Genomic DNA, 129,526 nt, shown 5'->3' on the forward strand with positions numbered 1-129,526 from the left:
CTATTGTACAGAATAGGAACTATTCTGGAGCTTTTGCTGAGAAGATTTTTCTTATGTTTAACCTGTCCCAGGATATAACCATTTCCCTAATAATCGGATCATGGTCTTTCATTGTTGGACGGCATTCTTCTCTGGGCAGCCATATGAATATATCTAGTGGGATTTCGTATCCTTCTTGTACAATCTTAGTCCACAGTTTAGAAGTCTCTGCAGTCTTTAGGTCTATCATTTGTAGTACTGTTGCTTTGTGGTAAGCCCACAGGTCAGGTATGCCCAGACTGCTGAATTCTTTATACTGTGTTAAATTACCAAATTTCTGACGTACTTTACGATTGCTTCATATAAAATGTGATATAGCCAATTGCAGATCTTTGAAGAATATTTTGGGTATGGGAAATGGAATACAGGTTTCTTTATATACTGTATCATCTCTATTGTCTTATGTGTGTCATGCCCAAAAGGCACTTACTGAAAATGTTCTGTGTGTTCACTTGGCATAATAAAGTTAAGTTATATTATTCAACATAGTACCAAGTGAATATGGGAGTTGCTATCCTAAACAAACAGAGAGATTCTAGAGCTGTTTACTCAGGTATGGTAAAACATTCTACAGAATAAATAGTGCTATAGCTTGCACTATTGTGGCTTATCTATTGACAATAAACTGCTTTGGTACCTTTCCTTCTCCTTTAAGGCAAGTCCCTATTGGAAGAACCTTGTGCACTGGGAATTCTCTACTTCTAATTTAATACTAAGTGCCATCTTCCTACTGAAGCACCAAAGCCATGGAGGCCAGGGTGTGCAGAGTGGGGGTGATAGAAAGTTGATCCCGTTAGCATCTGTCTAGGCAACGGAAACAGACAGGTATTAAAGAACCTAGTCAGGGCCAGATTTGTAGTGAAGCCACAAAGGCCGTGCCTAGGGCAGCAAAATATTAAGGGCGGCATGCCGCCCAGCCACTTTCTAAGGTGCACTGAGTATGCGCAGCTCCCCAGTGCTCCAGCGCATGCGCACATCCGCTTGTGGTGGAGTGGAAGTGGGCGAAAGTACTGCGCGGCATATGTGCACTCGCACAGGAAATCTGGGCCTGAACCTAGAAAAGCATCAGTTTCTCATTAGCTGCTTAGTGTACAAATTTATTTCCTTTTAACGGATTATGCCCCAAATGTAATAAAAGGCACTAAGTTTGCCCAGGAACAGATACCCATAGCAACCAATAAGATGGTTGCTTTTAAACAGGTGACCAGTAAATGCTTCCTAATGATTGGTTACTATGGGTTACTGCCCATGGGCAAATTTAGTGCCTTTTATTACATAACCCCCTATATCTCTTAATTTTTGTCCTGGTTTATTCTCACAATGGGTGTTCTCTCTTTGTTCTCCCTTCTACACTTCTGCATGCGATTGGAATCAGCAAGTTGTAGATTTTACAAAACCCCCACTTAAATGTTTTTTATTGAGGTGCTACTTTAATAATGGTGTGTTATAGGACAGTTTAATATATGACTAATATATAGTCTTATATGTCTGGCTGAAAGGGTTTCCTTCTCATTTAAGGACATTGAAACATTTTGTGCCTTAAGCTAATAAAAATGCCTTACTCTTTAAACAAAACAGGGATTGTTTGTTCATATATGTATATAAATATATATATATATATTTAAGATGGCCAACTACATCAAAGTCATCCCTGGTGTGGCCAGTTCCTACACTCAACTTGCATCTGATTCATTAAGAATTCTATTGCTTCATCATACATTTTATAAAGGGACCAAGTTTTAACTGCAACTTACTTGCTGCTTTCAAATTAAAACTCCCAAACTTGGTTGCCCTTTTATTGGCCACTTGTAAGATCACTTGACTTTAGCTGGAATGGTTGGGAGCTACAACATGGAGCTGCCTACCTGCACCTGTATAAATTATAACAAACAAGGGAAAGTTGTTTTGTTTAAAGGGTAAGGCTCAAATAGTAGTTTATTAATAATTAATCTTAACGCATCGACTTCTATGGCAGATGTAACCTCAAGATTTTCCACAATTGCTTACATCAAAAGGGTGGTTCACCTTTAAGGTAACTTTTCTAATGTTATAGAATGGCCAATTCTAAGCAACTTTTCAACTGGTTTTCATTATTTAATTTTTTATAGTTTCCTAGTTATTTGCCTTTTTTTCTGACTATTTGCAGCTTTTAAATGGCGTCACTGACTTCTAAAAAAACAAATGCTTTGTAAGGCTACAAATGTATAGTTATTGTTACTTTTTATTTGGGTCCTCTTCTTTTCATATTCCAGTCTCTTATTCAAATCAATGCATGCTTGCTAGGGTAATATAGACTCTAGTTACCAGATTGCTTGAGATTCAAGTTGCTGAGTAAAAAGCTAAATAACTCAAAAACTTCAATAATAAAAAATTAAAACAAATTGCAAATTGTCTCAGAATTTTACTCTCTACATCAGGGCTGTCCAACCGCATGTGGCCCGCGACCCCCCCTCATGTGGCCCTCCACATCAAAGTCTGCCTGCTGTGTCTGTTTACCATATGTAAAATTTAAAAGGTATCACTACAGAGATTAACTGGCCCTTGCATTGTCTAAACCTCAAATTCAGACTAATTCCCTGTATTGTTCACACCTGTGATCCCCCTGCATTGTTCACACTTGTGACACCTCTATTGTTCACTCCCCTAAAGACCTGTACTGTTCACACCTGAGACCCAGACTGAAACTGCCCACATTGTTCTCCTGTTCACACTTTATTCAAAATGCTAATGGGGCACCAGCATTGTGTCACTGTATGTAGTACATTTTAGACTGGTCCTGATTCCTGTCTCCTGCTCTGTTCTGTCTTCCCTATGCTCCCTGTGTGTGTCATACTTTGGTATTTGTTTTGGGGGTTTGTTAGCATTTGAAAATTATTGTTAGTGGCCCTAAGGTGTTTAATCATATGCTGGGGTACTGTATTATACACAGGGGAGGAGGAGGCATATGGATTTATGGGTATGTCTTAATATGACTTAACTGTTTACACATATGAGTGACATCCTTGCCAGGGCAGGCACAAGGTAGTTTGGCACCCTAGGCAAGAGCTTCAATCAGCGCCCTCCTGTCCTGCATTACCATTTCCCTCCTTACCATGATGGTTTTTAAATAAAGAGAGCAAGAAAGTGTACAACATTTTTTCATCTATATTACTGCCCCTGTACCTGTGCAAGCAAGCTCAGCAGCCATCCATCATACAGCCCTACTGCAGCCATCATATTGCCCCCAATCTTTACCTGTGTCAGCAGCAGCCAAAAATAAATCTGATCACATCATATTGCCCCAAGTATTTATGTACCTGTGCCAGTGCCCAGCCCAGCAGCAACAGCAAACATATGGCCCCCAAATCTGTACCTGGCTGTGCCAGCAGGAAGCTTCACACTTTACAGTAATAGAAAGAATGTCTTCATTTCAGTGCAACTGTGCAAGGCTGAGAGCAGCGAGAGCCACACCAAGCAGGCCACCAGCTCTCTGCCTCTCTCTGTCATCCAACACATCGGTGACGTCATTGACGCGTGTATGCATGTCGAGGTGCACCGCACAGAAGGAGCTATTACTTGTAGGCAAAGGGGGAGAAAGCGAAGGAGATGGATTCCACCCAACTGGTTGACCATGATTACCGAAACAAATTATTAAATAAACGCTTGAATAAAGTGCGCCCCTCAATAATGGCACCCTAGACAGCCGCCTACTCTGCCTACCCCTAGTTCTGGCCCTGATCCCTGCAGTGAGCACCAACCATTTGTTTTTTTGGTGTGCTATTAATGTGGACATGGTCTTGGGGTAACATGGGTGTGGTTTAAAGTGTCTAAAAACAGGGAGTGGCTAACACTGGCTTCCGTTATCGGCCCTCCACCATGTAGATTGGAAAAATTCCGGCCCTCGGTACCATAGAAGTTGGACAGCACTGCTCTACATCATACTAAAAGTTATCTCAAAGGTGAGCAACCCTTTTAAAGTGATACTGACACTAAAAAAATTATTTTCAAAATATTAATCTATATTAAAAGTTAGCTATAGGTCATGTTGATTGTTTTTCGCTGATAGGTTTGCTTTTATAAGTAATTATTAATTGAAGTTCATAAACCTGACTGTTTTGCAATCCTGACTGTCCCATCTCAGTCTGTCAGTTAGAGTTTCTAATGCTAGCAGACTACTGCTGCACAAATATGGCAGCCCCCTCATAGAGGAACAAGGTAGAGGAGGTGGTGAAGTCCTCAAGAATGATTTTAAAAAGCTAGGTGTAAAGTTGAGGGCGAGGACTTTTCTCAGAGATATTACCTGAGCCACAAGCAACGCTAAGGAGACACAGGGAAGCGTAGGGAGATTAATGCGTGGCTGAGAGATTGGTGTAGGGAAGAGGGTTTTTGGAGAACTGGGCTGATTTCTCAGTCGGCTACAGGCTCTTTGCTAGGGATGGGCTGCACCTCAATGATGATGGTGCAGCTGTTTTGGGAGAGAAGATGGCTAGGAGTTGGAGGAGATTTTAAACTAGGCATGGGGGAGGGTTCAGTAAAAGATTCAGTGGAAAACAGGTTAGACGAAATAGTGGGCAAAGAAAGGGAAAATGGTGGAGGAGATTTGGCTGGGGGTACTGTTAAGTATAGGGAGGACCACATGTCATATGTTCAATATGGTACCAGAATTAAATGTATGTTTGCAAATGCAAGGAGTCTGACTGTTAAAATGGGAGGTGCTGGTGCTGGAGGGAAAATATGATGTGATTGGTGTGGCCGAAACATGGCTGAATGAGTCACATGACTGGGCAGTTAATATCAGCGGCTTTACTTTGTTTCGAAGGGACAGAGGCAATAGAAAAGGAGGAGGGGTATGTCTGTTTGTTAAGCAGGATTTAAAAGCTTATATAAAGGAGGAGGTTATGTTAGAAAATGAGGGGGCAGAAGTCTTATGGGTAGAGTTCTTCACCAATTGTAAAGAGTCCAGCAAATTAATTGTAGGCGTATGCTATAGACCCCCTAATGTAACTGACGAGGAGGATCCTAAGCTCCTGATGCAAATAGAAAAGGCTGCTAGTTTGGGAAAAGTAATGATAATGGGGCATTTTACTTACCCAGATATTGACTGGAGCAAGTACTGCCAGACCAGTTAATGGGAACAAGTTTATAAATTTGTTGCATGACAATTTTACGGCACAGGTTGTTGAGGAGCCTACTTGAAAAAATGCTATTCTGGATCTAGCAAATGTGCAAGTCATTGAAGTAATAGTGACCATAATGTTATATCATTTAATGTCTGGTGCAAAAAACAAATATATACTGGGGCAATAAAAACATGAATTTTGGAAAAGCTTGATTGGGGCATTAAGTTTTCAGCTAAAAACACAGAACAGAAATGGTTGTTATTTAAAATGATATTAAATCATTTCTGTTCTCAATTTATTCCCTTAAGGAGTAAAGGTAGAAGCTCTAAGAATCATCCTATGTGGCTTAATACAGAAGTAAAGAAGTTAATAGGAAAGAAGAGAAAGGCATTTAAAAACTACAAATCTGTTGGGACTGCATTTAATGAATATAAACACTGTGATAAATGTTGTAAATTAGCAATCCGGAAGTCAAAGAAAGGAAATGAAGAGTTAATTGCGGTGGAGGTGAAAACTAACCCTAAAAAGTTTTTTAAATATATTAATAGTTAAAAGATGCAGGTTGAGAGTGTTGCTCCATTAAATAATGGTACCAGTATGGTTGTAACAGATACAGAAAAGGCAAATGTGCTAAATCAGTTCTTTTCATCAGTGTATACAATAGAGGAGTCTGGGATCGCAGGCTCACTTTATAGCTGCACTAATGGCTCAGCTCAATCTAGTCAGTGGCTGACTCAGAATATGATTCATAAAGCTTTAATAAAAATTAATGTAAACAAGGCTCCAGGGCCTGATGGCATTCACCCCCGGGTTCTAAGAGAACTTAGTTCAGTTTTAGACCAGCCCCTATTTCTGATTTTCTCAGATTCACTTTCATCTGGTATGGTGCCTATGGATTGGAGAAAAGCTGATGTTATTCCAATATTTAAAAAGGGATTGCGATCTCAGCCTGGCAATTATAGGCCAGTAAATTTGACATCTGTGGTGGGCAAATTATTTGAAGGCATGTTAAGGGATCACATTCAAAATTTTGTCCTAGTCAATGGCATAATGAGCAGCAATCAGCATGGCTTTATGAAGGATAGGTCATGTCAGACAAATTTGATTGTTTTTTATGATGAGGTAAGTAAGATGCTGGACAGTCGGGGGGGCAGTAGATGTGATCTATTTGGATTTTGCCAAAGCGTTTGATACTGTGCCCCACAAACGACTGCTTTCTAAACTAAGGTCTGTTGGGCTTAATGAAGTCGTTTGCACATGGATAAGAAACTGGCTACAGGATCGGGTACATTAATGGTACATTCTCTACTTGGAGTAAGGTTCTTAGTGGGGTCCCTCAGGGCTCGGTATTGGGTCCACTTTTATTTAACTTGTTCATTAATGACTTAGGGGAGGGTATTGTAAGTAATGTATCATTGTTTGCAGATGACACAAAACTATACAGCCCAATTAATTCCATCCAGGATGTGGCATCCTTGCAACACGATCTTGACAAACTGGCAATCTGGGCAGCTAAGTGGCAAATGAGATTCAATGTTGATAAATGTAAAGTCATGCACCTGGGATGTAAGAATATCCAAGCCACTTATACCCTTAATGGGACTGTACTAGGCAAATCCATTATGGAAAAGGACCTTGGAGTCCTTGTAGATGATAAACTTGTCTGTAGCAAGCAATGCCAGTCAGCAGCATCAAGGGCAAATAAGGTATTGAGCTCTATTAAAAGTGGCATAGAGTCACGGGAGGAAGGGCTCATTCTTCCACTGTATAGAGCACTTGTAAGGCCCCATATAGAAAATGGCGTACAGTTTTGGTCAAAAATGGAAAGAGAATCGCACAGACACCAAATGTGTTGCAGGTGGGAAGTTCCCCGCCTGCAACACATTTGGTGTCTGTGCGATTCTCTTTCCATTTTTCACTAAATGTTATGACGTGTGCTGACCGTCTTGAGAATTCTGCACCACCTAAGCAGGAACATCAAAGGAAAGGTGAGAGGTGCGGCTATTTGCACATACAGAACCTCTCTAGTACAGTTTTGGTCTCCATCACTCAAACAGGACATTATTGTATTAGAGAGGGTACAGAAAAGGGCAACTAAGCTGGTAAAAGGTATGGAAAATCTTAGCTATGAGGAAAGACTGGTCAAATTGGGGATGTTCACACTGGAGAAGAGGCGCTTAAGGGGTGATATGATAACTATGTATAAATATATAACGGGATCGTATAATAATCGCTCTAATGCTTTATTTACCAGTAGGTCTTTCCAGCTGTCACCCAGTCCGATTAGAAGAAAAGAGGTTCTTCCTAAATATTCAAAGGGGTTTATTACAGTGAGAGCTGTGAAGATGTGGAATTCTCTCCCTGAATCAGTTGTACAGGCTGATAAATTAGATAGCTTTAAGAAGGGGTTGAATTGCTTTTTAGCAAGTGAGGGAATACAGGGTTATGGGAGATAGCTCATAGTACAGGTTGATCCAGGGACTAGTCCAATTGCTATTTTGGAGTCAGGAAGGAATTTTTCCCCATCTGAGGCAAATTGGAGAGGCTTCAAATGGTTTTTTTTTGCCTTCCTCTGGATCAACTAGCAGTTAGACAGATAAAAAAAAACGAAAAGGTTGAACTTGATGGACGGGTGTCTTTTTTCAACCTACTTACTACTTACTTACTTACTAAGGTAGTAAGAAAGATAATGTAAAAGCATCAGGTAGTGTTTCACAGATTGGTGTACCCCTCCTCATCTTTACATTTGAGAGACCAAGCCTCTCTGGATCTGCACTTTTTAAACCCAATCACGTTACTAAGCTGTTACCAAATGGTGAGATGTTCCACCTCTGTTTGCTTTATTATTATACAAATTTTTATATTCTTTTGTTGCCCCTGTCCCAACTTTTTTAAATGTGTTGCTGGAATCATATGCAAAATCAACATATATTTTTCTGAAAAACAATAAAATGTATTTGTTTCAACATTTGATATACTGTAATATTACTATTTTCAATAAAATATTGTGTTTAACACTTTTGCTGCTGTTTTCATTTTAGGGGCCTTACCTGGAGGTACTTTTAGTTAACCTAGGTATTCACTGAAAAATAATGTTCCAGCAGCAATTCGAAAATGTTAACATGGTTTATTTGTGCCACAAAATAGGCGACATTTCAGACTTAGCCAGCCCTTTATCAAGCCTACACACAGGGGTTTTTTTTTTACTAAACTCAAAATTTTCTCATTTTATTAAAACAAATTGACTAAACTCCCATCCACAATTATACCTTATTTATCAATAAAATAACTTGAAAAATTCTGTGTGGGAAAAGACTCGCTAAAATCTTGAAAAAATTTGAATCGTATCAAATTTTTTCCTCTTTAAAACCCCGAATATGGGTGGATATGGAGGTGAACATGGCAAGAGACAAAACCCTCATACATTTTTTCTGGACTCAGAACAGACCGCTAACCGTCAACTTATTGCCCATATCAACAAAATATAAGTTTGGATCTTTCCCTTCACCATTACTACCTATGACAGCACTTAAATACTTCTGCTGGGGGACTTATATTATGCAACAACTCTAAGACACTTTGAGGACTTGATGGAAAGATGGACAGAGGTCTTTGAACTAATAAAAGCAACAATTCACAAGGACATACCTAAACTACCGCAGATAGCACTACTCCAGATCCATCCCATACAAATCCCATAAGACTTTAAAAAAACTCCTATTTCAGATCCTCAATACTGCAATAACTCTAACAGCAAAGTCTTGGAAAAAACCTGAAACACCTACGGTACAAAAACGAAGCCAGCAATTAAACTCAAGGAGAACAATGGAAATAATGACAGAGTCGTAACCAGAAAAAATAAACCAAATTGCCAAAATCTGGGAACCATGGTCACTTCAACAAACCTCCATATCCGCCCATACATAACACATACTATAGGCCATACAATCTAAGACTGTACCTGTACAACAGCTGCGCAAGTGTTGAGCTTTTGCTACAGGATATGAATGTTATACAACTATAATGTATAATCCGCCAACAACCTTGCACAATGTACCATGTATATATACAAATCAAAGCTGATTCAAATAAAAAAAAACCAAAAACTATATTTTAATTTCAATTCTGTGCATTTAGCCACAACAAGTTGTATAGGTGTGCCTCATTGTATAGCTTTGTTCTTTAATCTTTGGTTTAAAATCCTGCTTGTTTAATATGAAAAACAATAAAAATATTTTTTACAGAGGTATAGTACAAATGATGAATTACAGGTGAAAAATGTATTGAACCCTTGGTAATATTATTGCAATTAAAGGGGATCTATGGTAAAAAAATTAAATCCCCCTTTGGCTTTGGGGAGTTAATATAAGAGTTTTTCTAATAGCGATTCATTATTTTTTATGAGCAGTTTTTCAGGCAATCGCTGCGCAATCATATCCCCCACATACCTGCACCAGCTTTAGCATTTTGCAAAACCTTCATGGCCCGTGGCCGTCTCCTCTTCTTGGTCCGCCTGCCTCTGCTAGTCCCCTCCCACCTACCAATGAAAAATGAGTAGGCAGTGATGGTTTGCAGACACCTGCTCGAAGTGCCTCACCGTCACTCCCACCGTCACTGCCTACTCGTTTTTCATTGGAATGTGGGAGGGGACTAGCAGAGGCAGGCGGAACAAGAAGAAGAGACGGCCACGGGCCTTGGTGCAGGTATGTGGGAGATATGATTGCACTGCGATTGCCTTGAAAAACTGCTCATAAAAATAATGGCTATTGGAAAAACGCTTATATTGACTCCCCAAAGCCAAAGGGGGATTTAAATTTTTGACCATAGATCCCCTTTAAGCAAAGGGAAGGTACCAAATTTTGGGTGTACCCAAAAAACTTTTTACTAATTTTTTCGGATGAACTTATGTCTGCTTTTATCAGGGTATCTCTAAGATTCTTACCTCATTGATAAGCCATTAGTGGGGGCTCAGAAAAAGTTTGTATAGGTATGGGATCTGTTATCCGGAATTCCACTATTCAAAAGGCTCAGAATTCTGAAAAGGCCATCTCCCATAGACATCCTTATAATCAAATTATCCAAATTTTTAAAAATGATTCCCTTTTTCTCTGTAATAATAAAACAGTAGCCTGTATTTAATCCCAACAAAGATATAATTATTATAGAAAAACCAGCCTATTGGGTCGATTTAATATTTACATGATTTTCTATTAGACCTAAGGTATGAAGATCCAAATTCCAGAAACATCTGTTATCCAGAAAACCCCAGGTCCCCATCGTTCTGAATAATAGGTCCCATACTTGTACATGTGAAGCACAAGTCTGTAAAATGTGCTAGTGTCTTCTGATCAGAGGAATACTCCCTACCTCATTTCTTGAGGTTTTTAAAAGGTATCATCCTGGGGATGGCTGTGTTCCCAAATACATAGACATTTAGGCTGTTTTTTTAAAAAAAAAAAAAATGATTGGTAAATTAAGGGGATTCAGGTTAAAAAGTCTGGTTGAAATTTTTTTTTAATAGAATGATAAAAAGTTAAGTTTTAGTAAATAGGCCTCCCAATGTTATATTAATATTTCAGATATGGACATTTATCAAGATGAACACATACCTTTTATGGGGATTGAGTTTGAGAATTGGTCTTCTATGAACTTTACATCACCAATTTTACACTATTCACTATTAAGAAAATGGAAATTCATCATCCATTCCACATGTTATTAGAAGGCAGGTTTTGAGTTGTTTACTCTTCGCCTTATAGAACTATTGAAGGTTGAATGTTACACTGTGTATAGGCTTGATAAAGGACTGGCTAAGCCCAAAATGATGCCTGTTTTGTGACACAAATAATGTCCAATTAGGGTTGCCACCTTTTCTGTAAAAAAATACTGGCCTTCCTATATATTTATCTTTTTTCCCTATTAATAACATTGGGATCAACCATAATTTTTATCGGCCAGGTGGCAACCCAATGTCCAATTGGTAACCAACCATAACACCCTGGCCTCTCAATCAAAATTGGTCCGGTGTGCGGTATGAGGGATCGGCACCCTCCAAAGTATATCAAACAAGAAGAAAGAATACCGGACTCAATGTGAATGGGACAAGCCCTGTGTGTTTATTGCAAATAAAGTTTCGGGGGCACACCCCTTCGTCAGACATGCAAACCACAATGATGACTCTGTGGCCCTGTTCAAAGAAATGTCTAGCAAGTATAGTTTTCTTTTTAATTGACCACAAGAATTCCAGTTTACAGACTCTTACCTTTTATAGGTCATTACGTTTTAACATAAAACATCCTAAATATGAAAGCCAGCGGTCTGCTGAACAGTTTGTAGCCCGCTGTGCATAATTTTACCTAAATATGACATGTAGGGGCCCCAAAATGAAAATCCAACATATGATCTATTATTTAATTCCCGTTACTGCAAAATCTCATGTACTATATTTTATTTGAGGGTAAAGCCACAAAAACTATGTTTATCCAAGAGAGTCGTATATTTTTCAAACTATTCATTCTCCCTAAACCAAAATGGGTAAATATGTCTTTCGAATTGAATCAAAAAACTTTCCAAAACGTAGCTTTTTGTGGCAGATTTATTATGGGTCGTATTCAAATTTTTTTTTTTGGGTATCAAAATTCACACATTCTAATTTTAATACCCCAATTGCAATGTAAATTTAAAGTGAAATTTATCACACCTCAACCATGGAAACAGTTCTAATTCAAATATTCGCCACCTAAAACCTACCAAGTTAATTTACAAGTTAATGGCAGAGGTCAGTTGAACAATTTAAATACAGATGCAGCCACTTTGGTTTGTCTGTTTGACACAGAATAACTAAACACAGATATCCCATTTATCTCATTTAACACAGAAAACTGAGTCACAACATCCCATCTAATTAAAGCATTCACCATTGTTCACAATGGTGCTTTGGTATGCTAATGGAAAGGTTAAATGCATTAAATGAGTTAAGATGACTTTAGATAACGCAGTTTCTTCAATTAACCATGAGTCATGACGCATTTATCTCACAAATCCAAGTGGCTTCATCTGTATGTTAATTACCTTCCTGACATTGGAGTTTTTTTCCAAGGGAAAACTCTATTCGAATTTTCAGGTTGGGACTATTCGATAGAATATTAGATGTTCAAATTTTTAAATAACCTCCCATTCGAGTTGTGAGTATATTCATATTTATTCGATTAAAAAAATTCACATAAATTCGAAATTTGACCTTTTATACAAATCTGCCCATTAATACAATTTCTGGAAATCACCTCAAAGCTTCCAATCTTTAGTATTTTATCTCCCATGTCATTAGGGTACAAAGATAAATCATACTAAATATGAATGTCAGGTGTCTACTGAGAAGTTTGATGGGCAATACACACAGGTTTACCCAAATATATGGCAAAATAAAAATAATTTAAAATTTTCATGACTAACCCATCACCTGCTGTAATATAAGCAAATAGAATGCACTTTATGTGCCATATGAACTCCCAAATTTATGTGCACCCCTGAAAACCATATATTTTTAGAAAGCACATTTTCTGACTTATCCAAATTGGTTAAATATATCTTTGTACTCCAAATTACCAAACTGCTTTCTAAACGTTGCTAAAAATTGAATTTACCACAATTACAGTATCTAGCATAATTTTTTTACACACAAAGATAAATTACCCTAAATATGAATGCCTGGGATCTACTGAAAAGTTTGACGTCCAACATGCATGGATAAATGAAAATATGTTGCCTGTAGGAAACCATAAATTAAGTGCATATGAATATTCTCTGTTGCCAATTCAAAATTTTCAAACAATTCCCTTGCCTGTGTATTATATATCCTAAGCCCCCTAACTGTACTAAAACCCCAGGAAACCATATAGTTTTGGAATTACATATTCTGATTAATCCAATATGGGAAAATATTTATTTTTTCTCCAAGCTACCAAACTGCAAAGTTTTCCTAGAGTTAACAGTTTTATTTTACATTTTCCAATACCGCCTACAAATTTTGCAGTTTCCTGCAAATTTTGCAGATTTCTTGCAGATTTCTTACAAATCCAACATGGGTAAATATGACTTTGCTATGCCAAATAAAATGCAATGCACAATATTGCAGGGAAAAAATGCAATAAAACCACAAAAAATGTGTATATCAATGATATCACAAAATAACTGATTTGTCAAAGTGATTAAGGGTCAACATGATACAATAGTCGTGCTAACAAATAAACAATTTTTTAGAAAAAGTGTGAATGGATGTGTCTAAAAATTGTGTGAATGTGTGTATGTATATGTAATTGTGCATCCGAATGCCAAAAACTCTAAAAATTCTAATTTTTACTATAAAATCCAAATTTCAAGTGAAAAAAAACCCTAGATTTTTCAAGAATTATTATACAGAGGATGGAAAAAGTCAGAAAATCCGGCATTTCAAACCTGCCAAGGTTGTATATGTCAATGGGGCAGATTAACTAACGGGCGAATTTTCGCCAGTAACCATTTTCCACAACTCACACCACCTCGCCAGGTGCAAATTCGTTACCACTATGCTAATTCACTAATATGCGAAGTTTTGTCCTGGGCACCGAACGCTGGTGAAAAATGTTGCATTTTCGCATGATTTTCACATTTTTTCCAAATTTTTTCCTGCACTAGAGTTTTTCAGGAAAATGTATTGATAAATAAGGGGAAATAACCCATGCAGATTTTGTTGTATATTTCAGAAAATAAGATAAATTTAGATTTTGATAAATAACCCCCTTACTGTTTTTAGAAAGATGGTTTCTGGCAGCAATGGAGGGTCCTGGTGTTGCAGAGTCCCCACAGCAGGAAAAATTGGGTGGTGCTAGGGGGAGAAAAGAGCAGTCCAAGCAGCAGACAGGAGGTCAGTTCATTGCCCAGGGGGCTGTCATTGCTCTAGGCTCCCTGCACTGGCTGGCCAAATGCAGAGAGAAACATTTAATTGCACAAGAACTACACACTACTACTAAATGATTAGAAAACATCCCATTTTCTTTTTATTTACATTTTACACTGAGACCCAACTTTTTGAAATGGCATTGTACATTAACAAAAATCACCTTTTTTAAACATAACGCGATGTTTTCAATTCCTTGATTGTGACTCTTGAAGCAATTTAGCAGTAGTCAATTTTCCTCCATGTCTATTATATATTATGTGTATATATATATATATATATATATATATATATATATATATATATATATATATATATATATATATATATTATATATCAGCTATATTCTGCTAGTTTTAGGAGTCAGGATCAGCAGTTCAGTGAATACAAGCAGTTATGTATAAATACAGTAGTTTTATAAACATATAAACTTTTTATTTTAAAAGCAGGTATATCTTATACAGAAACCCAATATCCAGAATTACAGGGAATCAATTAGTTATTACTTTGTATTATTTAATTATACTGAAAGCAGACTTTTGTGATTCTGTTTTCTTCTTTTCTAATGTATTTTTTTTTCTTCCCATTTCTATTGTTACTGAGATGCTGGTAGATGCTTGCTAGTAGCCTTTTATCAACTCAAAGTAACTACAATTTATACTCTTCCTGCGTGACATTTAGGGGCAGATGTATCAAGGGTCGAATTTTGAAGTAATAACTTCGAAATTCGAATAAAAAAAGACCAACCAAATTTTTTTCAAATTCAAATATAATTTGGACTATTCCCTAGTCGAAGTACACAAAAATACCTAGAAATTCAAATTTTTTTACTTTCTGCCCCTTAGCATCTTATGAATAGCCCATCCACCCCCATGACTACCTTAATGTTCATCTGTTTATTTCAGGAAGTATCCAAATAAATCTGAAATGTTTAAGTTGGGGTGCAGCTTTATGCTGAGCATGGGGTAACTTTTTCTTCAGTCATATGAAAAAGTTTGGGAACCCCTCTTAATTCTTTGGAGCTTTGTTTATCATTGGCTGAGCTTTCAAAGTTTCAACTTCATTTAAAAGGAGACATATAGGATAAATGAAAAAACCCTAATTTTGTAGACAATTATAAGTAATATATGGTGTTGCTTTTACATGGTACTAAACATTAATATTATCTTTAAAAATAGCCCCTTTATTAGAGCTCCCTATAGATGTTCTTTGGTCCCTCCGTGATTCAATTGGGATGTGTTCGAGTCCTAACAGTCCCTGCCAGAAACACAGTAGGAGGAGGACAGTCAATCACAGCGGTGCAGTCACACAAGCAAAGGCAGGTCCTGCTAGCTGCTGATTGGTTCCTGTCCTACAGTACAGTACAGTGTGCCGCCGGCTCCCCTGCACAGCCTGTGAATTCAGGGAGCAGGAAGTGGAAGGGAGGGATTATTAGGGTTTTTGCAGAAATATTCAAAAAATCAGCCTGAAACACTACTTTTTTAAGCACAACTCTTCTATATCTAAATGAGTATAATGCACTGGTACGTTCTTATTTTTTACTCAAAATGTCTCCTTTAATATATAACATGCCTTATGGAAACAGTAGTATTTCAGCAGTGACAAAGTTTATTGGATTAACAGAAAATATGCAATATGCATCATAACAAAATTAGACAGGTGCATAAATGTGGGCACCCCAACAGAGACATTACACCAATACTTAGTTGAGCCTTCTTTTGCAAATGTAACAGCCTCTAGACACCTCCTATAGCCTTTGTTGAGTGTCTGGATTCTGTATGGCGGTATTTTTGACCATTCGTCCATACAAAACCTCTCTCGTTCAGTTAAATTTGATGGCTGCTGAGCATGGACAGCCTGCTTCAAACCATCTTATAGATTTTCGATGATATTCAAGTACGGGGACTGTATAAATGCCTTTGTAGATTTCAAAGTGTGTTTAGGGTCATTGTCTTGTTGGAATATCCAACCCCTGCGTAACTTCAGCTTTGTGACTGATGCTTGAACATTATCCTGAAGAATTTGTTAATATTGGGTTGAATTCATCCGACTCTCGACTTTAACAAGGGCCCCAGTCCCTGAACTAGCCACACAGCCCCACAGCATGATGGAACCTCCATCAAATTTGACAGTAGGTAGCAGGAGTTTTTCTTGGAATGCAGTGTTCTTCTTCCACCATGCAAAGCACTTCTTGCTATGACCAAATAGCTACATTTTTGTCTCATCATACCAAAGCACTTTGTCTAAATGAGTTTTGCATACAACAAACGACTCTGTGGCGTTAGCGCATAAAGGGCTTCTTCCTCATCACCCTGCCATACAGATGTTCTTTGTGCAAATTGCGCTGAATTGTAGAACAATGTACAGATACACCATCTGCAGCAAGATGTTTTTGCTGGTCTTTGGAGGTGATTTTTGGGTTGTCTGTAACCATTCTCACAATCCTCCGTATATGCTGCTCCTGTATTTTTCTTGGCCTGCCAGACCTGGGCTTTACAGCAACTGTGCCTGACAGTTTAAACCTCTGAGATAGCTTTTTGTAGCCTTCCCCTAAACCATGATACTGAACAATCTTTGTCTTCAGATCTTTTGAGAGTTTCTTTGAGGATCCCATGCTGTAACTCTTCAGAGGAGAGTTAAACGAAAGCACAACTTGCAATTGGCCACCTGAAATGCCTTTTCTCATGACTGGACACACCTGCCTATGAAGTTCAAGGCTTAACGAGCTAATCCAACCAATTTGGTGTTGCAAGTAATCAGTGTTGAGCAGTTATATGCATTAAAATTAGCAAAATTACAAGGGTACCCAAATTTTTGCACAGCCAGTTTTTCACATTTGATTTAATTTTATACAACTAAATACTGTTTCACTAAAAAGCTTTGTTCAAAGAACACCACAGTACTCGGATGTTCCTGGGAAATGAAAGAAATACCACTGTTATCATTTTTGTTGAAAGTGAAGTAAATTATTATGCAGGCTGAGAGGGGTTCCCAAACTTTTTCATATGTCTTTATTAGATTACAAAGAAAAAAAATGCTCTGATCATGAAATTAAAGGGGATGTTCAGTTTTTGTAAAGCGGTAGGATTTTGCAAGATAAAAAAAAAGTTTGCAAATACAACCAATTAGCAAAAATCAATTGTTTACATATTAATAATCGTTATTGCTGACCTTTACCAGATGGCAGACTTCAATTACCTTCTCTGTAGAATGGTGTGACTAATTCCATCCTTCCTTCCCTGAATGCAGAAATTGGGAGTGGCTACAAGTTATTAAACAGCTTTATGTGCTTCTGTGCATGCCCATTACCTGCTCCTGATCTATGCAACATTGCTTTTGCCTTGAAATGGGGCAAGCAAAAATTTTGAATTCATTTTTTGCTAATAGATTGTAATTAGAAAAGTGTATAAAAGATGAACATCCTGTTAATGCCAATAGGTCTAGGGAGTTCTTGAGCAGGTCACATAGTTACATAGTTAAGTTGGATTGAAATAAGACATCAAGTTCAACCCCTTCAAATGAAACCCAGTGCCCATACCCCTCCATATAAACTATAAATATAAACTATATATAATACACAAAAGCCATGAATATCTTGTAAATGATATCCTTATAAACGGTGAGTACTGATGTCATCAGTTATAAATGGTGAGTAGTGATGTCATTTCTGTCACATGACTCACTGAAACTTGTGTATTAGAATAAATAAAGTACCCCCTGTTGCAAAATATGAGGATATTAGAAGTTATCTCGGAGTTCCATGACCTTCGGTCTCATGTTTTTCTGTGTCATGAAACTCCTCGGTAATTTATAATATTCTTATAATACACAAAAAACATTAATATCTTGTAAATTATATCCTTATAAACGGTGAGTTCTGATGTCATCAGTTATAAACGGTGAGTTCTGATGTCATTTCTGTCACATGACTCACTGGAACTTGTGTATTATTATACAGGTCATGGAACTCCAAGGTAACTTATAATATCCTCATATTTTGCAACTGGGGGTACTTTATTAAGTACCCCCAGTTGCAAAATATGAGGATATTATAAGTTACCTTGGAGTTCCATGACCTGTATATAAATGCCTTTGGCATCATGTTATTATATGGTCATGAAACTCCTCGGTAACTTATAATATCCTTATATTTTACAAGAGGGGTACTTTATTCACTATATACCAATATCTATACTAATTATAGATTTTAGTATCACAATAGCCTATGATATTATGCTTGTCCAAGAAATCATCAAAGCCATTCTTAAAGGGGTGGTTCGCCTTTAAGTTAACTTTTAATATGTTATAGAGCTGCCAATTCTAACTTTTCAATTGGTCTTTATTATTTATTTTGCATAATTTTATTTAATTATTTGCCATTTTCTTTTGACACTTCCAGGTTTGGAATGGGTGTCACTGACCCCATCTAAAAACATGTTCTATAAGGCAACACATTCAGGGGTAGATTTATCAAGGGTTGAAGTGAATTCGAAGGAATTCGAAATTCAAAGTATTTTTTGGATACTTCCACCATTGAATATGATACTATGACTTCGACTCAAAGTAAAATAGTTTGAATATTCGACCATTCGATAATCGAAGTACTGTCTCTTTAAAAAAAACTTCGACTTCAATACTTCGCCAAATTAAACCTGGCGAAGTGCTATGTTAGCCTATGGGGACTTTCTAGAGCAAAAGTTTTTGGAAGTCGAAGTAAAATTGTTTGATCGTTTGCTGAAATCCTTCAAATCGTTCAATTCGAAGGATTTAATCGTTCCAACGATTTTACTTCAACAGCAGAATACCCAAATTCGATGAAAAAAACTTTGACTTCGATATTCGAAGTCGAAGTATTTCAATTCGATGGTCGAATTTCGAAGTATTTTTAACTTTGAAATTCGACCCTTGATAAATCTGCCCCTTTTTGTTATTGATACTTTTTATTACTCACCTTTCTATTTATGTCCTCTCCTATTTATTTTCCAATCCTATTCAAAACAGTGCGTGGTTGCTAGGGCAATTTGGACCCTAGCAACCAGATTGCTGAACTTTCAAACTAGAGCTGCTGAATAAAAAGCTAAATAACTCAAAAATCACAAAAAATTAAAACCTATTGCAAATTGTCTCAGAATATCACTATCTACAGCATACTAAAAGTTAGATGACAACCCCTTTAAAAGCATTCAACAAGATGAGCCATAACAACATCATCTGGCATTCCACAACCTCACTGTGAAGAACCACCTCTGCTGCTTTAAATGAAAGTTCTGTTCTTCCAGTCTAAGGGATGGCCTTTGGTACTATGATCCTTTTGATGGGATAAATGGTCCACCGTTGTCTATAATGCCCACTAATGTATTTAGAGAGCATGGAGGTTGGTCTAATCTATTTAGGGTAATGGGATTGTCCAACTATTTTTTTTATAATGAAGAAACTAACTTTCCACTATAAATTACATTTATAAAATGCAATAGATTTTTAATTAATTTGTAAATGTAATTGCTATTGAAAGTCATAGCTATCCATACTTTGGTACTGGTATGGGACTTGTTATCCAGAATGCTCAGAATCTGGGTTTTTCCAAAGGAGGGGTCTTTCTATAATCTGAACCTCCATACTTTAAGTCTACTAAAAAAAACCTATTAATTATTGAATAAACCCAATAGGATTGTTTTGCCTTCAGTAAGGATTAATTATATCTTAGTTGGCATCAGTACAAAGTACTGTTTTAGTATCACAGATGAAACTGCAGTACATAAACTGCTTTCAATATTCATAACATTTACAAATAGCTTAATCAAAATATATTTTGGAAAGTAGCTCAGAAATACGTCATCTTTGTCATATAGAATTACAAGGCTGAATTATTCTACCAAGAGAAACAAAGGAAGGTGATAGAGTAGATAAAAATAACTACAATGCTCTAGTTAAGAAGAGACACACACTCAGATTCGGGGAGACTTAGTTGCCCCGCGATAAATCGCCTCTTCTTCGGGGCGACTATTCTCCCCCGAACTGCCTCCTGCCAGCTAGAATCGAAATCACCGGCAGGATGGCACTCGAAGCGCTTCATTTTCCAAATTTGCCTGAAGTTTCCTTGTGAGGCAAGTTCAGGCGACTTAAGAAAACAAAGTTCACCGATCGCCATCCTGCCGGGAGGCAGTCTAGGGAGATCAGTTGCCCTGAAGAAGAGGAGATTTGTTGCTGGTCAACTAATCTCTCTGAATTTGAGCATGTGTCTCTGCCCCAAGAGTATCTCAAAAATAATTTTTTTTATTTTATCAGGAGCCAATGAGCATTTAACATATTGTTAAAATACAACATTTTCATTTAGAAAATTTGACACATCTACCAAAGTAGAAAAATCCATTTAATCGCTGAAGTATTTTAGTTGGATTAGGCACCCTATAAATGTATTTATTTTTATAGTCCCATTTTCAAAGATTTTAATCCAAAAGAGTATTTTGCACAAGATTTCAAAGATCAAAGCTGTATTGATTAAAAAAAAAAAAAAAGACATGGGTTAGTTGAAATGTAAAATGATTTAATAGACGTGTAGATATCTATATATAAAAAATAATCAGCATTCAGCCCTTAATACTGGTGGGATCCATGTCTTGCATCAGAGGAAAAGTGAGTATTAACAGGATGTGTTTACCCCCTAAGACTTGATGGTGCTGCACTGATCCCCCTTTTCCTGCTGCTGTCCCCATTGCATCTATCACAGCTCCCATAACAGCAGAAGACCCTTCCACATCTGCTATAGTTGCACCCATGCCTGCTGTAATACTCAGTAGCATCATTTCAGCACCGCCAGCTACATCTACCAAAGTAGTAAAATCCATTTAATGGTTGATGCGTTTTAGTTGGATTAAGCTGGCCCTAGAAATTTATTTTTATAGTCCCATTTTCAAAGATTTTAATGCAAGAGTATTTTGCACAAGATTTCATAGATCAAAACTGTATTGTTAAAAAAAAAAAGACATGGGTTAGTTGAAATGCAAAATGATTTAATAGGCGTGTAGATATCTATATATAAAAAATAATCAGCATTCAGCCCTTAATACAAAAAAAAAAAACTCCAGATCCAGAAGCATAGGACACTTTTACAGAAACATTTTATTTGAAGAAAAAAAATTAACTGCAAAGAACCTGTTTCTTTTGACAAATAGGGTTGTTCCCATTATCCATACCGAACATTTTCCTTGATATTTTCAGCCATTACTGGACGTTCTAATAGCCTACAATACTGTCTATATATGAAAGGCTTGCCAAAGTGGTTATCATAAGCTTTTTTGTTTTGCTTATCAGAGGTGCATTTATATAAATGTCCTCAAAAAATCCAGTTTAAACAAAAAAAAAAAAAAACCTTTAGTATTTTCATAGTTTTCCTATACATGGTTGTAATCTCTGCAAAGTGATCATTAAGTGCCACAAACTGTCTACCTCGGAACTTCTCAAGAAGTTTCAGCGAAGAGCAGATAGACCATCAAGATTCAGGGTGAGTTTTCCTGGATCTTATGGAACAGCTGTCCAAAAACCTATTATAGCACAAAAAAAAAAAAAACCATATAAAGATAAGGGTGCTTGATTCCACTGCAGTCCAAACACTTTCATCTGATGTTAACGAGTGATGAATCCGACTTGACCACAGCCAGATCATTCAGTTACTTTTTATCATTGGTGAGACTTTATCTTTGTCTTTCTGACGAAGCTCCTCCCTTAATTTAATTTCTGTAACTTTCAAGTGTTTTATGCTCGATTTCATTTCCTTCATCTTAACTTCCATCAGAGCGATGATGTCCCTTTGCTCATTGAGCTTCCTCAGCAATTCTTCTGTGGTGGTGCCCGATGACATGGAGTAAGAATGGTCTGAAGAACATAAAGAAGATGGCCAGCAATCTACAGAGTGGAAAGGCTCATCCCCAACTACTACAACCTGGAGCTGCTGGTGGGATCCATGGCTTGCATCAGAGGAAAAGTGAGTAGTAACCGAGTGTGTTTCCCCCACAAGACTTGATGGTGCTACTACTGATCCCCCTTCTCCTGCTGCTGTCCCCATTGCATCTATCGCAGCTCCCATAACGGCAGAAGATCCTTCTACATCTGCTATAGTTGCACCCATGCCTGCTGTAGTACCCAGCAGCATCATTTCAGCACCACCAGCTGTCAGCTCTAGAACCTCCTGCTCCTCCTGTCCTGGCAGTCCAGTCACTAGAACCGTAGTTGCAGCTGGTGTGTAATTTGGCTGCTGTCGCTTCTTTGTGCTGCTCCGACGGGTCCTCTTCTCGTTAACACCTCTGAGAGGAAAGATGGTGGGCACCTTGATGCTGTAGGATTTGCGGCCACCTTGAAAGTGTAGGCTACAGACCCGATGCCCGTTAGTTGGCTGAAAGGTGCTAAAGCATCCCGACACTCCACCCCGGGACACATTCTTCAGCCACAGGCACCTTAGCTCCGGATCTTTAGGAAAAGTATAGAAGTGCAAGCCTTTATCGCGATGCGAATTACTGTAGCAGCCAGGAACACAGCAAGTAAAGCCAGGCATCCTTGCACAACACAACAATTCTTCGACCTCCGAGAAATAGGAATATGGAAAGCGGGCGGAAACTACATATCCCAGAATGCACTTACTTCCTGCGCTGAAAAAATGGCAGCGAGAAAAAGCTAAAGACTACGATGACCGAAATGCTTCGGTCCGACTTCCGATTTGAAAGCAACTTCGTGTATCGCGAGATGTCTGGTAAATTTTTGCGCGCACGTTCCGTGTTTGCTAGGGAGGGAAACAATGTTTCAATTGTCTGAGCGAGATACTACTTTGGAATAATATGATTAAGTCTTGGAACCAGATTATTTTATATCCGTTTTAAAGGATTTTCTTTACTGTATGGTATGGAGGGTGCAGCAAGGTGGGGTAGGCAAGCAATTAGTAGTAAATGATGGCCCCTGCTCTGGCTAGTAGTCCGATGTGACTGCATGTCCGTGTTCATTTATATAAATACACGTACTTCATCAACTCTGTGGCTGAAACACACAATGGCTTTATGGCGGTTAAACATTTACTTTAGTTTAACCCATCCCAGGTCCTATAACTGGAGGCTATGATTCAGGGCTGGACTGGTAATCTGTGGGTTGTAGCAAATGTCAGAGAGCCGCTGTAAAATGCTATAGACACTATTTATTGGGCTGTGTGGGCCTCTGTGTCTGAAATGCCAGGGCCTCTTTTAAATCCTAGTCCAGACCTGCTGTAATTCTGCATAAAAAGAGCATATTCATGTAAACAGCGTAGGGTTGCCACCTTTTCTGCAAAAAAAATACCGGCCTTCCAATATATTTATCTTTTTTCCTTATTAATAACATTGGGATCAGCCATCATTTTTACTAGCCAGGTCGGTAAAATACCGGCCTGGTGGCAACTCTAAGTGTAGCCAGGAGCGGAACTAGGGGCAGACAGGAAAGGCATTATTATCACCACTTTCTTTTATAAATCTATTTTTAGTCCTACATTTAGGCTCTGCGTTGGAGTCATTTCATTTGTAAGACTGATCTGATTAATCATCTAGGCCAGGGGTCATATGCAAATTAGGATTCGGGTTCGGCTGGGCAGAAGGATTTGGCCAAATCCTGCTGAAAAAGGCCGAATCCTGGCTGGATCCTGAACCGAATCCTGGATTCTATGCATCCCTAATTAGTAGCCTCTATGTGGACTTGCAGCCAACAGGAAGCTCTGTTTGGTAGTACACTTTTTTTATGCAACTAAAGCTTGCCTTTAAACCAGGAATTCAAAAATAAGCACCTGCTTGGAGGCCACAGGGAGCAACATCCAAGGGGTTGAAGAGCAACGTGCCGTGTCGACAGTGCGCCCTATGCACTCGGTCAGCTACCATGCCCCCCTGAAGATAAGGCAGGGTAATGAAGGGGGAGTGACAGGGGGGAGTGACGGAGGGAGAGAAGAGTGCTAGAGGTGAGGGGAGCAGCAAGGGACCTGGACTAGAGGTAGGCAGAAAATCTTTGAATAGGTACCTGCCCAGCACCCCTAAATATTTGCGCCCTAGGCAGCTGCCTCTTCTGCCTACCCCTAGTTCTGGCCCTGGCAACATGTTGATGACGAGCTACTGGTTGAGGAACACTGATCTAGGCAAAGGGTGCTCAGTTTAATTATGTTCTTCTCTAATATCCATTCAAAATCCACTATTGGGAGGCATGCAGTATAAATGGGTGATGCATGAATTCATGCCTTATTTTATGAATTCATTTTTTTAAAATCAGACTCATGCCTATGTGTTTTTCAATATTTCCAATTCCATCTAATCTAATCTAATGAAATAAATGCTACATTTAATTATTTATAATGGTGCCATAATGGAAATGGGAAATGAAGGTATTCAAGCGGTGTGCCAACACACGGGCCAGCTTCCCCTTGTCTCTTAAAGGACTAGTAACAATGAATTTTTTTTTTAAACTTTATATCTGTTGTTAAAGCAAATACAAATCCATTTAATTAGTAGTCCTGTAGAAAACCATTCAGGTGTGCAGCTATTTAATTTAAAATGGTTGTTCATCATTGAGTTAATTTTTTTCTGTGATGTACAGTGATATTCTGAGACAATTTGCATTTTTTATTTTTTTGTGGTTTTTGAGTTAAGCTTTTTATTCAACAGCTCTCAAGTTTGCAGTTTCAGCAATCTGGTTGCTAGGGTCTAAATTACACTAGTAACCATGCACTGATTTGAATAAGAGACTGAAATATAAATAGAGAGGGCCTGAATAGAAAGATTAGTAATAAAAAGTAGCAATAACAATACATTTGTAGCCTTACAGAGCATTTGTTTTTAGATGGGCTCAGTGACCCCATTTGAAAGTTGGAAAGAGTCAGAAGAAGAAGGCAAATAATTCAAAAACTATAAATAAATAATGACCAACTGAAAAGTTGCTAAAAATTGGCCATTCTATAACATACTACAAGTTGATATAAAGGTGAACCACCCCTTTAATCATATACATATAAGTTATAAAGCCTATCCAGGGTTATGGAGCCAATACTAAAATCCTTCAACTCCGACGCCTCCGTTTTTTGGTACGTCCGACTCTAACTCCTTTTTTTTTTTTTAAAGGAACAGTAACACCAAAAATGGAAAGTGTATCAAAGTAAATAAAATATAATACACTGCTACTCTGCAGTGGCAAAGCTGGTTCATACAAACTACTATTATAGTTTAAATAAACAAGCTGCTGTGTAGCCATGGGGCAACCATTCAAGCTGGAAGAAAGGCACAGGTTACATAGCAGATAACTGATAAAACACAATTTTATTGGACAGGGCTTATCTGTTATGTGCTATGTAACCTGTGCCAATTTGAATGGCTGCCCCCATGGCAACACAGCAGCTCATTTATATAAACTATAGTAGTGTTTCTGAAGCAAACACACAGCTTTTACCAGTGCATGCTTACAGTATATTATACAGTATGTTAATTACTTTAACACTATCAGTTTTTGGTGTTACTGTTCCTTTAAAATGCTAATGTATTTCCATGTTGCTTGAAATTTGTACACAACATCTTAAATCTGAATTGACCAGGCTAACATTGGTGCTTGGTAGGTTTAAAGTGGCGAAGTAGGTAGTAGGAAGTTTTTTTTTTAAAGAGACAGTACTTCGACTATCGAATGGTCGAATAGTCGAACGATTTTTAGTTCGAATCATTAGAAGTCGAAGGTCGAAGTACCCAAAAAAAACCTTCGAAATTCTAAGTTTTTTTACTTCGAATCCTTCACTCGAGTTTAGTAAATGTGCCCCTAGAAGATGGCAGCATTATGATCTTTGCTTGGATTTCAGCTCTGTTTGTCTGAGGCAGCAGACCACATAAATAAATCACTAGTGTAGACTGGTATAGACTAGTGGAATTCCAGTTAGAAAACTGGAAATCTGTCCCACAAAGTTACTGCTAAAGTGGCTGACGCCACATGCATTGAAGCATCAAAGACCTTGCTAATCATCTTCAGGAAGTCACTGGCTTACACAAGTGGACTGGTATTTATAAAGTAGTGTAGATTCAGGTCAACTGTTTAAAAGGAACAGTAACACCAAAAACTGAAAGTTTTTTAAAGGAATGAGAATATAATGTACTTTTGCCCTGTACTGGAAATATAACTAGTAACACAACTATAGTTTATATAAACAAGCTGCTGTGCAGCTATGTGACAGCCATTCAAGCACAGGATGCACAGTAGATAACATAATTTTTTGGTGTTACTGTTTCTTTAACAACCAGCGGATTTCGGGTTTTTAGGTATTTACAGGTGTGGCTTTCCTCAACTTTTCCTTCTGCCCACCTCAAGTCTGTTTTTCTAGATGCTCTCCTGTTTTGCCCAGCCCCCCATAGAGATGAAAGAGATGGGCAGGTCAAATGTGGGCTTATAAATATCAGTGACTCAATGGGGGTCATTTATCAACAGTAGGCAAATTTGTCCATGGGTTGTTACCCATGGCAACCAATCAAATAGTTTCATTAATTGTTCTACCTGCAGTTGCCTGTAAAAAAAGCCAAGCACTGATTAGTTGCTAGCAGGGCCGGAACCAGGATTAGGCAGAGTAGGCACATGCCTAGAGTGCAAAGCTCAGATCTAGACAGGAATCAATAGGACACCGTCATGAACAAGCCAGAAGTCAATAATCAGAGTGTAAGAAAAACATACACAAAATAGTAACATTGTAAGAATGACAATTGGGCATTAAACACAGGCCTTTTCGTTTTTGAAGTTTGCAATAAATGTGCTACATGTCATGCAGACACAACGATGCTGCTACATCCATTGCACATTGCATGACACAATGACAGAGGGTTGCCACTATCTTGCTACTGTAACCTTCAGCAAAACTGTAAAGTGGCCTGGCTATGCTTCAGGTTTTTTTAAACTCTAATTTTAAACCTTGTTTAACATCACTGTGTGAATGAAAATGAGTGGAAAGAGGGAAAAACAAGTAGAATAGATGTAAAAATCCTCCATCACTGATTATATATTAGAAAGAATATATTAATTATGATCACAATGAACACATAATTGCGATGTGAATAAGATGCAAGTCTATGGGGCAGATTTATCAAAGGTTGAGGTGAATTTTCGAATGAAAAACATTTGAATTTCGAGCTATATTTTCTGTACTTCGACTAGGGAATAGTCCAAATTTCGATTTGAATTTGAAAAAAATTAGAATATCGAAATCTATCTTGTACTGTCTCTTAAAAAATTCGACTTCGACCATTTGCCATCTAAAACCTGCCGTATTGCTGTTTTAGCCTATGGGGGACCTTCTAGAACCAATTTGGAGTCAATTGGTGGACTTTGAAAAATCTATTTTTTTTTGGGAAAAACGTTGAATCGAATTCGATCGAATGCACTATTCCTTTGATTCGTACAAATAGGTCCGAATACGGACCTATTTGATCTAAAATGGACCTATTTGACCAAAAAAAACTTTAAACTTAATTTCAGTTGGTCTTTTTGAATTAGAATTTCGACGTTTTTTTCAATTTGAAATTCGACCCTTGATAAATATGTCCCTATATGTCCATAAATTTGGGCATTGTGTTTTCTGGGTGTGCCATCATGCTTTATATTAGACAGATTTATTTAATCTTAAACACAGGTTGAAGTCCAGGCTATTATCCTTCAGCCATTGTGGAGTGAGGGTCTACTTAGCTGCTGAGAAATTATGCCTACAAGAGTGTTTCCAAACTTGTTCAGGCTTACTTTAGGTTTTTCAGCATATAGTCACAGTAAAAGTTATTGTGAGCTGGCAGATTTGGCCTGTTTCAAAATGTAGTTGGTGTGGAGCAGTGGCTTTTACTGAGGTCCAACAGTTGGCCAAGTATCCATTCAGTAGAAACACTGCTCATTTAATTGAGAATTGTAGCGTGCTAGTTATTCGTGCTTTCTTGATTCTTGTTGTATGGTGTAGGTTATATAAATTTGCTGGGTTTGTGTGCACAGGGTCACAGAGAAAATTATGGATGGATATGTGGTTAGTGTAGGGCATTCTTTGAGAATAACAGTTACATGATGATACACTGCTGATATCCCTGAATATTATGGTGTGCTTTGTGCATTCTAGAATGCTTCCAAAATTCTACTTGTAGGAATGTAAAGGTGGAACTTCTCAATATCTGGAAGTGTGTATTTTTAAAATATAGTACTGCTAAGGGGTTGTTAAAGACCTTAAAACTGCAAAGTGTGCTCCAAGAGAGGAGCACCAAAATTATGTCAGTTTATGGTGTTTGGTGGCTGCATTTTTATGTGTCTATGCATTTTTATGTGTGTCTATGCATATTTTTAAAGAGAAATCTAACTTGTAAATCCAACCACTAACTTTTTAAACAAATGTATAGTATGCGGGAGTTACTTCCCAGGTAAAGATATGTACAACCTAAAAGAACACAAATTTTGTTTTTGTCTCTGTAATTTTTTTATATAAATATCAAGAATAAACTCTAAATTTGATGGTACTTTGATTTAGATTATCTGCATTTTATTATAAAAATACAGGAATCAGAAAACCTGGAAGTATGTAATTTTTATAAATACCTAACATTTCATATTCATGTAAAAGTACAGCTTGCTCTTTTACTTTTGGAGTGTCTTTTGGACAAAGCAAAGTGGGTATCCAATATACCTTTGGTATAGACAGCTGCTGCCCTTCACTACTCTGCTCCAAACAACTTCAATTCACTTCAACATATTAATGTTTCTGGTTGTCAAAACTAAACTTAGGTACTACCTTTCAGAGTACTAGAAGAGTACCCGGTTCTCTCCTTTGTGTCTTTCGGCATATGACTTTGTTACTATTGTAATATTTGTCCTCCCTGTGTACCTGTATGGAACAGCATTGCATATATACTGCACTGCAACTCTCCACCCACCTGCACCGCCCCACTCACAGCCGAAGCCTGCCCATTCCTCTCCCAGTGCCAATGCTGCTTGCATCCCCCTTCCCTGGTCAAAGGTAAGAGAGCTGCTGGGGGGAGGGGGTGTTCCACGAAACTGTAGAGGAAACGGCCCCGTGGTCTGGGCCCCCATGACTGCAGGGTCTGCTTCCTCTATAGTTACGCCACTGTTTGTGTGGCTCTACTTTGGCTGCTCCAAATTCAGCATCCAGTGTCTGGACTTTTCCTGGTATCCCAGTGGGCCCTCATGCTGCTAGACATTTGGCATATTTCATGGCTATTCCCAAATTCTATGAGAACAAAGAGGCTAAATAGATGGAATAATAGATTATAGTATGTAAAGGAAAGAGACTAGGAGAATAGAGGTTGAGGGAGGAGAGGAAGAGCAATACTACAAGAGTGGCCCCCTGGTCTAAGATTAATTGGTGGGCCCCTAGTCAAAGGTTTTTGGGTGGCCCCTGGTGTCCCAGTCCGACACTGTGAGCATCCCCCATTTCCTCTGAATATTATCTCAAAGCTTGCATTTTCCTTAGCTACTAAGATAAAACATCATAAAATATAAATGAAAAGTACACATTCTGACATACTAAATGGGTAAATATGCCTTTCTACTCCAAACTACCAAACTTCTTCTGTTATTACAAAGAAAGAAAGAAAAACTATATGCTTAAAGGAACAGTAACACAAAAAAATGAAAGTTTATATAAACAAGCATCTGTGTAGCCATGGGGCAGCCATTCAAGCACAGGACACAGAGTAAATAACGGATACGTTCTGAAGAATCCCATTGTATGCTACAAAGCTTATCTGTTATTTTCAACTGTACATAATATTTTCATTTGTTTAGGGCACTTCCATTTTTTGGTGTTACTGGTCCTTTAATATTGTCTATGAGAGATGGCCTTCCACTAGTTTGTAGCTTTTTTGGGTTTCATGGTAAGGGATCACGTACCTTAATTTTACATCATTTTATCCTCCCACTTGTCATTGGGTACCAAGATAAAGCATCATAATAATAACTGCTAAGGTCTTCTAAACAACGTGATGCCCAATATGAATAAACTGAATTTTGTAGCCCCTATAAATATTGCAAAAAAATGTTCACGGGTAAAAACAATGCAGTGTCCACAAAACTCAGATCAAACAGCTCAAATCAATAATTATTTACTTATAATACACAAAAGCCATGAATATCTTGTAAATTATATCCTTATAAACAGTGAGTTCTGATGTCATCAGTTATAAACGGTGAGTTCTGATGTCATTTCTGTTACATGACTCTCTAAAACTTGTGTATTATAATAAATAAAGTACCCCCAGTTGAAAAATATTAGGATATTAGAAGTTACCTCTTGGTCTTCGGCCTCGTGTTTTTATATGGTCATGAAACTCCTCGGTAACTTATAATATCCTTATATTTTACAAGAGGGGGTACTTTATTCACTATATTATTTACCTGGTGAGATTGTTGGTCAAGATCATAGTTTCAGAGTTTTGCTAAGCTATGAAAGTTTTATTAACACAAACAAGCAATCAATAGCTATGCAGAATTTACATGCCATGAAACTAGGGCAAAGCTGTCAACCCTGGAACACTGGAAATGGGGGGACCGTCAAAATTCCTCATAATTAGAAGTGACATTATGCGTTTCATTGGACGTGACGTCCTGTGCAAATGCTCCCATATGACAACACTGAATGTTACTGTGCGTTTGCGACCCAGAATTTAGGATACCTTTAAGAATCTAGAGAATGTGGTAGGGTGACACGTGACCTGGGGAAGGGGCTAAAATCCTGTAACTCCCAAAATAGGGGAATTGACAGCTTTGTTAGGAATGCACAAGATCCAGGGTCCAGTTTAGTATTTGGACGGATCGGAGCCCTTTTTTATGCTTTGGCCGAATCAAATCTGAAGCCTACAAAGTGTTAAAAATTTGATTCATCACCTATATGTGCATGAGTCATTAAATTAAGAACATTAAATTATGGCTCCAGGAAAGGTTTCAGATTTGGGATTTCGCTAAATGCCAAAAAATTTGGATTTCGTGCACCAATAAATAAAATGGCTTAAAATACAATAAAATCACTAAAATACAACATAAATGCGAAATAAAATAAGAATGATTACACAGGGTTGTCGTGATCGGAAAATGAATGCAATAGCCACAAAGGAAATAAAACATGTAATAAATTTAAAGGGGGGCTCCTTAAGAAATAATTCAAATTATATTCTAATATTCTAGTCAAGCAAATAAACTTTACCTACACAAAAGAAATTACATAAATCTGCCATTTTGCGAAAACTATTATTAAAATAAGCTTTATTTCACCCACAAATGTTGTGTATATGCCACAATGGGGGACCTGATACCCATGCACAATTTTCAGCAACGAAGCGGTGTGGGAATGATAAGAGTGCAGTGACATCTAGGGGTGAAGGCTAGAATTTGAAAGTAACTGCCTGTCCCTCATCTCTGCCTGAGGCATAGAGGTGAGGAAGGCATGTATATCTGAAAGCTGAGATTTCTAAATGAGTTTAAGCAGGTATGTATGTTTTCATTAAAACAAATATTTAGGTTTTATGTTTAATTTGGAAAGGATTTTTATTATACAGCTTTTTATGTCTGGGTTTGAGTTCCCCTTCAAAAATGATTGTGCGTATGTGTGTGTTTTAGTGCACTTCACAAGGGTGTGCGTGTACAAAAAAAGACAATGTGGTCCTACAAGATATTTCACTGTAATACCAGGGGTGCACACCCAGGCTTGTCTCCATGAGCAATGCTCCCTCTAACTCCTTGTCATTTTGTGTATATTTTATCTTGTGTGCGCAGTTTTTTAAAAAAATCTGTGCACTCAGGTCAGAATTAATACAAAAATTTGTGTGCACGTGCACAAGTGCACACCATAGAGGGAACATTCCTCAGGAGACAACATTATGAGTAACTTTTCCCTGTGATGCTTACTTTTACTATATCACTACTATCACTTCACACATGACAAAAGATGATCAAATTACTTTAGGGCAGAGACACACACGTGGATATTCGGGGAGATTAGTTGCCCAATGACAAAACGCCTCATCTTCGGGCGAGTAATCTCCCCAAAATGCCTTCCCGCTGGCTAGAATCTAAATCTCAGCACGCTTCGTTTCCGAAGTTGTCTCACAAGGAAATTTCGGATGGCTTCGGAAAACGAATCCCACCACCCCCCTGGCGATTTAGATTCTAGTCGGCGGGAAGGCAGTTTGGGGAGATTATTCGCCGGAAGAAGAGTTGATTTGTTGCCGGGTTACTAAATCTCACCGAATCTCCACTTGCCCTTATTTAGAGGGGTGATTATACTTTATTATGCTACTGTTTTAAATGCTTGTTGCTGATTTTAGATTTGGGGTTTGTTACATTGGCCTTACATACATATAAAATCGTACAAAACATGCCGAAGTATGCTTTTAAATAATGCATTTTGCTTCCAAAAATATAGACTACATAAATCTAAGGTTGGGCGGGTAGGAGTTATATTTCATTTCTCGTATATTACTCCACTATAGGGTTTGTAGTCGAAAGCGCATACTCCCAAAGCTTGTAGTATTGTAGTGTAAGGGTGACCTATCCTATTTGGCAGGTCCAGATGTGGGAGAAACAGCCATTACAACTTGTGCATCTGGAATATCGTGATCGTATATCTAATAACTATGGTTAGCTTTTGCGAAACATCATTGGTTAGCGAGCACGTCCAGGAACCTTTATGCGACTGTTCTGGTTTCCTAGAGGAAGATGGGGGATTAAGAACGCGACGGAGCGGAAGTAGAAGTAGTTATTTGCGCTTTTGAGTGTGGTGGAAGAGGGGAACGAAAGAAGATTTTAGATTACTGTGTTATAGATCATGGCTTCGGTTACTAGTATTGACGTGGACGCTACTCAGCATCTACGGGACATCTTAAAACTAGACCGAACTGAAGGTAAGTTTGGCAAAATTACATGGCTCATCAGTCATCAGGGAAGTGTAAGTTTAAAGAGCGGGAGGAAACTGCGCAGTGTGTTTAACACTATAGTAATAGGTAACATTCATTTACAGTATGAACAGCCAGTATGAGGCAATGGTTGGTAGCTACGCGTTATTTGTTAGTAAACTATATACTTTTTAATGTTTTTCACATTGTTACAGAACTAAAGGGATACTGTCATGGGAATTTTTTTTTCAAAATAGTGCTTCTCCAGCAGATTTCTGCACTGAAATCCATTTCTCAAAAGAGCAAACAGATTTTTTTATATTCAATTTTGAAATCTGACATGGGGCTAGACATATTGTCAATTTCCCAGCTGCCCCAAGTCATGTGACTTGTGCTCTGATAAACTTCAATGACTCTTTACTGCTGTACTGCAAGTTGGAGTGATATCACCCCCTCCCTTTTCCCTTCCAGCAGCCAAACAAAAGAACAATGGGAAGGTAACCAGATAGCAGCTCCCTAACACAAAATAACAGCTGCCCGGTAGATCTAAGAACAGCACTCCATAGTAAAAATCCATTTCCCACTGAGACACATTCAGTTACATTGAGAAGGAAAAGCAGCAGCCTGCCAGAAAGCATTTCTCTCCTAAAGTGCAGGCACAAGTCACATGACTGGGGGCAGCTGGCAAATTGACAAAATGTCTAGCCCCATGTCAGATTTCAAAATTGAATATAAAAAATCTGTTTGCTCTTTTGAGAAATGGATTTCAGTGCAGAATTCTGCTGGAGTAGCACTTAACTGATGCGTTTTGAAAAAAACATGTTTTCTGATGACAGGATCCCTTAAGGCCACTCTCCGATTTCCTTATTGTAAAAGAGAGAAACTACAAATGCCTGCACAGCAAAACTTTTATTTTGCGTAAGCAAAAAAAGTGCATACAGTATTACAGTTCATATTTTCAAGATTGTTTTCCAGGCTGTGGATAACATCCAATGCTTTCTGTTGTCAGTGGAAAGGGAATGGTGGGGGTATCCAAAGTTGTGCCACCTGATAATTCTGGCAAAAGCCGAAGTGATTTGACCTTTCATAAAGTTTTATTAGTTTCATTGTTTGGTTTAAAGACAAATAGAAACTGAAAAATGTGCATGCCATCCTAATTTGCAAGGCAACAATCTCTCTCAAAATTTGATTTAAAAACAAAAGAGGACAAACCTTCATTGTTTTGCTTTTTAAGTGCTAGCAAATTTTTTACCAGTGCGTTCACTAAACCGTTGTACACTTTTTTGTCAACATTTTGGGGTCTATTTATCTTGCTGTTTAAAAAATGGACTGAAGCATTACAGGAGATGTTGCCCACAGCAACCAATCAGCAATTATATTTCAACAGCAAAGCAAAAGCAAATATTTGATTGTTTGCTATGAGCAACATCACCAGTAATGCTTCACTCCACTTTTTACACAGCATGATTAATATGTGTTCTTTCACTTAAAGGAGAAGGAAGGCATTTTATTGGCAATAGATTAGCTGCAATAGTGCAAGCTAGAATGCTATATTTATTCTGTAGAATGTTTTACCATACCTGATTAAAAGCGCTAGAAACTCTCTGTTTGTTTAGGATAGGAGCTGCAGTATTAACATGGTGTGACATCACTTCCTGCCGGAGTCTCTCCCTGCTCTGGGCTCAGATTACAGCAGAGAAGGGGGGGGGGGGAGGGAAGAGGAGCAAATTTAGCATGCTCTTGCCCAGGGCAATGAGGTTTAAGATGAAGGCAGGAAGTCTGATACAGAAGCCCATGTGTACACAATAGAAGGAAAGAAATGCAGTGTTTCTTTTGAGGGGACTAAGAGCAGCACTACTTTGGGGGTTTACTGGTATATTTAGATGGACCTTTCTGATGAGGCTTACTTAGTTTTAACCTTTCCTTCTCCTTTATAGGGATTCTGTCATCATTTTCATGGTGTAGCTTTTATTTCTAAATTAGATTTGGAGGACCCTATGTTCTTTATTTATTTTTTTAACCAAAAGTACTTGAATTCATAGTGAATAAGTGGATGTTTTTTTTGTTTTTGTGTGTATGAACGAGTTAAGAACAAACACACTTTTTTTCTTTACAGTAACTGTAAAAAGAATTCACCCCCTGGAAGTTTTCATGTTTTATTGTCATAGAACATTGAATGCTGAATTTTTTTCACTCATCAACAAAAATAGAACTTTATTTCAAAGTGAAAATATCTCTGCAGTTATCACCAAATAAATTAAACAATAAATGAAACAATAAATGTAATAAATTCAGTTTTCATAGTAAAAATACCAAGAAACTCCATGAAAAGGTGATTGAAAAAGCACAAATTAGAAGATAGATACAAGAAAATGTCTGTGTCGCTAAATATTGCTTGGAGTACAGTTACATTAAACATTAAAAAATAGAGTATGGGACAACTGTAAATCTACCAAGAACAAGCCATCCACCTTAAAGGGATACTGTCATAGGAAATTTTTTTTTTTTCAAAATGAATCAGTTAATAGTGCTGCTCCAGCAGAATTCTGCAGTGAAATCCATTTCTCAAAAGAGCAAACTGTTTTTTTATATTCCATTTTGAAATTTGACACGGGGCTATACATATTGTCAATTTCCCAGCTGCCCCAAGTCATGTGACTTGTGCTGTGATAAACTTCAATCACTCTTTACTGCTGTACTGCAAGTTGGAGTGATATCACCCCCTCCCTTTTCCCCCCAGCAGCCAAACAAAAGAACAATGGGAAGGTAACCAGATAGCAGCTCCCTAACACAAGATAACAGCTGCCTGGTAGATATAAGAACAACACTCAATAGTAAAAACCCATGTCCCACTGAGACACGTTCAGTTACATTGAGTAGGAAAAACAGCAGCCTGCCAAAAAGCATTTCTCTCCTAAAGTGCAGGCACAAGGCACATGACCAAGGGCAGCTGGGAAATTGACAAAATGTCTAGCCCCATGTGAGATTTCAAAATTGAATATAAAAAAATCTGTTTGCTCTTTTGAGAAATGGATTTCAGTGTAGAATTCTGTTGGAGCAGCACTATTAACTGATTCCTTTTGAAAAAATTTTTTTTCCCATGACAGTATCCCTTTAAGATTTACTGTAAAAGGAGGAGACTATTGAAGAAGCACACTATAGTCTAGTGACAGCTCTGAATGAGTTGCAAGCTTCAGTTGCTGAGATTAAAGAGACTATGTATCTAACAACTGTTGCCGGGTTACGGCTTGGCAAAAAGCCACTGTCAATGAAAACTCTCATAACATCTCATCCACAAGGCATGTGAAAATCTCTGAAGTTAGCTAGAAGAAGTTTTATCTTCTGATGAGACAAACACTTTAGCTTTTTTTTTGCAAATGGACTAAATGCCATGTTTGGCAAAAAACAAAACACTGTATGTCATCATAAACTTACCATTCCCACAGTGAATCATGGTGGTAGTAGCATTAAACTTATTGTTCTCTGCAGCAGGGACTGGAAGGCTTGTGCATGTAGAAGTAGAATAAATGCAGGAAAATACAATAAAATCCTGATGGAAAACCTGGTATCTATAGGAAACTTGCACCCTGGGAGAAGATTTATCTTCCAGCAAGAATAAAGCCAAAACTACGTCTTAAAAACAACACTGTTGTTAATGTCATTGAATGGCCAAGTCCATATAATAGTCCAATACAGAATTTGTGGCTGGACTAGAAAAAGGCTGTTTACTCACTAACCCCATGCGACAGCTTGAGAAATTTTACCCATTAGTTGAATGGGGAAACATTGCAGTGTCCAAATGTACAAACCCCATAGAGACCTATCCATAAAGACCCTTGACTGTTATTGCTGCCAAAGGTTTATCCATCATATACTGACTTGAAAGGGTTGTGTACTTATGCAGTCACATTTTTTTAATTAGAATGAATGTAGATATGTGTTTTCATTTTGTATGAAAGTCTATTTTTGTCAATCAGTCAAAAATGAGATCTGATGTGACTCCATGTTGTATGAAAATAAAATTTCCCAGAGGTGCGTACTTTTTGACACGAATCTGGGCCTTCCCATATGGTACATAAGCATATTTACAGAAAAACTTGTTTTAACAATCTGTGCAAAGACAATTAACTTAAATAGGTACTCACAGGCAAAACCTTAAAAACTTACCATAACCATTCGATGAGCTGAATGTAAAAGACTTGGAAAAAAAAATGGACTCAACCCATTGAGCTGTTTGAGCCCATGAGCTGTAGAACCATGCAAGTATAATGACGAAAATACAGTAAATACTTTAATTTTGTAAAAGAAAAAAAAGTAGTCAATGGTCAAAATTGCTGATCCAGGAGCAGATTCTGTGGATTCATTTTGGCTGGGGAAGCATAAACCTACCTGCAAGCCTTTTTTGCCTACCAGCTCATAGGGCCTGTGTGCTTGGCAGTAAAAAGGGTTAAAGGCGTTCCGTTATGTTAAATGATCCTATTAGACAATTGGCCTAAATTTTTTATTTGTGCCTATTTAATTTAGCCTTTTGCTCAGCAGCTCTGCAGTTTGGAATTTCAAAAGCAATCTTGTTGCTAGGTTCCAAATTACCCTAGCAACCCAGACAGTGGTTTGAATTAGAGGCTGGAATCTAAATAGGAGAAGGCCTGAATAGAAATTGAAGTAATAAAAAAAATAACAAAAACAGGCTGTCAGTATTTTATAGCTGGAAAGAATCAGATGAAGGCAAAACTATGAAAATATTTTATTAAAACCACTTAGAACAAACTCCCATCCGTATGTTTATCTTATTTATCAATAACTTAAAAAATCTGGTGCGGGAAAAGACTCACTAAAGTCATGAAAAAATCGTGTAACTTTTTTTTTCTTCAGATTTGACGCCCGAAAGCCTCAAATTAATCGTGTTATTGTACACAACCCAGCACAGATCATGTTATCTTCCACTTGTAAAAGGGACATCTGCCATTGACTTCTACATAACCTTGACAGTTTTGTGATGGAGGACTTTTAGTAGCATCGGGGGTTTACTAAATTATGAAAAATTTTCCCCACGAAAAAATTTAGTTTTCCCGTTTAATACTCTGACCAGAAACAAAACGAACTTTAACAAATAACCCCCTAAAAGTTAATATGAATGTGAACTACCCCTTTCAATCTTCTTAGTATTCACTGGCCTGAGTTTTGTATGAACTTTTTGCATTCTTTAGAGGTATTTTTGTTGCCTTTTATTTATGCTCTTTAAATTGGTTTCATTGGAAAAAAACAGGCAATAGGACTTCAAAGTAACTTTTGCAGCACATCGTATTTATTTTTTTTTATTTTAGGGGCAGATTTACTAAGGGTCGAAGTGAATTTGTGAAGAAAAAAAACTTTGAATTTCGAAGTAATTTTTTGGATACTTCGACCATCGAATATGCTACTTCGACTTCAAATTCAATTCGAAGTAAAAATACTTTGAATATTCGACCATTTGATAATCGAAGTACTGTCTCTTTAAAAAACTTCGGCTTCAATACTTCGCCAAATTAAACCTGCCAAAGTGCTATGTTAGCCTATGGGGACCTTCTAGAGCATTTTTCTAAGTTTTTTTTGTAGTCGATGTAAAATCGTTTGATCGATCGCTGAAATCCGATTTTACTTCGACCTCAGGATAGCCAAATTCGATGAAAAAAACTTCAACTTCGATATTCGAAGTCGAAGTATTTCAATTTGATGGTTGAATTTCGAATATTTTCAACTTTGAAATTTGACCCTTGATAAATCTGCATCATTTCAACACAAGACTATGGAAAAATATCTGCTTTTTTTATAGTAGTACCCTGCACTGAAATCCATTTTAAAAGAGCAATTAATATATAATTTAAAACCTTGGACTAGACAGGTTGTTTCCCACGCTCATTCATGTGACTTGTTCTCTGATAAACTTCAGTCAGTGATATCAAAATTTGTTACTTTTCAACAATTGAAAAATAACAGGATGACAGCTCCTTGTCATCTGCATTGCTAAAATTCTCCAACTAGTGGTTTTCAGCTTTTTTTTTTTTAATTCTGCATATCCTGAACCTGTAGATTCATTTGCCTCTGTTGGTGGATCAAAGTCTATGTGGCTTTATTGGAGTTGTGCTCCAAAAACTTTTGTTGGACAGTGTCCCACATGTCCCACAGGGACTTTTAGCCATTCTAGAGGTAGATATGATTTTCTTGCAACATAACCAACATTTTTTCAAAATGTATTTGTTTCAGATTCAGTTAATGGAAACCAGAGGAAATCTAACTCCTTCAGCAGTGATCTGAACGGTCTTCTTGTTAATGATCAAGTTGCAACTGTGGGTACCCCCTTGTCTGATACGAACCTCTGCAGTCCTGCAGTGTTGAATTCAGAGAGACAGGTCATGTGAGTTTACCTTTTTTTAGCAATTGTTTTTTTATTAAAGTTTTGTGCATTTACAGATTTATTAATTTCTCAATAAACATTTGGGCAATAAAGATGTGTCATTCAATTTTTAAACTTACAATTTGCAATTTTGCATTGGAGGAGGAGGACCTCTTCATTATATAATCATGCAAATAAATTGAAGTCGGTACACACACATTCTCAGTCTCTTCAATCTTTTTAAGCACCATTAAGTCATGTTTTGAGAACTGCAACCAGTCATTCTGACTTGCACCCAATGGGTGTTTGTGACTTCAATGCTGGCTTCTCTTGTGTAAAGATATATAGATAAAGAAATGTTTTTACAGGTGGTGCTATTTAAATTATTTGTTTCAGACCCTCTTGTGAGACTGAATTACATAAAAAAAAACTTTATCCCAGCCTTAATAAGCATTATTATTTTCTTAGTTGCCTATCTGGAGATGACAGCTCTTCTTGCATTGAAATCACTGGTAAAGATGTAGAAATTATTGCTAGCCACGACTCCAATATATGCAGCAAAGCAAGAGGAAGCAACAAGGTAAATATATATTTTACTCTACTTCTTCAATCACCTTGTCACTGTTTCATGGATAGTGCTTTGGTGCTAGTATTGTGGTGGGAATTGTTTCAATGAGAGTTTAATTATTTTTTTTTCATCAAAGCTTGATATTGTTATATTTTGAGCTAAGCAAGGCTGATACTAGCTGTTTCAGATAAAACTATTCCATGTAACCTCTGATAGAAAGCAATTCTTGAGACAGTGGGAGTAGTGCCATATGCCTATAGTTATTTGGCCGATAAAAATTGTGCAGGGCAGCAGGGAATGAATAATCAATGAAATTAATGGACCACCAGGGGCAGAGCCTTGCACAGTATTTTTTGGCCAAACAACTGCAGGCATATGCACCTAAATTATACCACTGCTAACCAAATAATGTAATTTGTCCATCAAAGTTATTCCTCTATTGACATGTATTTTCAGTCTATACCTTTTAATTTCATAATAGTTCCCCTTTAATCAAAGGTGTTTTTTAATACTGGATCTGTTATCTGGAAACCTGTTATCCAGAAGAATTGTAATCAAATAATTCAGCTGTTTAAAAGTGAGTTCCTTTTTTGCTGTAATACAATACCAATCACCACCCCCACCAAGTGAAAAATTCCAAAAGATCAGGCATAGCCTTCCCAGCATGCTCCATTGTCCCAAGTCAAAACCTAGAGCTCAAACAAATTTTTTCATAAAAAAACACAAGTTACAATGTAGCAAACAAGATAAGAATAATAAATATGTATCAAACATTAAAAATACTCCATCAATGGCTACTTAAGAATGATAAATAAGAAGAATATTCATTAAGACCCCTTGGGGAAACGGTATTCAAAGTCTGCATCCAGAAAGTTTCCCTTTGTAGCAACAATTTAGACCAATCTCCTCCTCTTTTATGTTTGGTTACAATATCAATACCCATGAAATGAAATGTGGGTAGGCCATGTCCCTTTTCAAGGGAATGTTTATACAATATTCCTTCTACCTGTATTAGATGCTGCCCATAATGATGAGTGGTGGTTTCCCATCCGCTCCCTCGGGCTATTCTGTGTTTTCCCCACGTACATAGACCACATGGGCATATATATATATATATATATATATATATATATATATATTTCTGTGAAGGATCAGCACACACTGTTATAAAGTGAAGTAGTAGTGTTTATTTCAAACAAAACACATTTTTTTCTGATGTTTCGGTCCCACCTGGGAACCTTTTTCAAGGTTGAAAAATCCTTGAAAAGGTCCGAAACGTTGGATAAGAATGTGTTTTGTTTGAAATAAACACTACTACTTCACTTTATAACAGTGTGTGCTGATCCTTCGCAGAAATATATATATATATATATATATATATATATATATATATATATATATATATATATATATATATATATATATATATATATATATATATATATATATATATATATATATATATATATATATATATACACCAGTAAATGGACCCGCACTCTTTCATTTTGGTGAAATAAATCATTGTGTTTTATTCCTCGAAAAAGGTCCCAGAGAAGACCGAAACGTTGGAGATGATTTTGTGAATAAAACACATTGATTTATTTCACCAAAATGAAAGAGTGCGGGTCCATTTACTGAAATATATCATAAAGCTTTGACCAATGCACCACCATCGACAATCCAAATCCGGGAGGAGTGCGTTCACTGTACTAACATTATATGTGTGTATGTGTATATATATATATATATATATATATATATATATATATATATATATATATATATATATATATATATATATATATATATATATATATATATATATATATATATATATATATATATAAAGTCCCAAAGATAACTCCTGCATGAAAAGAGAATGAAGAGAAACAAACACTGAGAGGGGGATAGTGAAAAGTAACTTGATTATTTCAGAAGTACAAATTGTGTAATTTATTGTATTTCTAAAGTTTCTTAGTTCTCTTAGTTTTACATTTTCACGATAGTTCTCCTTTCAGTTATATGAAGTCTACCACTACCATATGGTGATTAATTTGCACTAATAAGGGGCAGGATTGATTTCTGAATACTGACAAGCAGGTTTCTTGGTTTTTTTGCATCTCCTTTTCTTCATTTGTTCAATACATATTCCCTGTGTCATTCCATTTATTACACATAACTTAAGTTATGGGCTTGTTTGTTTCGCGTTCTTTGAATTTTCCATGACCTGGACTCGACCTCCCTCAATCTGCGCCAACTTCCCCCATCCTTTTATAGACCCACGCTGACCCACCCCATTGATGATGTCACAAAAAGGGCAGGGCGAACAGGCGCACCTCTAAAACCAGAAGTTGAAAGCCTGCAGTGTAAGGTCAACCCGCAAATGGGGGAGCGACGTCAGCCCGAACCTGCCTGGCTCGCGGGTCCTGTTAGTATCTGGCCAGCCCGCACATCGCTACATTGTATGTGTGGTTTACTTGAGCTGTTACTGTCATTTGGTGTGTGTGTGTATATATGTGTGTGTGTATATATATATATATATAATTTTTTTTTTTTTTTTTTTTTTTTAAGATTCTGATATTTACAATAAACACTTTTACTTTCTGGTAATGTCTAAATGTCTACAAAATTATTCTTTTTTTTGTACAACTATAGAATCTCTAATAAATACTTTTTTTTAAAGGTAAAGATACAGCCCGTAGCTAAATATGATTGGGAACAGAAGTATTACTGTGGCAATCTGATAGCTGTATCGAATGACTACATTGCATATGCTACTAGAGGTATGATGTAAATATTAAATGTGTCAATGAAAATTTTAAATTGATTCAGTAACTTATCTTAAGCCAACTAATCTTGTTTTAAATGGGTTAGTAAAGTAAATATGGTTGTGTCAGTAGTCATGCTTTTCCACAAGAATAATGACAGAATGTTTTCTCAGGAGTAATGTGAAATTAATATTTAGAAAATATTGACCCAAGAAATGCTTAAACTGCAAGTTTCAATTCCTGTTTTCTGGAAATTTGTGAAAATTGCTAACTTTAATAGTTTGTTCTAAAATGTACATTTACCCCTTTTTGCATTGTTCAGAAAGTCTATTTAAAAAATTGTGACTTTGTGAGGTTGAATGTACTGTTATACAGTTTTACCACACCAAAATGTTGTCCCAGGATTCATTGCAGTAATGGTTATATAATACACAAAAGCCATGAATATCTTGTAAATTATATCCTTATAAAAGGTGAGTACTGATGTCATAAATGGTGAGTAGGGATGTAATTTCTGTCACATTACTTCCTGAATCTTGTGTATTATAATAAATAAAGTACCCCTGTTGCAAAATATGAGGTTATTAGAAGTTACCTCAGTTCCTCTGCCTTCGGCCTCGTGTTTTTATATGGTCATGAAACTCCTATATAATATCCTTATAATTTACAAGAGGGGGTACTTTATTCACTATATATTGACTGTTGTATGAGGAAATTGCTAACAGGGCTGGTGAAATTAAGAAAATACCTTGTCTAAGTTACTATAATTGTTTGTAATTATGTGGAGGCTATTTATTAAAGGTCATATTTTAGTTGTTTTAGAAGTTTTTGAAACCACGACTGGATTTAAAAACTCTAAAACCGCTATTGTCATTGTATTGTGAAGTTTGGCATTAAAGGCTTTCATGGTTTTTTCACTTGATAATTCTAGAACTTTTAGAAATATAAGAAAACAAGAATTTTTCGTCATTTCTGGAAAATAATTGCCATTTGATTTGTTAAATGGATTCCTTAGACTTCGATAGTATTATTTATGGGATGACTAGGTTCTCTGATTATTCTATGTCTGTTGGCTCATTTTCTGCTTGAATCTAATGTCTTTAATGGATAATTACTCCTGGAAATATTCCCATGCATTGTGTGATAGATATCGGATTCATACACATTACAAGGGCTGGAACATTTCTTCTTTTTAGATACTGAGACTCTTATGGTATTTTCTGGTAGTATTTTACCATTGTGAGATTTGAATTTTTCTACAAACCACTGAATAAATAAAACGAATGTAGTCATCTTTTTGGAAATTTAGTAGAAATTACTTTTTCAAAGGTTTGCTGTCTGTGCACTTCTCTGCTATATATCAATCTTTCATAGGAAAAAATGCACTGAGTGGACTTCACCATACAAAATTATTTATTTCCTAAATGTTTTGGTCCAGCTACTGGGATCTTTGTCCGGAGTGTATCTATCAATAGACATCTGACACCAATGTACATATAAACATATGTGCTATACACCTGGATATTTTTCTTGTCCAAGGACACAATAAAGCCTCTCCTAATATCTCCACTATCTCTCATATTCAAATCAGTGTATGGTTGCTAGGGTAATTTTGACCCTAGCAACTAGTTTGCTGAAATTGCAAACTGGAGAGCTGCTGAATAACTCAAAAAAAACCACAAATTATAAATAATTAAAACTCAGGGTCTCAGAATATCCCTCTCTGCATCATACTGAAAGTTAACTCAAAGGCGAACAACTCTTTTAAATTGTGCTATATACTCAAGATGAGGTCAGAGGCAGGAGTCAGGTTTTTTTTTTAATAGAGAATACTTTTTTAATTTTAGCAGTCATTGACTGACACTACTTACAGTAGTAAAGTGCGTGAACCACAATGAAACGTATTGTTTTCTCACTCTATCATTAAAATTCCTAGGCAATTTTTACTATGGCAAACCCTAGGTCAATTAAGATACATCAATGTAAACCACAATCCAGATGACAAAGACAGTAAATCAGAAGAATATTGCACCAGAGGTTACAACTAACCCCAAATCATTTTTATAGTATAATAAGATGTGGGTTGAGAGTTTTGCTCCTTTAAATAATAGTAAGACAAAACAGAGGCGCCAAAAGGATAAAATTAGCTAAAAACACTTAAAAACCCAATGGGTAATTCAGAGGAGGTAGTAGTGGACTTACCTCCTCCAAGCAGACACCAACGAAAGTGGTAATTTTCAGTAATAGTTTATTCACAAAACAGTATTGCAATGTGTTTCGCAGGCATTTCCTGCTTCATCAGGCATGAACGGGTGAGTCATGTGGAACGGGAGCAAAAACAACTAAAAACACAGACAGGCAAGTTTGTAAAATATTATTGTATACAGCTGTTCGAATTATGGGGAAGTGTAGATACTGAGTGATGCCCTTGGGCCAAGTATATAGGGGGAAGGGGAAACAAGGGGAGGAGAAATAGTTCACAGCATGGGGAAGCAAGTGCTGATGGACATGGGGGATAGGCTGCTGGTATATAATATCTAAATTGGAAACAAGTATCTGGGTGGGAGACATAAAATAGTAACATAATAAAGAATGTTAAATAAGGTATATTTAAAGCCAGGGGATGTAGCACAGATGACTAAACCAACAAAAGAAATCAATAAAATTAAGATGGAGTGAATAAAGCTTACCAGTGTCTTTGTATAAACACGCCAAATAATGGTACCAGTATGGTTGTGACAGATAAAGAAAAGGCAAATGTGCTAAGTTCAGTATATACAATGGAGAAGTCAGAGTTCCCAGGCCCACCTCATAGCTGCACTGTTGGCTCAGCTCAGTTTAGTCAGTGGCTGACTGATATGGTTCCATGGCAAAATATGCATCTGGTTTGTATGTTAAACCTCTTAATTACACTACTAATAACATTCAGAGCTGAGAAACAGCCATTTTTTGGGAACATCAGGAACATTTTCTAAATGATCTAAACCAGGTTAAAACATCCCTTGAAATGCATTTTAAATTGGGGGGGGGGGGGTAAAATCAAGGTGTGTGATATTGAGGTTTCACAGTATATGTTATTCGATATGTAAACCTATGCCCTTTATTATTTTATCTACTTGACTGGCTGTCCCCATTGCTACACAACAGATTGCTTATGTTAACTACAGTAATCTTTCTGAAGCAAACAACTTTTACCAGTGTAGGTAAATAGCACATTATATTTTAATTACTTTAAAAGTTTATTTTTTGGTTCCTTTAAAGCATCTCATTTTTGGTGTTAAGTCAGAGCTGTGTGTGTGTGCGTGTGTGTGTGTGCGTGCATGCACACAGCCAGAATACTTTCTGATTCAAGATGGCTTTTACTGCATTTCTTGCATAACAAAGGGCTTTTGGCTTTTCTCACTTTTTTCGCTTTTTACGGTATCTTGTATCCTATATGTTGTTGGGTACAAAGTAATACATCATAACTATGAATGAATGTGGCACAGCATTCTGGTAGAAACATTGTGGTGACTACTTCACTGTTTCTGTTTTGATACTTCACTGTTATGGTAAGGTTCATTGTATAGTGAGATTTAGAAACCTCAGCTGCATTATCAGATACATTTAGATAATTGGTTAATTGATAGTGAAGGAGCATTTAATTTTTCACATGGGTTTGCATACTAAAAATCTAAAAAATGCATAATATAAAATCTGTTTGTTTTTTCTGGTTCCATTTTCCTAATAATTTTTGTATAAATATCACATAACATTCAACGGGACAGATATGCGAATGGGGAAATTAGGCTTCACATATTTTTCATGGTAGTTTAACAAGTTAGGTTTCTCTTAGCTCAAAGTCCAAAGGTTAAATACATGTTTTTTTAACCAATTTCTTATGTTTTAGGTGCTAATGGATCTGCCATGGTAAGAGTTCTAAGCCTTACAACAGCAGAAAGAATCTTACTGAAGGGCATTACTGGAAGCGTAACTGACTTGGCATTTGCACATCTCAAATCCAACCAACTAGCCTGTTTGGATGAAGCAGGTAGCTTATTTGTCTGGCAGCTGTCAATGACAAATGGGAAGATCCAGTATCCTTTGTTATAAATTAGCATACAATATTTTACCTGTTTAATTTATTTTCACAACAACCATAACATTAATTCTTAACCTATATGAATGGGAATATTTTCCTTGAAAATGGCAATATGACCATATCATATTCTACACTCTGATCCAATAGCTTTCCTGTTTTAAGCAAACCATGTATCAAACATAATTTTTCATCATGGTAACTGGAGCTAGCAGAAGGACAACATATGGCTAGTCTGGATGTTTAGGTTAAGTAGACCCAAGAATTTTTCACTGATAAAAACGACAGGTAAACATCCTTGTGCAGAGGTTAGTTGGCCTGATGGGTTAATGGAGGTGCAGTTTGGCAACCATTTCTTAATGGAGCAGGGAGGTACCCTAACTGTTAAATTGAATGCAGAAATATGACTGTCCACTGGTCCATTACCTTTGGTAGGGTAGACAAGCTGTGCATGTCTATCTATAAATCTATCTATAAATCTTTCCGAAAATCCAAATTACTGTAGCACACTGAACATTTAAAGGAGCATTCAAACCATTTGTAAAAAACCGAGTACCCCCCACCCCAGGTAGACCTTCCCCCTCCCCCCAGGCTAACTGCCACCCCCCAGGGAAATGTCCCTACTTTATACTTACCCCTCAGTGCAGATTCTGCCCCCGGGTTCTTCCACGCATCCATCTTCCGGGTCCTCTGTAAGCTGACTGGGAGATCGGCAATTGCTGTGTAATTCCGCGTATGCGCAGTTGTCGCAAACCTGGCAAACTGCTCCAACTGCGCATGCACAGACAGTGGCGTAACTAGTTGTTACTGGGCCCCATAGCAAATTCAATTTAGGGCCCCAAAATATTTATAAGTTGGCCTATTTTACCAAGATATATTAAAATTGCTAACTAATTAGGGTCTCACTGGGCCCCCTACACTCCTGGGCCCCCTGCAACCGGAGGGTCTGCTTCCTCTATAGTTACGCCCCTGTGCACAGAAATACCGATCTCTCAGTCAGCTTACTGAGGACCTGGAAGATGGATGCGTGGAACTCCGCTGGCAGAATATGCGCCGAGGGGTAAGTATAAAGTATGGGGCATTTCCCTGGGGGGAGGAGGGAGGTCTATCTGGGGTGGGGGGTTCTCTGCTTTTTACAAATGAGTTTCATTAGAATTGCAAAATAGATGCAAAACTATTGTATCAGTTTTAATATTGATAAAATAGCTGCTAATATTGCATAGATGCTGCTGAGAAACAGTTCAGAATGCTTCTGGATCATTGAGCTGCCAAACTGACACTTGAGATAGTGATGTGCGGGTCGAGTAAAATTCGACCTGCCCCCGACCAACCCCTTTAAAGCACAGATAACATTTACTTTTCACCTGAATCTTTAATCAATAAAAAACATTTTTTGTTTCAGATTTTTTTTCAAAATCAAATAATGAAAAAGTCTTCATTGGAAAAAATGTCTTTGCTCAGTAACTTCCCCCCCCCCCAATAAAAGCTTTTTAATTTTTGGATATTGGATAGTGCTGTTTTATCTATGTAAAGTTTTGGGACCCTGTTGACAAGTGGACAACAAGTAAAGTGCACCTATTGTTAATATTATATGAGTGGGTGAATGCAGACTTTTTTTAAACTTTGCCACAAAGGCTTCAAATGACATCTGAATCGTTCTCATATTTTGGTTTTATTACGTGACCTTTGATCCTGAACATATTACACAGAGATGACATTGTTGTGCATATACGAAGACCAGAAAACACTATGCTAAGTAACTTTCGCAGAATTGTCTGGTGCCCGTATATTCCAGAAGAAAATGAAGAGAATGCTGTTGAGGATACAAACCAAACAATTGCCTTGTTGCATGAGGATAAGGTAGTAACTTGCTGTTTTACCTTACAATAAAGGGTTTTTGAAAATTCACCAGAATCATTTATTTTTCAGATGTGGCATTTTGGACATGCTCTGTGCCTCTGTCAGTTACCTGAGTTTAGGGACTGATGAACAATATCTAATTTATAGCTATTGCTTTCTAATGTCATTTTCCACACTTCAACTTAGCTTCCTAACAACAGAGAGCACGCTGAGCATATAGCCTAATAAAAAGCAAGATGGGGAGCTGCTGTGGACGTTTAAACCTTGTGTAATTACTATTATTCAACAAAAAAATTGTTGTGCACGAAGGTCAGACGCAGGTCATTACTGCAAAAATTAAGATGCTTTAATTGTAACACAAACTGTTTCGAGACAAGCTCTTTCTCAAGTATCGTGTAACATGTCGTGTTGCAATTAAAGCACCTTAATTTTTGCAGTAATGACCTGCGTTTGATCATGCACCACAATTTTTTTGTTGAATATTATGCTTCATTGGGCGGAAGCGGTGGTTAAAGGTCAGTGAACTGAATCTACTCCTATTCATCTGTTTTAATCAAGTAATTACTATTATAGTACAGGTATGGGATCCTTTATCCGGAAACCCATTATTTGGAAAGCTCAGAATAACGGAAAGGCTGTGTCCCATAGACTCAATTTTATCCAAATAACTAAAATTTTTCTTTTTCTCTGTAATAAAACAGTAGCTTGAACTTTATTCCAACTAAGATATAATTAATCCTTATTGGAAGCAAAACCAGCCTATTGGGTTTCTTTTATGTTTACATGATTTTCTAGTAGACTTAAGGTCTACTAGAAAAAGCCCCAGGTCCCAAGCATTCTGGATAACAGGTCCCATACCTGTACTTTGAACCTCAGAGCTGTTAAAGGGGACCTGTCACCCTATGAAATATTTCCAAAATTGTTTTCTATCATGTTAGTTGAGCAAAAAAAACTTTACTTACACTATATTTATTATTTACATTTTGCTTCCTTCAGTCTTGGAATCAACACACATGCAGGAGCCATTTTGTCACCCCAAAATCTTGTGTATGCACCAGAATGGGGGACCTAATGCCCATGTGCAGTGCCCTACACGATTACAGAGCCTGATGAGGGAAGAGGCAATGTTAGAAGTGCAGTGACGTATAAATTGCTGAATGGAAAGTGAAAGTAATTGACTGCTCCACCTCTATGCCTCAGGCATAGAGGCGGGGCAAGCAATATATGATTGACAGCTCAGGTTTTTAAACACCTTTATAACCGGTATGGATGTTTAAATGAAAAAAATACTTTGTGCTCCAGGTTAAATTTGGAAAGGACTTTGATTATACAGCTGGTCCTGTGTAGGACAGCTGGTATATTCCCAGAAATGGCAGCCTGTCCATTTGAATCCACCTGAAGAACTATGCAAAACAACACTTTCTTTATAAAGAGTGAACTATTAACTTTTTATCTCATAATGCCATTTTGTGCTTAATGCTTTCTTTTCATAGCTGTTGTTTCATGGAGGTGTAGCTTGGCCATATATATTAGGGATGCACCGAATCCAGGATTCAGCCTTTTTCAGCAGGATTCCTCTGAATCCTTCTGTCCTGCCGAATCCAAATTCTAATTTGCAAATTAGTGGCGGAGAGGGAAATCGCGTGATTTTTTGTCACAAAACAAGGAAGTAAAAATGTTTTTCCCTTCCCACCCCTTATTTGCATATGCAGATTCAGTTTGGTATTTGGCTGAATCTTTCGTGAAGGATTTACATCCCGCTGCATCCCTAATATATATGTATATACGGTGTATATATACACCGTTAATTTCAAAGTCTGTTTTTTTTTTATTGCCTGTTTCAAGGTAGTGTAATGACGTATTTTTGGGGTGGCTGAAAGGGGCCCCAATTAGACTTTTGCACTGGTGCCCATTGGCACCTTACAGTGGTGCTGACTTGACGGCTGTGAATGTGAAGGCATTAGTGTATAATACTGGTCTTTTTTACCCCTCCCTTCCACACCCCTCCATATTTGTTTCTAGGCTGAAGTGTGGGATTTGGAAATTGTACGTGCAAACCATAGCACTTGGCCAGTAGATGTCAGTGAAATCAAAGAAGGATTCATAATTGTAAAGGGACATTCTGGGGTAAGTTCTGTTTTCTTTCTTAAATTAACAGTTGGCTGCAGAAAATGGGAGCATCTGAAAGAGTAGACCCGGCTATTATAATAACACGCTGATGTAGAATCACTCAAGATAAATGGTTATGTGACCCAATTCTGAGGATAGCTTTGTCAGGAGTGAGTGCTTTAAGTGACTGCATTTGGATTTATTGAGGATTGGATGGGGTGGTACAGCTCTTACTTTATAAATGATTTATAAATTCTATATTTATTATTAGGGTGTGGAGATCCCCTTTAGGATATCTGTTCCCTGTATTTTTGTGAAGACTAGCAAATGTAATGCCCGTTGGCAAAAATGTGGATATTGGTGGAAGTTTCTGCTTCTCTCAGCATGACATTATTAAAGGAGTCGTTCACCTTTAGAATAACTTTTAGGATGTTATAGAATGCCCAAATCTTAGCAACTTTTCAATTGGTCTTCATTATTTAATTTTTATAGTTTTTAATTATTTGCCTTTTTCTTCTGATTCTTTGCAGTTTTCAAAAGGGGGTCACTGACCCCATCAATATACAAATGTTCTGCAAAGCTACAAATTTATTGTTATTACTACTTTTTATTAGTCATCTTTCTATTCAGGTCTTCTCCTATTCATATTCCAGTCTCTTCTTCAAATCAATGCATGGTTACTAGTAAATTTGGACCCAGACTACTATACATTGCAAACTGGAGGGCTGACGAATATAAAGCCAAATAACTCAAAAACACAAATAATAAAAAAAATGAAAACCAAATGCAAATTGTCTCGGAATATCACTCGCTACATCATACTAAAAGTTATTCAAAGGTGAACAACCACTTTAAAGATATACTGACACCAGAAAATAAACTTTTTTAATATCTATCATAACATTTTCTTTGAATGCTATTTATAAATTTGCCATAAAAGTATCTGCCTGATGCTTTTACATTACCGTTCATACCTCTTTTTTTCCTATGAGGGGGCTGCCATATCTGTGCAGCAGGAGTCTGTTAGCATTAGAAACTCTAACTGACAAGTTGAGAAGGGACACTCATATTTAGGAACTTCAAGTAACAATTACTTACAAAAGCAGAACTATCACTGAAAAACGATCAACATGACCTGTAGGTATCTTATCATGTAGATAAATATTTTGAAATAATTTTTAGTGTCCGTATGGCAGAACATACCATTACATACATACATGATCGCACATGTCTTGATCCCTGATCCTAACCACTAGTTCAACTGGTTCCTTTGGTGTGTAGGCTTTCAGGGGATGATGAGAATTGTATCTGAAATCAGATTTGCTTTAAATATATTTAACTTTGGTGGGAAATGGGCTAATTCACTACACAGGTGGTTAATGGAGCAGGAGGTGGGAAGTCCCTATATCTGGTGCAGAGTTTTCAGTCATTATAACAGGAGAGAGACATTGAGAAACTGATAGGATTGGGCAGTAACACTGGAGCAAGATGCTGAAGGGAATAGCTTGTACAAAGGGTGCAAAAGTGTGGTATGGTAGAAGGAGCAGTAGCCAAAGCATTTCATGACAGACACAGTGTGTGGCCCTTGAGCATTTCATGACAGATACAGCACGTGGCCCTCCAGCATTTCATGACCAACACAGTGCACAACCCCCCAACAGATCATGACAGCACGTATCCCCAAGAACGTAGTCTCTCAGCATATCATGACTGACCCGGTCAAGTGGCCCCACAACAGACATGACACGCTGGTACCTGGCAGCATGTGAATAGCAGTACTTCTGGGACTTTTGTCGTTTACGAATAGATTACCTAATCTTTTGATGCAGTTATCAGCACAATTCTTTTTTAAAGATCTCTGTGTTAATCCAAAATCCAAATGTATTACCATTTGCTTTGAAAGTCTTTAGAAGTAGTTACATCTGTGTTGAAACTTCCCCAATATTCTGTTAGCGCTCAATTCATAGCGGTCAATCTAATTTATTTAGCTTTTATTAGCTATCTTGCAGCATTGTTTCAGTAGTCATAGCTAGACTTTTTGAATTTGTCAAAATGACAAATGACCATGGGAGGGATTAGGGTGCCAGTGTTACTATAATCCACATCATTTAGTCCACGAGAGTTGCTATTACATTATAATAAACAAGAACTTGTGTTTATTATAATTTGCCCCCATTGTAGAATATGAGGATATTATCTAAAAGTCACTTTGGGGTTCTATTACCTGTAAAAAAGCACACGTCCTCCATATTTTGTAGGAGGTAGCACAAATTCCAGAATGCATATAACAGACTTTTTGTACCTTTTCATAGTGGACAATCTTTTGTTTTACATATTCAGCGTTTGAGTGAAGGTGCACTTTCCCCTGATGGAACAGTTATGGCCACAGCTAGCCATGATGGCTATGTGAAGTTCTGGCAAATATACATAGAGGGACAGGATCAACCAAGGTATTTTTATGCATATTTTGATTTAACAAGGATACATTAATTTATTTTGCTTTAAATTACACCGCAAAAATTTTCAAATTTATACATTTTAATAAAATGCAGACAAACTTTTTGACCACAAGTTTTGCTTTCCCAGTGTTTTATGTCACCCAAGATTTGTCATTTTGCCAAAAAAAGATGATTAATAATAATAAAAAATAATAAATGAAAAAAATATTGTATTCAGGCCAGCCTGTGGGGTTGCTAACACTATACATTTAGTGCCACTAGAGATATTAAGTGAAATAATTGTTATAAAATATGATTTGATAGTTTCACCATGTCGAAACTTTACTATATTTATGCATTCTTCAAATAACAAAAAGAATAGACTCACACATTCCTGCCCCTGACAAAAATTCTAGAGTTAAGCTGTCATTAAGATGGCCATACAGCCTTGCCAAACAAGCTGATCTTTCCACCTTTGCCCACCTTGATCACAACAACAGCCATACAGGCCATTGAAGTGATGACAGCATTAACAAACAGATGTGGTCCATGTTCAAGTTGGATTTTTAAACCTGTCCAATTGCTATCTGCCCATTTTTCATCCAGATATCTGTCAGATAAGCTTGTTGGAGGGCTCCATACATGGGCAAATAACATGCCAACTCTGTCTGTCAGCAGGCAATTTAAATTAAATCTGCATAACTCATCCATTGTCGGTGAGTATCCCTCAGTGTACAGTATGCGGCCAAAGTGGCAATCAATACCCTTCATTACTTCTTAGACTCATTTTTTTATAACCCATAATTAACTTTAACCACCTGTAAAGATTGATTAGTTTAGGTTATAATACAGGTTGTCCTTGCATGAGATTGTAGAATTGAAAATGATAGCTTACATCGAGCTGATGAAAGCTGCTGGTTGTCTTCTAGTGGGCCTGCCTTAACCTCTTTATGAACTAAGTTTTTGTCCCTTGGGCCAAGCAATACAATCAACTCACTTTGACCCTCCATAGGTTGAACAAATCACAGAAAAATTACAAACATAATTATTTCACTCTAGAACCTTGTCAATACGTCTCCTTGAGTATGTATTACAGTTTTGATATCAAGAATGCACACCCCACAACATCTCCAAAAAGCTTCTCCTCCACATATGTTTGTTTTATTATAAAATTCTACCCTCCTCTAAGATTTCTGGATCTGAGGGAAAGACCATAAGGCCAAGGACATACAAAGCCTATTAAATGTTTCTCTCTGTCTGCAGTTTTTAATGAGGCGGAGAGAAGTGGTGCTCTCTGATTGGCAGCTCCCTTTAACTGCGCAGCTTTGGCCTGAGTGTGGCTATGTGGAGCGGAGCTAGGCCTGTTGTCGCATTTTTCTCCGAAGCAGCTGATCAGAGCAAATCCACTTCTCTCCAACTCATTAAAAACCATTTTGTGTGTCCTTACCCTAAGGAATGGTAGATATCTGGGAGATAGGGGGTATGTTTTGAACTAGATTCTGATCACCTTAATTGTATTTCATAGCTCTGGGAAGAAAAAGACCATGTGCAGAATTTGTTTTCTTGGAATATAATTTATATTCTAGCTAGGATCCTTTATGCAGTGTGACAAGGTTTTCTGTAGTGAGTCCTGGAATTTGGAGCAATCATCTTCCAATCATCTTTCAAGTTATTCAATTATTGCAAAGGTATTCTCAGGAATCTGTATTAGAAGGACATGGAAAGCAGCAGTTAACTGAGCTGTCAGTGTTTTATAGTGGAGTGCTTCAGTGTGATATTTACACATATTTTCTTCTTGTCTATGGTCTTCTACATATACAAATGTAATACGTTGTTTTGTTTTATTGCTTGTTGTCCTATTGTGCTTTTTGTTATTTATGTGTATATAAGAGAGAGGGAAATGATCAGATGTAGTTACTTAGTTAAATTGAGAATCAAAAAACTGCATGTAAAAAATAAACATGGAAATACTTTTTGAAGGTTTTTCTGTTAATCTTTTTTTAAGGTGTCTCCATGAGTGGAAGCCTCATGATGGAAGACCTCTGTCTTGTCTACTGTTTTGTGACAATCATAAAAAACAAGACCCAGAGTAAGAAGTCTGTTCATAAGTTTTATTTGAATGCAACTAAAACTGTTAATATGAGTCTTTAACAACAACACCACCTGTCATACTGGACAGTCAGGAAAGAAAAACGTTAAAGGAGTGATTCACCTTTAAGTTAACATTGTAGTTTGCTTATTTCTAGCAACTTTGGTCTTCGTTATTTATTTCTTAAGCTGGCCATAGATGCAAAATTTTTTACCTCAATATTGGACGGACGATCGTACATCCTCATCTCCCGACCTGCCACTAACCATTCAGACCAAATAAAGCAATAAAAGAACAGATCAGCCAATGTTCTCACCCTACAGCAATCGTACGAAAGTTTATGTCCGACCAAGCTGGTGACAGTCTGCCACTGAAAATCGTCACATCGGCAATACATGCAGAGATATGATCGGCAGCCAACAGAAATTTCCTAACCTGTTCGATCGACTGAACGACAGATTGGCATGGCAAGATAAATGTCGGGACGCTCCACACAATATCCGAAAATCGTACGAATAGAGGATTCATACGATCGAATCTGTTCGTCTATGACCAGCTTTAGTTTTTGAATTGTCTTCCTCTTCTACATCTCTCCAACTTTCAGATTGGGATGACTGAACCACTAAAAAATTATTGCTCTGCGAGATTACAATTTTATTGTTGTTAGATTATTCCTTATCTTTCTGTTCAGGCCCTCACCTTTTTATATTCCAGTAGGAAAACCAGAATTCAGTTAGGGACTTGCCCAAGATTTGGCCTTTTTCAGCAGGATTTGGATTCAGCCAAATCCAAATGCCTGGCTGAAGTACAAAAAATCACGTGACTTTTCATTACAAAGAAGGAAGTAAAACATTTGCTGTGCACATGGTTTTCTTTACCCCCCGTTTCCCTAATTTACATATTTAAATCGGGTTTGGATTCTGTTTGGTATTGGTGTATTCCAGTCTCTCATACAAGCCACTACCTGGATGCTAAGGTGAACAAGTCCCTAGCAAGCAGCTGGTATATTTGCAAACTGGAGAACTGCTGAACAAAAAGCTAAATACAAAACCACAAATAATACATTTTACAAAAGTTCTTTTAGCAGTTTGTAATTGTCTAAAATGTCTGGAAACGAAAAAGAAAAAATGATTTGCATGTTTTCCAGGGTTCCTTTTTGGAGATTTTTGATCACAGGAGCAGATCAAAACAGAGAGCTGAAGGTGTGGTGCACAGTCTCCTGGACAAGTCTGCAAACAATCCAGTAAGATTTAAAATCTAGTAAGCCCACTTGTATGGATTTGCACAATTACATAATAGTGTTAAAAGACCGTTAATGTATGCAGTTCTAACTTTACTAACACTATTTATACACGTGTGATATGTATAAAATTAGGCGGTAAGTGCCTTTTTTCTGTTCCTTTCATTTATTTAGAAAAGTGTCTTTGCCTGGACGTAGTCCAGGCTTTTGCCTTATATGGAAAGACAACTTTACTAAAATATGTTGTCCAGTAAGCTCCTTATGTTACTCATTCTAATTGATCCCTTCCCACAGGTTGGCACAGCCACAGATTGATTGCACTGTTTCTATACTCCTCCATGAAATGGCTTAGGCTAGAACGTGGGCAAAAGTCCAGTCTTTACTTGGCACTACTGCACTACTCTACATAAATGAGGCTGTGCAAAGGGTTTGCATATGGCACATAAAAAGAATGCCCTCTTGTCTTTGTTCAGCCTTATTGAAAATGTATGCACCAATCTAATTCTTTCTTGAGTGCAAGCTTTTACCACATCCACAAATATTCAATCCAGGAAAACATGATATAAAATCAGGGAAAACAGCCTTTGAAATTCATTGGCAATTTGTGAGATTGGTGCAAAATGTAGGAAAATTTTAAATCAGGGTATATAAAATTGAATTTTCACTGTATGTAATTATACATAGACATATAGTCAGTTAAGATGTAAAAAAGACACGTCCATCAAGCTCAACCTTATAGGTCTATGTATAACCTACCTGCTAACTGTAGTTGATCCAGAGGAAGGCAAAAAGCCCTGTTTGAAGCTTCTCCAATTTGCCTCAGAGATGGAAAAAATTCCTTCCTGACTCCAAGATTGCAATGGGACCAGTACCTGGATCAACTTGTTCTATCAGCTATCTTCTATAACCTTGTATTCCCTCACTTGCTAAAAAGCCATCCAACCCCTTCTTAAAGGTAACTTAGGTATCAGCCAGTATGACTGATTCAGGGAGAGAATTCCACGACTTTACACTCTCACTTTACAGTCATTCAAAGCTCAGACAAGCTTCAGAACTTATATTTTCGACTGGATAACCTGTGCTTGAATGGCTGCCCCAATGGCTACATAGCAGCTTGTTTTTATAACCTATAGTTGTGTTTCTATAGCAAACACACCAGTTTTACCAGTGGAGGACAACATTATATTGTCATTCCATTTAATCACTTTCATTTTTTGGTGGTTATTGTTCCTTTAAAGCTATGAAATGTCTCATCGTGACTGATTCATGGAGAGAATTCCACATCTTCACTGCTCTTACTGTAAAAAACTCCTTCCGAATATTTAGCCGAAAGTTCCTTTCATCTAGTTGGAATGGGTGCCCACATGTCAGCTGGAAGGAACTGCCAGTAAATAAAGCATCAGAGAGGTTATTATATGATCCCCTTATATATTTATATCTTGTTCTCATATAAACCCTCAAGTGCTTCCAGGATGGACAAACCCAATTCGGACAGTCTTTCCTCATAGCTGAGATTTTCCATACCTTTTACCAGCTTAGTTGCCCTTCTCTGGACCCTCTCTAATTCAATAATGTCCAGTTTAAGCACTGGAGACCAAACCTTTACAGCATATTTTAGATAGGGCCTTACCAGCATTCTATACAGTGGAAGAATTGACTCCCTCCTCCTGCATTTTAATACAGCTCAAGACCTTATTTGCCTTTGCAGCTGCTTACTGTCATTGCTTGCTACAGCCAAGTTTATTATCTACAAGGACCTCATGGTCCTTTTCCATTATGGATTTGCTTAGTGCAGTTCCATTAAGAGTATAAGTGCCTTGGATATTTATCCAGAAATTACATGACTTTACATGAAATCTCATCTGCCACTTAGCCTCCTAGATGGCCAGTTTGGTATGCCACATCCTGGATGGAATTAATTGTGCAGCATAGTTTTGTGTCATCTGCAAACACCGATACATTACTTAAAATACCCTCCCCTAAGTCATTAATTAACAAATTAAATAAAAGTGAACCCAATACAGAGCCCTGAGGGACCCCACTAAGAACTTTACTCCCAAGTAAACAATGTACCATTAACAACCACCCTCTGTACCGATCCTGTAGCCAGTTTCCTATCCTTGTGCAAATGACTTCATTAAACCCAACAGACCTTGGTTTAGAAAGCAGCAGTTTGTGGGGCACTGCATCAAAGCTCTCACTCTGTCCAGCATTTTACTTACTTCATCATAAAAAGCAATCAAATTTGTCTGGCATGACCTATCCTTCACGTGCTGATTACTGCTCATAATGCCATTCACCAGGACAAATTTTTGAATGTGATCCCTTAACAAGCCTTCAAATAATTTGCCCACACAGATGTCAAACTTACTGCCTTATAATTGTCAGGCTGAGATCGTAATCCCTTTTTAAATCTAGGAATTACATCAGCTTTCCTCCAACGGTACCATACCAGATGAAAGTCTGAGAAAATCAGAAATAGAGGCTGTACTAGAACTGAACTAAGCTCGTGGGTATATTCCATCTGGTCCTGGTGCCTTGTTCACATTAATTTTGTGAATTATAGATTACATTTTTGCTAACTAACTATAATAGAAACATTTTTTATTTTGTACAGCCTATTTATCCAGTTTTTATATTTACACTGAACTGTTTTTTTAAAGGAGTCACGCTCTCAACCCGCATCTTTTTACTATTAATATACTTAAAAAAAAACTTGGGGTTAGAGTTAGCCTCTGCCACAATGCACTCTTCCTTTTCTATCTTTGCCTTCCAGATTGCTGTTTTACAACATTTATTCTAGTGTTTATATTCATCAAATGCAGCTTCTGTCCCCACAGACTTTGTTTTTAAATGCCTTTCTCTTCTTTACTATTAACTTCATTACTTCTATATTAAGCCACATAGGATGGTTCTTAGTGCTTCTACCTTTACTTTATAAGGGAATACATTGAGAACACTAATTATTTAATACAATTTTAAATCATAACCATTTCTGTTCTGTATTTTTAGCAGAAAACATAATGCCCCAATCTGCACTATGAACTATAATTGGCTTTCCTGAAATTCAGGGTTTTGTTCCCCCATTGTATATTTGTTTTTTTCACCAAACACTAAATGAGATCACATTATGGTCACTATTACCCAGGGGGTCAATTGCTTGCACATTTTCTATACGTTCTGGGTCATTAGATATAGATCTAGTATAGCATGGTTTCTGGTTTTTTAAGCTTGTTCCCATTAACTAACCTGGCAATACAGTTGCTCCAGTCAATATCTGGGTAGTTAAAGTCTCCCATTATCATTACTTTCCCAAACTAGCAGCCTTTTCTCTTTGCATCAGGAGCTTAGCCTCCTCCTCTTCTGTAGCATATTTGTACAATTAATTTGCTGGGTACTTTATAATCAGTGAAGAGCTCCACCCATAAGGCATGAATCCCCTCATTTTCTATCATCACCTCCTTCTTTATATTAGCTTTTAAATCTTGGCTAACAAACAGACATACTGTTACTCTGTCCCTTTGAAACAAAGTATAGCCGCTGATATTAACTGCCCAATCATGCGACTCATTTGTCATGTTTCAGCAACACCAATCTCGTCATATTTCCCCTCCAACTCTCCCATTTTACCAGTCAGACTCCTTGCATTTGAAAATATACACTTTATACTGCTACCCACATGAGAATTTTGAAAATACAACATTTATTTTCATAAGCTACATTTAGCTAAAAAAATTATTCATTTAGTGCGAGTGATCTACAGAAGGGCATGATTAATTGATGGTTCAGGATTGTTATTGGTGTGTGTGAATTAATTCATGTTAAAGACAATGACAACACGCTGTGTAATAACACAAAAATATTATAAAAATAGATGTTGTTCTTGCCTGCTTATTTAGGCAATGGCAGAAATGGCAATTTCAGGCATTTTACCTGCCACATTATTACTTCATTGAAAACGCAGTAAGCCTGAAATTTTACCCTAAGATTTCTTAAAATGACTGACTTTATTTGTATCTCCATCCTGTTTCCAACTTCAGATTTTCTCCAGACCCATTTAGTTCTAGTGTTTTGCCTGGGCTTAAAGCATCGTTGGATTTGTCTGCGGAGTTCCTAATACTGACTGATGTTCAGCGGAAGGTTGGTTAATGTACATTTTGGTAGGCTGTATATTTAAGGAGGGCAATTATGGCCTTTAAATATGTGCATATTTCATTCTTAACATATGTGTTCTATAAGTTACTTTTTTAAATGTCCTTAGTGATGTCTTCCTACAACAGATAAACCATACAGGATGGGGGTATGTGTGTTTATATTTATAAAATCGGCTAATATCACACAAGACAAAGGTGAAGAAATATCCAATTTTAACTGGATCAGAGCCCATTCACTCCTTGCATTAAGTGCACTGGCACTGTTTCGGCATGTGCTTTCACATGGAGTGAATTTCAGCAATGAAATGGGAAGATACATTTTTGTACAAAAATCCTCTTCATTTGTGCTCACAAGCTTGTACTTAACACAATTTAGAAACAGTTTCTGTGCAAGCAAAGGAAACCGCTGATTCCAGCAGATTATAACCCATCTGCTTCTTGTGTTAAATTATAAGTAAACCTTAAAATAAGTAAATGTAAAATTGATGAGGGTGCTATTCTAAGCACTTTTGCAATGTACATTTGTTATTTATTTTTTAATTCCAAGATATTAAAGGATACCTGTACTGTTAATATGAATAAACGTTGGTATATCAGTTACATTGTTACTTAATAAACTTTTACATTGTTACTGCTGGTCAGTTTCTGACCATCAAGTAGTCAAGGAAGAAGATGTCAAAAGAAAGAACGAGGCTGCTTTGATGTTCTTCTGCTTAGGAAAAAAATTAGGAAACCTCTCAAATCTTTCCTAAGCAGAAGAACAACGAGCAGAGCGGGGATCGAGTGGTCACTGGGGCGCGATCGACCCAGGAGCCCCAAGGCAGCACCAGGCATGTGTTTCCTACGTGTCCTGCTGCTGCATGTGCTGTTAGACGCCAGAGGGTCATTAGGTGCCTCTGTACGCCACATAGTTTGATAAATCTATGCATATAGGACATCAAAGTGTTAAGTAGGCCCCTGCCATTCATATTTGGGATGTTTTATGCTGATACGTTACGAAATGTGGGGCATATAATGGGGCAAAATGCAAGCTTTGTGACAATTTTCAGAAATTTGATGAAAACTGCTTCTTTCAGCATAGCTTTACGGTTTGGTAGTTTGCAGTAGAAAGACGTATTTGCCCATTTTGCATTCATCAGAATGTGTACTTTCTGAAAAGATATGGTTTTCTAGAGTTTTCATACTGTTAGGGGGTCATATGGCAAATAATACACATATCGGGTGCTTGTATTGCAGCAGCCAGAGCATCAGCCATGAAAATGTATATACACTATTGGTATTTTAGTGCCTCTGTACGACACATAGTTTGGTAGATCTATGCATATTGGGCATCAAACTGTTCAGTGGACCGCTGGAATTCATATTTAGGATGTTCTCATATTTAGGATGTCCGTGTTCTAACTTCAATTTGGGGCCTATAAATGTTAGGTATTTTGGTAAACCTATGAACAATGGGCATCAAATTGTTTGGAGGACTCCTGGCAATCATATTTAGGGTGCTGTTTCTTGGTATGTAATGATACAACATGGATTATATGATGCTGGAAACTTGAATATATTGGGGTCTCTAAATGCCAGATACTTTGGTAAACCATAACAGCAAAGAGAAGTGAAAGAGTGGCCCCATCCAACTGGACCTTTCCATCTATTGGCCCCAAAGCTCGTATGAAGTAATAAGTAAAACTTAACTTTTAATGTATCATTAAAATCAAAGTCTAGTATGCAACATTAAAATTAAAGGTTCGGTACAGGAGGCTGATTGACCAGGCAATTAATGGGTTTAGGGGGTAATGTGCTATTGCACTTCTCTGTCTAAGAAATGACTGCTAGTCAATGGTGATTAAATAGTACATTCAAATTGTCACCATAATCAGTGTGAACGTCGATGAGGTACGCCAAAGGATGCCCTTCCCAGTGCCAACCCCTTCACCCACTTCAGGATCCCTCCCATATAGTGTGAGGTTGAACAACTTAAACTAATAGATAGCAATGACCTGAAGCTATAATAATGCGACGCACATTCGGTATATTGCAGTGTGCGTCAGGCACATCTAACCGGAAAGTAACAGAGCCCTCGGATCATTAGAGTCTCCAACCCCTTCACCCACCATGAGTCCCCTCCCAATCCGATTTTAACAATCTCCCTTCTCAGTCCCTATCAGACTCCTGCCTAACCATTAGCTAAAATGCACCAGACGCGCGTTTCATCCGCCAGTTGCGGGCTTTGTCAAGTAAATAAATATAATTAATCATAAAATTAACATTTTGGATAGTACAAAGCCTTTGACAATTTTAAATTTTTTTTTTGGTATTTAGCGCTATAAATCTTTTTTCAGAGGTGGAAATACATGAAAGCTCTCCAAAAAAAAAACTATTAAGATTTTGTAAATGTAAAAACAAAAGGAAAAAAGAACTAAGGCTACTGCCACAAAAGGCAATGGAGCAACGTAGTATGCCAGCGTAGTGCCTGTCAGGAAGGAGCAAATCGGCTTTTTCAGCCTACGTTTATATGGGGCCAGAGAAAAAGCCTTGTGTGATATCAGACTTAGGAAAGTTAGTTGTTTTACTGCATGTATTTTTGAATGCAAATATTATTTTGGGGTTCTTTCTGCTCGAGATAAATTCATTAAGGCTGTGCTCTCAGTGTCAGTCTGGAAATTTTTAATTTTTCTGTTAATTCGAGAGTCTCATTGAAACAGTATTTGGTTCTATCCACTGCTGATTTTTAGTTTTGCACAGAAAAATACTCTATTTGTTAAAATTTAGCTTTTTGAAAATATACTCAAATGCACACACAATTGCGTGTTTCAGCTCTGAAATCCACTTTGTGTGTCTGCACCCAGACTGATGCAGTATCTCTGCAACCACCATAGTGGTATAAGTGGTACAATTGTTGGGGCCTTTAATAATTAGTAACCATTCAGTATATCTAAGGCTATTGATACGCATAAATTAGGCATGGGATTACCACGCACACAATGCAGATTTTGGCATGGAAATGCTAAAGTATTTTCTAGCTGAAATTTGCTGCCTGTGTTGCTCTGACAGGCTGAATCCATGCCTGATGGTGCGCATACACGTACAAGGGCGGGAAGGCAGTGAATCATGCTGGGATAATTTATGCCAGAGGAAGTGTTATAAAGAGTTGTTCGCAGGTAACCTTAAGTTTAAATTGACTTTTCTATTTTATTGTAAGAGATATTAAATTTGCAGAATTAGTGTCCTTATTGTATATTTAAATATACAGCCTGACTGACAGGCTTAAAGGAAAACTATACCCCCAAAATGGGGTAAGTGGCATATTAAAGAATCTTACCAAACTGGAAAATATATTTAAGTAAATATTGCCCTTTTACATCACTTGCCTTGAGCCACCATTTCGCGATGGTCTGTGTGCTGTCTCAGAGATCACCTGACCAGAAATACTTGAACTCTAACTATAACAGGAAGAAGTGTGGAAGCAAAAGACACAACTCTGTCTGTTAATTGGCTCATGTGACCTAACAAGTATGGTTTGTTGGTATGTTTGTGAGTACAGTGAATCCTACGATCCCAGGGGGCGGCCCTTATTTTTTAAAATGGCAATTTTCTATTTATGATTACCCAATGGCACATACTACTAGAAAAGTATATTATTATGAAAATGGTTGATTTACATGAAGCAGGATTTTACATATCAGCTGTTTTATGCAATATCTTTTTATAGAGACCTACATTGTTTGGGGGGTATAGTTTTCCTTTAAGTCTGCAGGGAAACCCCTCCCACCCTCTGTCCTGTGTGTCCCAGCCTGCACATAACTGTTTTATGCTGCTGCCTGATCGTTCACTTATATCTTATAACTATGACTATTTTATACATTTTTTTTATGATCGATTTATTGAGGACTGTGAATGTATTTCAGAATACATTTAAGGTCATTATGTTTTGCCATTTTAAGAGTGATCCTTGCACTTGAAACTCATTTAAAGAATAAGCAGGTAGTTCTAAGTCTGATGTCATTGATGTATAATTTTGTATTGGCTTTATAAGTGTGCTGTTTTTAGTAGAATTTTACATTCATATATTTCCTTTTTTTCTTTATACGGATTGTGAGCTGGTTTGTGAGCACTTACTGAAAGATTTTTTTTATCAACTATAAACACTGAGGCAGAACTGTAACCAGTTGGTAGACAATCCATGCGTTAAGATGCAATAGAAATTACAATATAAAAATATGAAAGATCACACAAGCAGAATATTTTTTTTTAATTCGCTGTGTGCTGGGATATCCACTGAGTAAATGTAAAAAGTATAAAGTACATGATTAAGTTATTGTTTAAGATTTAAGATTTTGGGATGCCCTTGCCTTTTTATTATTAGATTTATTATTTCAATCATTATTTACTAAATCATGCTTTGCTTTCAAATTCTTTTTGAATGTGTCCCATGACAAAATTAGCTAGTAAAAAATACATATGTGAATACATAGTCTTCCATAAATGAAAATTAATGGTACATAATTTGTCTTTCTTTGACAGTTGTCTGTCAACAAAAGATGTCTGAATAAAATAAAAGTAGTATTTTATTCTTACATAGGTTTTGTATGTAATGGAACTGAAGCAAAATCAGGATGAAGGAAAAGCAACCTTTATATCGATTTCAGAATTCCTGCTCACTCACCCAGTCCTTAGTTTTGGTATACAGGATGTGAATCATTGTCGTCTCCGGAACACTGAGGTACTCCCATCAGAAGAAGACAACAACAGTATCAACCAAGGTAATTAACTGAATAACTGAAATGGCAGTTATTTAAAGGAAATGTCAACCCAAAAAAATAGTTTTTGCTTAATAAATGTAAAAATAGTTAAAAACTTTGCAATTTGCATTCATTACATTTTTTTAATTGTTTTTAAGTTATTTGTAAATGTAATGCTATTGAAAGCAGTGTTTGTATGTCCCTTACTTTTCTCTGCCCTGATGGCTCAGACTGTTGAAACAATTTAAGACAGGATTGTTTAACCTGCGGCCCAGGATGGATATGAATGCGGCCCAGCTTGAGACGCTCGGTTCCCGAGGAAATGTCATGTTGCAAAGACTGTTAAAAACTGTTTATTTTGGCAGTGTGACTATTGGGTAATCTATTTCGGCCATAATTTACACTGTCGGTTCATTGATTGACACAATTTTTTATGATTTTATTGCAATTTTATCCTTGCATTGTTGTTCCTTATGTGTCTTTAGTATAGTTTTGCTGTTTGGTGCTTTGGTATAGAAAAATGTATTTTACTTTGTTTGATCCGTCAGAATATGTACTTTCCAAAAATATATGGTTTTCTGGGGGTCTTTTTATAGTTTGGGCTTTGTCCAGGCTTTGTTTTCAGCAGCTGAGTTTGCCGGTGTGAAAATTCATATGCACGTTTTTCATTTGGGGTCCATACATACCACATACTTTGGTAAATCTATGCATAAATCTATGCATATTGGGCATCAAACTATTCAGTAGACCTCAGGTTGTGTGTCAGGCTGCAGTTAGTAAACATGCGCTTCGTAGTAACTAAAAACGTGTCTGGAGGTTGGGATCTGAAGCACAGTAGTGGACAGAAGTCAGAGCCAAACAATGTACCAAGGGAGAATCAGAAGGCAATGTCAACAGGTCTGGGTCAAGGCAAGGTACTGCAGGTTCAGAAACATGAGTCAGACAAAGGTTAGGATCAACAGCAATCAAGAGTACAGGAGAAAGAACAGGAACTAAGCACTGATTACTGGAATTGGTAATTGTTTTATGTTTGGAAATTTGGAGCCAAAGTGTGCACATGGCCGCATTGAGACCTTGGGGACTGACACTCTCACGTCTGCGAAAGAGAGTCACCGCCAAGGTATATGCCTAAGACTGGACACATGTGCCCACTGGATCTGACCCCAGTTAGGAGCTTAATATTGTGTGGTCTAAAAGTATGCCACCAGAAGGGTAACTTGTCATGCTAGAACTCCGTTCAATTTTTTTTTTAATCAAAAGCTAAACTTCATTATATGGTACTTGCATAATATTTCTGTTTTCAGTTTGGCTAGCAAGATATGGCTTATGTTGTTTAAAGTGGACCCTGTCATCCAGACATAAAAAGGCATAGGAGTGGGGCAAGCAATTACTTTCACTTTCCATTCAGCACTTCCTAGCAGGTCCGGACTGAGAATTAAAATAGGCCTTGTCATTTCAGCTACACAGAGGCCCAATCAGCCCACACAGAAGCCCAATCAGCCCCCCCAGCCCACTTAATACTGACTTTCTATGGCACCTTATAGCAGCCCCTCTGGCATTTGCCAGAACCCACAGATTGCCAGTCCGGCCTGATTCCTAGATGTCACTGCTCTCCCTACATTCCCCCAGTTCTCTTAAACATTTCATTGTGTAGCCAGTGCATGGGGACAGACATGAGGTCCCCCATTCTGGTGCACAAACAAGATTCTGAGATGATGCAAGGCTTGCCTTAATGACAGTGTCCACAAAATGGCTCCTTCCTGCTTGCTATAATTATGAGTTCCCAGACTGATGGAAACAAGATTCAGTTAATTTATACGATGTAATTAAAGTTCATTTTGCTTGACTAAAGTGATAAAATAGAATTTGAAATACTTTTTTTTTTTTTGCGTGCCGGGTCCCATTTAATGGCAGGGATCTTAGATTTACACCTAAAATCAAAGCTTTTGTCACAAAATCCAAGTGTATTACCAGTTATCTATTAATATTTACTACACTCTTATGGACAGTGTATGTGGATCTCTAGCTGATTTACCAGTTGGAGTAAGGTCCGTGGCACATGGTGCTTCTTGAATGATTTATCCATAATGTTTCGAAGGCCCGCTCTGAGATAACCTGCAACCACTTTTTCTTTTGTTTGGACGGCAATAGTTACTTTTTTGTTTGGTACCATGTGTTTTGGCATATTGTCTGAATTCAACCTATGTGGTAGTGCCTTACGTGGATCAATCTAGGGTAGAAAAGTACACAGTAAATGCTAGTGAAAACAGCTCTATAATGACAGTGATGAAAAATCTTTTAATCTCCAAAAATGGTCATGTTTGCATGTTTACCTTTTTTTTTTTTTTTATGCAGAAGAGACCCTGGAGTGTGAATCAGTTGAGTCTGCAGCTGGTGTGCTTATAAAACTGTTTTGTGTACATACGAAGTAAGTACCAATTATAATTGTTACTCTCTGAAGTTTAGGCCAAGTTTTAATTTTACTCTCAGGACGCCTGGATTAGCAAATGCGTCCAAATCTCTTATCACATAATTGTTATTTGAAGGTGTAGTTCACCTTTATTACAATTATAAAAAAATTAGCAGATATAGTCATTTACATGATATTTGTAATTTGTTTAATTAAAAAAAATTATAAATATCTACCTGCAAACGTAGTGCTGCATAGATCCTTCAGTATTTCCTCTCTGCCCAAGCCAGTGGGATCGGTGACACCCTGGCTAACTAAGGTCCTGTCTAAATCATTCCAATGTTCCCAGCAGCCTGAAGGAAGTGCTGGCATGTTTGTCTACTGCGCATGCTCCCTTCATTTTCATATCCATGATCTGATGCCATTCAGCCAATTTGATAAATCAACAGCCGAAACAGCAAGAGCAGAGTCACTCACAGAAGCAAATGGTGATGGCACCTCCCTGCTAGTCCCTTTGCAAAGTGAAGATTCTATATGCAGCACTACCACTGCAGGTAGATTAAACCAAAATTAAAATACAACCAAAAATACAAATAACATGTAAATTAATGTATCTCCTTATTTTTTTTTTTTTTTAAAGCTGTTATAAAGGTGAACCACCCCTTTCAGGAAGGATATAGATACTTCATACCTGCCCTGTTAATGCACATTGGGCAAGAATGTGTACAATTAATAATATTAAAATAATGATGACTATAAATTAAGAAATGTCCCACTTTATTGGCAAGAATTTTTAGGCAGAGCTGCCCTAGGCACACGCACCCTGTCTGCCCCTTCTCCTATGCGGTTGACGCTTGTCATATCCCTTTTTCTTCAGTGCATTTCTGATATCACTGTTTGATGAGTTTTGCAGCTAGTATATTCTCTTTTTACATTAAAACACCCCAAAACATTTGTGCTTTGAATAGGGAGGGGGTGGAATAAAATTTTTGTTCCACAAACTAAGCAAGAAAACACTCAGGCAATTGAATGTAAGGAGTAAAACTATAAGTAACAGTCCAGTTTGTGTCATTGTCCTTAAAGCAATATATCTGACAAACAAGACTTAATGAAAGTCTTCTATTACACTTTGTAAAAGTAGTTTGTCTTGTTAGCATATAATAAGCAACATTTGTTCTTTGGGAGGAGTGCTCAGCCTAACACTCCAAAAAGATTCTGCGGTTATGTGAGGCAGCATACAGCACAAATAAACCTACTGTAATGTATTTTCATAGCAGTGACCTTTCCGTACTGTTCTTCCTAAAAAAAAAAACAGACCCAGTCAGGTGCTACTATGCTGTGTCAGTTACATTTCCCCCCTGGTCTTAGATGTCCTCTTGTCTTCCAGAGCACTGCAAGATGTACAGATCTGGTTTCAGCCCCAACAGAATGCAGAACCTGCTATATTGGAAACAGCTCAACCAACACAAGAAGATTATGGTATGTTTTTCCATGCTATGGCAGATTTGACATACTGTGTAAGAAATGACCAAGAATAAAATTACGGATATGTCAAAAATGTCTCTAAAATTGCAGCGACCGCAAAATGTTTAACTTATAGGACATATTTTACAAACTTATAACTCACTCACTTTCCCCAGTGCTGTGAGCCATCTTCTGCAGCTTCCTGATTCCTCTGTTTTAAGGTCTGACACCAGAAATGTGCAGTCGAAAGGTCTGGATCAGTTTCATTCATGCTAGCAGAGAAGGGGGTCCTAAGCTGTGCAAGATGGCATATATATCTCATAAAAGCTACAGATGTGAATCTCATTGCTGGTTGATGTGGCTCAATGTTATCTCTTCCAGGTCCAATATATTATCAAAGGAAAACTAAACCAAAAGATAGCTGCACTCAATTATTAGAGAAAATGCCTGGGTGCACACCACAGAAAAGTCAAATAGAATAATATATACAGCAAAGGTCTCAAGCAAGACGAAACGTTGGAATAATAAATAAACTTTATTTATTTTAACCATATTTCACATTCTCGGGTCTTAAAAGGTGAGAAGTAATACAAACATTCTCACAAACCCAAAATTGAAACCATATTTCAAAGTCCTGTGAGTGCCTTGCTTTATATAATATCATAATACATACTCTCTCTGGTCTTAAAAAGTGAGAAGTAATACAAAAATTCTCACAAACCCAAAATTAATATTCCTGCAAAGCATTGCCAAACTTAGCATTTCTGTGACATTTCTGAAAATCACCTAATCATATTGCCACATTTATCTTACACCCGAAGTAAAAATGCCATGAGTCTACTAAACTGTTAATGACCAGTATTGGATAGCTTTACCAAAGTAACATGTGACATGTAGGGACTGTACAATTAAATTTTAATTGCTATTTTTTTTTTTTTTTTTTTTAGCAATTTCGCTTCTGTAAACAAAGCTAACTGCATGTTATACAACCCCAGAAAAACATATATTTTTGGAAAGTACTTTTTCTGATGAATCCAAAATGGTTAAAAATGTCTTTCTAGTTCCAACTACAAATAAATGCAAAAAACACATCCTGAGCAATAATACAAGGATAAAAATCTTAGTGGCCAAAATGCCTTATGCACTAATTACGAAGCAGAGATATAAGGGAAAACACAAAAGACAAAACAGTAAATGCGTCCCTAAACATTTTTCACTTTTGGAGGGCTGCAATTGAGAGTCCCGATCTTTGAGTGCTACAGTAAGTAAGGGGGTGTTACAGTGAGCTTACTGGATGGTTGTCATGTCTGCTGTATGGAGGATGGTCCTCAAATAATAATGTCACTAAACCAACATGACATTAACCTTCGACTTTTTGCAAATGGGTTTGTCATCACTTCTGTCAAGCAGCTATAGCAAATACATTATCCAATACATTCTTGGAAGTTACAGGCTTGCCTGCCAACACAAAACAAGCGATACAAATTAGGCAGGCAAAGAGTCAAAGTTTAGTCAATTACCTAATTGATTGCTTTTTACAAAAACGCAGATTTTAAGACTTTCTTATTTCTTGTGTACTATCTTTGGAAGATGAACTACCCCTTTAATCATTCTCTTTTGAGGGTTACAAGGTGCAAAATCCAGTCATTGTTTTTAAACAATGCTTCTTACTGGTATTGCTATTTTAAAGTGAAGCAAATTTAAGAAAAACATCCCTGTGGTAATTCCTATCGTGTGTAAATTATCCAAGTAGCACATAGAATTGTTTCATTAGTCATTATGTACAGGTCATGATGTTCAGTATCTAGTATTAGTAAGGCTTAATCAACTTGACTTGCTCAGTAGTCTTGAGACTTGGCAGTGCTCATCCAAATGGTTTATTTGGTATATTTTCAGTTTGTGTTTTTTACATTTGTGTTTTTAGCCCTTCCTGGTCATATGCAAGGCATCAACACGGAGAGAATACCCTCCACACCAGGATCTATGCATGGCTCCCAGTCAGAGTTGTGCAGGATCTCTACCGACTTCCTACTCCTCTCTACTGATTCTGTTCCCAAACTGATGACTCCAGATGCATTCATGAGTCCTAGTGTATCACTGCAGCAGGTAACTTGAATAACTCATTTTGCCAGAAAGCAGAGCTGAGGCAAGGTCGTCCTTTTGGGGCTTCCACTGCCCCCCCCCCACACACACACACAGAGTAGAGAGAAGCAAAGAGCTGCTGCATATCAAGTCAGTTTTCCTGCAGCACACCAAGTCAGTTGTAGTGATTGCAAAAGTTGATTTATTTGCCCAAAAACCACATATCAAACAGGCAACGTTTCGGGCCCAGTGGACCCTTTATCAAGCTGCTGCATATAGCATGGCAAAAACATTTTGACTGTGTCTACATTGTGGCCACACCCCCACCTATCATGCCCATGTTACTAAAAATACACCATTTTTTGTGGCTGGAATGGCAGCATTAAAAGCACATAGTGCACCAGAAGACACACGCACAACTGTCCCCACTATTTCAAATTGTGGCACAAACACATTCCATGACACACTGTGGCACCTGCATTTCATGACAGAACACTGCATAAATGGCCTATGAGCACTCCATTAACCATATACTTGGCAGTAAGATCACTGACGTAATGGTCTTGAGAATTCCATTAACCCCAGACTAGCCAGTAAGATCACTGGGGAAATTACCATGATAACTCCAATAGTAAAGCTCAGCCATCTCCCACACACAAATTTGCCCATGGGCAGTTAGCCATAGCAACCAATCAGTGATTAAAATGCAACTGCAGGTAGAACAATAAATGCAACAATTTGATTGGTTGCCATAGGTTACTGCCCATGGGCAAATGTGCCCAGTGTTTAGAAAAATAATCCCACACGGCAAGGCTCTCGCAAGTTGCAAAAAAATGGCTTGGTTTTCTAGTGCTTGGGTACTATTCTCATATCTATCACTTGATGGAGCAAGGGAGCATTTTGCAATGCAAATGATTTATGAGTTTGTTTTGATCTATACCAGGGGTGTCCAAACTGCGGCCCGAGGGCCAAATGCGGCCCAGGATGCATATGAATGCGGCCCACTTTGGTTCCCGAGGAAACGTCATGTCGCAAAGGATATAGGAGGAGGGGGGACTCTGCCCATTGCCCAGTTAGTAATAATAATAAGTCTATTTAATATCCAGGTGTCCCATAATACAGTGTATAGCTCCATCTGGTTATCCAACTGGCATTGTATTTCTTTTCTGTGTATTTCCTTTACTTTTACAAATCAAACGTGTTTGTGTATATCATGTGTGGCCCCAGACAAATTTTTCTTTTTCCAATGTGGCCCTGCGAGCCAAAAGTTTGGACACCCCTGATCTATACGTTGCCTCTTACAGCCTCTATACCTCTGGTATAAAAATCACTTTCCACTCCACAAGGTCTATAATCACATAGCATTGGCATGATTTTTTTATTTCTGGTACACACACAAGATTTTGAAATGATTGTAAGCGTGACTTGTTTTGTGACAAAAAGTCACTCGATTTCCCCACCCTGCCCCTAACTTGCATAAGCAACCGGATTCGGTTCGGTTGGGCAGAAGGATTGGCCGGATCCGAATCCTGCTGAAAAAGACCGAATCCTGGCCGAATAATGAACCGAATCCTGTATTCGGTGCATCCCTAATGTAAGCTGATTACTGGAAATCTTACAAACCAAGTTTTTCAACCCCATCTCCTATTAAAAGTCTGTGATCTGTAAGGTTTTAGTTATTGTACATATGTCACAAAATGCACAAAAATATATTGTTTTTGTTATGTCATGCTTATATTGGGGCTGTTTAACATTTCACTCTCTTTGTAATAGGGTATTTCCTCTCCTGGGAGCATCATAAGCACACTTACAACGGTTACTCCTATTAGTAGTACATCAAACAGTGATACAGTCCTGGCCAGGTAAATAACTTGGTATGAAAATCATGCTATATGGGAGCTAATCAAAGGATCCTTAAGTAAACCGTGTTTTTTTAAAAAATGGGAAGAGGAATTAAAAATATCCTTATCAGATCAAGAGTGGAACTGTATTTGTAAAGCTAATATAGAGATATCAAAGGATACAAAACTGCAAGAATTTAGTTATAAGTTGATATCCAGATGGTACTACACACCAACTAAACTTCATAATATGTATGGAATGTCCGAGGTATGTTGGCGATGTGAAAAAGAGAAAGGAACATATGGTTTGAATGTGAGGTGATCAGGCCGTTCTGGGAATATGTCCTATCTGTAATGAGAAAATGGGAACCTATATACCAGATACAGACATAACACAAATTGTACTGCTTTATGACTATAAAAAGAAGAAAACTATTACTGATTCAGTAATCAAATTAATGATAGCTGTGGCAAGGAATATGATACCACATAAATGGAAAACAAAAACACCAATAAATAAAATAACATGGATTAAGGAAATTGAAGAAATAAGAGGTATAGAAGAAATAATAGCAAAAAAAAAGAGGTAAAATGAGCAAACACCATAAATTATGGGAACAATGGTGTGATTTCTTAGAGAATGAAGGACAATTAAGAAGGGGGTGACAGTACTAATTTCCTTATTATTATTTATTAATTAATGTTTTTTTTTGGTTTTTTTTTTAATTCTTCCTTTCTTTCTTTATGTATTTGTGTATACAGATAAATGTATTTAATGATTCATGATGACTATGCAATGAGAAAACATGTATTGCTGTATTGTTCTGTTATGTGTTTTACTCTTTGTTTTAACAAAAAAAAAAAACTGAATAAATAAATTTAATATAAAAAAGAAAATCATGCTATATGTTCTGCATTTTACCAAGGGTGCAGGCACCTTTCTTATGGTGAATGAAAATATTACATATTTTATAAATTAAGCTATAGAATTGAATATGTATTTTGCAGAATATTCCTCAGGCCTATTTAACAGGGCACTATTTTAAGAGCTAGGTCCTCTCAAGCAGAATTAGTTTGGTCAAAATATTCCTTTATTTAATTTATTCCTTCTCTTTTAATTTGTGACATCTAATGTCCAAATATTGTGGTGCAATGGATAGCACTGCTGTCTTGCAGTGCTATTGTCTTGAGGCTTTGTCTGCAAGGAGTTTGCAAGAATGTTTTCCTGCGTTTGCAAAGGTTTCCTCTGGGTGCTGCCAAAACATACAGGGAGGTTAAGTGGCTTCCAATAAAACTGACCATAGTAAGAATGTGATGGGGACCTTAGATTTTAAGCATCACAGGGAAGGGGACTGATGTAAAACACAGTGAAATATGTTGGTGCTCTAAATAGAATAATAATGTACATAATTCAAAGAATGGGTTTGTGTAGTACTCTATTTTGATACAGTGGTGCAACAAATATATGTTATCCTTTAGGCTAGTACATTGAAACATTTCCAGCATTTTTCCCAAAGTGACACAGAGGGGCACATTTACTAAGGGTCAAATTTCAAGGTGAAAAAACAATAATAGTTCGATAGTAGAAGTCGAAGAAGTTGTTTTTTTTTTTTTTTTTGATCGAATATGGCTATATTCGATCAAAGTAAAATAGTTCGATCAATTTGAAAATTCACTTTGAATTCACTTCGACCCTTAGTAAATGTGCCCCTAAGGGGCACATTTACTAAGGGTCGAATTTCAAAGTTAAAAAAGTTGAAATTCGACCATCGAATTTGATACTTTGATAGTCAAAGTATTTTTTCGGAGTAAAAAATCGATCGATCGATTAAATCCTTCATTTCGAACGATTTTACAAAAAAAAAAATACTTTGACTACTCAAAACTTAGCCGAACACTCAGAAAGGTTATAGGAGGTCCCCCATAGGCTTAACAGCAATTTGGCAGGTTTAAGGTGGGGAAGTGTTGAAGTCGAAGTTTCTTAAAGAGACAGCACTTCGATTTTCGAATTTGAAGTTTTTTCAATTCAAATCAAATTTTGGCCTATTCGATGGTCAAAGTACCGAAAAGTTACTTCGAAAATTCTAAGTTTTTGAATCGAAAATTCACTTCGACCCTTAGTAAATGGGCCCCTTATTCTTAAAAATCAGCATCCATATTGCCATAAAACACCCATGTTATAGGTCATTTGCGCAAATAATTTTTTTGGCACTTTATCAATGTCATAATTCTATTGCTATTCTATAGCTGCTATAACTGTACTACTACAAATTATTGCAGGTCATCCGAGGAGACACCTTTAAGCACAATTTTGCAGTTAGATGCCAGTGTCACACTTAGTAACACGTCACGTGATGGAAACCTTCAATCCAGTTCTAGAAATCCAGTCGTTGTCATCCCAGTAAAGTCTGAGACAATTGTTTTGAAACCAGCTGCTCAGGTACAAATTATTGTACATTTTGTGATCAAGGATAACCACGTGCGTATGACAGGAAGGAGTTGGTGTTTTATCTGGTGTAAATATTTTCGGTGCTTTTAAAAACCTAAAAGATATTTTGCAAAATTTGTGATCTAATAAGAAATGTAAAATAAAGATAAACAAAAGACTGTGGCTGACCTAAATGCCATATACAGTACTGTAACTGGCCAGTGGTCTCGGCAGGTGGCAAGCTCTAAAGTCACACTATGTATTCATAGTTAATGAGTGAAAATAAGAACCTACTTACTTAAACAATTGAATCACTCAAATACGTAAATAAACTGGAAAGAAATGATTTTGAAATTGGTGCTCAGAATACTTTGTACACTAGTCATACTGTGTAGCAAAACTTTTGCTGGCAAAAAAAGCAACGATGCAGACAAAAAAGTGCAATAAAACATGTAACTTCATAACCCACAGCACATCCGTCTAAGTTGACCATTTATTAAATTATGCTCATTCATGCCATTATTATCCCCTGTTCCTGAACACTCGCATAATAGCCAAACAACAGTTTACTTAGGCAGTCTATACTTACTTCATCTAAGGGACAGACCCTGGATTGAGCATGGTGAAAGCCACAATATCAAAGGCCAACTCCTCTGTATTTTCCCAGGTCATGTATTCACATTTTTATTTGGCTATCCTGTGAGATTTTAATAATTTAAGTGTGTATATGTATCTGATGAATGGAACTGTGTATGTAAAGTATAATTGCTGCCATATTTTCTTTAAATCAGGTGGCACTCTCCAACCATCCTCTAGAACTGAAAGATTTGGATCCTTTGGTTGTACCACAACCCTCTCCCACACGTGAACGTTCTCCTGATGTCATATCCAGTGCATCAACTGCCATACCTCAGGACATTCCAGAAATAGCTTCTGAGACACTACAGCGTAGTTATATTTCTTCCGTACCATCGGGCTTTTCTGTTGAAGGATGTGACTCCTCTCATCACACTGACAGCATGAGCTCTGCTGCGTCTGCTTTGCATTTACTTTCTCCACATAATCTTTCTTCTTTAGATCATGGTCATAGACCAATGATTATTGGATCTTCAATAGTGGATAATGAGCGAATCAGTGCTCCGTCTTTGCTAGAGAGCACAATTCAAGAAGATAATGTGGATATAGGCTTACCACAGCCTTGGCCTGCAGCACCTGACATTACCAAAGAGACAAGAAATAATTTGGTAGACAGGTATTGTTGAATTGTACCTAAATTACTATAAAAAAATTCCTGATTATGATGTAAAAAATGTAATTAGAAATCTTCCCAGTTTTCTATAGAAAAGTTAAATAAAATGCATCCAAAATAATCCTATATGGAAGGCCATTAATTAATTTAATCTGGGACATTCTCTCTTGCATATTTCCACAGTTTATAAGATGCTCTAGCCAGAACAAGTCATAGTAGTGTTCACATTTTTGAGAATGCGAATTTCTGCTTAATTTCCAGTTCAAGAAATGGTCAAGACAGGGGAGACAACTCGTTTCACAGACATAACTACCACCTACTCCAACAGCATGACAGTCAAGATGCCAATGCTGTACAGAGGTAAACTGGAATATTGTTTATCATTTTGAACATCTTAACAGAACATAATATTCACAAATAGAAGTTGGTACACGTATGGGACGTGTTTTCCAGAATTTTTGGGACCAGGGTTTTTCCAGATAACAGATCTCTACGTAATTTGACCATCACACCTTATATCTTAGTTTGGATCAAGTACACAGTACTGTGTTGTTATTATTATAGAGTAGTGATCCCCAACCAGTAGCTCGTGAGCAACATGTTGCTCACCAACCCATTGGATGTTGCTCCCAGTGACCTCCAAGCAGGTGCTTATTATTGAATTCCAGGCTTGGAGGCAAGTTTTGGTTGTATAAAACCAACTGTACTGCTACCAAATGGCCAATCACTGCACTTATTTGGCACCCCAAGAATATTTTTCATGCTTGTGTTGCTCCCCAACTCCTTTTACATCTATCTGAATGTTGCTCACAAGTTCAAAAAGTTGGGGATCCCTGTTAGAGAAAAAGAAAATAATTTTTAAAAATTTGGAAATTGAATGAAGTCTATAAGAGATGGCCTTCCTGTAATTTGGAGCTTTCCTGATAACAGATCCTATACCTGTAGTGGAAAAATCACTGCTTCTAAACACTAAGAGACGCATGTAAATTTCCAGAATTTTGTTGTCCATATTGAATAATATTGAATAACAGCTTTGAGAGGCAGGGACGAAAGTTGAAAAACTGCCTCCTTACTTATTTCTATGGCATATTGCCTTCATATATGGATGCAGTCGTTTGTCATTTGATGGTTACTTGAAAAACATTATGGTCCATGTTTCCAAGTGATAATGATATAACAACTGATTTTGAGTGTTTTATCCCTGCCTCCACTCATAATCCATGTGCCTTGATACTACCATTTGGTAGTACTTTTTTACCTTTTTATGCAACTTTTAAACATACTGAGGCACAATGAATAGCTTAAGGGCAAACTTGTGTTCATTTATCCTGCTTGTTATGAGGTTCGGCCAATAGGTCCCCAGTACAGTAAGACGTGTTAATATTCAGGTGCTTGCCTATATTCCACTTAAGGCCAATCTGCATCCAATACATCTATAATAGTAATTCTATTAAAAACTTAGTGGTGATTAAACAGCTGACTGATCGACCTGTTGCCTGAGCTGTCAGATATTTCCTGTAATTCACTTTTGATGGCCTCATAGCATTGAGTAACATATTTAGCAGAATTGAAGAGAATAGAAAACTCTGATTTCTGTATAGTCCTGTAGAAATGTTTAATATGATTTAAAATTGTAAAAATCTACAGCAATGACTTCACTAGGCATCTCAATGTAGCCACTTTGGTTTGTAATGTTGTACTAAAAATCGTAAATGGTTGGCAGTAAAAGTGGGTACAGCATACTTTTTGCTTCAGCTCCTAAAAAGAGAAATAATGCAATATAGGTAAGCAAAAATATCCTTTCCACACTTTGCAAGCTAATGAAAAATCACAATACAACTCAACTCCAATCTCTTCTGTCCTTAAGTGATCATGATGATGTGGCCAGTTTGGCATCCATTTCTGGCAGCTTTGGAAGCAAGGGTCAACATCTCCCCATCAAGGACTGGAAGAGCAAATTATCACCGCACTCCTCTCCAAAACTAAGTCGGAAATCAAAGAAAGATGAAATGTGAGTTAAAGGGGTTTTTTGCCTTCGAACACGGTTTTCATTTCAGTTGGTTTCAGATTATTCACCAGAAATAAAGATTTTTTTTCCAATGACTTTGTATTTTCTGTTTATAATCGTTTTTTTTCTAATCTAATAATTTTTCACCTTAGCTCGGAGGGGGGGTCACCTACTCTTTAGCTGTTTTAAATCAATACATTTAGTTGATACATTTGTTATCTTTGTCGCTGCTGAGCAGAATCCCTGACTTTCATTAAAGGCAGCTGTAAGAATTGATACAATAGTTGCTAATATTCCACAGATACTGCTGAGATATGTACCAACTAGTTGTATCAACTAAATGTAGCGAACTGTAATAGTTCAGAATGTCCCTGGATCACTGAGCTGCCAGGCTGAAACACCAGGCAGGAACATTAAACTTTAACCTTAAATTTTGGGAAAACTGTAAAATAATAAAAGATAAAAGCAATTGAAAAAAGGCTTTATTTCTGGTGATCAATATGAAAACAACTGAACTGAAAAAAGTGTTTGGAAGGTGAACAACCTCTTTAAGGCAAGCTCATTTTGTGAAGGAATGGTTAATTCAATTCACTATAGGTCTTGAAAGATATTAGTGGCTGTTTTTGAAGGCCTAAATTGTCTTTCCTTTACTTTAATTTTAAAAAACGTACCCATATAAAAAATCTGAGCATTATCAAAAGACCTTTTCCTCCTCTTCTAAAATGTTATTACTACTGCCAGGCCATTCAGCAGAACTGCCCAGAAGAAGGCATTAATTATATCGGCAAAAAAACATTTTTTTAGTTTAATAGTAGGAATTAGATGGCAAATAAATAGCTAAAATATGTGCTCTGTAGAGAAGTAAAATTATTCAGCAGTGATGGGTGAATCTGGCCCGTTTTGCTTCAAGAAAATTTCGTCAAAATACATTGAAGTCTATAAGCGACAAAGACGTGCAACAGATTTTTTGATGCGCAACAAATTCTTTCACCCATTATAGTTTATGGGCGTTATTTTCGCGGCAAAACCTGGTGGAACATTTCAGGTGTTAGTTGCTGAAAGAAGTGTAGAAAGCAGAGATGACAGTGGGACAGTGGCACCGTATTTTGATCATTGTAATCAAAATGCATATCTCTTCATAGCATTCTTTAAATTCAAGCGAATGAGAAATGAATGCTTGCAGAAATGGCATTTTCCTCCCCTACAACTTGCAAAAGTTGACCATTTCAAAAGTGTGTATGGTAGGAACCTTTGACTGTAAACTCCACTTGTGCAAGAGTTTTTTGTGAATTTTGTATAAATTCTGTAAACATGGCAATAATAATAAGAGGGCAAGTGTATTCATAAATATTAGTGGTCCAAAATGGAACAAGGCAAATCACGGGAATAGCTGTCATGCAGCATGCCGCCCAGCCGACCTTAAGTTTGCATGGGGCACACAGGTTGGGGCACGATGCAGATCTCCTGTGCTCCCATGTTAAATCAAAGCATGAGCATGCGAGCGATCGGGGAGGGGTTGTAATCGGGGTGGCCTCTGGACAACATGGAGCAGAATCTGGCCCTCTGACTGCATAGATAAGGTAGTGCAATTTGAATGGATGGAAGTAAGAATGTTTGTTAAGGTTAATTTTTTTACCTTGGCTTCTAAATTTTATATTTTTCTTTGAGATTTGTATGTACTTTGTGTTATTCATTTACTTTGTCTTTTTATTAAGTTTATCAAATTATATACCTAAAACTATTAAGAATGAATATACTACTAAACCCTTGCAAATTGCACTTCTCATGAAAAATATATCATACTGTGCAGCCTTTATTTGAATTTTAAACTTTAATATCCTTAAATGATACCGTTTCATTTAGAACTCTTTTGATGTGTGCCTGCCTGGATTTCAAATTGCAATTTATATACAAGTTTGCATAGATCAATACACTGTATGCACTGCATCTGTATGTGCCATGCAGCAAGTAAATAATAAGGGTTGTTTATATTTTTAATTTTTTGTCATTCTAGGGAACTTGCACAATCTCCCCGAATTTCAGACCACCTGGTGAGTGAGTCCAGGTTTACATATGGTTTTTACTTTTTATAAATTGGAATTGTTTATACAGTAAATGTATTTAAAGGCATTTAAATGGAATGGGAAGTTAGAGACTTTTCTGTACTATAATTTATAGTAAGAAATGTATTGTATTGCTTATAAAAGAATTAAAGTTGATCATTTCTGTGCTCAGTGGCAAGTGCCCCTCTACACTCACACTGAATGGGCAGGAGGAATTACATGGGGAGAATGGAGACTTTTTACTTCTGTTACAAAAAATATCAAACAATTTATCAAAAGTGGCATAAGCCAAGAAAAGCATTTTTGTATTCCTCTATGAATCTATTATGCTTTAAAACGTAATTTAAAACGTAATTCTTCGTAGCTTTGCATTGAATTTTCACTCAGTTTCCAATAGACACTTCAGTACTGACAACTGAAACAATGGTTTAATCCAGTCTATGAGTCACAACTTGCTGCAAAATTGTGGTTTTCTTAATAATCTTGTTAAGATTTTTTAAACTAAATATAACGTATAATATGTAAAAGTGACTTATTCTTACTAATTAAAGTTTATGTTTTCTCTTATGTCCTACATTGAATTCAAGGTAAATTTGGAGTTACAAGAAGAATTGCTATGTATGTTGCGCAGCCAACAGAAAGAATTGTGTGAACTACGTCAGAATCAGCTGGAACTGATGAAGAAACTGACAGACCATATGGATGCTGTCCAGAGCTCCATTATGGGACATGTTGAACGTGTAATTGATACTCAGCAAGAAGAGGAACGTATCCTTTTAAGGCCTGGTTTCAAATATACACCGGCCCGCAGCCTTCGCAATGAAATTAATAATAATGCGGCCCACCAGCACAGTAGGATCATCCACTCACGTAGTAATAGATATGTACTGGCACTTGTGACGCGCCGCTGAAGGTGTTACTGGCACGTAGTGACGCGCTGCTCTCGCATACCTATTTAGTTTACTGTACTGGCACGTCTGTACATCTATTGACACCTTCAGCCCTAAAGAAGTATGCAAGAGCGGCGCGTCACTACGTGCCAGTAAGACCTTCAGCGGTGCGTCACTAAGTGCCAGTACGTGTCCATAAAAAAAATCACAAAATTACCTTTGTACCAAACAAGCTAATGTATATAAATCCTACATTCCAATTCCCTTTTGGTGTACTGAACTTATGGTTTATTTACACTCACCAGTCCCCCAGCAAAAATGTGACTGAGCAGAAAGACTATTTTGCGCCCCTTTCTAATGAACCTTCAAGCACCAGCTAATAGAGGCAGACGTAAGAAATTCCTTATTCATAAGGCTGAAGGCTACCATTTGTACACAAACCTATGATTAGTTTATATAATAATCCTGCATATTAGAGCAAATAAGGAAGTCTCCAACCTAAGGAACCCATGATGCAATTAATGTTTTTTATTAAATATGGCTGTATACTGTGCATCATTTATATATCTAATACCGGATGGATATTCGTTCCTTAGGTTGGACTCTGTCATGTGTCTTCCATAATTATGTTGTTTTGAGCCCAAAGTTATTTGGGAGTTTTGATATCATGACTTATTTTAGAAGAAGTTCCTATGGTTTCATCTATTATTATTAACATGTATTTATATAGCGCCAACATATTGCGTAGCACTGTAATCTAGATTTCTGTTTTATTTTATCTGTAGTTTGATTATGACAAGGCACGCATCTCATTTTAAATCCACTTCTGTGGAATTTTGTGTACATTTCTTGAATTGTATTGTAAAAATGTCAAAACATAATGTAGTTCTCCCACACACTTACAGGTATCTGTCTTGGAATGCACATAAAATCAATAAGCACATTTGTTACTTAACTAAATTCCTATTATCATTCAGAAAGGAGAGTTGAGCGAATTTTAAGTGATGGACACGAAAGGAATGGTCAGCTGCAGGAGTACCTTTCACAACAACTTTCCCATTCATTGTCTGGATCTCTTTGCAACCGTCTGGATAAGATCATAAGGGAAGAGATGAAAAAGACTGTTTCTCAGTGTAAGTAAATATCTAGTCTCAGCAAGTTTGTATATTTGAGAAATCTATGTCTACAATATGTACAATATATTTCACATACCTAGTTCATGCTGGATTATTTTTCATAGTGTATCCTTATCTATCTATAAATTCTATAAATAAATCTATAAAGTCTATAAATTCAAAGGATTATTTAAAGGGAAGCTTTTCTTTGGACTGGAATTAGACAAAATCATAGATCAAGCACAAGGAGGCAAAAGTACTCCTCTCCCTCAACCAAAATCACGTTGTTCCTTTCGGAGGGGTCAATTTATCACACCAAAGGATCCAGAGCTTCCTCAGGCAGGGACTATTCCTGTCAAAATTCAAGCACCAAACCACGGTGGGGTCTTCCAGAGGTGAACCTCATGGCATCACGACAGAACTGCAAAGTGCCTTATTTCATGGCAAGTTGTTGGTACCCACTGGCATCGGCAGCAGATGCCCTTGCGGTCCCTTGGAACTTTGATCTGGCATACGCGTTGCCGCCACTGACACTATTACCTTGGGTTCTCAAGAAAATTAAGTGATAACGTACTACAGTGATTCTGATTGCACCTCACAACGGGCTTGGTTCACCGACTTGGTGAACCTCAGCATTTCATAGCCCTGGCAACTCCCGCAGATTCCAAACTTTCTTTCCTAGGGTCCCATTTGCCACCCGGATCAGAGCTTTCTCAATTTGACAGCGTGGCTCTTGAGACAATAGTTCTCTTCCCCAGTGGTTTCTACGATGCTGGTCGCCTGCAAACCTGTGTCTGCACAATCCTACCACCTTGTTTGGAAGACCTAACGGGAGTGGTGTCTTCAGCGAAACACTCCATTCGACAAGTTTTTGGTTCCACAAGTCCTGGCCTTCTTACAAACTGGCATGGACAAGGGTCCGTTCTCAGTTCTTTTTCAGAGGCGCCTAGCCACCATACCAGATGTCTGCACGTTCCTACAGGGAGTTACACACCTCCGTGGTTATACCTTACCACCCTGGGACCTCAACTTGGTCCTTTCAAGTCAGCAACCTTACTTGGTGTTTCATTCCGACTGGGCAGTGCTTTGTTCTGTCCCTTCATTTGTCCCTAAAGTGGTCAGCGCATTTCTCATTAATGATTCCAACCCTCTGTCCCAAGCCACGCACCCCTAAAGAGGACCCTTTTCGAGCACACAAATTTTACCTTGACCATACTAGGGAAATCAGATCCTCACAGGCTCTTCTCGTTCTTCCATCAGGCCCTTATGGCATCTTGTGGCATCCAAAGCCACCATCTCTCGCTGGATTAGAGAAGCCATTCGCTAGCTTATGTGGCACGGGGGAAGTCTCCACCTCTGCAGAGAACAGCTCATTCTACCAGGGGGGGCAGTACTTCCTGAGCTTTTAGCAAACCAAGCCTCAGCAGAACAAGTTTGCTGTACGGCTACTTGGTCCTCCATTCACTCCATTACAAAGTTCTATAGTTTCAAGGTCTTTGCAGCATCTGATGTGCGCTTTGGCAGAAAGGTGCTACAGGCCTCGTCTTCTAAAAATTGTGGCCTCTCCTCTACCTGCCCTAGATAGAAGGGACAGCTTTGTTTATGTCCCCAGGGTCCCTGTGTCCCACAGAATGCAACAGAGAAAGGGGTAATTTGTGATACTCACCATTAAATTCCTTTCTCTGGGATGTCTGTGGGACACGGTGCTTCCCTCCAGGAAGCGGGCCTCTCTCGATTGTGTTTGCTGCCTAGTTCATATGTACATAGTTAGGTTCTGCTAGTTACCTATCGTTGTTAGACAAAATGAAAGCAATCAGGAAGTGGTAAAGGGGTATAGCAGCAGGGAGGAGAGGAGTCTTCTTCCTTTTCTCTAGTGTCCTGCCTCCTGCTGGTGGATGCTGTACTCCAGGGTCCCTGTGTCCCACAGACATCCCCAGAGAAAGGGATTTAACGGTGAGTATCACAAAGTCCCCTTTTCATTCTAATTATTGTTGGGCTTCTGTTTGCTATTTGCAAAAGTCTTTTGTGTAGGATTCAGTATTGTTGCCTTTTACTGTTATCTCCCTCGCCTTCATTAATTTCTAAATTATTATGTAATAACTAAGGTTGAAAATGGCAAGAGAGATTTTGCAAAAACCATCTGATTGTAAACATTTTGTCTCATTATTCCTTTCTCCTATTGGGAGAAAAGATAAATGCACCTGTCAAATGATTTTCAGAAATGTTGTACAAAACAGCTAATTTAGTATGGCTTTGCTATTTCATAGTTTGGAGTAAAAAGACATAGGGCCAGTGAGGATACTATAGGCTGCGTGGCTTTTACTGTGCACTACACTCAAACATTAGACAAAACACATTTCTAAAGGACAACCCCAATTTAAAACATACCAAACCATCTTAAAATGAGTCTCAAGAGTTTTATATACTATCTTCTTTTCTTTAAAAATATTTTATTGGATATCTGTATATTATATTAAATGGACAAAGTTTTTTAGATTTTTTTCCACAGGTAACGTTCTAATGCTCTCCTATGCAGAAGGGAGTGCTTATGTTATAGTCATGGGTATATACCTCTGTTTTTAGATAATCAGGTCTTGGAGTTATATGACTTTAGACTTTACTGTGCTGTATGTTGAGTGCACAGTTATATAGCAAGCAGAAAGTACTTGCAAAAGGACGTATCCATGAGCATTTGGAACAACAACTACAACTACGACTTTTGATAAGGTCTTGTAGCATTTACTGCCGTGCACAGGTTGTGTACATGTCAGATTTATCTTCATCATTATTATCAGGAAAAAACGATAATGGCATCACCTTTGTATTCTAGGCAGTGCGGTTCTGGCACCCAAAGAACATCATGTGCTTTAAGAAAGAGCCAGCACTTTAGGATGGAACTGCTTTTTGGCAGGCTGTTGTTTCTCCTACTCAATGTAACTGTATGTGTCACAGTGGGACCTGGATTTTACTATTGAGTACTATTCTTAGATCTACCAGGCAGCTGTTATCTTGTGTTAGGGAACTGCTATCTGGTTACCTTCCCATTGTTCTGTTGTTAGGCTGCTGGGGGGGGGGAGAAAGGGAGGGGATGATATCGCTCCAACTTTCAGTACAGCAGTAAAGAGTGACTGAAGTTTATCAGAGCACACGTCACATGACTGTGGACAGCTAGGAAACTGACATATGTCTAGCCCCATGTCAGATTTCAAATTTAAATATACAAAAAATCTGTTTGCTCTTGAGAAACGGATTTCGGTGCAGAATTCTGCTGGAGCAGCACTTTTGACTGATGTTTTTGAAAAAAACATTTTTCCCCATGAAAGTATCCCTTTGAGGATGTAGCATACTTGTGTTTGCTAAAGAAAATTTGCCCAGCAAAATAACCAGGACATTGGACTCAAATAACTGTTCTAAAATCTGCTAAGTTTTAGTTTACTCAAAGTTAAGGTTTGATTCATACAAACCACAAATTATAAGAAATATGAATGTCAATGTGAAATTGTGCCTAAACCATATCATGTCTTTTGTATGGCACAAACCAGGCAGATGCAGAACTATTTACATATTAGCAAAAGAAAGCTGAGGTTGTTGTAGCACAAACTCACTACAGGGGTTAGACTAATGCCACATGTGCTAAAACTCAGCCTGTGATTTTCAGCAGTTTAACCTATGCAGCCTCTTGCCTTGTCTAGACCCCAACCATTGCATTGGCCTGTGTTGCATGCACATGGCAAGTTTCAGTGGGCCTAGTTTTTGCCCTGTGTGGCATTAGCCTTAGAATAAAGGAAAATAAATTCAGCGGATGTTTTTCTGTGCCTAATGCAGAAAGTATGTTCACTTTGCAGCCTTTAGCCCATTTTTAACCCCTTAGATGCTGTATTCTGTATAGATATCTGAAAACGATCTGAATATATCGCGTGTCTTACAGTGCTCCTGAGTCTTTAAAAACCTCGAAACTTTCCCTAGCCTGTAATAATTTTTAGGATATTTCATAGTTGGACATCTTCCTGTATTGCCTACCAGTCTACACTGTACTGCACCAGACTTGTGACACTTGTCTACATATATTGTAAGTTAGTTCCTTTGACAAGTACATGTGACTGGTACCAGTAGTGCTTGGTCCTATTTACACCAGTTAAATAAGCATGCATATCAAACCTTTGAATCTAACAAGATACTATACAGAAGTATTCACGTTAAAAGTTCCCCATTGATGATTCATGCAATGTAATCTATTAGTGGCACTAACTCTGCATTATTCCCACTTAAGTGTTTGAAATATTTTTGGGAAAGTTAGTCTTTCATGAGCAAACTGCTTTTCTGTTTGAATCTGCACTTCATTTTTTTTTTTGGTTTGCAAGTTATTTAGATTTTTCTAACTTTTACCTTCTGTATCCTTGTCTGTTTAGGACCTTTTGTGTCCTTGTCTGTTAATAAATGAAGCTGAACCACAGTAGCTTATTGCACCCAGTCTAAAGAGCACACCTGTCTTAGAGAGCTCCTTTATGGATGGATGTGGAAAATGGGGTGAAGCAGGCCAGTTTATAGTTAAAAGGCTAGAAGAGGCTATTAACAGAAAATAGCACAACATAGCACTTAAACACTTTGGATTATTGTAATCATCACACATGCCCTGCAACACAGCAAAACACAAATCTATTGATAGCACTTAACAGATATTCTACCTATGCTGTTTTTAAGTCTGTCCTTTATAGCAATCGTCCATCCACACGCGAACAGTTTTTTCAAAATATGCCAACATTGCCTTTTTTGGTACTTTTTTCTTTTACTAACTAAAGTAATATAATGTTGTGGTGATGTGGTTCAAGCTTAAAGTGCCACAATTAGTTTATTTACTATTTTTACATATACATTAATTGTAGCCAAAAGGAATTCAATGTATCGTCATGTTTCTTTGTTTGTGTGTGCTACAGGTATTTCAAAGACTTTGGACCCAGTAACAGCACAGTTAACTAGCACAGTTGCAGCAAAAATTACTGCTGTAGAAGGCGTACTGAAGGAGAATGTCACTAAAATGGTTAAATCAAAAGTAAGTTTTAGAAGACACTTTATATTAATATATACCCCCCTCTACTCATACCATTGTTGAAAGATCTATTATATGTATATAGATTGATATTTCTATATATATATAATACATCTATAATATACAAGAGTCATGAGTATTTGCTACAAATCGTACGATTTTGTAAGTACAAGTTCCTGAGGAAGTGGGACTGTAGTTTCACAGAACATGTTGAACCCCTGTATTAACGCACACAATGCAGTTTGCAGCTCACTGAGTAGTTATTGGTGGGAAGGGAGCAGGTTTGGAATGCTCTTAGATTTTTAGATCATGCTCAAATAGATTGGCAGGTGTGGCCTAGAAATATGTAATTAATAAATATTGGAATGGAGATAGCTTTGAACTGGCAACATATGCAACTGAGCAGTTTAGGTAATTCAGATATTAACTGTGAAAAAGCAAGAGGCCTCACCTCTAGGCTGTAGGAATTACATTTTTATTTGTTTCTATGCAAATGTTTTTCTTTTTTACTGGAAGCAGAGACTGTGGTATGCTGTTCCTAATGAAATAAAGATTATGATTCAGACACGAGTAGCTTATGTCCATACAGCTGTAGATTCGGTTTCTGTGTATCACCCTGAAATATCGTAATCACATTCAATATTTAGTGAATTAAACAGCTCCAGGCAGTAATTAACAAACTGCAATGTGTTTTTATTAGCAGTGTGCCTACAGCTCTGCTTGGAGTGGTTTGATTCACTTAATGTTGAATGTATGCTGTTCCTAATGTTGAAGTGTTGAAAACATGGGCATCCACAAATATGGTCAAGTAGGGACATATGCCCTCCCCCTGGACTTTGTACCACATAAGAAAGGATATATATTTCCCTAAAGTACATCTCTGGGTTAGTCACTATTGGTTTAATTGCTAATTATTTTCCAATGTGATCATGTATAATTTCTCTTCCAGGTAAAACTCAAAAGTTGCTGCTAGAAGGCCACCAGTAATTCATGTTTAATTTTTTTTCCAGAATGTTACTGATGCAATTGGTCGAGTAGCTGCAGATTCTCTTCAAGCAGTGATTCAGTCTGCATACAGAGAAGCTTTTCAAAGTATTGTACTTCCTGCCTTTGAGAGGAGCTGTCAGTCCATGTTTCAGCAAATAAACAATAGTTTCAAGCAAGGCACCCAGGAATGTAAGAAACTCTTTCTCTGATTGACATACTATACAATAACAGGCAATTTTCCTCAATAAATATATTATGTATGTAATGCTTACGAGTATAACTGCTGGGTCTAAACCATTTAGACAATTCCAGTTAAACAAAGAGAAACACTCACAAGTCCAGGAATACGTTGCAAACAAGATTCTTCCAACGTTAATTTATTCAGATCAAAAATGGAGGAATAAATGTTCCATTCCTTTTGTCATTGGCACTGCTCATAAAAGAGTAATCCCTAAGTGCACAATTTAAGACAAACCACTCCATTTACAGTCTATTCTTGTGTCACATCTGACAGAGTACAAATCTGACATCACTGCACTATTTCATTGGTTTGGGCAACCAGATATTGAATTAGATTAAATAGATATGTGTCCAACCCAACTTCATATCTTGCATGCGTTTGCAAGTCACTTCAGACAAAGTCTGTAATGGGCATGTCAGTCTATTGATAAAGATACACCAGTCCAAAGTATTTCATAGAACAAATCCACAATGCATCACAATCACACTTTAAAATATTAGAAGAATGTTCCTAGACCAATGATGTGGTAACAGGGAACTTAATTGTCAGACTTATGTTATAGACATAACCCAATCAGTATGGAGATTTCATATAATAGACTACAAAGGTACTCAAGCAAGCAGGGCCAAGCCAAGCCTACTGAGTGCCCTCAGCAACCTGACCACCCCCTGGGGAGAGCAATGGAGGGGAGGAAAGGGAGAGCGACAGAGGGGAGGGAGGGAGAAGAGAGAAAGGAGGGTTGGGAACATGGACTAGGAGTAGACAGAAGACACTTGAACAGGTACCTGCCCAGCACCCCCTTGTCGTTGCGCGTTAGGCAGGTGCCTCTTCTGCCTACCCCTAGTCCTGGCCCTGCCAGCAAGTGCAATCATTAGCTATAGGTGGAAATTTTCCTACATGCAAAAGTTCTGTTAAAGGGGTGTTTATCTTTTATTATTTGTGGTTTTTAAGTTATTTACCTTTTTTATTCAGAAACTCTCCAGTTCACAGCTTCTGTAATCTGGTTGCCAGGGTCTAAATTACCCTAGCAACCATTCACTGATTTGAATAAGAGACTGGGATATGAATAGGAGAGGGCCTGAATACAAAGAAGAGTAATAAAAAGTAAGAATAAATCTGCATCCTTACAGAGCATTTGATTTGTAGATGGGGGTCAGTGAGCCCCATTTGGAAGCTGGAATCAGAAGGCAAATAATTTAAAAATTATAAAAATAAAATAATAAAGGGCAATTGAAAACTTATTTATAATAAGCTATTCTCTAACATATTAAAAGTTAAATGAAATGCAAATCATTCATTTAAGGCTTAGGTGTAGCAGCATCTACCAAACTGTTGTTTTTGCTTTTTAAAAGAAAAGCATATGCTAGTTTCTCAGAGAACAGAAGTCCATATTAAGGATCATCCCCCTGTATATGCCAATTCTTCAAGATTATTTCTTTAATCTTGTTAGTTTGCGGGCTGTAGGTCTGGACACATGCTATACATTCCTTTTGATGATATACATTCCATTTACCATGGAAATTATATTCTCTGGTAATTTCTTGTGCTTTCTGTTCTGCAATTTGATGAGTTTTTTCAATATTCACCATCAGTTTTTTTTTAATCAGTTAATTTGTTTGATAATCTTTACTCATTACTGACAATCCTGTTGTGTAGGCATTTAGAATTTTCAAAAATGTTCAACAATTTAATTTCAGAATTTATCTTATAAACATAAGAAGAATGAAATGTAGCCCCCCGTAGCTGTTTTTTTGCACATGGGGTAGCATTATGTCCAACAGGGTTACCAAAAATGGCCTGAGTTCCTTTTTTCAGGTTCTGCAATTAATTGCACAATATATGTGAACAGTTTGAATTTTGAGTGGAAAAAAAAATTAAATACACTAAAGTCCTGCATGGTCAAGGGTTTCTTGTTGCTAATCATAATCATTTATTTATATTGCACAAAACTTCATTCATTTTGCTAATAAAGCAAGATTTGGTGCACTTTTTTTTAACTTTTGATACAGATATGCAACAGCTGGAAGCTCATCTGAGAAGCAGAAAAATAAATGAGCAGGAAACACGTGACCCTCTGGTTACACAGCTCCAACAGATGGTAGATTCCCTTCAAACCATAACAGACACGCTGGCTTCCAATATTACTAGCAATGTACGGTCTGAAGTTCAACACCAGCTACACATTGCAGTGGGAAAGTAAGTTGTATACTTTTTGAACAAATGCAGCATAACTCTAGAATTTGTGGCTTAATTGCTAGCAACTTTCCCCTGCCAAAAAATATTATCTAAAATATTTTCTATTAGTAATAGACAGAAAAACTCCATTTATAATAACATCAATCAATTACATCAATATACCTTATCTTCCTAATCCTAATAGTATTACTCAGTATTACTGTTATAAAAATCAATTGTATTTGTGGTAATATATATATATATATATATATATATATATATATAACAAACAAGGGAAAGTTGTGCTCACCGCTATTTTTTAAAAAACCATTAGGCGGGGGTGCAATGAGGGTGTGACCACAAAATACATATAGTCAACTACTATATATATATATATATATATATATATATATCGATATGTGGTTGTTGGAATAAATTTTGCTTTTTGTACTCATATGACTGACCCGTGAGTGCTTTCATCTGGTGGAGTATGAGGATTTTGGTGAGCACCCGGTAATTTTTTGCATTGAGTGGTGCGTGCCGATAAGTGGAGAGATATATATATATATATATATATATATATATATATATATATATATATATATATATATATATATATATATATATATATATATATATATATATATATATATATATATATATATATATATATATATTGTTTCCGATACAACCATGGTCAAAATCTTTGCATTTTTCAAGTCATAGATTTGTAACGCTGAAATCATAAGGTTGCCTTTACACATCCTTAGTAAGACCTCACCTTCTGTACATTTGCAACTTTGGTAGCGAGATCACAGTAAGGATATAAACTTGATGATACAAAGACCTGCTTCTAAAAGGGTAAAAATCCCCATGAAATAAGAGGAATGGTATATTATTTGTAGCAAATCCAATATTTTGGATGTAATATGTTGTTTAAAATGAGATTAAAAAGGTTATTGTTTGTAAATGCCTTAATTCTATTATGTACAAAGCATTACAAAAATGCATAAGCTAAGGACAAAGAAATGTAAAGAAAGTTTAAAGGAGACCTAAACCCTAAAAATGATTATGGCTAGAAATGCCATATACAGGTATGGGATCTATTTGTCCAGATGCTTGTGACCTGGGGTTTTCCAGATAATGGATCTTTCCGTAATTTGGATTTTCATGCCTTAAGCCCACTAGAAAGTCATTATCATTAAATAAACCCAATAGGCCTGTTTTGCTTCCAATAAGGATTGATTATATCTTAGTTTGAAGCAAGTACATGGTACTGTTTGTTTTTATCACAGAGAAAAAGGAAATCAGTTTTTAAAATTTGGATTATTTGGATAAAAAGGAATCCATGGGAGACATTGTTTCCATATTTTGAAACTTTCTGAATAATGGATTACCGGATAACAGGTCCCATACCCTGTATTATATATTGAACTTATTGACCCATCTTAAAGGTTCAGCATCTCTATAATAGTAATGATCCAGGCTTTCAAAGTTGTCACAGGAATTTGTCATCTTGGATTTTGTTAGGTGTGTCTACAAAACTCACATGCTCACATGGGCTTTGAGCAGCTGTTGAGAAGCTAAGCTTAGGGGTTGTCACAAACCATCAAGCAGAAAAAGAGGATGGAAATGAGAATGTCATATAAACTGATCCTTTCAGGGCTGATTATGTTGGTTTCTGAGCTGCCATGTACCATTAATCTGATTTACTAATCAGCCTTATATGGTGACATTTGTATTATATATATTCAGTGTATTGTGAGTCGGTCCCTAAACTCAGGTAAGTGACAGCAACACAGAGCATGTGCATTAAATCAGCAGAAACAAAGATGGGGAGCTGCTGGTGCAATTCTGGAGGCACCGATCTTTGCTGCTAAAGGTCTGTGGTTGCCTTGGGTTGGTATAGAAGCCAAAACCTTAATGTACAATTTCTGCCCTTCTTTAGTTGAGCTTAAAGGGGAAGGAGACCTAGTCGGCGCAAACCCCCCACCCCCCCTCCCGTTTGTTGCCCACCCTCCCTCCTCCCCCCTGGCCTACCCGTCCCGCTGGGCAAATGCCCCTAACTTGTTACTTACCCTTGTAACTTGTTACTTACGCAATCTTTTTCCTGCTTTGAACGGCGTATGCGCAGTAGATCCGTACTGGCGAAATTATCCTACTGCGCATGCGCCAAAACTCCGTTCAAAGCAGGAAGAAGATCGCGTGGAAGAAGATGTTGTCTGTGAACTCCCTGGACTGGACTTGCGCAGAAGGGTAAGTAACAAGTTAGGGGCATTTGCCCAGCGGGACGGGTAGGCCAGGGGGGGAGGAGGGAGGGTGGGCAACACACGGGAGGGGGGGTGGGGGGTTTGTGCCGACTAGGTTTCCTTCCCCTTTAAGTTCTCCTTAAGCTCAGAGTACCAGTAGCTTAGAGTCAAGGGCCTTGTGAAGTAGAGTATTTACATCTTGCTGCACCGATTTGTAGTATTTTCATATCCTGCAATTTCTCCTCATTCCTACTCAAAAGTTTTGCCTTGATGTCACTGCACTTTATGTTTGTGGCCAAACCCTCCCTGCCCAATGTAAGGGGATGTGCAGGCAAAACCTTAATAAGCCCTGTGTCTGGCAATTTTTATCTTATTATTTCTGACTAAGCTATGATATGTGGATCACACAACCAGCTTCTGAATCATCTCTGACCCTGCAAGTACTGCCTTTTTTAGCCGGTATGAAACAAAGCTTCATGTTTCTTTGATAAGACATGGTTCCAATATGCTTCTTGCTTGGCTCTCAAGAAAATCTTTGCAAAGGTCAGTGGGACCTAAGTTGGCAATAAGTTTGGAAATATAAGGTTTTGTGGGCGGGGGGGGACTTATTTGAGACACATTAGAACAATCCATATTAAGTATACTATACTTAGATGTTTAAGTAACGTCTTAAAGAATAATACCCTCTAAAGTTATATTTTGTTTTTTTATTTTGTTATACGTGAATGCAGGCAAAATGTGAATTTGACAAAAAAACTAAAAAAAACTAACTAAGGATTTTGGGGCTGTGCTGTTCGTTTAAATGTTGCGGTTTTTGAGTAAAATATAATATATATTTTATGAAAATGCACACCTATTTTCATGCTGTTAATATTTTGAAATGCTTCTTTTTTGTTACCAGCATCTGACAAACATGCATTCAGTTCACCACTGTTAACACAAACCGAACAAAATTCCTTTAAATGGACAGTATACACCCTTTTTAACACAAGTGCAACAAATATGGCATGTGCTGAACATACTTTTTGCCTTTTGTATTAACTAAGAAATACATATGTTTTATGTTATTTCTTGCACTAAACAAGAAAAATAAACCAGTTTCACTTTGCACTTCCTGGTTTTGCAGAGCACAGGAAGGGAAACTTAACGGCATGTGGATTTTTAAAAAAATATTTTTATTTTTGCCACAAGCATTTATACAATGAAGATGGGGTTCGTCTACACACTGCGACCTTTCCCAATTATAGTCAAGTAATATACAAGGTGCTCTAACTAATGGATTGTATCCTGCCAGCTCCTTGGATATGTACTAAGTAGTGAATCTATAGACATGGAAAATTTCTTGTTGTTGTAAGGGAGGTAAAATTGAATACATTTTGCCTAAGTAGTGAAAAGGATCTCAACTCTCTCTATTGAGGTTGGCTTCCAACCAGTACATACGGTAGGCAAAATCAGGCTTTATGGTCATCATGTTTAAGGATGGGGGTATCCTGTATTTGATAATCAACAAGTCAATTGTATTATTGTAGGGAGAATGCCAGCATATGCAACTTTTCTTATGTATATGGGTTTACATAAGGACACGACTACCATATACACCCAAAGTAAATTCAAAAAGTCAACAAATGGCACCAAAATGTATACTACAGTGTTATACTCACAGTTTTATATTGTTGTGTTATAAACGCCACTTGTTTTAATTTAACATGTTTTAACTGAAGGAACCTTAGAGATGAATTCTGTGTTAAGTTCTTTTATTAGATATAATCTTGCCCACTACACACAAAAAATATTCATTAATAAATATAAACAATTGCAGTGTAAGCAATGTATATGTCAGATTTCAAGTGAATTTGATACAAAAACATATAATACAAAAATTAATTTTGGTTGTTTGTTTTGCAGCATGCAGGACTCTATCCTATCACAGGTACAAAGAGTCATCAAGGAGGAAGTGAGCCATGCTATGAAAGAGCAGCAAGCAGCTGTCACATCCAGTATTATGCAAGCTATGAGATCTGCAGCAGGAACACCTGTCCCGTCCTCACATATGGATTTTCACTCCCAGCAGACACACATCCTGCAGCTTATGCAGCAAGGTCAAATCAACCAGGCTTTCCAGCAGGTACATGTTTCTTTTAGCAAATGTTCTCATTGCAATTTGGGAATATGTGTCAGTTAAGGTGGGGGGATATAACCATTCAAGTTACATAAATATGATGTGTAGACCTGTAGGCACAAAAGTCACCAGGATCATTGGGCGAAATCCTTTTAACTGCCTACCAAAGACTATTGGGTATATGTTATTATTTTTGTAAGGAAGTTTTGATCCTTGTCACACTATGGGCACTGACCCTGATCTAGTGAGCAGCGTAGAATTCCCTGTTACTTTGTTACTTTATTTGGAATAGTCCCTGTCCGCTCTACTGTGTTCTTGTGGAGTTGCAGTCAAAATTACATTGCACCAGTTTGGATAGGGAGCTGTAGGCAACATAGCCCTTGGTGGTGGGCAATAAGTAGGCATAAAGGATATCAAGATTGATTTTTACATTCTCAAAGGAACAATAAAATAATATCACTATAAACCATCTACTGTGGTTATCTTCTAAATCGTGATGGGATTGCTTTTATTTACATCTGCTTCTTGCTGCTTCAATTCTTATTAGTACTTGGCTAGAAAGTGATGCTTTCCATTTTATACTCTTAACTTTCAGACCAAGAAACTAGACAGCCTCTCTATGCATTCACAAAGCAGTGCAGTCAAAAGCTATGGTCCAGGTTATAGTCCTTTTTGTGTCTCTGCTTTAGGGCAGAGACACAGCCCAGCGACAAATCTCCTCTTCATCGGCGGGCGACTAATCTCCCCGAACTGCCTCCCACTGCTACAATGTAAATCGCCGGCAGGATGGCACTCGGATCGCTTTGTTTTCCGAAGTTGCCTCACGAGGAAACTTCTGGTGACTTCGGAAAACGAAGCACTCCGAGTGCCATCCCGCCAGCGATTTAGATTCTAGCTGGCAGGAAGAGGCGATTTATCGCCGGGCGACTACAGTTAGGTCCATAAATATTTGGACAGAGACAACTTTTTTTCTAATTTTGGTTCTGTACATTACCACAATGAATTTTAAATGAAACAACTCAGTTAAACTGCAGACATTCAGCTTTAATTCATTGGGTTGAGCAAAAAGATTGCATAAAAATGTGTGGAACTAAAGCCTTTTTTTAACACAATCACTTCATTTCAGGGGCTCAAAAGCAAGTGGATAATTGACTCAAAGGCTATTTCATGGGCAGGTGTGGGCAATTCCTTCGTTATGTCATTATCAATGAAGCAGATAAAAGCCCTGGAGTTGATTTGAGGGGGGATTATATGTGGAAGATTTTGCTGTGAACAGACAACATGCGGTCAAAGGAGCTCTCCATGCAGGTGAAACAAGCCATCCTTAAAGGAATAGTTCAGTGTGAAAATAAAAACTGTGTAAATAGACAGGCTGTGCAAAATAAAAAATGTTTCTAATATAGTTAGTTAGCCAAAAATGTAAGTATATGTATAAAGGCTGGAGTGAACAGATGTCTAATAAAACAGCCAGAATCCAACTTCCTGCTTTTCAGCTCTATAACTCTGAGCTAGTCAGCGACTTGAAGGGGGGCCACATGGTACATTTCTGTTCAGTGAGTTTGTAATTGATCCTCAGCATTCAGTTCAGATTCAAAAGCAACAGATATGACCCATGTGGCCCCCCTCAAGTCTCTGATTGGTTACTGCCTGGTAACCAAGGTAACCAGTCAGTGTAAACCAGTCAGTGTAAACCAAGAGAGCTGAAAAGCAGGAAGTATTGTCCTGACTGACTTGTTATACATCAAATCACTCCAGCCTTTATACATTACATTTTTGGCTAACTAACTATATTAGAAACATTTTTTATTTTGCACAGCCTATCTATTTACCCAATTTTTATTTTTACACTGAACAATTCCTTTAAGCTGCACAAACAGAAAAAACCCATCCGAGAAATTGCTACAATATTAGGAGTGGCAAAATCTACAGTTTGGTACATCCTGAGAAAGAAAGAAAGCACTGGTGAACTCGGCAACGCAAAAAGACCTGGACGTCCACGGAAGGCAACAGTGGTGGATGATCGCAGAATCATTTCCATGGTGAAGAGAAACCCCTCTCAACAACCAAACAAGTGAACAACACTCTCTGTGAGGTAGGCATATCGATATCCAAGTTTACCATAAAGAGAAGACTGCATGAAAATAAATACAGAGGGTGCACTGCAAGGTGCAAGCCACTCATAAGCATCAATAATAGAAAGGCTAGATTGGCCTTTGCTAAAAAAAAAAAAACATCTAAAAAAGCCAGCACAGTTCTGGTAAAATATTCTTTGGACAGATGAAACCAAGATCAACCTCTGCCAGAATGATGGCAAGAAAAAAGTATGGAGAAGGCGTGGAACAGCTCATGATCCAAAGCATACCACATCTCTATAAAACATGGTGGAGGCAGTGTGATGGCTTGGACGGGCATGGCTGCCGGTGGCACTGAGACACTAGTGTTTATCGATGAATTGACACAGGACAGAAGTAGCCGAATAATTTCTGAGGGGTTCAGAGACATACTGTCTGCTCAAATCCAGCTAAATGCTAATTGATTGTGAGGCGTTTCATAATACAGATGGACAATGACCCAAAACATACAGCCAAAGCAACCCAGGAGTTTATTAAAGCAAAGAAGTGGAATAATTTTGAATGTCCAAGTCAGTCACCTGCTCTGAACCCAATTGAGCTGCATTTTCACTTGTTGAACTGAACTTCGGACAGAAAGGCCCACAAACAAACGGCAACTGAAAGCCACTGAAGGCCTGGCAGATCATTAAAAAGGAGATGATGTCTGGTGATGTCTATGAGTTCTAGACTTCAGGCTTTCATTGCCAGCAAAGGGTTTTCAACCAAGTATTAGAAATTAACATTTTATTTTCAGTTTTTTAATTTGTCCAATTGCTTTTAAGCCCCCGAAATGAAGTGATTGTGTTAAAAAAGGGTGTTAAAAAAGGATGCCTCACAAGGAAACTTCAGACGTCTTCGGTAAACGAATCGCCGCATGTGCTTAGCGCCGGCGATTTTTAATTTTACCCAGCGCAAGAGTGAGGGAAGGCATTCAGGGAGATTGGTTGCCGCAAAGACGAGGCGATTAGTCGCCAGGCGACTAAATCTCCCCGAATCGCCCAGTGTGACCTTACCCTGTGGCACATTTGATATTTGACTGATTCCAAAAATATTTGCTTCTATATATACTTAATAGCATTATCTTTAAAAAGCAAGTTACTTTTCACAGCATATGCAAACTTTGAGAAGAAAATGATAAGTAATATAAAGCACAAGAGCTCTTTATCTAATCTCTTTTCTGTACTTTTCTTTTAATAGGGTAATTAAAAAGAACCTTTCGTATGCAGCAATTGACCTTTTTTTATTTCCACAGGCACTGACAGCCTCAGACCTAAATCTTATCCTTTATGTTTGTGAGACCGTAGACCCACAACAAGTATTTGGGCAACATCCATGCCCTCTCACACAGCCTGTCCTCCTGTCCCTAATTCAGCAACTATCATTTGACATTGGCAGTCGTACTGAAATTAAGCTCAAGTAAGTACATTTAAAGGTAATAATTTTAACTTGTAAGGCAAAGTCCTGTGCACATTGCATATAGTTTTTGCTCCATATATAGCAAGGGCAATACTTTGAAATCAATTGAAAACACACCAGTAGCATTTTTTTCTTTATGTACATGTATGATATAGGAAATATTTGTACATGTAATTTAGGTAGATATTATTTTTTAGTTATTTTCAAGTCATGTAGGTAGTTATAATTATTAATGTGTTAAAAATAATAAACAGTTGCACTGGGCATTTTCCTCTGCAAAGAGAATATCTGGGACTGTTTTCATGGCACTATGGAACATGCACAGTCAGTTTTGTGTTGCATTAGGTAACTTCTGAGAAGGAGGCCATTAGCTTAACTTTTCATTTTTGGGCAGTCAGCTCTGCAGTGATTGTAGCAGAGCAGGGGCACATAACCTAGATTGATAACCCATAGATGATAAATTTTTGCCTTAAATTAAGAAATATCAACCTGTGCATAAGTGAATTTTAATTAAGGCTTGGGGAGGCTAAGCCTAGTCCATTGTAAATGTACCCTAACATGCCTGCATTATTGTGCACCAGGGAGAGAGCAGGGGTTCTGTGCCTAGGGATGCGATGGAGAAGGTATGCAAGATTAAGACCGTAATAATCCATGTTGCATGCCACCTTGCTGTCCCAGTAGTTCAATCTTCCTTGGTTCCTATGCTCCCACTTTACTGCTCCACCCTGCCCTGCTTCCCAGTGTAAGTGGTCGCCTAGCAGGGACAGAGGCTACATGGAGCTTAATCCTCTGTTCTAGGAAACTAAAGCAGAGAGCAAGAGAAGGTGTGGAGCATAACTTTTAATAAGCACACTGCTACTCATTTATGCAACATAGCTGTATATGGGAGCTAAAGCGATAGTTTGCTTTGCAAGGTTTCGCATAGCTGTATTGAATTGTAGATTTTTATAAAACTTCCTAATAATCGAGAGACAAGTTATGGAATCGATCATTAACTGCTCATACAGAGGCAAAGCTATGGAACCGAATGGAATAGAAAAAGTTTACATTTTAAAGGAAACGTTTTTTTAATATTACTTTGTACTACTACAAACTGCATTTTTTACTTTAGTAATTGTAACTTTACTAACTTTATCAAGATTCATCTGTGTGACAAAAATGAAAAAAAAATATTGTTGTTAAGTCTACTTATAGTATAAAGCATATATAACATATAGATACTTAATGTTTTTTAGCCTCCCAAACTAAAAAATTACCAGCCGCCTATGAACCTATTCTTTTTTTTTTTTTTTTTTTTTTTTTTTCTTTTGAAATTCTTTTTATTGAGAACCTATTCTTTAGGTGCATGTGTTTGTATCACTCAGGATCACAGATTCTTTATCAACTGTGGAAGCCCTCATCATCTGATCATACGATATTACTTTTGCTACTGTTTAACACCTTACAATTTTTTTGTCATTAGTTATGTGGAAGAAGCAGTGATGCATTTAGATCACAGCGATCCTGTGACTAGAGACCACATGGGGACCGTTTTAAGTCAAGTGCGTCAGAAACTTTACCAATTCATGCAAGCTGAACCTCAGAATGCTTTACAAAAGCCTGCTCGACGTCTGTTGATAATGCTACAAGGACTGGCAACTCCTACACTGAGTTAGAGATTCCTGTAATGAATATATTTAATTAAGACCCAAAATAACAAACATGTTCAGGCAATTCCCAATCTCATCTCTTTTTCTGGTTGAGATGAAAAATGAAAGCATTTATTTTAGTATACGTCCTGCCATGTGTAATATTCCAAGTCTTTTGACTGATTTAAAAGCGTTTTCTATCTTCCAGTTCTCACTTGAGCTGTATCATTTATTTTGAATCTATACACAGATTTTTACTTCATGTTCCTGTTATTCCTGTTTGATATTATATATCTTTAGCAATTATATTACAGAGTCTGGTATGTTCAACAGATTCATTGCTGTCTCCATATGCTCCTAAGCTGTTTAGGATGTTTTCACAATAATTTGGTTTCTTTTAAAGTTTAAATAAGTCATAGAAATCTGAAAAGTTTATATTTGTTAGGCTGAATTTTATCTCGTGTTATTTTGTGCCTGTATCCATACCAATAAAGCATTGTTTTCATTCTAACATGGCTACCTGTTTCACGAAACAAAACCATAAAGTTCTTTGGTTTCATCTTGTCTTAAGACAAGACTCATCTTTGAATGACATTTTTAGCACTGGGGTCAGAAGTTAAATTTTATCCAGGTAATGAATGATCTTTAAGGATATGTCCTCCCTGTGCTTGTGTGGGATTCATATGGTACTTCTGTTTCCCCCACATGCAAGAAAGTTAATTGGCTCCTGAAAAAATGGCCCATAGTTTGTGTGAATGTCATGGTAAACATAGGTTGCCACTGGAGCAGGGAATGATGTGAACAATATTATAATTTCTGTACAGCACTTTGGAAGAGGTTGGCTCTATTTCAGTAAAGAATAATGAATTTAAATGTCATGTATACAGCTCCATACTTTCTATATAGGCACCTGAGGGGTAGCTCACCTTTAAAAGTCGCCCGCACTAAAAATTTAAGACTGTAGAGGGCATATCTCCTTAAAATTGCTGGCTAAAACTGATGGTAAAACATACTCATTCCCAAGTCACCTGAAGTTTCCTCGCAAGGCAACTTCAGAAGAACTAAGTGTTGCGTAGGTGTTAACTTCACCAATTTCAATTATAGCTGGTGGAGAACCATTCTAATACAATCAAGGCACCATGGTAGCAGGATATTGTTATAATGTCACTGCTAGAGGCTGATCTAAAACTGAACCAAACTATCTCAGTACCCGAGGATGCATTCCATCTGACCCTGGTGCTTTGTTCACATTAATTTTGAGCAAACCATTATGTACCATTTGCTATTTAAAAAAGAGTCTGTTGCTTCAGTTTATATCTGCATTTTGCACCAGACATTAAATGAGATCACATTATATCCACGATTATCCAGGGGTTCAATTACATTTGCTATACATCTGGGTTGTTAGAGATCACTGGATCCAGTATAGCATGATTTCTGGCTGGCTGCTCAACAACCTGTGACATAAACTTGTTCCTATTAACTGCCCCGGCAGTACTATTGCTCCACTTATCTGGATAAGTAAAATCCCCCATTATCAGCCCAAAAATCTACTATAGCTTATAAATCGTTCAATAAGATTACAATATATCTCATCCAATTTACATAAATTGACATTCCACAATACAAAAAAGAAAGATGATTCTTTGTTCTCAAACTCAGTTACCCAGAACTGACTAGTCAATGAGCAATGGTTATCCTTAATCAAAAACACCCAGATAGCCCCAGTTCTTTTATCTGACCATGCTCCTTGCATAGCAGACTTTGAGATCTTCAACACCATAAAACCAATGTTATTATGGAAATGTAATTAAATATTGCTATTACACCATAATGCTAGAAAACTGCCTCCAATATTTCAGATACACTAGAGTATAATGATAAACCTGGTACATATCCATTGGTAGTATAGGAGACAAAGTGGTTATGAGGGTCAGTTTGTCAATGTTATGCCACCACCAACTCCAGCGAACAAGAGGAGTATCGCTATACCCATCACCTGACTTAGACCTACTTTATAACCCAGGGTCATCGTCCCCCAGCTGTGAAAGAGTATTTGGGCAGGTTGGCAATATAGATATAGGCAAACCTACCAAGCTAAAACATTTAATAGGCAATAAAGAGTTAACGCTTTATCTGAAACACTGCCAGCTCGACCTGGTAATGTATAATGGAAGGTACAAGGAGCGCTGTAATGTACACAGACTAAGTATACCAAGATGATAATCAATTGTATGTGCTAGATCTTAAATCTGTAGTATGGAACATCACTTCTGTCTTTGAAATCCATGTTTAACCCCCCCCTTTTTCTTTTCTGTATCCCCCCCCTCCCCTGAAAATGTTAAAAAATAGACTTAGAAAAAGGAATTCTAAGAAAGCAAGTTTCATGATTAAGTGATGGAAGAGTGAAGTTGGAAAAGTACTGGTGGATACATAACACAGTTTTAAGAAGTGTATTAGCAAGATTGTTGAATTGTAGATTTAGAGTAAGGAATGAAAATGTTCCTCTTTTGAGGAAACAATAAAACAGGCCCAGCTGGAGATCTTCTAGAACAAACATTATTAGGATTCTATTGAGGAACAGTTTCAAATTACAGGAAGTTAAGTGTATTTTCATCATGAAATAAGTTAAGCTTACTGGATATATAGGTGCTTTCAACATCAAATACTTAAATCTCAGAATTGGGGTTGTTGGGTTAAAGGAGCAAGAGACCTGTCATGGGATATAGCCACTTTTTTGTATTTAAATTCCTATTTAGATAGGTTAGGGCTGTCTGTATGCAGGATGTGCCCTCGAGATTTTTATAGTTCTTGAACTATAAGAAACATCTTTGCTATTAAGGTTCACATAGAGCCATAAGCCAAAGCTTTTTCCTTATTTGGCAGACTAGCCCAGGGTCTAATAAAGGGAATTATTTACCATATATCCCCAGTGGTTAATAATTGTAAGCTGTTTATTTCCCATCCAGATCTTTGCATAGTATAGAAAGGTAATGAAAAGATACTTTGTTTAAAATTGTGAAAAATCTTTGACTAGTCCTGTTAGGCATACAGTATATTGCTCTCTCTTGTTCCTTACACTTGACAGGGGGAATCAGACAGGGCTGCTCCGTGTTTGCAGTTGCTATTGACCCCCTAGCCCTAAACATTAGGCAATCTTTTACGATTGTTGCCTAAAACAGCTTCAGATTTAATGAAGTACTTAATCACATTTCCAGCAATAAGTAATTGTACTGTAGTCCCATTCCAGGTGAAAGAATGAGGTCTCTAGTCACCCCCCCTTGAGTCTCAGGGGGTTATGTACAGTACGTGTGGCAGATCAACTATTATTGTTTCAAACTGTCTTAAAAAGAGGTAAAGCCACCATACATAAACTTTGTGGACTCTTCTCATTATTGCTTGCTTGGCCAAACTTAGGGATTGTTAGGCCTTAAGAAGGGGATCAGAACAGAGTTAACCATTTTCAGTATATTTTTGGGAATGTGCAGTATATGCAGGAATTCTGTGATACTTAAATTTGGCAGTGGAAAAATATTGACATATTTGTTAAATGTGAGCCAACACTGAACCTCTGGAGAATGCCCAGTGCCACCTGCAGCGAATGTTGCACAGGGCCAATTTGTTCTATATGGAGCCAAATTTAAAGTCAGCAATTTTAATAGCATTTGGAAAGAGGGAGAAAGACCGCCATTAATCGTGATTTGAAGAGAGGCTTTCATATACAGTTGTGTTATAACAGTCAGACATCACTAACCTGAAATAATTTACTAGTAGGTGTAGTAGAGTTATAAAAAACCAACAGCCATGACATGCATGCTGCTGATTATGTGCCATTGAATCATTAATTGAGGCTCCGTTCAATTAGTGAGGTCAATCATTCTGTGAAAAAAACAGGTGCTATTTTCTGCCCTTATGTAAGGAAGGCAGCAAATGTTGTGCATGCTGGTTATAGTGCATTTCTCTCTAAAAATAAAGTAAAATGGGTTGTTCACGACATAGTTCAGAACAGTGTACTTTGATTAAAAAGTTGATTAGAAACTTATAAAGAAGTGCAGAAAATAATAGGCTGCTCCGCTAAATGATCTCAAATGCTTTAAAATGGCAAACAAAACCTGAAAGACAGAAAAAAATGGAAAACTACCATTCGAATGGATAGAAGAATAGCCAAAATGGCAAAGACTCAGCCAATGATCAGCTCCAGGAAGATCAAAGAAGGTCTAAAGTTACCTGCAAATAGTGGTACAATTAGAAGACGCCTATGTGAAGCCAAGCTTCACATAGGCACAAAGCCCACTGCAAAGTCCCACTGCTGAAAAAAAGACGTGTACTGAAGAGCTTACAATTTGCCAAAGAACACATTGACTGGCCTAAAGAGGAATGGCCCAACATTTTGTGGACTGATGAAATCAATATTTTTGGGTCTAGGAGCCGCAGACCGTTTGACAGACGACCCCCAAACACTGTATTCAAGACACTGTGAAGACAGTGAATCATGGTGGTGCAAGCATCATGTTTTGGGGATGTTTCTCATACTATGGTGTTGGGCCTATTTATCACATACCAGGGATCATGGATCAGTTTCAATACATCAAAATACTTGAAGAGGTCATGTTGCCTTATGCTGAAGAGGAAATGCCCTTGAAATGGGTGTTTCAACAAAACAACAAACCCTCGAGATAATCGACATACAGTAGGTACCAATTTCTGACAAAGGGGTGTATTTATCAAAGAGTTAAGTTCGTGATCACCACAGTACACTAGTGTGAAATTCCGCCACTCTCCATTCATTTCTATGGGATTGTGAAAGGCATGTTTTTTAAAGGGCGAACTTTAATTTTTACCTATTGTTAAATACTCTTTTAAAAATCTCATAGAAATTAATGGAGAGTGGCGGAATTTCCCTCCGTGGCAATCTCAGACTTAACTCATAGATAAATATACCACATAGAGAACTGTAGCTACACCAGTACCAGAAATATTTCCTTTTACCTGGATGCTTTCACCTCAATTAGACCCTTTTACTGAGGCCAGAACTAAATACGGTACCTCTGTCAGGCCCATCCTGTTTAGCTGTGGATCTATGACATTAATGTATTTATCATAACACAAACAGTGCATTTGGGAAAGAAGCAAGGACCTTATGTATTTGTTCTAGCAGTGGCAATAATATGGTGGAGGTAACAATATTTATTGGTCAGTGTTAGACACTAATTAACAACTTTACAAAGCAACAATATGAATGTATTATAAAATTCAGTTTCAAGGGGCACCCTTTTAAACAGAATGAAGACCCCTATAGAAATACCCCATTGCGAAAGTAACATGGTAACATACCTCCTAACATTTTTGAAATAGAAAGAGGGACAAAAAGATTTGGTGCATTTATTGCAGCAAAAATGTTTTGACCATGCCCATTTTTGTGGCCTCACCCCCTAATTATCGTGTCCATTTTACAAAAAATGAAAGTTTGAACACATTTCTGTGGTTTTTATGTGTTATTACAGTTTTGCTAATGAAGGTGAATTGCTCTTTAAGCTGTGAGTATAAGTTCTCCAAAGAGATCTGCTTATCTTATATTGTTACAAAAGTATCTGAGTATCTATTCTGGGCTCTCTGCCAAAAGCTAATTAAGTTAGAAACGTGGTATATTTTCCTGGCTGTTCAGTGCAGGAGATCAAAGAGAAAGTCAGGACATTTCAGTAGCAAACCCGGGACTGCGGGATGAGCTGTCAAAACAAATGCTCTGTAAAGCTACACATTTATTGTTATTGATACTTTTTTTACGCCTCATTCTGTTCCGACCCCCCCATTAATATTTTATATTCTCATTCAAATCAAAGCATGGTTGCTAGGGTAATTTGGACCCTAGCAACCAGATTGCTGACATTGCAAACTGGAATGCTGCTGAATAAAAAGCTAAATAACTCAAAAACCACAAATGATAAAAAAATAAAAACCAATTGCAAATTGTCTCAGAATATCCCTCTCTACCTCATACTAAAAGTTACCTCTACGGTGAACAACCCCATTAAGCAGTTTGAATTCTGTTGTATGCACATCCCGACCACGGTCCCCAGAGGATCGTAACGTGTCAATGTCCCAATTTGTTTTGATGCAGTAAAGCATTATATTTGCATATGCTAACTGGGGTTTATGGTCCGTTTTGTCATCTGGAGTAAAGGTGGCCATACATGGATAGATCCGCTCGTGTGGCGATGTCGCCAAACGAGCAGATATCCCTCCGATATGCCCACCTTGAGGTGGGCAATATCGGGCTGATCCGATCGTGGGCCCTAGTGCCTAACGATCGGATCCTAGCGTTCGCAAACGGGCGGTCGGATCGCGGGACCGCATCAACGAACAGATGCGGCTGCGATCCGACGGGATTTTTAATCCCATCCGATCGAGATCTGGCCCGTCGGGGGCCCCCATACACGGGCCAATAAGCTGCCGACTCGGTCTGTTGGCAGCTTTTATCGGCCCGTGTATGGCCACCTTAAGTGCAGTTTTACAGATAATTATAAGAGTATCAGGATATGTGGTGCTGTAGAGGAGTTTTTAAGATGCCAGCTACTATGAGGGGTGGGTTGTGATTCTAGCTGATATCAAGATGGCATGTGTGTAAAATGAGAGGCCAGGCAGGGCTGATTACTAATCCCAGTCAGGCCCTGTCTGCTGAACTCCTTTATACACCATATGTGTGTATTACACATATGCAGATTTAACTGTGTAATTTTACCATCCCAGTAAATGATGAACAGTGTCATGTAAATTAATATCTGTGACATAATGTGAAAGGCAGTGATTTGGTTAACATCAATAAAGTCTGCAGAAATTACATACTATTCCATGAGGATTTGAAGGGATTAATCGGCATTAGGCTGTATTGCTGCTTAGTGTTTGAGGGTAAAGGCAGAAAGAGCAGATTTATTCTACTGCGGGTTAGAAGCTGCTATCCCACTAACGTTTACATTTCAGCACTTTTAAAACTGAATCTTCTACAGTTCATATACTTTCTGATGTATACAAGAGACTAAACTGGCCAAACTGAAGAAATTCACTAATTGATTTTCATGAAAACTGACCAGTTGTAATACGAGAAGGAACGAATTCTCAGCAATCACAACTGTTTGTTATACTAACCTTTAAAAAATGTCAATTTCCTTGTGGGGAGAGCATTGGATCATGGCAGTCTTAGTTCTTCAGTTAGGTAAGTACAATACAATAATAATACAATAATGTCAGAGTGTATATGCTTATCTTTATGTAATGCTACTTGTATATTTAGTGCTGCACTGTATTATAAAGTAATACTACAAAAAAAAGGTTTGACAAACAATGCAATAAATAAATACACACATTTACAATTATTTCCATGTGCTAGAAGAGACATAGGAAGAAGGTGGTCAATGCCCTGTACAGTTTATAATCTAAGTGATGATTTATCAGTAGTATTGATACTACAAAGCTGCTAAAAATCCAAAAACCCTGTCAAAATCATGTAAAAGTCAATGGCAGATGTCCCTTTAATAAGATGTTTCTTGCCTTCATGATCTTCAAGGGTTGGGGGATGGTTTTTGTTCGATAATTTGAAAAAGTTTCTGGCATCAAATTGAAAATGAAGTCGCATAATTTAATTTAATACACTATCTTGTCACATCTTTTTCCTGGAAATGCTTCTTTCACACAGATTTATTGGTAAATCAAGGGCATTTGAATTTATATTTATATATATATATATATATATATATATATATATATATATATATATATATATATATATATATATATAAAATAGTATATTAACTTGACTTTATTGGAAATGTTCAAGTATATATTCTGTACCTTATTTTTATATTCAGGTTTGAGGATAACTGTCAAAATAACATCATGTTTGCGCGAACATTTGGCACTCTAGTATGTCCAGCCATTTTAAGTTATCTTATATTAATGTTTTAGGTTTATTTTGGCTAAATGATATGGATTTTGAGTTTTTATGGTATTGTCCCCTTCTAGATTTATGCACAGTTAAGTGCCTCTGCTCTATGGAGGCAGAGTCCCCTGTAACTAAAATACCTCCATCTCTAAAGCATATTTTATATAAACGTGTTTTCATTAACTATGCTTGTTATTATGGCTCCATTGTCTCAGCATACTGTATGCATGTGCTGGGCATATGATCAAAGGATGCATCAACTTCACATTCACTCCTTATGTACATATGTCCCAACATGGCCGCTGTCTCCTGGTGTGGAGGGAAAAGTGCTTGCTAGGGAGCTTTTCTTTAAAATAAAAAACTGTAAAAAATTAATACAATTGTTTTAATCTGGTAACGCCTAACTCTGGTGGGGGAAACAATTTTGATGTGATAGTGGCCCTTTAAAATCAGCTCCAACCTACTTGCCATCCTCTTCCCCAAAACAGTTGTACCATCATAGTTGAGATGGATGTCATGCCTGACAAAGGGCCTGGAGCCAATGGAAACATCAGCCCATGCATTCATCTGCCTAAATTCCTGCTCAGGGGCAATCCGGCGCCTAGTGCACCCTATGGGGGGGGCTGCATTGCTACTGCAAAGACTGCAACTGTCCTCTTCTGCCGAAATTCTGATGTAAAAAAAAAAATTAAAAGTTACCAATAGTGGCTTTTTGCTGTCCCTGGTAACTTGTGGGGTGCTGCTACCTGAGGCAAGTTCCTCAACTCGCTTCATGGCAGCAGTGCCTTCCTGCTGCTGCTCTAACATGGCACGTGTAATTCATGTAGTAATATGTATGGGGCCTATGAATGGATATATGAACCTTTTACCTGGCTGTGGTAAATTGTGCAATCTACATTTCACACACTATAATGGATAATATAATAAATTATACAACAATGCATGCCTCCCAATTGTCCCACTTTTCACAGGACAGTCCCAATATTGAGCACACATCCCATTGTCCTAGATTTTAATGTGAATGACCCATTTTATTTGGCTTCTCTTCAGATGCTTCATGCATCTGCAATCCTGCAATCCAAGATGGCCATGGAAACAGCCATTTTGGATTTTTTTTTCAGATAGAGGAAGCAGAGTGCCAAGAGAGAGCAAAGCAGCGAAAAAACTTCGGTGTTGGTATTCTGCTTGTGCAATTGAGGTTATAAATGGAGTGCTCAATGGCCATTTTGCAGTGATTGTACTGGCTTGTCTGGGTGCTTACTCTTCTTAGTGGCAGCTTCCTATGGCACGCGGGGTGCGCACATCCGCATTTTACGTGCCATGCGTAATGACGTCATCGCGTTTTGGTGCAAAATTCTAACTATTTAAAGGGGCTTCAGGCTAGAAGTCTTTGCCCATTGTTAGGTCTAATTTGTTAGTATCTAGGTGTGATTTTTGTCTGTCTATATTCTGGTTTTGATCCCTGCCTGTCTGACTCTTCTGAATTCTGCTAAACGTGACCTTTGCCTGCCTGACCATTCTGTACTGACCCGACCTGTCTGACAGAACCCTGTCTGTATCGACCATGGCCTGCCCGACTATTCTTGAACTCTGCCTGCACCGACTGTGTTATTTTTTAAACTCACACTGGTTAGAACTTCAGACTTTTATTCAGAGAGCTTATAGTACACAGCAGTAGAGCCTCATGGCTGAATATCAGTTCCTGAACAAACGAGAGTCTGATAGTAAGAACCAAAGAAACACTTAGCGACTGAAGCCCTTTAGTGGCTGGAGGTAAACACACCACATCTTCCCCTTTCAGCCTGTGAAAATAAGAAAGATGAAAAGGAAGAAATACTGTAACATTAACAATTATAACTTGCAAACATTTTTCTTAAAGTGAACTGAAAGTCTCAGAGAGTCTAAAATGAGAACTTTGTTGTTCAATTAGACGCAATGGTTTGCGACTAACTCGCCCAGATGAAGTTACTTCCTGGCTGTCTCGCTCTTGTGTTGCACCTATTGTGCTATTATTGGTTTCAATGACCTGAGCAAAAGGTACTTGTTCCTCTGGAATTTGTAAAAGATGTCTGCAATTTCTACGCAGGGTCTGCCCTGTATCTATACGAACCACATATGACCTTGGGCTCAGTCTATGAATAACATTGGCAGGCACTTCCCAAGATTTGGAACTTTGGATGTGAACTCTACTATTGTCACTCAAAGGTGGAAGTTCTCTGGAATATTTGGCATAGAACCACAGAAACACATATTATCGACTGAAGCCTGACTATTCTTGAACTCTGCCTGTATCGACCCCGGCCTGCCTGGCCATGCTTTATCGTTTAATCAGTGAGAACCTGGTGTTGCCTTCCGTCCTAAACCTTGGAAACAAACGTGCCCCTTTGCTAGTTCAGAACGCTTGCTTTGCTGCTCTCAAGTTAAGACCTGGTGGCATCTGAGTTGCTGGAGGCTGCTACAGGCAGAAGATTGAGCGTGACCAGGGAGCCTAGCACTTGTTCTGAATTTAGGGAGCCGTATGTGACAATTTTGTTTGGTGATTATACTGCCACATCTGGGGTGCGGTTTGCAGGGGCATGGATTCAAAAAATTTTCAAGGACATTAATTTGTCCTTCTTTATGGGGCCTGTCTATAAAGAATTATATAAAATACCTTACTTACACTAAAACAGTGGGAACTGAAGACCACAATATGCTTGACATATTTTTAATATAATTTTATGTAGTTGCCAATGACAACACCACGTGATATTTGACAAATAAATATTTTGTATATTTTCTACAACTTTTTATATACATGTTTGATTTGCATTACATCTTCAGCTTTTAGACTGTAGTAATTCATCTATTAAAAACTATAATTTGGTAATTTGTGTTTTATATACAACTATATACTGTATATAGAAAAAAACATTCAGAAGAAAAAGGAGTTGGGGAGCTACACAAGCATGAGAAATAATCTTGGGGTGCCAAATAAGGGCTGTGATTGGCCATTTGGTAGCCCCTATGTGTATTGTCAACCTACATTGAGACTCTGGCAGTGTTTCTGGTTTTTAAACAACCAAAACTTGCCTTCAAACCTCAAATTCAAAAATAAGCACCTGCTTTGAGGCCACTGGGAGCAACATCCAAGGGGTTGGAGAGTAACACGTTGCTCACGAGCTACTGGTTGGGGATCACTGCCTTAAAGGGATACTGTCATGGGAAAAAATGTTTCAAAATGCATCAGTTAATAGTGTTGCTCCAGTGGAATTCTGCACTGAAATCTGTTTCTCAAAAGAGCAAACAGAGTTCTTTTTATTTCATTTTGAAATCTGGCATGGGGCTAGACATATTGTCAGACTTCCCAGTTTGTTGTGCTCTGATAAACTTCAGTCACTCTTTACTGCTGAACTGCAAGTTGGAGTGATATCAGCCCCTCCCTTTCCCCCCAGCAGCCTAACAACAGAACAATAGAAAGGTAACCAGATAGCAGCTCACTAACTCAAGATAACAGCTGCCTGGTAGATCTAAGAACAGCACTCAATAGTAAAATCCAGGTCCCACTGCGACACATTCAGTTACATTGAATAGGAGAAACAACAGCCTGTCAGAAAGCAGTTCCATTCTAAAGTGCTGGCTCTTTCTGAAAGCACATGGACAGGCAAAATGACCTAATAGCTGCCTACACAGCAATATTACAAGTAAAAAAAATTAAACTTGCTGGTTCAGGAAATTTTATATTGTAAAGTGAATTATTTGCAGTTTAAACAGTGTAATTTAGAAATAAAAACGACATCATAAAAATCATGACAAAATCCCTTTAATATCTTGGAATTACAGATATATAGATACACACATATACATAAGAAGGTCCCTGTGTGGACCGAAACGTCACATTGGCTGTTCATGTAATACCCAACACACTTTCACATTTTTCACAAGATATCTCTGTGTTGCTGGTCTGTCCTTGAAATATTTAAACTGTTTACCATGCACCCGTGGCGAATTTTACAGGCGGACTGCTGCCCAAGGCGAGATGAGTTCTTTTTCTCTGTTATAATAAAACAGTAGCTTGTACTTGATTCAACCTAAGATTTAATTAATCCTAAGGTTTAAATAATATATTCTGGACCAAAAATATTGACCTTTCGGGCAACTCCGATAGATATAACTGTTTAAGGCATACTTTCACTGCACTTCCTGAATTCTGTTAACCCTAGGGTTGCCGACTCTCAGTTGAGCTAAAATCAGGTAAATAGAAGCCTAGTTATGCTAATGACAAAAGTGCTCACAGAAGCTCAATGAGTTATTTTAGACCACTTATTTGTTTGGGTTTATATCCTATTTAAGGCTAATACAGTCACCATAATCCAATCACAATGAGATAAATGTCTAAAATTGAGTCACTGCTGAAAAAAAAGCTTAACCAAAGTTTACTCTTTCCTGGACCTATGCCTAAACACTACTTAAATATATTATAACACAAAAAGCTGGTGTGCTCACAAGACCCATCCACTAAGCGCAGAGAAAGTAATATGGTAACTGTTTTTCAATGTAGGGAACAGACCTATACACTGAGAAGACTACACAACTGCTCTGTAAGTGAAAGGCCCAAAATATGAGGGCTGATGACAAGACTCAGCAATCTAACTACCCTAAAGGAAAATTAAGATTACCTTAATAACAGCAAGGTATTTGTGACCCCAAGGATAAATGGTTAGAAAAATAACATTTTTAACAAGCTGGATCACCAATCCTTAATAGAGACCTACCAGCAACATTCAATGCTAATTTAACATCTCCTCCTTGGTGGTTTTATAGCAATTCACAATTACTTTCATTGTGACTAGATCACACTTTCACATATTGGTGGGTTTCAGCTGAAACCTACCTGAATGTAAACATTCAGTGGTGTAAAAACCCCTAGGGCCCCCATAAAAAATCTTGGAGGGGAGGGGCAATGTAAATAGTTCCGTTTGACAACGAATTCTACCTCCTGGAGGAGTGGGGACTGCTATCAATTGATTTTAAATCAGCTGTTTGATACCATTTACCAAATAAAAGCTTTTCTAAAATCCCCAAATACTACACAGGGCAATCTGAAAGTTGAGCTTTAATTCAGAAGGCTATCAGTAAGATCATGTACTGAAACAAGTAAGCAATAAGAAATAAAATAAATAATGTGATCATTTCTTCAGTTCAGCAGTGAAAGTATTTTTATCCATTTTTGAATAATGGCATCACATTAGCAAGTCGCCAATCTCTTGGCACCATACCAGACATTAAGTAAAGCGATTTAAGAACCACAGAGCTAAGCTCCTTTAATACCTAGGGATGGATACCATCAGGTCCTGGACCTCTCACATTTTCACATGTTTTAGTCTATTTTGACCTTGCTCCAACCAGTCATCTATACGAAGCCTTTGCAAAATAGTTTCTCAGCCATATAAACAGAAGAAAAACATCAGTTTACAGCCTCCCTCTTGCACCAAGAGTCACACACTCCCTTGTTTAATTTTTATTAATTATTATATTTCTGTTTATAAAAAAAGTAACCCCATTTTAAAAATTTTGCTTGTCTGATATCCCCCTTAAGTGCCTTTTTTCCAGTGTAAACAATCTCAACTTGGTCTTCATAACTGAGATTTCCATGCCCTTTACCAGCTTAGTTGCCCTTTATGAACTCTAATTCAATAATGCCCTGTTTGAGAGTTGGAGACCAAAACTGTACAGCATATTCTAGATGGGGCCTTACCAGTGCTCTGTACAGTGGACGAAATACCCCCCTCACCCCCCAGTGCTTACCTTTTCTGCGCCGGAGTGAGTCTTGAGGGGGCTGCATCGCTAATGCAGAGAATGCAATTGCATGCTCTAGAAAAAGACGATATTATGGTTTAAAAATGGAAATTTAGCTCTTAAAGGTACTGAGCGTTTTTTGCCACCCCTGGTACCCTGCCCTCCGTCACTCGTTCCACCATTATGCGCGCGAGCATGCAGGGTGGGGGGGGGGGCGGGATGCCCGGATGGGTTGCCTATGGCAGCCTGGCCAGGCCCTGCACAGCACCCCTGTCTTTTAATTCAGCTCAAAACCTTGTCTGCCTTTGCAGCTGCTGACTGGCATCTCTTCTGAATAAAATGCTATGGCCAGTGACGGACTAGCCCACCGGGATACCAGGAAAAGTCCCGGTGGGCCCAGGTGTCAGTGGGCCCTTATGCTGCTAAGCATTTGGCCTATTTCATAGCCATTCCCTATTTCTATGAGAACAAAGAGGTTAAATAGATAGAATAATAGAATATAGTATGTAAAGAAAAGAGACTAGGAGAATAGAGGTTGAGTGAGGAGAGTAAGAAAATTGTAGGTTGAGGCCCTGGTCTAAGGTTTTTTGGTGGGCCCTTGTCTAAGGTTTTTTGGTGGGCCCTTGGTGTCCCAGTCCGACACTGGCTATGGCTAAATCCAAACAAGGGAAAAAAAAAGACGGGGTCACCTCGCACACCCTGGCTGTCCAAATCTAGTGTAACCTGGTGCTCGATGAAGGAGGTATTGGTGGCCTCAACGACAGACAGAGAAGTAAAAAATCACCGGCACAACAGGATATTTATAGCAGGGAAACCCTTGCTCGTTTATTTGCGGATGCAACGTTTCGTGGCGTAACCCCTTTGTCAAGCATCAATGTCATCCAAATAAATCACATCTACTGCTACTAGCAGTTTTAGAAAATTAAAGGGGTGGTTCACCTTTACTTTTAGGGACCTATTTAGTAACATTCTAATTTCTATTTTTTTATTTCTCTAAAACACAAAATTCGACATTTATAAAAGTTTGAAAACCACAAAAATGACGGTCATATAGACATTGAGGGGTGCTGTGCTGATCCTCGGACCTCTTTAAGCCATTCAGAATTTTAGAGGTTTTTGGATTTTTTTTCACTAGTAATTTTTATATATCAAATCTTTTATTAAATTACAAGGCATTTTTTATTTTAGAGAGAAATAGAGTTTAATAGTAGTTTTAAAAAACTCTGAAACCACTAAAATTCCAATGCTGATAAATGGGCCTCCATGTATGTTGTATATTATCCTATTACTTGCAACTTTGAGGTTGATCTTCATTATTTGTTTTTTTTTATAGTTTTTAAGAATTTGCCTTCATTGCCTTCTACTATTATTGATAGTGGGGCTAATAGCAGTAGCACCCAAGAAAAAGTAACCAAAGTAGTGTTTTACTAGGAAATAAGCAACTGGACACAAAAATGATAATGTACCCCCTACTTAAATTTATATAAATATTAGTAGTCGCTTTGGAGTTATGTGACCCCCTGCTTGCTTGCGGGGGTCGGCAGATCGGGGGCCAGGGCTGACCGGGTTTTTCCCCCGGTGTTCCGCCGGCCCAGTCTGACCCTTAGCTCCATTTATAAATGATGACATTACTAAGAGTCGTTTATAAGGATATAGTTTACCGGATATTCTTGGCTCTTATTTATTATATAGGAATACAAAGACAAAATGCTGCACCCACAGTTCTTAACAAAAGTGAGAGTATTTTTATTGAAAATCCAATGTTTTGATTTTGAAGTTGTAGATCTCCTCCAGGTGATTAAAATGAGGATATTTCTGGAGGATGCTACAGTCAAAGGTTATAGCAGATGAAAGGTCTGATGGTGGTCCTCCTTCATTGGTGGGCCCTGGGTAAATGACACTTTTGGTCATTAATAAAAATGACTCTGACTGGAAGAAACATTGCATGTTCTACTCTTCTGTCCAGTGCTAGATGTCATTTAATAAAGAATAGTGTAGCCGTGTCACATAGAAGTAAAAGCTTGCAAAATACAAAGTTGGTCTGTTGACAGATTCTGCAGAACTTTATACCGGGTTCCAGTACAAAACCCACATCACCCACACAAAGATATTGTAAAGAAAATATCTACTTTATTACAGAAACATGTGAAGTACAAAAAGTCTTACACATTTTCTGCTTTATAACACAACCATTGACTGTGTATTATTAATCCAGGATGGAGAACCAATATCTTATGGTACCTTTCCCAAAAGCTGAGACATGGACCCACTCCAAAAATCCAGGCCCTTTTTTGTCAATCAGTCATTGTTAGGGATGCACCGAATCCACTTTTTTGGATTCGGCCGAACCCCCAAATCCATTGCGAAAGATTCGGCCGAATACTGAACCAATTCCGAACCCTAATTTGCATATGCAAATTACGGGTGGGAAAGGGAAAACATTTTTTACTTCTTTGTTTTGTGACAAAAAGTCACGTGATTTCTCTCCCCACCCCTAATTTACATATGCAAATTAGGATTCAGATTCGGTTCGGCCAGGCAGAAGGATTTGGCCGAATCCGAATCCTGCTTAAAAAGGCCGAATCCTGGCCGAATCCCGAACCGAATCCTGGATTCGGTGCATCACTAGTAATTGTAAAATGGGAGAGCTGGAGGTGCTGATGCTGGAGGGAAAATATGATGTGATTGGTGTGGCTGAAACATGACTGAATGAGTCGCATGACTGGGCAGTTAATATCTGCGGCTATACTTTGTTTCGGAGGGACAGAGGCAATAGAAAAGAAAGAAGGGTATGTCTGTTTGTTAGGCAGGATTTAAAAGCTTATATAAAGGAGGAGGTTATGTTAGAAAATGATGGGGCAGAAGTCTTATGGGTGGAGTTCTTCACAAATTGTAAAGAGTCCAGCAAATTAATTGTAGGCGTATGCTATAGACCCCCTAATGTAAGTGACGAGGAGGAGGCTAAGCTCCTAATGCAAATAGAAAATGCTGCTTGGGTAAAGTAATGATAATGGGGGATTTCAATTACCCAGTTATTGACTGGGGCAACAGTACTGCCAGTTAATGGGAACATGTTTATAAACTTGTGTATGTCAATTTTATGGCACAGCTCAATCTAGTCAGTGGCTTACTCAGGATATGATCCATAAAGCTTTAATAAAAATTAATGTAAACAAGGCTCTGATGCCATACACCCCCAGGTTCTAAGAGAGCTTAGTTCAGTTTTAGACCAGCCCCTATTTCTGATTTTCTCAGATTCACTTTCATCTGGTATGGTACCTATGGATTGGAGAAAAGCTGATGTCTCTGAACTAGTTTGGTCTATCAATGAATCATTTAGATCCGAGAGGGCTTGCTCAAATGATACCTGTTCGGTTGTCAGGCTGTTTGATGAGTGTGTTAAATCATATGGATTTTGTATAATATTATGTATACATATATAAGGGGATCATATAATAATCTCCAATGCTTTATTGTTGAACTTGATGGACGTGTGACTTTTTTTCAACCTAACTTTGTAACTATGTTACTATGAAGATCCAAATTACAGAAAAAACCCTTATCTGTAAAACCCCAAGTGCAGCGCATTTTGTATAACAGGTCCTATACCTTTATTTAATAATATATAAAAATAAATATGGTAACTTATTTTTCATTCTCTCTTTTACTGAAGTTCTTGCCCAGAGCCATGTGAATGCTGGCAGCCCAAAGTGCAACACTATATATAAAGGTTTTGCTGAGTGTCTTATCAGCTTTGGGGACAGTCTAATTGAAAATGTTCAGCAAAACCAAGAAGAAAAAATTCTGGAAAACATTCAGGAGCTGCAATCCTTATGCAAGTATGTATGATTTTACCTGTACATTTTTAAAGAGAAAGTTGTTTGCATTTTTATATTCCGATTTTCTAATAAATAAGCACACATTTTAAATTTTTGACAGTTTTTCACATTAGAAAAAAACTCTTAGGGGCAAATTCACTAAGCCGCGAAGCGCCGAACGCTAGCGTTAATTCACTAGCGTTTGGCATTTTCGCTACTGCGCAAATTCACTAACGAACGCTGGCGTAGTTTCGCTAGTGTTACTTCGCAACCTTACGCCAGGCGAAGTTTTGCTAGCGACGAAACTACGCAAATTCACTAACTTGCGCAGTGTACTGAAAGCTACCTTTTACGCTAGACTTCCTTTGCCACCTCAGACCTGGCGAAGCGCAATAGAGTAGATAGGGATTGTTTAAAAAAAAGTCAATTTTTTTTCTAAGTCCCAAAAAACGCTGGTGTGTTTTCTACATGATGGCTGAAAGGCTGAAAAAGATCGAAAAATTTTTGGGGCTCCCCTTCCTCCCCCGTACATTTCCTGACTCATGGCAACTTACCTAGACAGTGGGCACATGTGTAGGGCAAAATAAAAATTTTATTTGCTGATTTGAAGGTTTTCTAGCCATTTGTAGTGCAGATACGTGTTCCTCCATTGAAATTTGAATTTCACGCCGTATGCAAATTAGCCTTCACTAGCGTAACTTCGCTTTATATAGCGAATCAACGCTAGCGCAACTTCGCAACCTTACGCTACCCCTGTGCGAATTTGCGGAGCCCTTGCGAAACTACGCCTGGCGAAGTGCGGCGAAGTTGCGCCTGGCGCAACTTCGCATCTTAGTGAATTTGCCCCTTAGTATCCTAGTATATATGCTTTAAATATATAATTCAGCACATGCATCTAAGGTAAGCATTTCTTTATTCATTGTCTTTTAATATCTAAGTTTACATGCGCAAGGGTAATACTGTCAGAAATGTCTTGGGGTGGCTGCATGTCTTTGCATTGGGCCCACTGATACCTTACAGTGAACCTGACATTACACATCTTAATATCTAGTCACATTTCTGCCACAATTTTTTCGCTCTTACACATTTCTATGCCCAATTTCTCCTTAGTTCTCCTGTTTTTTCCCACTTCTACCTAATAACATATGCTTTCACTTAATTTACTTTTTTTTCCCCACTTCCTTGGTCATGGCCAGTTTTCTCACGATTTATTCTTCTCCTTTAATGATCTCGCCTTCATCCTATCCTTATTCCTCTATACTTTCATTACACTCTCTCCTTCTTTCTTGTTATTTTAACTCTCAATCTCCTCTTTTGTCTTCCACCCCCACTCTCTTCAAACTCAGCTGCCATCGCCACACTTCGCCAGGCGAAACTTTGCTCAGGCAATGCTAATCCACTAAATTGCGAATTTTCGTCGCTGGCGCCGAACGGTTGCAAAGTTTCACTAGCGTTAATTCGGCAAGCATAGCGAAGTTGCGCTAGCGTAGGCTATTTTGCATATGGCGGGAACTTACATTTCAATGGACATATATGGTGCATCAAATACATTACACTACACAAGCCCAGGGAACCTTAATAAAAGAAAATAGAGTTGTTATAATGCCCTACACATGAGCCCAGTGTATAGTTTATGTGCCATATGTTAGGAAATGTAGGGGGGAAGCAGGGTACCCTAAAAATAATTCACTCTTTTGCAGCCTATCACCCTGAAAAAAGGTAAAGACGCCAGCGTTTTTTTTAGGAACTCCTATCTACTCTGTTGAACTTCGCCTGGTCTGAGGTGGCGAAGGCAAGTCTGGTGCAAGAGACTCAAATCAAAAACTTAGTGAATTGGCGTAGTAACACTCTATCGCCAGAGCGAGTGCGAAGTTGCGCTAGAGTCTATTTCCTTCGCTAACGAAAATATGCCAGCGTTAGTCACTTCGCCCTTTAGTAAATTTGCCCCTAAGCGCCTACTTTTCTTTCTCCAAAATCTTGTCTGCTTTCCCATGTTTGTAGCTCCCCCTCCCATTATGTTCTCCTTTTCCACTCTAGTTTCTAGTTCACAGCAATATTAATGTCTTACGTGTTTCCTTCTCCATAACCTTGTTGTTCCATGTACCATACTGGCTATCCAGCATGCTTTCTAATTAAAGACGGTGTATTGCTGAAAAGCCATATTTTCTGTTCTTTCACATTTTTCACAATTTCATATGTCTTTTATATCAGTGTTTCTGAACTATGTTATAATTGGGGTTGATTTTCAGTAAAAAAAAAAAAAGAGTAAATCACATGGCCTGATCTTATTGTACAGAATGTGTGGGTCCCAAGTGGGGTTTTTTCACCAAATGTGCACAGTTTCATTGGCCAACTTCAAACACTATGATACCATGCTTTTTTTGTAGTGATGCAACTGACTGCTACTCGAGCAGAAGTATTTATTATAATCTGGACATCCACATAAATGATCAATTTGCACAATATTCAAGATATCTGTAAAACTAATTAGCAGGTGTCAAGCTTAAATAGAGAATACAAATAGCAAGAATAAATAAATGTATAAATTCAAACATCTTCAGCATGAATATGAATTAGTTATAGCTATCATTATTACAAGTGCTCTTGACATTAAGGTCTTTTCACTTATTAATTTGAATGTTTAATTTTAGATCATGGAATGATTTCCAAAAGTGCACAAGCAATGTTCTGGTCAATTGTCCAGAGTCGGCTGCTACAGTCTGGGAGTCTCTGCTTCGTGAATCCAGGAAAGTCCAATACCAAGGAAATTTGCATGGCATGTGCAATGCCCAGACACTACTTACAGCCAGGATGGGAGGTTCTGATGAAACTAATAAGGAGACACTGAGAGGCTTAGGATATGGCCTACAAGGCAACCTGCTGCTAGTTTTATTTTTATTAATTTTGCTATGGTATATCTTTCAGTGGGTCTAATAAATATTAGATTAAATATTATATACAAGTTTTTTCAAACTCACAATCTTGTTGGCATCAGATTAAAGATAAATGCAAAGCAAAGCAATGAAGAGTGAATATGCACTGAATAGCATGAAGGAAACGGATATTAATTGGAGTCTGTAACCATTTTGTTTGGGTATATTATTTATTTGTGGGTTTTAGATATTTCATATGTTAATTTCCATTGCGTCTATCCCAAGAACAAAATGAAAATTCACATAAGCAGGGCTGCCATTAATAATCATGCCCCTGAAGTATCTCCCACACATACACACAATTCACCCAAATTTTAGTCACTCCCTGCAAGTTCCACCCTTCTCAAATTCCACAAATAACGGTTTCCCATATTCAAGCTACTCTCTTCTATGGGTACTGCAGTACCCACAGTAGTAACAAATATTATTACCATGTCCCTTACAAGTTGCATACTTCTATGATGCTATGCAGATGACTTTTAGGTTAACATAAATATAATCCTCCCCAAATTATTATCCTCATGCTAAACATACAAATATCTTAATATTGGCCACCTGAGCTGCAGTGTTCCAACAATATGCAGGTACTTGCTTCCATCTTTCCTAGTTTGTACAAGTAAACCAATAGGAGCTTAGAAGGAAATGAGTGAGATGGCCAGGCTGACCATTTCAGAGATGTACATTTAGAAATAACCAATGCCTACAGCTACAGTCAGTGTAAGCCAGCAGTCTAAATATGAAAATGGGTTCCCACCCTTTCTATTTATCACCATCGAAATGCACCACAATGTCCATAGCTTCCTTAATACAGGTATGGGATCCATTATCCGCAAACCCGTTATCCAGAAAGCTCAGAATTACGGAAAGGTCATCTCCTATAGACTCCATTGTAATTAAGTAATCCAGGGTTTTAAAAATTATTCCCTTTTTTTCTGTAATAATAAAACAGTACTTGATCCCAACTAAGATATAATTAATCCTTATTAGAGGCCAAACAATCCTATTGGGTTTATTTAATGTTTACATGATATTATAGTAGAGTTAAGGTATGAAGCTCCAAAGATCTGTTATCTGGCAAACCCCAGGTCCCGAGCAGTCTGGATAACAGGTCCCATACCTTTACTTTAAACTGTTTGGTTTCTGTTTTGGGGACAAGCATTCATTTTGATCTGCCTATGGTTTCCTTTCATATATGTGTTTTAAATTTTAAATACACAAAGCAAGCTACTTCTTATTATGCTGGAAGCAGCATGTTTATTAAGAATATGCCAAAACCATAATCATGAATTAAATGTTTGGTCAAATTAAAATTTGAAAGCTAATTTGCATATTCATAATTGAGCAAAATGTAAAAATGGCATCATCTGAAAAAAAACTTTGTTTTATAAACCTACATACATCATTTACCATTCATACATATTTTACCATCAGTTTTTGTACTTTTTAAATGTTAAAAAATAATAATGACTGTTTATATGCACTTAAAACTGTATAAGTACTTTTTATGCTTAATAGTTTTCAGGGATTCTTCAGGATTAGCTAGCTTCAATTTACCTAATAATTTCCTTTACAAAAAACACTCATAAACTAGCATAATTAATCAGTGCCCTCTTTTATTCAGTAAGTGAAACCCATGCAAAACATACAACATACAGTACATGTACATGCATACATTTTGGATACAATCATTTATGATTTCTTCCTTCTTGTTAAAAGATCTGCCATACACGCAAATATATTAAGTAGGCAAATATAAATTTTTTAGGTTAGTCATAAAATTTTTAGTAAACCTACAAATTAGGTGATAATATACCCCTGCAAAAACCTGTTGCTAATATTGGCATACATGTTGCTAGGTTCACATAAAACTTGTGGGCCAGTTGTTATGGGCATATGACATTACAACATCACTGGGAACAACATTCCACAGCTTCACTACAATCAAAACATGTGTAACACTATTTTTATGTTTTTAAGGTTAATGATACTTTTTAGCCCAGTGTGAAAGCTATTTAGGGGGAATTTCCCTTATGCTCTATGCCTCCTTTAACCGTTAAAACAATTCAGCTTTGTTCTGAGTCACTCCAAAAAAAAAACAAACTGCCTTTAGTCAGCACTGTCCAAGTGCCAAGTATTGCATGTTCCTAGAAAACACTGTTTTGTAATTATTTTATTTTCAAAAACTGGAAGACTGTAAGCCCATTGTTAAAAATGATAGGGGATTTAAAACATGGACTACATGGTATTTCTGTAAAACATTTTTAATCCAAACTTTGGATACAAAGTTTATTTGTTTTTTTATGAGTACTGATTTCATATGAGCTGTTTTATTTGTTGAATTAATCTTTTCAATGTATGTTTAGTATTTTTTGACATTTTGATTAAATAAACTCTTTGATATCCTTGTATCTGAGTTCCTATACTCCTGACTTGCAGTATCCTGTGCCACTGTGCAAGTGTGTATATGTATGTATATGTATGTATAACTTTATTAATAAAGCACTACATGAATTTGCAGCGTTGTACAAAAAGGAAAAATAGAAAATACACAAGGGGCGGACAGGCATAATAAGAAATAATAATAAGTGACAAGCAAAGTAACAAATAAGTATAGATTTACATAGATTAAGGGCCATGTGCTAAACAACACAGTAGGAAGGAGGTCCTTGAACCCTAGGGCTTACAATCTAAGGCACAGGACTGTGGTCTAGTCCTGTGCCTTTCCTGTACTTACTGATCTCCCAATTCATATCCCTGGCCTGTTTTTGAACTTTGTCTTTGTCAGTCCTGATCTCTGGCCTAAAATCACTGGGTTTGACTTTCTACCTGCTGCCTGCTATCCTACATGAGTTTATTCACAAGCTTGCCTTTTTTCTACCTGTCTTGCCTCCTTGCCACTTATTCATAGTGCCTCTCTAGCCAGTGCTTACTCTTTATCTGCCAACATACCTATGACCAGTCAGGCCCGGATTTGCGGCAAGCCCGCATAGGCCTGGGCCTAGGGCGGCAAAAAAATAGGGGCGGCATGCCGCCCAGCCGCCGTTCAACTATATATATATATATATATATATATATATATATCATATAAATGATATTTATATCATATAAATTATATAGCTCAGTAAACTGTACACCAACACCTTCAAAACTGAATTGAAAATAAACGAATTGAGCCAGTAAATAGGTCTAAAGTAAACTGTGGATCAATAGGGTGATATGGTGGATTCTCAATAATTTTGTGGATCTTTGGTAATTTACAAGGACTTTTGTGAATTTTTTATATCCAAAAATGCAACCTCAGGTGTCATCAGCTAGTTTTTACATAGGCCCAACTGTCACAAAGATCTTTTTTTGATATCTCACTGTGGGGTCAAAAATTAGGGGCATACAAACTGACCTGTCAGATAATAAAAATGAATAGCCTTAAAGTAATCATCATAATTGAGCAGTACAACAGCACTTCCCTTATTTGCAGGCTTCACAATGATTGTATTATCATTTTTCAATCCCTTTAAGGCCTTTCTTTCAACTTTTTTTTTTAAGTAGTCATTTTTATTGGTTTTCAATGAGGAGAGGGAGACAGTAACTTTCTTTAAACTTTAGTTAAATTGTCCCTAGAAGGGAGTTGCAGTTGCATGCCCAAAATAACCTACTCTTTTACAACAAACGTGTCAATTTTATTAGATGATAACTATGGAGCAAAGTCAGACTTTAACTTAAATGTTAGATTCACTTAAACTGGTGTGGTTACCTTGTTCTTAAAACTTTCCTTTGACTTTAATTGCCTACTAAACTCAAAAGGTTCTAACCTGTATTTAGGACAAATTTTTTTAGGACAAAACTTTTGTTACAGTAAATAAAGACAGTTCCACATGATTCAGGGGTCCATGGGGGAGAGGAGTTCCTTCAGATTACTGTTTCTCCTATGGCCAAAGCATATCGGTCTGCGATTAATTGATGTCAACTCCACATCTGATTTTACAATGGGCCAATGCTGCAATATAGATTTTTTTATCAATGGGGTGAATGTATCATATATGGTCACATAGTACAATGAATCATTCCCATTCTCCTTTATTTTTGTTGAACCTCTGAGTACTGCTTCCCAATCCAATGACATGGCCCATGTTTCCGTATCCATTATCAGTTTTACAGGGTGCCCCCTGTCTTAAAAACTCTTTGCCATAACCTCTAAGGCCATAGTCCTCTCTGCGTCTTTGCTTGTCACCCGGACCACCCACAACATCTGTGATCTAGGTCAAGAGTTCAGTAAGTGGTGGGGGTGGCTACTAGTATAATGCAGCAATGTATTTCTGTCCGTGGGTCTCTGGAAAATCTTGGTGCAACTCAGGGTCCTTATAGTAGAAGGAAAGGTGCCAAAGCAGTTTATTGTCAATAGATTAGCCACAATAGTTCAAGCTATAACACTTTTTATTCTGCAGTTACCATCTCAAAGACAAAAGTGCATGCACAGAATCTCACGTCAAAGCATTTAATTGTGCAAATTCACCACAATGTATCAACAAATGTATCAATAAACAATTCCATAGTGTAATACACCACATGGCTGTGTCTCCCCCCCTGTCTGCATACCTTGTTTCAACCATTCCCTCCTGATGCTTTTCGCGACATTGGGCGCTTCATCAGAGGTGGTGCCATACCTGAGTAAACAGCTCTAGCCTTTCCTTCTCCTTTAAATAATGTTGTTATGTTTTGGTAGCCGAGGAAATGTCACATCCAAAAAATCAATACAGGTATGGGATCCCTTATCCGGAAACCCATTATCCAGAAAGCTCTGAATTATGGAAAGGTCGTCTCCCATAGACTCCATTATAATCAAATAATCCAAAATTTTTGGTATTTCATGTGACTGGATCACACCACCTTCCTCAATGAGTTCCAGCTATTCTCTTTGACTTCTTCTTTGATGTTCTTTCATGTCATATTTTTACCTGAAAAGGACACTGTCATAAGTTTTATTTTTTTGTAACTGCTCAAACTTTTGTCCTTCATGTAAACATATGGAAAAGTATAAAAATATAAAAACAGAGAACAATGTCTTTCATACCTACATTGTTCTGCTATTCATTTGTTTATGTTATGGACCACCAGAAGCCCCCTGGCTTCTTTTAAGGGTTTAAATGGGTGGGTCACCTTTAAGTTAACTTTTAGTATGTTATAGTTATGTTATAGTGATCCCCAACCAGTAGCTTGTAAGCAACATGCTGCTCACCAACCCCTTGGATGTTGCTTCCAGTGGCCTCAAAGCAGGCCTTTCCTATTCAGATTTAATGCATGGTAATTTGGACCCTAGCGACCAGATTGCTGAAATTGCAAACTGCTGAATAAAAAGCTCATATATAATAAGAAATTAGAACCAACTGCAAATAGTCTCAGAATATCACTCTCTACATAATACGGGCCAGATTTATCAAGGGTTAAATTTAGAGTTTGTGGGAGTTTATAAACTCCCATGAACTCGAAATTCTAACAAAAAATGACCATTCGAAATATATATAAAAAAAAAATCTAATTTTTTAAACTTGCGTGAATGGGATCGACTCGAACACTCAAATTAAATTCAAATTAATCGAATTTGATTTGAGTTTTTTCTCAGAAAAAAACCTTGATTTTCAGGAAGGCTGCAAACAACTCAAAATTGATCCCAGGATGTCCCCCATAGGCTAAAACAGCAATTCGGCAGGTTTAAGGTGGCGAATATTCAAATTTGAATTCTTAAAGTGCCAGTACATGGTAAATTTCAAAAATCTAATTAAAATTTCTTTAAAAACTCAAATCGAATTTTAACTATTCCCCAGTCAAATTACACTAAAAAAAAACACGAAAATTTGAATTTCAAAATTCGAAATTTGAATTTTCACTTCGACCCTTGATAAATCTGACCCTTTAAGTTAACTTAAAGGTAAACAATCCCTTTAAGTGTACACCAAGGAAGAGACTGGATTGGGAAGCAGACAGGACACATGCTAGGCAAAAAGCACCAACATTTATTAACACACAGGCAGGTGCTAGGCAGAAGGTAGATAGTTAGGGCTAACTGGCAGGCAACACAAGGTAAGCACTGCATTGTAGCACTGGCAAGGTAATAAGACAAGGCACGGTGAAGGAGCTAGCCTAGAGCAAAGCACAGCTAGCAATTACAATGCTTATATTCAGCGCCTAGGCAAAAACGCTGGGCAGGCAGACTCAGGGGATGTGCAGTTGAAGCTATGGATAAAAGAGCTTCAACTGTTTTACATATTCAACCATAAAAGTGTAATTCTAAACTTCATTTGTGCATGGTTCAGAACATGCAAGCATATCTAATATTGATTCATAGTCTGTAGGAACATGGTAAAACATATTATTCTTTCAATACATGGGGCATTATTTAGAATGATGGAGTAAAGTAAGAATTGGAGTAAGAACAATTAATGATGCTAAATTGTTGTAAAAAGAACTGTTTACTGTGAAGAACTGTTTATTCTGATTTAAAAGTTCAACTTCATTAACTGCTAGCATGTTCTGAATGGCCTATTTTAAGCAACTTTTAAATTGGTCTTAATTTTTTATAATTTTATAATAAATGATTATTATTGCCTATCTATTATTCCTCTTTTCAGATGGGGGGGGGTCACTGACCTCAGACTCCATAAACTATTAATCTGTGAGACAACAGTTGTATTGTTACCCAAAAGCCTGACTGCCAAGACTGTTTTGGGTTCTATCTGCAGGAAAACCTTGCTGTGGCCATTGGGTCCCGGGTAGCCCAAGGAGGTGGGCAGTAAACCTGGAGATTGACCATTTGGAGTGCAAAAAATGTCCTCCTTGCGTGTTTACTTAATTGGCCACAACACCTAATGGGCTTACATGACCTGCATTAGTGACAGTAGAACATGTTTGGCAATGGATTTCTCTTTATGATTAATATAGTTTGTATTCTTGCGTTTGCCAGCAGCCCCCTTTTTGCTCTCGGCAACCATAGTCTGGCTGGGGAGCTCTGAAATGTGATGAAAGATGAAATGATGGCAGTGGGCATGAGAGAAAGTGGAGCAGAGGTGGGAGAAAACTAAAATGGAAACAGGTGATGAGCACCTGGAGGTGACGTCACAGGGGGTGGAGAATGGGCAGAACAGGTCTGACACAAATTTGGCAAAGGCCTGCTCTACTGAGGTGGAAGGGGTGCTGCATTGAGAAGCATGGGGCAGGTGATTTTGCTGCCAAGGAAAGAGGTGTGGTGCCATCTTGGCAAAGGAAGGAAACATTCATAACCTGAGTGTGCATATGCCCTCTGAACTGATTTGGCCATGACACTGGCAAAAACTGAAAAGATGTGGTTGTGGAAGTGAATTGCTGATTGTGATGGCTTTGGGTCTGATGATGGCAGATAATGGAGTGGGTAGGGTTGCCACCTGTCTGGTTTTCACCTGGAAAAACAGTTTTCAGAAGAGCTATCTGGATTTCAAAATTAAGGCTCTGAAGTAAATGATACAGCAATCAGCCAATTGATGCATCATAGTCCCGTCCACTGACATCAAACACCCACCCATAAACGATCACTCTGCCTCTTGCATGGAGGTCTCTGCTGCAAAAGTTGTGTGATGCTTTTTTGGGCTACAGTAGGCTATGTCCAATGATGAGGGAGAATAAATCTAAAGCCAGATTCCCTATCTAACTGCAGTACCTTCACTTTAGGCAGACTCAGAGCCTAGAGGCAACAATCATTGTAGGAGCACCGGTTGCTCATGCAACTTAAACGCACTTCTTAATCTCCTAGAGAGTACTGTTACACAGTTAACCTTTCTTTGGCTGGCCTGATTCACAAGGGTCCCTGCTCCCCGACTTTCACTAAAGGTATAGGTCCCTTTAGGGCAGAACAACTTTACTGGGCCTTGGTGAACCCAGGCTCCCTGGAACAGATGATGAGGATCCACCACTAACCAGAAACTATGTTAAAGTGTGGCAGGAAGTGGTCATTAGGCCTGCAGGCCAATTACAGAAATATGTCAATTAAATAAATAGATAAATGGGAAATGTAAGGATTTAAAGCCATAGGGACATATTAAACCTATGTGTCCGTATAGTGGCAACCCTAGATGTGGGTAAGGTTAAAGGAGGAACTGGGTTGCTGTGGGTGGTGCTGAATGGGGAATGTAGGC

At 37.6% G+C, this 129,526-nt stretch overlaps 3 protein-coding genes across 6 annotated transcripts; 2 read left to right on the forward strand and 1 right to left on the reverse strand.

Annotated features, from left to right (window-relative positions):
• Positions 1-21,174: 21,174 nt before the first annotated feature.
• Positions 21,175-22,621, reverse strand: LOC108715335 (THAP domain-containing protein 11-like). Its single transcript, XM_018260409.2, has one exon. The coding sequence runs from the start codon at positions 22,619-22,621 to the stop codon at positions 21,737-21,739; it is 885 nt and encodes a 294-aa protein (XP_018115898.1). The 3' UTR covers positions 21,175-21,736.
• Positions 22,622-22,686: 65 nt separating this feature from the next.
• edc4.S (enhancer of mRNA decapping 4 S homeolog) lies at positions 22,687-101,413 on the forward strand. 4 transcript variants are annotated; one of them, XM_018260407.2, is made up of 29 exons: positions 22,687-22,816; positions 39,207-39,357; positions 39,805-39,916; positions 42,591-42,690; positions 46,565-46,751; positions 48,463-48,613; positions 50,636-50,740; positions 53,063-53,172; positions 55,166-55,249; positions 56,397-56,492; positions 60,530-60,629; positions 65,220-65,400; positions 67,735-67,807; positions 69,177-69,268; positions 71,178-71,359; positions 73,109-73,197; positions 75,457-75,616; positions 76,396-76,856; positions 77,115-77,213; positions 78,721-78,864; positions 80,876-80,912; positions 81,512-81,692; positions 82,792-82,947; positions 87,864-87,979; positions 88,987-89,152; positions 91,214-91,400; positions 95,534-95,753; positions 99,111-99,274; positions 100,737-101,413. In XM_018260407.2, exons 1-29 carry the CDS (start codon positions 22,753-22,755, stop codon positions 100,927-100,929), a joined length of 4,161 nt encoding a protein of 1,386 aa, XP_018115896.1. In that variant the 5' UTR covers positions 22,687-22,752; the 3' UTR covers positions 100,930-101,413. The 4 variants fall into 4 exon arrangements, with proteins under 4 accessions (XP_018115896.1, XP_041417016.1, XP_018115895.1 ...); XM_041561082.1 differs by lacking the exon at positions 22,687-22,816 and adding an exon at positions 23,843-23,982; XM_018260406.2 differs by lacking the exon at positions 22,687-22,816 and adding an exon at positions 32,780-32,972.
• Positions 101,414-107,389: 5,976 nt separating this feature from the next.
• On the forward strand, positions 107,390-121,678 carry nrn1l.S (neuritin 1 like S homeolog). Its single transcript, XM_018259824.2, has 3 exons — positions 107,390-108,112; positions 118,290-118,455; positions 121,086-121,678. Exons 1-3 carry the CDS (start codon positions 108,055-108,057, stop codon positions 121,366-121,368), a joined length of 507 nt encoding a protein of 168 aa, XP_018115313.2. The 5' UTR covers positions 107,390-108,054; the 3' UTR covers positions 121,369-121,678.
• The last annotated feature ends 7,848 nt before the right edge of the window (positions 121,679-129,526 follow it).

This window comes from Xenopus laevis, chromosome 4S (assembly GCF_017654675.1).
Source record: "Xenopus laevis strain J_2021 chromosome 4S, Xenopus_laevis_v10.1, whole genome shotgun sequence".
In the NCBI taxonomy this organism is placed as follows: Eukaryota; Metazoa; Chordata; class Amphibia; order Anura; family Pipidae; genus Xenopus; species Xenopus laevis.

Coding starts and splice junctions, on each gene's coding strand:
- LOC108715335 (XM_018260409.2), bottom strand. CDS start 22,621: ATGCCTGGCTTTACTTGCTGTGTTCCTGGCTGCTACAGTAATTCGCAT.
- edc4.S (XM_018260406.2), top strand. CDS start 32,897: ATGGCTTCGGTTACTAGTATTGACGTGGACGCTACTCAGCATCTACGG. Junction 78,865..80,875: donor AAATCAAAGAAAGATGAAAT/GTGAGTTAAAGG, acceptor TTGTCATTCTAG/GGAACTTGCACAATCTCCCC. Junction 95,754..99,110: donor TCAACCAGGCTTTCCAGCAG/GTACATGTTTCT, acceptor TTATTTCCACAG/GCACTGACAGCCTCAGACCT.
- nrn1l.S (XM_018259824.2), top strand. CDS start 108,055: ATGTCAATTTCCTTGTGGGGAGAGCATTGGATCATGGCAGTCTTAGTT. Junction 108,113..118,289: donor AGTCTTAGTTCTTCAGTTAG/GTAAGTACAATA, acceptor CTTTTACTGAAG/TTCTTGCCCAGAGCCATGTG. Junction 118,456..121,085: donor GAGCTGCAATCCTTATGCAA/GTATGTATGATT, acceptor GTTTAATTTTAG/ATCATGGAATGATTTCCAAA.